The sequence below is a fragment of the Papaver somniferum genome, chromosome 2 (assembly GCF_003573695.1).
Source record: "Papaver somniferum cultivar HN1 chromosome 2, ASM357369v1, whole genome shotgun sequence".
NCBI classification, from domain to species: Eukaryota; Viridiplantae; Streptophyta; class Magnoliopsida; order Ranunculales; family Papaveraceae; genus Papaver; species Papaver somniferum.
In genome coordinates this window covers 162,385,822-162,530,000 of record NC_039359.1, presented here as the reverse complement: position 1 = coordinate 162,530,000, position 144,179 = coordinate 162,385,822, and the positions used below count along the sequence as shown (strand labels likewise).

The 144,179-nt window shown below is 37.4% G+C and overlaps 8 protein-coding genes and 1 long non-coding RNA gene across 13 annotated transcripts; 4 read left to right on the top strand and 5 right to left on the bottom strand.

Annotated features, from left to right (window-relative positions):
• Positions 1-23,849: 23,849 nt before the first annotated feature.
• Positions 23,850-24,548, top strand: LOC113352366. Its single transcript, XM_026596191.1, has 2 exons — positions 23,850-24,043; positions 24,134-24,548. Exons 1-2 carry the CDS (start codon positions 23,850-23,852, stop codon positions 24,546-24,548), a joined length of 609 nt encoding a protein of 202 aa, XP_026451976.1.
• Positions 24,549-42,167: 17,619 nt separating this feature from the next.
• LOC113349609 lies at positions 42,168-44,440 on the top strand. Its single transcript, XR_003360290.1, has 2 exons — positions 42,168-42,693; positions 42,815-44,440. It is a non-coding gene; the product is annotated as an uncharacterized LOC113349609 (long non-coding RNA).
• A 24,526-nt stretch (positions 44,441-68,966) lies between these two features.
• LOC113354219 (probable glycosyltransferase At5g20260) lies at positions 68,967-70,989 on the bottom strand. Of its 2 annotated transcripts, none has more exons than XM_026597620.1 (4): positions 70,728-70,989; positions 70,465-70,616; positions 69,902-70,247; positions 68,967-69,811 (listed from the first exon to the last, which is right to left on the bottom strand). In XM_026597620.1, exons 1-4 carry the CDS (start codon positions 70,920-70,922, stop codon positions 69,140-69,142), a joined length of 1,365 nt encoding a protein of 454 aa, XP_026453405.1. In that variant the 5' UTR covers positions 70,923-70,989; the 3' UTR covers positions 68,967-69,139. The 2 variants fall into 2 exon arrangements, with proteins under 2 accessions (XP_026453405.1, XP_026453404.1); XM_026597619.1 differs by having other exon boundaries at positions 68,968-69,811; positions 70,465-70,619.
• A 3,867-nt stretch (positions 70,990-74,856) lies between these two features.
• On the top strand, positions 74,857-77,738 carry LOC113349607 (protein GAMETE EXPRESSED 1-like). Of its 2 annotated transcripts, XM_026593598.1 has the most exons (7): positions 74,857-75,012; positions 75,370-75,788; positions 75,893-76,480; positions 76,558-76,684; positions 76,780-76,966; positions 77,060-77,213; positions 77,357-77,738. In XM_026593598.1, the coding sequence occupies exons 2-7, from the start codon at positions 75,466-75,468 to the stop codon at positions 77,622-77,624; spliced, it is 1,647 nt and encodes a 548-aa protein (XP_026449383.1). In that variant the 5' UTR covers positions 74,857-75,012; positions 75,370-75,465; the 3' UTR covers positions 77,625-77,738. The 2 variants fall into 2 exon arrangements, with proteins under 2 accessions (XP_026449383.1, XP_026449382.1); XM_026593597.1 differs by lacking the exon at positions 74,857-75,012 and having other exon boundaries at positions 75,238-75,788.
• LOC113349608 (probable glycosyltransferase At5g20260) lies at positions 77,621-79,813 on the bottom strand. Its single transcript, XM_026593599.1, has 4 exons — positions 79,438-79,813; positions 79,195-79,349; positions 78,464-78,815; positions 77,621-78,388 (listed from the first exon to the last, which is right to left on the bottom strand). Exons 1-4 carry the CDS (start codon positions 79,699-79,701, stop codon positions 77,720-77,722), a joined length of 1,440 nt encoding a protein of 479 aa, XP_026449384.1. The 5' UTR covers positions 79,702-79,813; the 3' UTR covers positions 77,621-77,719.
• A 1,632-nt stretch (positions 79,814-81,445) lies between these two features.
• On the bottom strand, positions 81,446-104,248 carry LOC113354218 (probable glycosyltransferase At5g20260). Of its 2 annotated transcripts, none has more exons than XM_026597617.1 (3): positions 104,101-104,248; positions 82,265-82,616; positions 81,446-82,114 (listed from the first exon to the last, which is right to left on the bottom strand). In XM_026597617.1, exons 2-3 carry the CDS (start codon positions 82,601-82,603, stop codon positions 81,446-81,448), a joined length of 1,008 nt encoding a protein of 335 aa, XP_026453402.1. In that variant the 5' UTR covers positions 82,604-82,616; positions 104,101-104,248. The 2 variants fall into 2 exon arrangements, with proteins under 2 accessions (XP_026453402.1, XP_026453403.1); XM_026597618.1 differs by lacking the exon at positions 104,101-104,248 and adding an exon at positions 84,464-84,498 and having other exon boundaries at positions 82,265-82,634.
• Positions 104,249-109,100: 4,852 nt separating this feature from the next.
• Positions 109,101-111,318, bottom strand: LOC113349606 (probable glycosyltransferase At5g20260). Of its 2 annotated transcripts, none has more exons than XM_026593596.1 (4): positions 111,131-111,318; positions 110,445-110,599; positions 109,960-110,311; positions 109,101-109,866 (listed from the first exon to the last, which is right to left on the bottom strand). In XM_026593596.1, exons 3-4 carry the CDS (start codon positions 110,296-110,298, stop codon positions 109,198-109,200), a joined length of 1,008 nt encoding a protein of 335 aa, XP_026449381.1. In that variant the 5' UTR covers positions 110,299-110,311; positions 110,445-110,599; positions 111,131-111,318; the 3' UTR covers positions 109,101-109,197. The 2 variants fall into 2 exon arrangements, with proteins under 2 accessions (XP_026449381.1, XP_026449380.1); XM_026593595.1 differs by lacking the exon at positions 111,131-111,318 and adding an exon at positions 110,679-111,123.
• A 4,655-nt stretch (positions 111,319-115,973) lies between these two features.
• On the top strand, positions 115,974-117,759 carry LOC113352365. The gene is made up of 4 exons (XM_026596190.1): positions 115,974-115,978; positions 116,784-117,015; positions 117,134-117,220; positions 117,328-117,759. Exons 1-4 carry the CDS (start codon positions 115,974-115,976, stop codon positions 117,757-117,759), a joined length of 756 nt encoding a protein of 251 aa, XP_026451975.1.
• Positions 117,760-130,722: 12,963 nt separating this feature from the next.
• Positions 130,723-134,732, bottom strand: LOC113349605 (probable serine/threonine-protein kinase At1g54610). The gene is made up of 7 exons (XM_026593594.1): positions 133,897-134,732; positions 133,511-133,795; positions 133,084-133,401; positions 132,568-132,795; positions 131,682-131,782; positions 131,460-131,574; positions 130,723-131,336 (listed from the first exon to the last, which is right to left on the bottom strand). Exons 1-7 carry the CDS (start codon positions 134,257-134,259, stop codon positions 131,010-131,012), a joined length of 1,737 nt encoding a protein of 578 aa, XP_026449379.1. The 5' UTR covers positions 134,260-134,732; the 3' UTR covers positions 130,723-131,009.
• Positions 134,733-144,179: the final 9,447 nt, after the last annotated feature.

Here is a 144,179-nt window from a genome sequence, read left to right as displayed (position 1 = left end):
TGTATATTCGTGGGAGATGGATTTATCTATTACCACACAATTTTCTGTGTGATACAGATTTGTTTGTTAAAGTCTTCGACTTTGGGTCATAGCAACTCTTAGTTGTGTGTGAGATCAGTTAAGGGAATCAAGTACGTAGTATCCTGATGGGATCAGAGACGTAGGAGCATAACTGTACCTTGGATCAGTGTGAGATTGGTTGGGGTTCAACTACATTCCAGACCGAAGTTAGTTTGGAGTAGGCTAGTGTCTGTAGCGGCTTAATAAAATGTGTGTTCAATCTGGACTAGGTCCCCGGGGTTTTTCTGCACTTGCGGTTTCCTTGTTAATAAAACTCTGGTGTCTGTGTTATTTCTTTTCCGCATTATATTTTGTTATATAATTGAAATATCACAGGTTGTGTGTTGTTCAATAAATTAGAATATCCGACATTTTGGTTGTTGATTTAAAGTGATTGGCACTTGGATATTGGTCTTTGGTACCATCCAAGTTATCTCTCTAGTATTTGATAAAGACTCGCAGATTTTCATTTGCTTTAGTATATATCAAATCGAGAGATTGAGATATAAACTCTTTGATATAATTTTCGTCTTGATTGAGTCTGACTGTCTAGTTGATTCTCTAAAAATTATATTGGAGTTTGTCCATACAGATTGCTAAGAGAAATATTGGGTGTGGTTGTTAGACCCCCGATTTTTCAATTGGTATCAGAGCAGGAAAACACGTTTAAGACCTTACAAGTCTGCGTTTGTAGCGATCTGACTCTATGGACAATAGTGTTATCTCAATCAAAGCACCACCAGATCCAGGGATTGCAGAATTTTCTTCCATGTCTGATTTTTTTCAAATATGTAGAAGTAATTTTGTCTAAACCTCCTCCAGGTTTAAAATCCCTTGAAGTTTTTGCAGGAATTGAAAAGATACTTGAAATCTTAACTTCTGATATTGATTTATTTCTCCAGAAAGAATAAGAATCTCTTGATAGGATAAATCATGTTGTGACCAATAATATTCATGTTGAGGTGAACATTGATTTATTAATCAATAAGAGCAATACTCCTCCTCTGTGTAATACAACGAGTTATAACGAACTAAGCGGATTACCAGAAGAGTCTAAGTCTAAGTCTTCTGACTATATCACCTCTAAGTATGAATCAATTCCTTGGTCAATTGTAGATACATCTTACCAGGATAATATTATCGTCCCTTCTTATGAAGAAATTAGGATGTCTCTTTTTATTAAAAGAGTTTCCCTGTGCGATACTGAAAATTACCTGAAGAAACTGTTTTTATTAAGATGTAAAATAAGAAATCAGAAACACATTGTTTTTTGTGCTCTCTGGATGTTCTTTGAAAAACCTATAAAAACAGTTCCTTGGGTTTCCCTCAACAGTATGAGATGTAAGAGCAGTTGGAAAGAAGCTCTTTCTTGGTGTCATGTTGTGCAAGAATAATTTTTGTTCTACACAAATTATTAACAAATGGATGTTGATCTATTGCTCCTTGTTTGTGCCAAACAGACCCTTAACTTGCACATGAGTGGTTCGCACACTTTGAACCAAAACCGTTTCATAAACTAATCCAGTTCTCGAACGTGTCAACTTGGTTCACTCGACACATAAAAGATAAAAAGAATCACTTCGATTCTTTCACCTTTCTTCCTCACCTCTTCAGTTCGCAAACGAAGAAGAAACCAGATCATCCTCTTGACTTATTCGATTTTTCATCTCTTAACCAAATTGATATTGGTTTGTGTCATTGAACTCAGAAAAAGCTCACGTACTTTGGGTTTCGATTGTTTTTTTTGTGAGTGTCAACAGTTTGCATCTCTGCCTTTGGGAACAGTTCGCGAACCAAGTAAGTATTCCAATTCGTTCTTGTAACTTTTACAATCATGAATAGAAGAAGAACTAGGAAAGTAGGAAGCTCGAGCCGACAAACTATAGATGAATCATTCCTTGACTCTAGTATTGGTGCTAGGTTTTTTAACCCCGCTGCTCGCGAACTATACCTAGTGTTTAAAAACAAAACACCCATTCGTGAACGGTTCTATGATGCGACTAAAATAGATGTTCCAGGATTGGCTGGATTTTTCAATAGTCATGCTTGGGGAATTATTCATACACCTTTAGGGAGTGTTCGTTTTGATATGGTTGCTCAGTTTTATGCTACCATTCATGATGAAAACACTGCTTTGTTCTTTCAAGACCATAGTAGGAGGTACCATTTTTACTGTAGATGGTTCTGTTATCTCATTCCTACTTGATGTTCCTATTGGAGGTGAAAGATATCCTCTTACTGAGTTTGGGAGACTTCCACTAGAAGTTTTGGCTAACAGGTTGTTTGACAAAGACCTCTCACGTAATGATGGTAAGGTTTATGTAAGAGGAGCAGGTTTGTTTCTCAAAGTTGGTGCTAAACTTATTGTGGCGAATATGATGCCTAGCACTTGTCACAGCAATTCATGGACCAGGGGACTTACTGAGTTCATCTATTACATTGTTGAAGAGAGAAATATTGACTTATGTGGAATTATCATTGATCAAATGATAAGTGTCAGGCACAATGAAGGAAAGACACCAGGGTTTCCATGTCTCATCTCAAGAATTTATGCTAACTTTAATATTCTTGTTTTTGGTTCTGATCTTGGAGGACTAGCGGTACTAAGAATGCCAAGCATTAATAAAATGAGGCGCTCTACAATCAGAGCCACTCCAAGAACCCATAGTACTCCAGCAACTGAAGAAATGACTCGTCTTCGAGGAGAACTTGCTGAACTTCGGGAGGAAAATGTGGCTCTTAGAGAGCAGGTAGACTTTGCTGGAAATATTATTCCAGAGTTATTAGAGAAATTCTATGAGATTGAAAGAGATCATTATGGATGGAATGACTAATATCTAGTATTTCTGTTTTATTATCTGTTTAAACTTCTTTTGTTGGACTTAAAGTTTATGTCTTTGTGATGTAATAACTTTTTTATGACACAATAGTCTTGGATGATTATGTCTTTCAATTAAAAAATGCTATTTGTGTTGAATCCACAAGAAGAACAGATTACCTTGTCAAAAGTAAAGTCGTTCATGAGTTGATATGTATGTATTGATGAAAGAATGAATTGACTTTTGAAAAATACAAAAGTTAAGCCTATTATGTCAATTCTTGATGGAAGATAGGTTAAAATCTTTTGTGTTCAAGGATTATGTCTATTTAATGTCATTGCGCAAATGGTGATGGAAAATATAATGAGTCCTTGCTTATTCCACGGTATAAGGTCGATCCCCGATCCACGATTTTTGTGTACATACTGTGTTGTTCCATAAGGTGTCTTATATTGAGCTCTATCGACTGAGTCATTGTTTTGACATAGTTGTTGTTTCATGAGATACTTTGTGTCGAGCATGACCAATTAAATTGATTACTTTTGTGATTAGTTTAGTTGTGTATTTCGATTAGATTAATTATGGGTTTTCTTGTGATTAATCTAATTGAAAGTTTTTAAGTCTCCATAAGTTTACTTATGTTGAGCATGTTTGATTAAATTAATCATGGGTACTCTTGGTTAATTTAATTGAATATTTTGGATTCAAATTCATACTCGTATGTGATTTGTTATGTCCAAAGAAATCCTTCTTTTCTATTTGAAATTAAGGTCACTCTTGTTGTTCTTTCGGGAATGACATTTTATGGGGGAGAGTTCTTAATTGAACTTGTGCTTAATTGCCAAATATTTGTGGGGAGTGCGGCTGTGGAATATTATAGGGGTTATCTTGTATCTTTATAGACTCCTTGATGAATGCATTTAGCTTCGGCTTTAGTGCATCTAATAAGATGATATATGCTTTCTTTTGGTCATGAAATTTATGTTTCAGAAATTTCATTAGGATCCCGCTCTTGTACCTTTGCCATTTTTATTGACAAAAAGGAGGAGAATTAATATGTAGTTCACACTACAAATACATATGGTTTTCGTATCATTATGTAAGGGGGAGTGGTTTCCATGAGAGATGGAGTATTGACTAAGGGGGAGTGACAAATCACCATAGTATTGTTGTTAAAGTTGTGATACAATTGGACTTTGACACTGTGTAATAATACTATGACACTGTATAACAATGATCGAGACCGATGCTTTCTCATTGTTATAGCTACGGATTTTCAACAACGATGATGTTAAACTTACAACCTTTGGGATCATTGGAGTACTTGGAAGTGACGAAGATTTCGAGTAATAATGAAGATTAGGCATGAGGAATAGGAGCTACAAAGGTTTATTTATATATTTTTTTTGTATTCCAAGAACTTTCAATCATGTTTGTCAATGTTAGTGATCAAAACTATAAGTCTTGATTTCTAGTCTACTATAGCTAAGGTCTCGGACTAGGATAGAAAGTGTAGTTGAGCTCAAGAACTCCATGACAATCATCATACAAGATGAAGGACTACTGAAGGAACTGGTGGATCTTCATCGACTAAAAGGTATGTGGAGACTTGAACTTATCTATCACTCAAAAGTCTATTTATCTCCTATCTTGAGACAAAAGTCGTTTTGCTATATAGACTTAGATTATACACATTTGGTATTTCGAGTCGAGTTTATCTCGCCTATCTATTTCTCGAAATATGTGTTGGTACGCTTTCGCTTTAGCCAAGTTCATCTTTACCTAGTGATGAAAGTAATGTTATGTTTCAGTCACTTTGAAAATTGCTCTGACGAAAAATGGTTTGTGAATAACAACTATATAACGTCCTATGAGAATGTTTCAATGATTGAAATGAGAGTTTAGATTATATAACCATTGGAGGATATAAGCATTGTTGTGGAAACAAATATATGTATAAGTCCTTATTCCTTGAACCAAAGTTTGCGACCTTTGTTGATCAAGTGAACCGGAGTAGTGCGTGAGCTAAGTCCGCGAACTCAGTCCGCGATCGCATTCCACGAACTGGCTAAGTTCTCAAACCCGAGAATTTCTTCTGGTGTTTGTGAACTCCATCCGACAACTTAAGTCCGCGAACTCAGTCCACGAACTTGAGTAGGTTATGTCTAAAAACGATGTTTGTGAACTTATTCATATTAACTAAGGAATGCTTTTGCAAACCGTGGCTGTATAGTTCATGAACCGATTCAAGTGAATCAAATCGTTTTTACTTCAATTGTGTCTTGTGTAGTACATGAGATTTCCTTGCAATTGAACAACTCTCTAACTAGTTTATTTGACTCATTTGAACTAGTTATGGTGAAGAAGAATATGGTTGATATGAAAGTGATCATATGGATAACCATTTGGTTAACTATTGTTGAACCAACTAATGTACAAGTTTGGGTACGGTTACACAAGCCTATAAACGTGCATTTCATTTGTGTATAACAAGCTATGTTTTCGGTCTAACGGTTGATAAATATTATGTTGAATATAATCAGGTTTTCATCTAACGGTGAATATTGAATACTTTGTTACCAAGCTAACATTGATTGCAAACCCTGATTTGAAAGACTATATAAGGGAAAACTCTAGCAACTGGGAAACCTAATCCCCACACATTATGTGTGATACTAGTTGTGCTAAGCTAGAGTCGATTCTTCTTTAACCTTTGGTTTCTTCTTCTAAACCAGGTTAACGACTTAAAGACTTCATTGGGATTGTGAAGCCGGACCGATACTACTTTATCGTAGTTGTGTGATCTGATCTTGTTGTCTCTATCGTACGAGTACAATTGTAATAATTGGCTTGATATTTCTATCTCCGATAGGCAGGATAAAAAGTAATCACAAACATCTTCGTCTCATTGTTTGTGATTCCAGAATATCTTTTTTCGCTGCGTCGATTAAGACTATTGTGAAGTGATTGATAATACTAGGCTGTTCTTCGGGAATATAAGTCTGGATTATCAATTGGTTCATGTTCACCTTAATTTATAAAAATACGGAACAAAACTCGTAGGTATATTCTTGGGAGACGTATTTATCTATTACCACATACTTTTCTGTGTGATACATATTTGTTTGTTAAGGTCTTCGACTTTGGTTCATAGCAACTCTTAGTTGTGTGTGAGATCGGTTAAGGGAATCAAGTACGTAGTATCCTGCTGGGATCAGAGACATATGAGCATAACTGTACCTTGGATCAGTGTGAGATTGGTTGGGGTTCAACTACAGTCCAGACCGAAGTTGGTTTGGAGTAGGCTAGTGTCTGTAGAGGATTAATACAGTGTGTGTTCAATCTGGCCTAGGTCTTGGGGTTTTTCTGCATTTGCGGTTTCCTCGTTAACAAAATTCTGGTGTCTGTGTTATTTCTTTTCCACATTATATTTTGTTATATATTGAAATATCACAGGTTGTGCGTTGTTCAATCAATTAGAATATCCGACCTTTTGGTTGTTGATTTAAATTGATTGACACTTGGATATTGGTCTTTGGTACCATCCAAGTTATCTCTCTAGTATTTGATAAAGACTTGCAAATTTCTATTTGCTTGAGTATATATCAAATCTAGATATTGGGATATAAACTCTTTGATATAATTTTTATCTAGATTGAGTCTGACTGTCTAGTTGATTCTATAGAAAGTATACTGGAGTTTGTCCATACAGATTGCTAAGTGAAATATTGGGTGTGCTTGTTAGGCCCCCGCTTTTTCAGATCTAAACAGACAACCTGTGATATTTCAATTATATAACAATATATAATGCGGAAGAGGAATAACACAGAAACCAGAAGTTTTGTTAACGAGGAAACTGAAAATGCAGAAAACCCCCGGGACCTAGTCCAGATTGAACACCACACTGTATTAATACGCTACAGACTCTAGCATGATCCAATTAACTTCAAACTGGACTTTAGTTTAACCCTAATCAATCTCACACTGATTCAAGGTAGAGTTGCGTTCCTTATGTCGACTCTAATCCCAGTAGGATACTATGCACTTGATTCCCTTAGTTGATCTCACCCACAACCAAGAGTTTCTACGACCCAAAGTCGAAGACTTGATAAACAAATCTGTCTCACACAAAAAAATCTATAGGATTGAATAAATCTGTTTCCCACATAAATACCCAAGAGTTTTTGTTCCGTCTTTTGATAAATCAAGGTGAAAAGGAACCAATTGATAAACCGGACTTGTATTCCCGAAGAACAACCTAGTATTATCAATCACCTCATAATAATCTTAATCGACTAGCGAAACAAGATATTGTGGAATCACAAACGATGAGACGAAGATGTTTGTGATTACTTTTATGTTGCCTATCAAAGAAATTAATCCCGAGTCAATTATTTCAATTGAACTCAATACGATAGAATCGGGAAAGATCAGAACACGCAACTATAAAGAAAATAGTTGGGTCTGCTTCACAATCCCAATGAAGTCTTTGAAGTCGTTAACATACAGGGACTCGATAGAAACCTAAGGTTAAAGGAGAATGGACTCTAGTTTATGCAACTAGTAACACACAAGAGGTGTGGGGATTAGTTTTCCCAGTTGCTAGAGCTCTCTTTTATATAGTTTTCAAATCAGGGTTTGCAATCCAAGTTACCTTGGTAACAAAGCATTCAATATTCACCGTTAGATGAAAAACCTGATTCAACCAAGCTAATATCTTTCAACCCTTGGATCGAACTTAGCTTGTTACACACAAATGAAATGTACCCTCATTTAGGTTTATGTAACCGTACCTAAACGTGTACACCATGTTGGTTCACAAATAGTTAACCGAGGTTAGCCATATGATTACTATCATATCAACCTTATTCATCTTAACCATAACTAGTTCAAATGACTCAAATGAAACTAGTTAAAGAGTTGTTCAATTGATATATTCTTATAGAATAATACAAGAACACAATTGAAGCAAAATCGGTTTGATTCATTGAAATCAATCATGAACATTATAGCCACGGTTTGCAAAAATTGCATTCCTTATTATATAAATGTTTATGTTCATGTTCATGACCGATTTTAGAACTTTAAACTTCAAGTATGCAAACAGGTACGCATACTTGAAATACCCAGACTAAGATTGGGTTTCGCCAGTACGCAAACGCGTACGCGAACTTTCAATCCCAGCAGAAATTCTCGGACACGAACCTGTACGCCAGTACGCAAACGGGTATGCATACTTAGGTTCCCGGATTTCTCAAACCAACCGGTACACTAATGGGTGAGCATACTATGGTTCCCGGACATGGATTACATATGTGCAAGAGTGCACAATATGACATATCCAATAATGGTTAAGTGTTCTAAACTCTTATTTCAATCATTGAAACTTTCTTAGAAGATGACAATAGCCGTTTTTACATACTATTAATCTCAAAGCAATTTTCAAGTTATTGAAATATAATAATGAAACATTCAAAGACAACACCAAATGGTTGTATCAAACAAACCATGTAATATGTTACTCAGCAATTTTCACATGATATAAGATGAACTTGGTCGAAGCGAAAGCTTTCCAACACATATTTCGAGAAGTATGTAAGCTAGATAAACTCAGCTCGAAATCTCAAATGTGTATATATAAAATTATATCGTAATACGACTTATGTCTCAATATAGGAGATAGAGTATAAATAAACTTTCCATGTGATAGATGAGTTTAAGTCTCCACATATCTTTTGTCGATGAAGTTCCACAAGCTCCCCTTAGTAGTTCTTCGTCTTCAAATGAAGAACGCTGTGAAGTCTAAGCTCAACTACATAATCTATGTCCTAGTCCGAGACATCTATAAATAGGCTATAAATCAAGACTTATAGTTTTGATCACTAACATTGAGATAGCAACGCATGCGAGTTCGACCGAGCAGTGCTCTAACAATCTCCCCCTTTGTCAATTTTAGTGACAAAATTATCAATACATATGGATTACAAAATAAATAAAAATTTGTAGCTTCTCAACCAAATGCTTGATCTCCTTGTCATCTTCAACACGACTCAAAATCTTCGTTACTTCCAAGTACTCCATGATTCTAAACATGTTCAACTCAGCATCATAGTTGTTGAAGATCCGTAGAGATAACAATGAGAAAAAAATGCTCTCAATCATTGTTACACAGTGTCATAGTATTATTACACATCATCAAATTTCAATTGGATCACAACTTTTATAACAATACTATGGTGATATATATCACTCTCTCTTAGTCAATACTTCATCTCAACATGAAAACCATTCCCCCTTACATAATGATCCGTAAACCATATGTATTTGTAGTATGAAACTACACATTAATTCTCCCCCTTTTTGTCAATATAAATTGGCAAAGGTACAAAAATTAGTGGGATCCTCATGAAATTTTCATAGAGATACTTCATGACCAAAAGAGAATAACATACCAACTTATTTAGATGCAATCATAAAGCCGAAGCTAAATGCATTCATCGAGGAGTTTATACAGATACAAGATAACCCCTATAATATTCCACAGCCACACTCCGCAAAAAGATTTGGAAATGAAGCACAAGTTCAAAAAGAACTCTCCCCCATAATATGTCATTCTCGAAAGAACAACAAAGGCGACCTTGCTTTTACAAGAAAAGAAGGATTTCTTTGGATATAACCAAATCACATGAAAAACATGAATTTGAATCCAAAACTTTCAATTGATTTAACCACAAAAATGATCAATTTTCAATTGGCCATGATCAACATAAGAGAGCTTACGGAGCCACACAGTATATGCACAAGAATATGGATCGACGAAGACCAATACTTCGGAATAAACAAGGATTCATTCTATTTTTCATCACTATTTGCATAAACATATAATAGACGTAATCCTTGTAAACAAAAGTTCATCCTTTCTTCCATCAAAATTTGCACAATGACATAAAAGTCTTTAACTTTTGTATTGTCAAAAGTCCATTCTATCTTATATCAATACTTGCATACCGACATAATAGAGATAACTTTTGAACAAGTATGGGACAATCAAGGTTCACGGACGTAAACAACATATCCCATAATATTATTTCTACAATATATAAAATCAATAAAGATTAATACTGCAAAAACAATCTTTGCCCTTAGAAGGTAAAATCAATCTTTTTCGCACGGATTTACACCAATAATAGCTACCAAAGGCGTATAAAAAGATTTTATTAACAAAGAAGAAAATACAAAGTCATTAACGACCATGCACCATAGTTCACATAAGATGATTGTGAACATTCAAGAGTTCCATAGCAACGCGTACTACTTCCTATTCTTGAACTTCCTTCTTTATGATTCACCAAAAACATTCTTGTAAAAGCTACAAATGAGGTTAGATGAGTATTGCTCCCAGAATACAAGTGCGATGAAACGGAGCAAAACACTCAAAAACAAGAGATAGGACAAAGATCAATCTTAACTCATCTAAATTCAGGTTTCTAATCTCCATTTAGAAGACAATTCAAAGAGGAAGAGAATGAAAAAATAATTAGGTAATTCCGAGTTTGGATGAAGAAGATACGGCCAGAACACTTTTACCGAAAATCGACATCTACAGGCCAGTATGCATACAAGTTTGCAAACGGATTTTGATGACCTGGAGCAGTATGCAAACGGGTATGCGTACTAAAATCCCTGGATTTTGATTTTAAATGATGCTATGCATACTTGGTATGTGTACCATGAAATTCAAACATCCCGAACTACTATTTTCAAACCTAAGCATATAAGAACCTTAAACACAGAAGTTAGGTAGAAATGAACGATAAGCAAGGTACATGAATCATTATAAGTACTCTAAGCAAATAAAAACACAAATATTGCTCAAGTTTATAGACATACCTTTTTAGAAGAATCTAATCGAATTCTACAGCCTTACCGAACATAATCTGTGTGCCCCAATTCTCGTGCTCCCCTTACCGTATACATAGCAGGGCATTCCTTGGTGAGGATGCACTTACAACACACTCAGGTTGTGTTGAGGTGAACAATGTCTTGCTCACCACAAGTGACTTTTGTATTATCATGAAAGAGATCGGTTTTAGAACCTTTCACATGCAAATCCATCTTTCTAAAGAACTTATTAAGTTCCAACATCATGGATGCTGCTTTCTCCATAGTCATGGAATTTTCTGGGATACCATTCCCTTTCACAATCAAAACATCATTGACTTTCTTTGGTATCCACTTCTGAGTGCGTTTAGGAACAACTGGAACCTTCTTCCCATTACTCTCTTCTGGAATTCTCGTAAGAGAATTGGATTGACTATTCTTTTGCAAGTTAGTCTTTCTCCAATTGGGAGCATCAGATCTTGTCTTTGTCTTTACGAAGTTATCCTCTTGATAACCATTACGATTGTGAAAAGGATTAGTATGACATTTATCGGAAAATCTAGGTTTATCACAAAATTGTTTCCTTTTCCTAAAGGTTGGACAGTTACAACCTGTAACGTTAAGGGGATTAGTCTTAACATATGATCTTGGTATCACAACTTCTTGTGATACGCAAACGAGAAAATCATGAAGTTTCTCATTCCTTATACGGAAACGACATCTCCTTTCCAGGTGACCTTTATTTCCGCAATAGTGACAAACATAAGGAATGTTCTTACCTCGATCTGTGTGTGATGACTTTGGAGGTTGATATGCTTTGCTCTTTTGAACCTTAACTGTCGGTGAAGGTATTTCACTTTTGCATCATTGGAAACCTTTTATTGAGAAGAATCACTAGCCTTGACAAATTTTACCTCTTTTCTAATACTTGGAGCATCTATTCCCTTATATCTCAATCCTCTTGTATCACAATGATTTTTACTTGCTCCTAGCATAGTGGTTAACTTGCTTGAACTAGTATTGAACTTTTTCAAGTCATCTTCCAACATCTTGATTTTATCAAGAGCAGCAGCTAAATCAGCCTCAAGACGTTTTTATCGAGCGAGAAAAGCGATTTCTGTGTCATCAAAACTAACTTGTTGAGAGTTAATCCTTGATTCATATTCTGCAAATTTCTCTTCCAACGAAAAGTACTTTTGATAAAGATTATCACATTCAAGTGACTTCATACATAGGTTTTCCTCAGAATCCTTGAGGATCTATTCGTTAGAACGATTCGAAACATAAACACCTGCCTAACATCTTCTCAATTGCTTGTTTTTTTGACAGAGAGGAGTCAGAAGAGGTGTGACATGAGAAGTTGTCATCTTCTTATTTCCAACGAATTCAAAACCTTAACATACTCTGAGACTTCCTCATCAACCTCTCTATCAATATCTGAATCACCTTCATTAGAAAGTTCATCCAACTGTTCTTCTAGGAGTGTTTCCTCGTTATCAACAGTTTTTAAATTAAGAGAATGTTTAGATATTGACATAGATGTGACAGTTATCTCATGTAAATCCAAGCTTTGAAAAACATCTGGTAATTTCTGACCTGGTACATTATTTGAGATAGACTCGTCCATAAAAATCAGATTGCTACAAACACGGACTTATGAGGTCTTTAACGTGTTTGCCTGCTCTGATACCAATTGAAATGTGAGGGTCTAACAACCACACCCAACAATTTGTTTGGAAATATGAGAGGACTTTCTCCAATATAATTTCTAGATAATCAACTAGGCAGTCAGACTCATTCTAGAGTAAAGTATATCAAAGAGTTTAATATCTCTATTTCACAATGTAATCAGCAAATCAAACAGATAGAAATCTGTGAGCCTGATTATTATGTGAAACAACTTGAACGGTACCAAAGACCAATGTTCAAGTGTCAATCAATTTAAATCAACAACCAAAGTTTGGATATTCTAATTGATTGATCTAAACGCACAACCTGTGATATTTCAATTATATAACAAAATATAATGCGGAAAAGAAATAACAAAAACACCAGAAGTTTTGTTAATGAGGAAACCGCAAATGAAGAAAAACCTCGGGACCTAGTCCAGATTGAACACCACACTGTATTATGCCGCTACAGACTCTAGCCTACTTCCAATTAACTTCGGACTGGACTATAGTTGAACCCTAATCAATCTCACACTAATTCAAGGTACAGTTGTGTTCCTTACGTCTCTGATCCCAGCATGATACTACGCACTTGATTCCCTTGGTTGATCTCACCCACAACCAAGAGTTTCTACGACCCAAAGTAGAAGACTTGATAAGAAAATCTGTCTCACACAAAAAAGTCTATAGGATTGAATAAATCTGTCTCCCACAGAAATACCCAAGAGTTTTTGTTCTGTCTTTTGATAAATCAAGGTGAACAGGAACCAATTGATAAACCAGACTTATATTCCCGAAGAACAACCTAGTATTATCAATCACCTCATAATAATCTTAATCGACTAGCAAACAAGATATTATGGAATCACAAACGATGATACAAAGATGTTTGTGATTACTTTTATCTTTCCTACCGGAGAAATTAATCTCAAGTCAATTATTTCAATTGAACTCAATACGATAGAATCGGTCAAGATCATAACACGCAACTACAAAGAAAATAGTTGGGTATGGCTTCACAATCCCAATGAAGTCTTTGAAGTCGTTAACCTACAAGGTCCGGATAGAAACTTAAGGTTAAAGGAGAATCGACTCTAGTTTATGCAACTAGTAACACACAGGAGGTGTGGGGATTAGTTTTCCCAGTTGCTAGAGTTCTCATTTATATAGTTTTCAAATCAGGGTTCGCAATCCAAGTTACCTTGGTAACAAAGCATTCAATATTCACCTTTAAATGAAAAACCTGATTCAACCAAGCTAATATCTTTCAACCGCTAGATCGAACTTAGCTTGTTACATACAAATGAAATGTACCCTCATTTAGGTTTATGTAACCGTACCTAAACGTGTACACCATGTTGGTTCACAAATAGTTAACCGAGATTAGACATATGATTACTCTCATATCAACCTTATGTATCTTAACCATAACTAGTTCAAATGACTCAAATGAAACTAGTTAAAGAGTTGTTCAATTGCTATATTCTTATAGAATTATACAATAACACAATTGAAGCAAAATCATTTTGATTCACTCGAATCAATCATGAATATTATAGCCACGGTTTGCAAAGATTGCATTCCTTATTATATAAATGTTTATGTTCATGTTCATAACCGATTTTAGAACTTTAACCTTCAAGTATGCAAACGGGTATGCATACTTGAAATACCCGGACTAAGATTGGGTTTCTCCAGTACGCAAACGGGTACGCGAACTTTCAATCCCAGCAGAAATTCTCGGACATGAACCTGTACGCAAGTACGTAAGTGGGTACACATACTTAGGTTCCCGGATTTCTCAAACCAACCGGTACGTAAACAGGTGCGCATACTATGGTTCCCGGACATGGATTACATATGTGCAAGAGTGCATAACATGACATATCGAATAATGGTTAAGTGTACTCAACTCTTATTTCAATCATTGAAACTTTCTTAGAGGATGACAATAGCCGTTTTCACACACTATTAGCAACAAAGAAATTTTCAAGTTATTGAAATAATCACAATGAAACATTCCAACACCAAATGATTGTATCACACAAACCATGTAAGATGTTACTCGGTAATTTTCACATGATATAAGATGAACTTGGTCGAAGCGAAAGCTTGCCAACACATATTCTGAGTAATATGTAAGCGATATAAACTCAATTAAAAATCTCAAATGTGTATATAGAAAACTATATCGTAATACGACTTATGTCTCAATATAGGAGATACAATAGAAATAGGCTTTCCAAGTGATAGATGAGTTTAAGTTTCCACATACCTTTTGTCGATGAAGTTCTACAATCTCCCCTTAGTAGTTCTTCGTCTTCAAATGATGAACGTCGTGAAGTCTAAGCTCAACTACACAATATATGTCCTAGTCCGAAACATCTATAAATAGGCTATAAATCAAGACTTATAATTTTGATCACTAACATTGACAAACATGCTTGAGATAGTAACGCATGCGAGTTCGACCGAGCAGTGCTCTAACTGTAATTAAAAATAAGGTTAGGTATTGGAAACCAAGCATACTTCTTTTTCAGGAAACTAAAATTCAACAGTGTAATGATCTTTTAGTTTGGCAGACTTGGGGTAATAAGAATGTGCAATGGATTGGTGCACCTTTTGAAGGCAGTTCATGGGGTATTCTTTGTTGTTGGGATGATTATAAAATCACAATTTTAGATTCTCTAATTAGGCACTGCTCTATGACTATTTTATGTCAGATGTGTGACACAAAATTTGAATGGATGTTTACTGGCATTTATGCTCCAAGTGCCAGTGATGTTGAGGAGAGAAAGGTATTCTGGAGAGAGTTAGAAGAAGTTAGCCTCTATTGGAATTTTCCCTGGGTAATTGGAGAAGATTTCAATGAAATATAATTTCTACATGAAAGATCTTCTTCAGGTGTGGCTACAGTGGGTATGAGAAAATTTAACAGCTACATTGCTAGACATGAACTTTTTGATTTACCTCTAAATGGAACAACTTACACATGGACCAACAATCAACTAAACAGTATCAGAAGCATAATTGACAGAATTCTTATTTCAGCAGCTTGGGAACAACAATTTACTAATGTTATTCAACAAGCTTTATCAAGACCTTGTAGTGATCATAATCCCATAGCTCTTATATGTGATGGTGTAAAGACAAGTCATGGTCCATTCCGCTGTGAGTATTTTTGGTACACCCATCCTAATTTCATTTCTTTCATTAAAACTTTTTTGGAATCTACTAATGTTTCTGGTGGAGCTGGTTTTACTTTTTGCAAGAAATTGCAGTTGTTGAAGCCTAAATTAAAGTCATGGAGTAAGCAGGAATATGGTGATTTGGATAGAAGGATGGAAGATTTGGAAGATGTTTTTATGTCTCTTGATGCTATGGAGAATGATAATAATGGTCTTACAGAGGAACAATGGAGTGAAAGATTACAGGCAAGACAAGATTTTTGCAAATTGTCTGTTTAAAAAGCAGAAAAATGGAGAGCAGGGTCAAGGGTTGTTCATATGAAAAATCAAGATGATAATACAAAATATTTTCACAGATTAGCTACTGATAGAAGGAAAAGAAGCTAAATGGGGCAATCAAAGTTAGAGGGGAAATGAATACTGATGTTCAAGAGATAACAGATGGGATAGTGGATTTCTTTCAAAACCAAGCAATAAGAACGGTTACTATGGACTTTATGCATTTTAGCAGTATTTCTGAAGAAAAGTGTAGATGGTGGATTTTCGAAAAAGGCTAAAATCGTAAAACCATAATTGTACATATTCCTGATCCAGCAATCATATGAGTATTGAGGCTCATGTCTCTCATTGAATCATGAAAACTCATGCCGCAAGAGTCTCTGACTGAGATTATTGTCTCTCAGAGCATACGTGAATATGCAGTCTCTCAACTGAGGCAACGACATATCTCATGAATACTGAGCAATTTCAGTAATCACTTTTATATAATCGAACGATTGGACGGCTTCTAGACAGCTCACCTGCTAGAATAGAGCATAACGTCTTCAGGATGTAACAATATTTTCCCTTACTATATAAAAGACATGCATATAGAATCTTAACGATTGGACGGCTCCTAGACAACTTGTCTGATAGTATAGAGCAATAACGTCTTCAGGATGTAACAATGTTTTCCCCGACTACATAAAAGAAATATGACGCTTCAACAAGCTCATATCGCTCAATTCTTGAATAATTAATGCTCCTAGACGATCGTGCTAGTATAGAGCCATCAATTAATTATTTCTAAATCATTAGATTCATTAACTGAATCCTTAGAAAATATTTTGCGTTTTTCATAATATTTCATTACTTCAATTCACGGTTCTTCCCAGCAGAATTCCATGGGTTAGTGATAAATATTCAATGTACAGGCATATGAGCTGTTATCGAGTAAGCCCCTATCAAAATGGTGCAAGTGTATTCAGCAATAATGCACTAGCGAGCACCTGAATGCACGAACGAGCATTCCAAAATACAAAGGAACGATTAACCTATGCAAAATAGGAAGAGAAATAATAATAATAAAATATTAGCTAAGGCGCTAATGGTCTGGGCCCACCGGCCGGCCAGTCATGTCGTGGCCAGTCCCACGCCTAATTCTTTATTTTATCATATTTTATTATTTTTCCATGATCTCATGAAAATCCCTTCATTTGAACAAAACTCCTTCATTTGAGGAAACTCCTCAGTTTCATGGTGTTTCCTTCACACCAAGGAAATAATATAAAATTGGAAAGGTGTCATGGGACCATGTCTACTAGCCGGCCTAGTTATGGCCGGTCCCACACCGCATGATTCCTTATTATTTTATTATTAATTTCTTCGTCTTATGAAAACTCCTTAATTTCATGATATTTCCTCCAAATCATGAAAATAATATAAAATTAGAAAAGACTCACGGGACTGGGCCACTAGCCGGCCGACCATGCCCTAGCCGTGGCCGGTCCCACACCCCCTTATTTTACTATTATTATTATTATTATTATTATTGTTTCCTTCATCTCATGGAAACTCCTTCACTTCAAGGAAACTCCTTAGTTTCAACAAACTCCTTGATGTCATGATATTTCCTTAAAATCATGAAAATAATATAAAATTAGAAAAAATGCCATGGGAACGGGCTTATTGGACGTATGTCCATGCCTTGACCATAGCCAGTCCCACACTTCATGATTCCTTTATTTTATTTCCTTCATCTTATGAAGTTTCTTCAGTTTGAGCAAAAACCTTGATTTCTTCATATTTTCTCAAAATGTTGCTCAAACGCGCATCAGAAAATATCAAAATTCTCAGGACTGAGACACGAACACTTTGGTGACATGAGCACATTACCTTGACCGACCAAGGTTGGATATTTGGCTTACAAGAGGCCGGTCCCACACATTTTTATCATTTGACCTAATTTGTTCACATTAGGTTCAAACTCTTCCAAACAATTTGGAATTTCATAAAACGATCGTCAGTCGGTCCCATGACCAACCAGGGCCGGTTTCATGACCCCTTGGTCGGTCCCTCATCTCTTCATAATTAGGTTTTCCCAACGCTCAGACGAGCATTATTTTAATAAATGATTAAACCAACATTTAATCATCTTTTCACCAACTGGTCTTCAAGAGACTTTCGTATTTGCTCGCTCGAGCATCTGGGCATTACATGGTCGACTCATCATCCCATGTTGTCGGTCCCTCCTTCACTCTGTGGTTTATTTTCAATAAATCATCAATTAATCAGCAATTGATCAAAATTAGAGTTTTGAATCAAAAGCTCTGCAAAACATAATTCTGAACAGATTCAAACACTGATAATTTTACGTTGATCCCGTGATAAACATTTTAATTATCATACTCAGTTCAGTTGCCAGTATTTTAAATTAATATTTTATTTGGTTCTGTTACCAATAATTCATCAAACGAGCAACATTCGCTCAGATGAGCAATATTTACTCAGATTAATGAATATTGGTTCAACTATCAATATTCAACAATTCATCAAACGAGCAATATTTTTTCACCATTAACTATCAACATTTATTCGATAATTATACCCCTGTCCCAACAGACACGTTCATGAGTCCCAGAATATTTGTTCAACTCAGCAATACAAAGACTCATCGTCTCATCAAGTTAGCAACTGACTAACTAAAATCACGAGACATCAATCGTGTCACATGGGGGATATCAACTAGGGTTTTGGTCTGGCAGTCTACAGTACATGTTCATACACGATGAGAATGTGAGCAAGTCGTGCAATCAGTTATAGGAGTTAGAAAAGTAGTGGATGGAAAATAAACCAAGTCTTCGCACGATGAGAAACTGGTTTTAACACGATTCCCACTTCCCCACTCTTTGACTCCAGCAACTGTCGCACTTCATGGGATCAATGTGTTTACAATTCTAGCAATATAAATAAGTATCTGAATCATGATTGAAACAACAAACACTCTTTCGTCGAACAGACAAGAGAACACGAACTCATCGTATGAACAATTACTCTCAACATAGCAAATTCAATCAATCAGAACTTATCTTATTTCTTCACGCAGAATATACAACACATCAACAATTTCGATCACCATTGATCTCACACATTTCTCAGCTCCTCTCCTATAGATCGACCCATCCTCTCTTGTAACCGAATTGACTCTGGAACGGCCAATGTCTTGGTTTAGGCCAGAGTCCTACAGATTGATCTCTCGAATTCAAAGCACTCCCTCTTTGCAGTGCATCTGTGTGAGGTTAGACAGTTCGCTCGGTTCAAGGAGTTTCCTCCGTACGGTCGTCTCCTCAATTCCTTCAAAACCAGCAACTCGTTTTGCCCCACCTACAAAAGGAAGTTATGGTTAGAAAGAGATATTTCAGAAGAATAATGTTTAGCTGCAATGAAGAAGTTGGGACAAGAAAAAGCACCTGGTCCAGATGGTTTTCCAATTAGTTTTTATGTTCTTTGTTGGGATATTTTCAAACAAGATTTTCTTTAATCTTTAAGGAATTACAACTTAAGAATTTTTTGGATTGGAGACTCAAAAATACTTTTATAGCTCTAATTCCAAAGAGCGAAGCAGTTGAGGAGATCAAGGATTTGAGACCAATTATCTTGGTTCATGGTGTTTATAAGATAATTGCAAAGGTGTTAGATGACAGATTTAAAGAAACTTTACCTGAAATCATTTCTTCACATCAAACAACTTTTATCAAAAAAAGAATAAATACTGGATAAAGTTTTGGTGGCTAATGTGTCATAAACCTCCTCTTTTAAGTTTATGTTTTGCTTTTGAGTGTTAGGGGTGCCCGAGTTATTTTTTAAGGGCACCCTTGTTAGTGGGGTCAGTTATGTTAGTTGAGGCTTGGTGTAGTCCGCACGTGCCTTGCTAGGGATCTTGTGTGTGGTTGAAATAGCCTGTAATTGTCTTCTCTTTGATTCATGAAAAATCAATAATCAGAAAACTGCTTTTCTCCCTCAAAACTTCTTTTCTACCTATTCTAAATCTCTATCCTTAGATATTTGAGTTGCTTCTGAGCTAATTTGTAGTGTAGATCACTACAATTGGTATCAGAGCACTCGATCCCGAGTGTTCCAGTGTAACTACGGTGACCAAAAATATTTCGATGCCCTGAACAAGAGGGTTAATGAGCTATCTAAAGAGAAGAGTGAAGGTTTCAAAGAATCGAGTAAGAAGATGGATGAATCTCAGCAATCGATATCTCCAACTCTACTAGCTAGTTTGGGAAGTTTGTTTGATGCTCGAATGGCTTCTTTAGAAGATAAATTTCTAAATCGGAAACGTTCTGGTGAAGGGTTGCTACCAGATCCGGACATTCCAGTAACCCAATCAAGAGGGAAGGGGCCTGAAACTGAAGGTAACAAACATATACTCATTAACCCAGTTTCGCATTCTCATAAAAAGAAAATAGAATTTCCTAGGTTTGATGGGAATAACCCTCTATCTTGGGTTATAAAGTGCAATAAATTCTTTCAGCTACATGTTATGGATGAGGAACAGAAGGTAGTAATGGCTTCTCTATATCTGGATGGGAGAGATGATGTTTGGTATCAGGATTACCAAGTTGGGAAGGATTTGATATTATGGGAAGAATTTTGTACTGATGTAAATTTCAGATTTCAAGAGCTAGGCCATGATGATATAGTAGGTGAATTCAATAAATTATTTCAGGAGGGTACTGTATTGGAATATCAAGAAATATTTGAGGAACTTAAGGCCCTCATGATAGCTAAGAACCCACATCTCACCGAGTCATATTTCACATCAAGCTTCATAAATGGGTTAAAGGAGGAGATTAGAATGGCAATTCAAATGCACTCTCCATCTACTCTGAATCAGGCAATTTATTTGGCTAGAATGCAGGAACCCCTGCTTGAGAAAACATTTAAGAAGGCTAAGTTTGTATCCAAACTTCCTCCACTGTCAGTGAGTGGGAGCAGTTCTAGAATCTTTGTGACTACCCCTAAATCAAATTCACCATCTCCTAGAGGAAGTTCAAGCCCACGGTTTCCCCCCATTCAGAAATTAACATATGCTGAGATGAGGGCAAGAAGAGATAAAGGACTTTGTTAAAATTGTGATGAAGTTTTTCAGAAGGGACAAAAATGTGTTAAGCAACAACCTTACATGCTAGCAGGAGAAGAAGAAGAAGCTATCTCTGAAGTGGAATCTCCAGAAAATGCTCCACTGATTCAGGAGTTAGAAGATGAGGTGGAGATTTCCTTACATACATTATCTGGTAATGTATCTCATAATACTATCAAAATTCAAGGAGTTACTATAAATAAGAGGCCCATTACCATTCTGATAGACAGTGGAAGTACCCACAACTTACTAGACCCTGAGGTGGCAAGGCTAAGTGGTACATTGATTGAACCCACTGCGCTCTACCATTTTCTATGGCTGATGGAAATAAAGTAGTAAGTGATGCTAAATTTCCACAATTCAATTGGAGCATGCAGAGTCACAATTTCTCTTCAGAAGTAAGACTGTTAGCTCTTGGAGGGTGTGACATGGTGTTGGGGGTAGATTGGATGAGAAGTGTCATCCCAATTAAGTTTGATTTTAAGAAGCTGGCTATACTATTCATGAGAGATGGGAACACTATTGAATTAAAAGGAAGTGGTGAAGAAGTGAGAATTTCTGCTATGTCAGCTAAGGCCTGACATAAATTTCTCAAGAAAAGCACTCATGGAATAATGGGGCATCTGTTCTGCATCACAGCTCAAGAAGTGCAACCAAAAACACCTGAAATTCTTAAACCCCTCCTATCCACTTATTCCAGCATATTTCAAGAACCCACCTCATTACCTCCACAAAGATCCCATGACCATCATATACACTTACACCCAAATTCTACCCCACCTAATCAAAGGCCCTATAGAATTACCTATGTACAAAAATAAGTAGTGGAGAAACTTGTACAAGAAATGTTAAACTCTGGAGTGATCATGCCTAGCAACAATCCTTTTTCTTCACCTATACTACTAGTCAAAAACAAGGATGGCAGCTGGAGATTCTGTGTAGATTACAGAAAGGTGAATGAGTTAACTGTGAAAGACAAGTATCCAATTCCTGTCATTTAGGAATTATTGGATTAATTGAAGGGTGCTAAGGTCCTCACCAAAATATACTTGAGGGCTGGATATCATCATATTAGAGTCTACCCAACAGATACACAGAAGACAACATTTAAAACACATCAAGGGCACTATGAGTTCTTAGTCATGCCATTTGGATTAACCAATGATCCATCCATATTTCAAGCTCTCATGAATGATGTCTTCAGACCCTACTTAAGGAAGTTTATTCTAGTTTTCTTTGATGACATTTTGGTATACAGTCCAGACATGGAGACTCATATGCAGCACCTACAGCTCACACTAACAACTCTCAAGGAACATTATCTCTTTGTAAAGCTTAGCAAGCGTTCCTTTGGCCAAAACCAGCTGGAGTACTTAGGACACATCATATCAGGAGAGGGTGTAGCTGCAGACCCAACAAAAATTGACAGCATGGCAAGGTGACCTACTCCATTAACTATAAAATATTTAAGGGGTTTTTTGGGATTGACTGGTAATTACAGGAGGCTTGTGAAGAATTATGGAGTCATTGCTAAGCCACTCACAGAATTGTTAAAGAAGAATAACTTCCACTGGAGTGATTCAGCTCAAGCTGCTTTTGAGAAACTTAAAAAAGAAGTCACAACCGCTCCAGTTTTGGTGTTGCCTGACTTCAAGAAGCCATTTGAGCTCTCTACTGATGCCTGTGATACTGGTGTAGGGGCAGTCTTGATGCAGGGAGGGAAGGCCATAGAATTTTACAGCAAGGGCATGGGGCCAAGGTTCCTATCCATGTCAACATATGAAAAGGAATTAATGGCAGTGGTAATGGCAGTGAACAAGTGGAGGTCTTATCTATTGGGTAACAAGTTTACTATCTATACGATCATCAAAGTATAAGGTACTTCATGGAGCAGAGGGTGCAATCTCTGTTGCAACAAAAATGGTTAGCCAAGTTATTGAGTTATGACTATGAGTTGAAGTATAAAAAGGGTTCTGAAAACTTGGTAGCTGATGATGCACTGTCAAGAGTACAACTGGAGGGAGAGCCACAATGTCAGAGATTGACTCTTTTGCATCCAAACTGGTTGATAGAAGTACATGAAATTTACAAAGGTGACCAAGTTGCTGAGGAATTGATCCCACAGCTTACCCTGCATAGACCCAAGGAGAGTGACTTTACTTATCAGCAAGAGGAACTGAGGTACAAGGGCAGAATCTACATTGCCCAAGGAGGAAACCTAAGGAAGAAGGTTATTTACTCAAGACACTCCTCTTCTGTAGGAGGACATTCAGGGATTCAGGTTACCTACCAAAGAGCCAAACTCTACTTCTTCTGGACATGTATGAACTCTGACATCAAGGAGGTAGTGAACACCTTTGAAGTTTGTCAGCAACACAAGGGTTTTAATACAACACCAGCTGGCTTGCTGTAACCACTCCCAGTACCAGGAGAATCATGAGAGCATATTAGCATGAACTTCATAACTGGTCTGCCAAAATCTGAAAGGAGAGAAGTGACATTGGTGGTGTTAGACAGATTTACAAAGTTCAGCCATTTTTTAGCATTAAGCAACCCTTACACTACAACATCTGTGGCTAAGGTATTTATAGATAATATTTAAAAACTGCATGGGATCCCCAAGTCCATAGTTTCCGATAGAGATGTTGTGTTTGTGAGTAACTTTTGGTAGGATCTCTTTACAAGATTGGGAACAACACTACACTTGAGTAGTGCCTATCATCCCCAAACTAATAGGCAGACTAAAAGGGTAAATGCATGCCTGGAATTATATTTAAGGTGCATGACAAGTTTCAAACCAAGTAAATAGGTATCATGGCTAGCAATGGCTCAATGGTGGTATAACTATAGCTACCATACAAGCCTGAAACTTTCCCCTTTTGAAGCCCTGTTTGGATATGCACCTCCTCAGTTTGGGATCTCCACCTCAAAACAAGGAGTCAATGCTGATGTTGATAACTATCTTGAACCGAGGAAAGTTATGAAGTCACTGATGAAAGAATCTCTAGAGATGGCTCAGTAAAGGATCAAGAATCAAGCTGACAAGAAAAGGTCAGAAAGATCCTTTGAGGTGGGAGACTGGGTGTATTTGCGCTTACAACCCTACAGACAGTCCTCAATTCAGGTAAGGAGAAATTTAAAACTTTCTGTTAAGTTTTTTGGTCCTTATCAAGTAGAAGAAAAAGTGGGGAAGGTGGCATACAGACTGAAGTTACCAGAAGGATCAAAGATACACCCAACATTCCATGTATCTCAGATCAAGCCTAAGCTAAGAGTGGGAGTCATGCCACAAACCAATCTGCCAGCCACAACTAGAGAAGGAGAGCTCAAGATGAAGCCAATACAGGTGCTGGACACTAGGAAGATTAAGAAGAACTCTCAGATTTTCCCTCAACTACTTATCCAGTGGGAGGGTTCTGCTGTTGAAGAAGCCACTTGGGAGGACAAGCACTACATTAAACTACAATTTCCCAAACTGATTCTTGAGGACAAGAATCTTCAGAAGGAGAGGGAATTGTCATAAACCTCCTCTTTTAAGTTTATGTTTTTCTTTTGAGTGTTATGGGCGCCCAAGTTGTTTGTTAAGGGCACCCTTTTTAGTGGGGTCAGTTATGTTAGTTAAGGATTGGTGTAGTCCGCACGTGCCTTTCTAGGGGTATTGTGTGTGGTTGAAATAGCCTGTAATTGTCTTCTCTTTGATTCATAAAAAATCAATAATCAGAAAACTGCTTTTCTCCCTCAAAACTTCTTTTCTACCTATTCTAAATCTCTATCCTTAGAGATTTGAGTTGCTTCTGAGCTAATTTGTAGTGTAGATCACTACATAATGAACTCAATGATTCAAGAATAGGGAGCAAAAAACCATGTCTTTTAATCAAAGTATATTTTGGAAAGGCTTCTGATCATGTTAACTAGGATTTATTCTAGCAAAAATGAATTTTGGTGACAGTTGGAGAAAATGGATAAGATGTTGTGTTGATCTTGTAAGATTCTCAGTTTTGGTAAATGGTTCTTCAACAGGATACTTCAAATCCAAGAAAGAAATTAGGCAGGGAGATCCCCTCTCTCCTTTTCTTTTTCTGCTTGTGGGAGAAACTCTTTCTTTCATGATTAGAAAGCTCAGGAACAAGGCTTACTTTCTGTTTTCAAGCAATGGAAGGAGGCAAGCTCATTAGTCATTTGTAATTTGAAGATAACACTCTAATCTTTTTAGATGCATACATAGAACAGGTAAAAAGTTTAAGGCTTTTACTTCTTTCTTTTGAGCAGCTTACAGGCCTTAAAATCAACTTTGCAAAGAGTCAGATTTTTTGTGTTAGTTTTGAAGGTGATTTAGCTCAGTTCTCTTCTATATTGGGTTTCTACTCTGGTCAGTTACTAACAAATTATTTGAGACTTCCTCTTGGAGACAAATCTGGTGGTGTTGCAAAATGGGATAGAATTATGGAAAAATTCATTCTCAAACTTGTAGGATGAAAGAAAAAGTTGTTAAATAGGGTAGGAAAAATCAATCTAATTAAAAGTGTGCTTGGTAGATTGCCAGTATACTTTATGTCTGTTTTTGGGATGCCAGCTTCTATGGCCAAAAAATTAGAAAAGCTTATGAGGGATTTCTTATGGAATGAAAATAAGGGCAAGAAAAAAGTCCATCTCGTGAAATGGCCTACACTTTACAGGAGAAAGAAATTTGGAGGTTTAGAAATTAAGAATTTAAAGAAGATAAATTCAGCTATTCTAGCAAAGTGGCAGTGGAGGTTTGCAATAGAAAAAGATGTGCTATAGAGGAAGATTATTGCAGAAAAGTATGGCACAAAAAAGGATTGGCTCTCAAAACTTCCTAAGACTACTTATGGCACTTCAGTATGGAAAGGTATTATGCATTGCAGCAAATGTTTTAAGAGCCATGTTAAATTCAAAGTTAACTCTAGTAATATTACTAGCTTTTGGATAGATAATTGGCTATTTGATCTCCCTTTTTTCATAAAATATCCAAATCTTTTTGCTGTCTCTAGAGCTAAAAACAAAAGTGTGGCAGAGACTTATGTGGAAGACACTGATTCTTAAAATTTTAATGTTCTTAGAAGATTGAATGTGGCTGCAAGAGGAGAGTTAGCATATTTGCAAAGAAGTCTCACTTCCATCACTATCAATAAAGAAATGGAGGATCTTATCCAATGGTCCATTAGTCCTAAAGGTCAGTTTTCTATTAATCTACCTATGACTCTTTAAACAAAATTCCAGAGGATGATAGCCAAGTTCATATCTTTTATTATATCTGGAAGAAGAAATTCCCACCAAAAGTTAAATTTTTCTTGTGGACTATAGCTCATAATAGTTTTTCAACAAGAGATATGTTGCTCAGGAGAGGTATGGATGTTTCTAAGAGGTGTCTTTTCTGTGATAAAGATGAGACTGTCAATCATTTGTTCTTACACTGTGAGTTTGCTTCAAAAATCTGGGATCATTTTAAGGAGAAGCTGAAGTTGCATTTCACAATGCCAGACGATTTTTTTTCTTTCTTATTCTCTTGGAATATTGTTATACCTTTAAAGCAGCAGTTTCAAATTTGGTGCATGGTATCTGTGGCTATTGTCTGGAGCATTTGGATGGAAAGAAACTCTAGAGTTTTTACAGACAAAAAGAACTCTTAGATTACAGTGCAACAGAAGATCAAGTATTTGCTTTTTACATGGTGTTTGATGTTTCAAAATATGGAGAACCCAACCTTTCAAGATGTTATGACCAGTTGGCCAAGAATTTAATTTGATTACCTGTAACTTTAGGAAGTAGTTTTGCTTACTTCTTTTTTTCTTTCTTTCTTCTTGTTTCTTTTGTAACCCTTGAGGGTGGTATAAGCCTCTTATACCCTCTTTTTTTTTTAACAATACAATTTTTTTACCGATCAAAAAAAAAAAGGACAAGGAGTAAAACATGAATAAACATCAAATATTATGAATTCAATGTACTTTTCTTAATCTAAGAGAATTGACCCCCTCCGCCTATATATGTGGTACGGAAGGAGTATAAACTTAAGGATTTTAGTAGACTAAATATAAAATTAGGTGGCCTAATTACAAAATATTAGACAGATATAAGGTGATCCAGCATTGAGAAAAACAATCACTTTAAAATGGAATAAGGTATGCTCTCCTATTTCAGAAGGTGGACTGGGATTAAGAAGATTGGAAACTATGAATAAATCTCTCCTTATGAAATTGTTCTGAAAAATGCAGAATGACTCAGATGAATGGGCCAAATTCTTTCAAGCAAAATTTTAAAACAAAAAGGGTGAGTGGATTAAATATTATAGAAAATCCTCAATTTTGGACAGGCGTTAAATGTATAATGGGAGAAATGAAGCAATTTACTAGATGGGTGGTTGGAGATGGAAAATCAATATCAGTATAAGTGGGTGTTTGATACTGCACTAGAAGAATTATTCCCAGAAAATGATCATATGTTTAAATTCCCTGACATGAAAATTGTTGATCTATTACTGGAAGGAGAATGGGTTATTCCATTTGAATTACTGGATATGATAAAATTTCAAGATTTACAACTGATACATGGTGTTAGTGATAGAGGAATATGGACATGAACTCTCACAGGAGATTTCTCAGTAGCTTCAGCTGTAGAGTGCATTAGAGACAATTTTCTAGAACTTCAATGGACAAATCAGGTATGGGGTAACTCTATTCATCCTAGTATCTCTAGTGTGGTATGGAAACTGGATAGAAAAATTTGCTCAACAGATGACAATATGAGGAAAAGAAAATTCCACATAGCATCTAGATGTGCACTGTGCAAACAAGAGGAGGAATCATTAGAACATATGCTCTGGAATTGTGCTTTTAGTAGAAAAATCTGGAAATGGTTAAGTGAAAAGTTTAATTTCACTACACCAGCACCCTTTGAGGAAATCCTTAGTTTACCAAAGAACAAAAGTCCAGCAGTTAAAATTATCTGGAAAATTGCAGCTTTTTTGTTCTATGAAGGAAATATGGTTCATGAGAAATAAATGCATTTTTGATAATGTAACTGCAAGTATAGATCAAATAAAATTGAGAGTTATGAAAAGTACAACTGACAGTGAAGTGAGAATGAAGGCAACAATGCGGAACACAAAATATGATCTGCAGATCCTGAAAGCATTTGGAATGAAGAGCAGGAAAGTTAAAAGCCTTTGAATCAAGGATTTTTTTTTGCCAATTACCAAGCCTGCCATATATTCTTCTATGTTGTGGTGGTGCATCAAAAGGGAACCCTGGTTTGGCAGGATATGGTTATGTAGATCTTATGAAGGAGAATTGGTCATAGCAGTTGCAGGAGGGTTGGGTGTTGCAACAAATTATTTGGCTGAAGTTATGGCAATACTGAATGCAGGGGAATTGCAATAAGCAAAGGATATAGGTATGTTATTTTCAGAATTGATTCTTACTCTGTAATGCAAGCTTTTCATACTGGGAGACTACCTTGGTATGCAATAACCATACGGAGAAAAATCTGCACACAGTTATCAAGCTGGTACATGATTCATAGTTGCAGAGAAATCAATTTCTCTTCTGATAAAATGGCAAAAAAGGGAGCCAACTTTAATAAAGGTGACAAAATAATTTTTGATACAAAACCATGTTTTTTGGATTGTCTGGAGAATCCTGATCTATCCTATTTTCGATTTTACTAGATTGTACAGCCACATAAAAGGCTATAAGGTCTCTGTTTTGCTTCAGTTTTGAGAAAAGTCCATAGTGGACTTCTTTTTGTATTTTTTGGATAATATTCGAGCTAATAAAATTCTTATTACTAAGCAAGAAAAAAAGATTTTAAGGGGGCTAGAGCCAAGGTTAGTCAGCCCTTAGCTCCACCCCAGCTACCTCTATTTTAACAAAAATGATACTTTTACTTTTTTATTTTTGGCTAAAAATACCAAAAAAACAAAAGTGGAAATACCACATGTCGTGAAACAAATGGATTATTCGTAACCCAATGTACATAACTGATTTAATTTACCGAACAAATCTTTATTATTTTTATAATCCAAAATCTTTCTTTTCCAATTTTTATATACAGCACCAAAATAATCAAAATTAAGAAGCCTAATTTTGAAAAAGAATAAACTCAATGAAATCGTTAATATAGTTATTCCACTTTCATTATTCTTCATCACTCCTTATTAAACTCGAAGTTTTTACCGTCGATAAAATAATATCACTGGAATAACTTTCCATGAATAAATAATCTTCGCATTGACATCATTCTAAAAATCTAATCATCTCTCGATTTCCATAAACCTCAATGTCAACGTTAAAATTTTTTAGAAAAAAAATCTACGCTATCTCTTATAAGTTAACGAGCGATAAATGATTCAAATATCTACATCAATCAATGAAAAACAGTAAAAAGTATAAGTTAATGAGAATTCTTGAAACATAAGAAAATACTCCTTCCATCCAACTTGTTTGAGAAGAGTCAGAGATGAAGATAGAAGATATAGAGACAAGGAGAAGGATATATTATTATTAGAGAGATTAGGTTACATGGATATAATACATATATATACATAGAGATGGGAAAACCAAAAGGCATCTTTTTTGGGACCCACATCTATGGGATGTAAGCCCTACAACATTCCCCCTTGTGCGGTTCAATAAAACTTCATATGCAGTGCTTCACATAAAGGGCTTCGAATGTAGTTCTTCAAATGTCGTCCTCTCCTTGATGACTTGTGCCAAAATCAATTGCTTTACTAAAACTTTGACAAGGAAAAACCCAGTGGGATAAAACCTTGGTACAACTCTTCACATGTAGTACTTTACATGTTATCTCTTACTTTACATGTAGTTCATCACATGCAATACGATCTTCACAGATCGATGAGTCTAAGTTAATTGCCTCGTTAAAACTTCGCCAGGGAAACCCAGAGGGACAAAATCTGAACTAAAGAAAAAGAGTACAATATTAAGCAAACTTAGAACATAGTTGGACTCGAACATGTTGCCTCATTAAAAACTTGACAAGGAAAACCCAGTGGGATAAAACCTTGACGAAGGGATAAGAGTACAACGTGACAGATGCAAGTAAAGGTGATCTGTTGCAGATGATCACTTTGTTCCGTTGAAGTTAACTAGTTGCTTCACAACTCCTAAGGAAGAAAATCCTTGTGGGACATACAATATCCTTAGTTGGGAAATTACTTCCCGGTGTTTGTTGTTGTCTCATTAAAAACCTTTCCGAGCAACAAAACCTTGTGGGAAAAAGTAACCTCAGTTAAGGAAAAGAGTTCAACACACCATTAGATGCCCCCCTGATGTCAGAAAATTTTCATTGGTCTAATGAAGTCAAAAGGAGTTTATCACACTTTACTTTGGTGACTTGGATGTTTATAGAACCATGTTGTTGATTCTGGAAGTTACGCTGCTTACCGGAATATCGTGTTTCATTTCTTTGATTCAGATATCTACAATAATATCAACGCGATCGTTATGTCTTCAACGTTCAACATACTTGATGCTTTTAGTATTGTCTCGCTAAAAACCTTGTCGAGTAACAAAACTCTTTGGGAAAAACTATTCTCGATCGAAGGGAAAAAGAGTACAACATAGCTTCAATTTCGAAGTAAAATATGTCGACATCATATCCTTGGATCCTCCCCCTGATGTCGGCATCTCCTCCTGATTACTTTTAGATTTGTTCCAGAAAGTTTCATTAGTCAAGTATTTTTTGAAACTGAATATTGGTAATGACTTAGAAAATAATCTACCATATCTCCCTCTGATTACTTTCGTCGGAGAAGAGATTATTGTTCGTTCATAATAAACAACTTTTGGATTGCACTTTCATTAGGGTTCCTTTTAATGTCTTTGTAGGGATAAAACAAACTTATGTCAATGGTTACTTTTAAGTATATGATTATTTGCATTATACCATTCCAATGACGTTGCATTGACGATGAGCTACATCTAGCTAACAAGTTCCCTGAGGATGTAAAATTTAATCGAGTACATTATTATACTAAGTACAACAATGCGTCTATTGTACTTAGATATGGGAATTTCATCTCCCAACACATCTTCGTCATATTCTTTTGGACGAAATGGTTACTTACTTACATTTGAACCTTGACTAATCATGGGAGTGCTATCAGGATGCATGTCTTTGTTAAATTTCCTGAAAACTTTAGACATATGCAAACTGGTGGAATAATATACCACAAGCTCAATATTCGATCGAGATTTCCCTAGATTTTTCATCTCAAATTCCAATTTTAAATAGATTTTAAGGTCTCTTATTACATCAAGAGTACACATCATGTATGTACCATCAACATAAATAGCTACAATTCTAAATCAAGAACTTTCTTATGAATACGCAAGGAAAAATAACTTACTTGTCTATCCCCTCCAAATCAAATAGCCACTTAGACGGGTATACCACATCCGCCTGATTGCTTGAATCTATAAGTGAGCGTTCTATCTAACTGTAGGCGCACTATGTGGTTTAGAGTCATTTGATTTGGGAAACAAAAGTCTATCCAGTACTTTTGTAAATATCTTCTATCTCTTGATTCTTTCAGAGATACGTAACAACCACATACATATGCTGCATTTCAAGTCCTTTTGAAATTACCAAGCTAACTAAGTAGCGGAACTCTATAACGTTCATTACAAAAGAACAATTCCAGGGCTTTGTGAGAAACCTCGCACCACAAGGCGAGTCTTTGTACTTTAAGACTACTTTCTTCTCATTATGCTTTATGACAAATTAATTATATATGTCCAATAGGCTTCACAGTTGGTTGGTTAGCACTACCACACCAAATACCTATATATTTGCCAAAGAACTAAGTTCTACCTGGATTGTGTAGGCCAAATATGTTATTTATTTGAAATTAATCAAAATAAAGCATGGTTCGATCTCATTGTGCTCTACTTCTGGAGCAACTATTGATGGATTATATCATCAATGTGCACGCATGATCCTTCCATTGACGCATGTGCATTCTCATAATCCGTCAGGATTTCATTGCTCTCTAGAATCATTTAAAACTTCGGAGCGTCCTCCATTATGGATTCATGGACATAGTCAGAGACAATCAAATGAGATGATTTCATTAATGATACAAATTAGGTTGTGCCTTACTCATCTACTTCCTTTCTAGGTGAGCATTGATCGAACCTGGTGGTCTCTCCATCTTCCTTTATGGATCCACGGCCTTAACTACACTTCCACCAAGTGTAGTTGCAACACCTTAGTCTATGGTGTACCCCATACTGAGGATTTCTAACCTTGCAGGAATATTTGCAGCTGGTATGTGTGATCTTGTCACTTTAGCGACATCAGTGTACATTCCGAAAATTGATTATTCTTTGTCACTTCATATTTACATTTGTGGAGTACAATAATCAATATGAGACATAGTGGGAACACACCACGACAATTCATGTCGTTCCCTTATAAAATAATTTTTCTTATCTCCCCCTAACGACGGGAAGACTGTCCCATTAAAGTGATAACCTGCAAATCTAGCAGTAAGAGATCTCCTGCCAAAGGTTTTAAAAATGTGGATAATTGTTGGGAACTCATATCCAACATAACTACTTAACAATTTTGAAGACCCATTATAGTACGATGTGGAATCGTTATGGCACATGTATAGTGCAACCAAAAATGCGTAAGAACACGAATGTCAGGCTTAAACCCAGTTACCAACTGATACGCAAAAAAAGGTTGACTAATATTGGGGTCTAAAAACGAATTAAATAAAGATACGCGTAATAATGCATATCCCAAAAGCAATAAAAGGTAGGTTAGTACGCATAACTTATTCCTTAGGCACCATATGTAACCTTTGATGGTAGCCTCTGCGAGACCATTGGGTATAAGATGCTCTATATTGATCTTATTAAACATGCAATATTCATCAAGACCTTTTGATGTAAATTCTCTAGCAGTAACAAGGGTGGTGAGTCTTTGCACTTTGCATTGTGTAATATGTGCTAGCAGTTTTCAAAAGCAAATTTCTTGGGAACTATAACTAGTCCAAAATGTCAAAACATTCACCAGATCCATCAGTCACTTTAATGGTCCGCATTCTGCATAAATATTTTTCTAAATTTCACCTTGTTATCTTTGTAATATGGATTGTTTACCATTTGCATCTTAGGATGGTCTCGATCCTGTTTTACTGAAGACTTTGTAAGATGAGTGATACGCTCTCTTACTTAAAAGCATAATGGGAGGTAGGAGGGGGTTGTGCATCTGGTACTTTAGAAAACACTTATTGAGAGATATGCAGTTACTTCGCATTCTGTCAAAAATTTTCCCGTTGTCTCGTCCACTCAAACACAGCGATGTACGTATGAGTCCTTTCAAAACGAAACATCATGTCACAAACAAAGTGCCTTTATGGTTATGTCAAAGTCTGTATGAGTCAATTTCCAACATTTCATCGTCGGAGTCAATATGGATTCAATAATCCAAATTAATTTAATATTATAGTGATTTACATTTCACGAAAATGACTCATTAGTCTCTCTAAAGTATGTTTCCTTCCAGATACATTAGTGACTATAAAAGACGCAATCAATAACATTATCATCACAGTCTGGTTCCACATGATATCCATTTGCATGGGTTTATTTGGAATTTAACAAGGTGTGATTATCTCTTGGTACATATAGAGATTTTTTGACGTCTTTGTTCTATCTTGAAAACAAATTTTTGAGCAATGTTGGCTGGATGATCCAATCCTCGTAGTCACATTATAAGGAAATAGTTCAACAACTAGTTTAAATTCCTTAAATTAGTGGAAGAAAAACAACTATCAGTTAGACATTTGGGTCTTGAGAGTTTTAATAAGTGGTGTGACCTTATTACGTAATAAAAGTGGGATTCAACTCAACTACTTTAGAGTGAACATATATTACGTTTCACCCAATATATCTCAAGTGCCTTAGAGAATTTACGTCTCATGGGAATGATGTACTTTTCATTCCATAAGCGCAGACATTTGATCTAGTTCAATTAAATAGTCAATCGTCCAGACAAAGTTCTTATTGTCATTAAAGTTGATATCTTAAGTATAACCTTCCCATGGAAATTTTTTGCTACTACGGTACACGCATTGCATTGCTTGTACCAATACCGGTAAAAAGATTCATTCCCAACTCTTTGGTGAGAGCTAGAATTACATCTTAGCTTCATCTCATATTCAATTGATATCTATACTTTGGTGTCATTACTACCGGGGGAAAAAACACATCTTTGTCTCATGATATATATGTCCTTTTTCACATGCTTTATATGAGTCGGTACGTCTAGCCCTTATTACTTCAGGGATTCTTTCCATTTTCAATTTTTGCTACATTTAGGTTAATTTGAGAAATGTCTTTATCTCAACAGGCCAAGAGAATCTCACAACATATGTCAACCATTATCTTTTGGTTGAATATATTACTAAAGTTGGTAAATCTCTTGTTTGCATAATTTAATATATACTTGTTTGTTTGTATTAAAAATGAAGTAGAAAGATGGAAAAAAATATCTCACTCATACCACCTTTTGCGAGTTCTTCCACCTTTTGACTCTGGCAGTTACGTCAAATTAGATTTTTAGGAACCAATTTTTCTTGACGGTTCTAAAGGTTGATCAATCTAACTTCACCGGCCAACGGTCATAACCCGACCAAAGATCACAATAAAATCTAAAGTAACATTCTGGGTCAACTATCAAAGTCAATGTGTGAAGGTCTCCTTGACTTCTTACATGACATGGGCTTAAACCAAATCCCATGTTTTTATAGACAACAACCGACTGCTTTGAGAAAAATAGGTGTTGGAAATGTTTAAACAATGACCCAATAAGCAAACATGCATAGCAAGAACGGGCCCAAATATGTCATTAGGGGTCTAATCATTTACCAATCTTTTAATCTGCATGCAGAATTATATTTCTAAATCCTAGCCGCGTGATACGATCGTTTTTGTATCAGTTGGCATTTTGAAATCCAAGACCAGAGCATACCCTTTTTTTTAAAAAAAAAATCACGAGGGCATAAATGTTGACAATCTCATTCACAGATTTTGCAACAATTAATGTAACGGACAATTAATTCACAAGAGCATATTGAAGATTAAATAATAATAAAGAAAATGATATCATACGACGACATGAAGCAAAAATGGATGATAAATGATGGATCTAAGAATAATCAAAAATTGGTACTCTTGCATGGCATACATACCCTTTTGACAATGACATCAAGATTCATATTAGAGCATCTCCAATGTTAGAGGTCAAGGTCATCCTATGTGGAGATTTATTTATACCTTTTGTTTGTGGGTCATTCACTAAATGACAAAAAAAATTAAAAATAACACTCTCTACCTAATTTTCATCTCCAATCTACAAGGTACTATCTTACACTTTTTAATTAAATTAAGAGACAAAATATGATGTGGACTTAAGACCTAGGGTCATGAAGAAAGTCTTATTTTCACCTTGTCCTTTACCCCCAATAAGCCATGTCATCTTTTCCTATGACCCCCGCCCTTGCATTGGAGATAAAACTTTGGTGCAAAAAGTCTTAAATCCTAGGTGTCATACTAATTTAAGACTTTTACCCCTTGCATTGGAGATGCTCTTAGGATAATGGTCAAAAACAATACAAAACATATCATGGGACAAGCACAAGTGACAGGCAAATACTTGATTGCATTTGTAAACATAATAGAAAAGTAAAGTAGGAATTAGGGGTACCTGCTTCTCGGTTCTGATGTTTAAATGGAAATAAAAGAAAATATTAGCCGCACCGAATAAAGAAGATATAAACCGTCCAATTACATATGATATGATAGTTATCCAAGCGTATCTTAGAAAACGGATCTGATTGAAAGAAGAATGGTAGAAGTATATAACCAGTTATAAAATTGAGCATTTTCTCCCAAAAGAAATCAGGCATTGAGCTTCTTTCTTTAACGATCTGATTCATTGAAATACTAAAAAGAATTGAAGCAACGACCCAAAAACCAGAATCCAAAGATCGTACGTCAGTTGATGATTTAAAAAAAATCAACGTGACGAACATCATGCATGATAACGTGTTTGAGGAGAGTCAGAGATGAAGATAGAAGATATAGAGACAAGGAGAAGGATATATTATTATTAGAGAGATTAGGTTACATGGATATAATATATATATATACATGGAGATGGGAAAACCAAAAGGCATCTGTTTTCGGCCGCGCATCTATGGGATGTAAACCCTACAACACAACAAATATTATAGACGGAATTTTGGTTTTCCTTTGTCCATGTAAATAAGACACACACAATTACCCAGATACGAATTCAAGAATTACCCTTGTTCATGATGCAATTCTATCAACAAAATAATTAATCTTTTTTTATTAACAAATAAATTTTTTTTGATACTTACATGTGTAGAGTAATATTTAGGTTTGACATTTTACTTTATTCTAAGAAATACTATTGAATCCCAATAATTACATTTCCAATAATTGAAAGGAAAATTAAAGAGAAATATGGATATTTATGAAAATATGCATTCTAAAATATTATACATAATTTATATATGCACTTGTCTTTAATGATTAAAGTGGTTTCTAGATATTATTCTTATTATTATTATTATTGGAGAAAGAGTATTACATTAACTACTTGGAAGCCTAACAAGCTAACCTCCAACAACATACTACTACATTAATTGTAATTTTTGTATAATTTCCTTAATGTGAAGGAATACCATGAAACGAAGGAGTTTCATAGGATTAAGGAATTTCCATGAGACGATAGAAATAATTAATAAAATAAGAAGTTACAAGGTGTGGGACCGGTCATGGCTAGGGCGTGGTCGGCCGTCTAGTGACCACGGTCCCGTGACACCTTTCCTAATTTTATGTAATTTTTGTATAATTTCCTTGATGTGGAGGAAATACCACGAATTGAATGGATTTGCTCAAACGAAAGGATTTTCATGGGATCAAGGAAATTAATAAAAATATGATAAAATAAAAGAAGTGGCATGGGACCGGCCACAATGGCATGACCGGCCGGATGGTGGGCTTGGTCCCTTAGACGCCTCCTTAAATATTTTATTATTATTATTTTCTCCACGGTTTCATCATTCTTTCATGTTTTGGAATGCTCGTTCATGCATTCGGGTGCTCGTTAGTGCATTTATTGCTGAATACATTTGCACCATTTTCTCGGGGCTTACTCGATGGTGGCTCAGATGCCCGTACGTTGAATATTTATTACTAACCCATGTAATTATGATGGGAATAACCATAAATTGAAGTAATGAAATATTATGCACAACGTAGAATATTTTCTAGGAATTCAATTGATGAATCTTGCGACTAGAAATAATTAATTGATGGCTCTATACTAGCAGGAATGTTGTCTAGGAGCATTATAATTATTCGGAAATCAAGGTATGAGCCAGATTGAGTAGAACGCTCGATTTGAATGTTTATTTTATAAAGTCAGGGAACATTGCGACGTCCTGAAGACGTAGTGCTCTATACTAGTGAGCAATACATCTAGGATCCGTCCAATTATTTTGATTCTTTACAAAGGTGATTACTGAAATTGCTCAGTATTTATGGGATATGTCGTTGCCTCAGCTGAGAGACTACACATCTACATATACTCTGAGAGATAGTATTCTCAGTCAGAGATTCTTGTGGCATGAGCTTTCATGCTTTGATGAGAGACATGAGCCTCAATACTCATCTGATTTCTGGATCAGGAGCATGTATAATTATGGTTTTCCGATTTTATCCCTTGTCGAAAATCCACCATCTACATTAAGTCCCCTTCTAAGTGAGGGACAATCATGTTCCTAAGTCAGCACTGGACGGTGATTTTCCAGTTATGAACGAAATAAGTAATTGAACTTAGTCGTAAGATAAGATGTTACCGGATTCGATTGCGCGAGTGAACCACGGTTTGAACGAAGATCCCAGTGGCATGATAGAGCATCGTCTAATGATCATAAATTGGTGTAACGCCTCTGATTTGGTGATGGAATCTTGGTCTATTTTGGATTCACGGGCCCGTGCCCAAGAAAGGAAATCTTTGTGAAATTAGGTTTTGGAAATAAAATTTGATATAAAAGGTATTAATCCTTTTTTTTAATCTCTCCTTCACATAAACGACCACCACATTCGTCCCCTTACCTCCTTCACGCCAGCATCAGGAGAAGGGAAAAAAAATTCGTTGGGATCATCACTACCGGCCGTCCGACCGTCGCCGTTACCGTCTGGCCAACTTCTGGCCGGCACCGACCAGGTATGATTTTTTTTTTGTTTTTCAAAGTTTGTTGTTTGTTCATGAGTTGTTCATCATAAAAAATCATGTGTGTATACATATTTTTTGGATGTGACTTTTATGAAAAAACCCTTGTTTTAGGAACGTATGTTCGTTCGATCGTTATTTTAAGAAACTAGCAATAATCCCTGATTTAGAAGAGATTTTTTTTATATATAGACCTGTGTCTAGTGATAAAATTTTGTTTACGAGCTTTCATGGAAACCAAAATTTTATCTTAAAAGGTGTGAGTTTTCACAAAATTAGCATAAATCTTCGTTTCGAAGACAGATGATCGTACGAAGGAATTTTTTTATTATTATTATGAAACCGTGACATGTTCCATGAAAAATATATGACATATTTTATTTACGTGAGTTTGCTCACGTTAAAGAGAAAAATTCTGAAAATTTTTACGTGAATAATTCACGTTTTTTATTATCTTGTTAAAATCAAAATATAGGTTTTGAGCAACCGTTGAAGTTAGACAATTTATTTATGATGAAATATTGCCTTGGTATAAGTTTTACAACTCAGTTGTGGCTTTTCACACTATGAAAATTATGTTCATGATTTTATGGAAATATGAGTTTTGCTCGTCTTTTGTAGATTTCGAAGAAACGAGCAAGTTTTGAAGTGTTAATTCTTGCATCACAATCGTAAAAGATAAGAGTTAAGAATTACCATCTTCGTAGATGTTTTGCCGTGTGCATAATTCCATCATCTTGTCGAAGTTTGCATCTTGTATGGATGATATACTGAAGTAGAGTATTGTGTGCATGTTACAACTACTTCGCAAGGATGTATGACTCTCAAGAAAATGATGTCTCCAGAGATGATACATGCATGGATGAGGCTTCCATTGGTGAAGAAGAAGATGAAACACCTGGAATCAAGAATGTTCCAAACATAGAGGATGCATTCTTTGTGGCTCAATGACCTGAAAAGCGCCTCAGAACTCCAGCATTTCGTCTTCTGATAAATCCTAGAGAGGTTACTCAGAAAAAATTGGTGACTCCTCAGGAAACCATTCGTTCTGTCTTGAACGAGGATATTTTTCTGCGTCGATCATTGAATTCAAGCTTTCTCGACGACCTCTAGAAAAATTTTCTGGATGGGCGAGGTATATGCTGGGTTTTCCTCGTGTTCGAGCCATGCTGCATGATGCACAAATACTACGGGCTATCCAAGCCTATGGAGACTTGTTCATTTTTCACGATGTGCGAGGTATGGTACTCTACTTGCTCGTTGGTGTATTCCAACTCACACTTTCATATGCAGATGGGGAGAGTTTACCATCACCTTAGAGGATGTAGTTGCTTTATTGCATCTTCCAATCACGGGCAACCTTCCTGAAGGTCTTTCTTCCTTAGAGGAAACATCAATGTCTAACATCTTGACAGCCTCAATGGAGGATATCAATAAGGTATCCGACATCAAAGCTTGTTACGATCAATGGATAATACATTGGTGGCCGAGAGATACTCCTCTTAACTGGCCTGTTGACGGTACGTCATATATTGTTGCTTTCTTGTGTTTATGGCTGTCCAGAGATGTATTTGAAGATTCTGGAAATTTGTTGAAGCCGTCCGTGATTCCTTTTGCCATTAAGATGGATCAGGGTGATCAACTCCCAATAGGTAGTCTGTTCTTGGGTTCTTTGTACTCTAACTTAGACTCCTTGATTATAGACTCCAACGTCTCAAATGGATTTATGAAGATTGAATGTTATTTCAATACGATGTTTCTTCAATCTTTAATGTGGGAACGTTTCAAGAACTATGCACCCATTCCACGTACTATCTTGCAAGGACTGAACGCTGATGCTCGTCATGTTTTCTCTAAGAGGGACAATGCCAGGATCATGCGCTGGTCTACAAAGAAGCCCCGACTCAAGACTCGTTTCGTTGATGTGTTAGACCGTGAATCTGAATTCAACTTCCGTCCATGGGTTTCTATTCCTCCTCATATTTCTTAGTTGACAACTTTCAATGCTGAAGAGAGTATGACTTTGAAATCTGGTGCTGATTTGAGCGACGACGAGAGATCTTTCATGCTGAGTGGCACTCCTGGTTACCTGATATCAACAATACATGGAGAACTCTCGGTGGAAGAATACAATATTGATAGGGAAGCTCAGCAAATAGGTATGGATCAGTGTGTTCCGACTTTTCGGAGAAGGAAACGATCAGTTGAAAAGCTCATGACCCGTTTAGACCGCACACATGTAGAAGGAAGTGAATACTGGTTCCCTAGCTCTGAGCGAGTCACATATGTAACTCCAGGTTACATAAACTTTTGGGATCAACAACTCAGACGTTTACTTGATTTCGTGAGAGTTGATCAACCTTGGGTGAAGGAGCCTCCTTCTGCTGAGATGATTGCTACTCGACCAAGGCTGAAGCATTTCCCTGGTGGCGATAAACGGAAAACATCTCCGGGATGTTCACAAGTGAGTATTCTTTGCATAATATTCATAAAATTATGATAATTGTGTTTTGATTATTGCATCAAAAAATTTCACAGGACGGTCGTAACGTAAGACCTGGAATCAACGTAGACCTCTCAGAAACTGAAGCAACTGCTCATGGCGGAGAAGGCATGAGCAATAATTATAAATTGTGGTCCAATAGCATAAAGTCCCCGGTTGTTTCTTTGGTGAGTTGTCAGTACTTCTCTTGTTGTGACTTCTTCTCATCCGTATTATTAGTATTAGAAAACCAATATTTTTTATTCCGTTGCAGATCTTCACTCCATCGAGTATTGATGGTCTTCAGTTCTCTGCTACTAGGCATACAGTTTTTGACTTGAGTGATTGAGAAGAGACCGTAAGTATTTTTTCGTATAACCAATTATGATGCTTTATAGACAAAATGCTAAGTATTGAGAATATATCCAGGAGAATGTCGTCATGGAAGTGGAGAATACCGACGATGTTCGTTCATCTTCGAAAAATAGCGATAAATAAAATTCCCAAAGCCCAACACCGAAGGAAAGCAATGGTTCTCTTGATGTTGATACGGGCAATTCAGGTTCTTTGAACGCTTCAGAGATCACCCAAGTAAGTATTTCTCTTGCATTTTATCCATTGAAGTATAAATTTCTTAATTTATGAATGAATGAATGAATGAGAATTCATGTGAATATACGAAAAGTTTTGTCGAAATACATCACCAGAAATTTTGGAATTCATCCCTTTAGCAAAAACGCCATAGAATCTTCGTCTGCTGTCAGATTTTCGCAGTCTACCCATGTAATTTGGTGCCCCGGAAATTTCCAAGCCTTTCAAAGAAGCTTTTTGACTTTCAAGCATGTTTAGGGCCCGAAATAGGCAAAACAGTAAACTTCCAAGAGACTTCCAGAAAATTTTCAACTGGTATGTGGTCCGATGTTTTGACCACATCTTTCTGCTCATTTACCCAATCTCCCCTCTTTTAAAACACAAAGTCATATGAGCTCCCACGTCGCACGGTGAATGTGACACCCCTCTCAAATTAAATTAGATAAAAGCTTTCAACTAGGACAATTCTGGAAAGGACAAGTGTCGGAACTGTATTGGTCGGAATATAAAAACTTGAATAACACTCCGTTTACACTCTGTATTTAACTGGCCGTTTATAACCCCGTCAGCAAAAACGGGGATAAAACACTTACATTTCAATCTACAGCTTAATAATTAGTTACACTTGGTTTACACCAAATATTTAACTGGACGTTACTAATGCCAGTTGGGTAGACAACACTTCCGTCAAACAATAAACAAAAGTAAGATACCATTCACATACTCTATCATCGCTTATTCACAATCCATAATATATCCGGGAAAATTGGCGAGTATTCAGAGGAGATCGCAGTGCTGATGCAGAGGAACTGATGAGATAATTAAGAAGAACACAGATATTTGGTTTCGATTGATAATCGAGATTGATAAGAACAGTTAGAGACGGGTCTTGATTTTGTCTCTGAGATAAAGAGAGGAGATATTATGAACTCAGGAAAGAAATTGGGGATATATTGCCCTAGAATCGAGAACCTAGAGAAGAAATCAGCAAAGAAGGTAGAAGTGATGTTGTTGAAGTGGTTTTGCTGTTGAAGATGGTGTTCAGTCGATTAGGGTTTGTTGGTGCTGGTGATGGATGGATGTAATTTTGGTTGATTTCGATAATCGGTGCAAGCAATTGGAGATTGAGATGAAGGTGATGCTGCTGTGAAGAGATCAAGCGAAGCTTACACATTCCAGCTACTACTCCTGTGAGTCCAGTTACTCATTTGGTACGAATGCCAACCTAATGAAACTACAAACTCAACAACTTATATAAAGGCCTGTATTCCATTTGGTATTAATCTTAGGATTATTTTTCTTATTCTCATTGAGCATTGATTTGTTTTTGTTTAATATTTTTTCTAATTGCATTCTCACCATCAATGAACATCCTCTTTCCTCACTAATTTGTACAGGAGTAGAAGAATTGGGGCAAGAATTGAAATAGGTTCTCTTTGAATTCGATCTTGAGGAGATTCTGTGACCATCAGGTGGTGGTGATTTTGAGAAGTGGAAGTGAGTTATCAAGGTACTGTTGGTGTTTGAGCTCATTGGTGATTTTGGGTTTATGCGGCTAAATTAGATGTATGTTTAGGACAGGGATGAGCTGCTGGTGATTGCAGTTGCTGATGGTTGTAGGTGCTGGTTATGTATGAGTTACAGGAGGTAAAGAAGTTGGTGCTTGATATCGTTGTTGCAGTATGATAAGCAATTGAATTCACAGAGAGATGTTGATGGTTCTGGTGAAGGAGTAACTATGTCAGGTGGTGGACAAAATGTAGTTGATGGATGTTGTGGACTTAACTGAGAAGGTACACTGATGGTGTTGGTGGAAATCGATAGTGCTGCAGTGGAGGTCCTGGTGGTGCTGCAATGTAAGGATGGAAGGGTGCTACTTCAAGGAACTGAGCATGGGAATATCAGTTATTGCAGGTTGTGCATTGGAGTTGCAGTTATGAAGTTGCAAAAAGGTGTTGAGAAGAAGAGAAGCAGTCTGAATGTGTGGGTTTCTTTTAACCATAAGTTCTGGTGTCCGTGGACTGCAAAGGGAGAGTGGAGTTGGTTGTTTGGTTGTTGTTTTTCAAGATGGAGATGTTGGTTTTGGTGATGGGTTTGCCATAGCTACTGAAGGTTGTTGATGTTGTGACTGAGATGGAGTTGCAGGTGGTGATGATATGAAGATGGCCATGGTGTTGCAGTTGCAGTTGTAATTGTTTAGAGATACAGAATGAGATGCAGCAACTGAAGTGGATATGTGTTGGTCTGTGTTTGAATGGAACTGCGAGTAAATATGCATTGCAGGTGTGATGCTGCTGGAGAATGGCTTGACACAGAAGAGAAGTTGATTATGATCATGGTATTCATGAGCCGTTAACAACAACTTCAGAAAGGTATTAAGGATAAGCAAGAATGATGCTTAACTGGGTTTTATTTGGTATTGCTTCGCACCGCCCACCAAATAAAAATTCTCATCGATCCAGTTCGTATCACGGGTTAGATATGCCCGATGCGTAGGACAACATATGCATCGGGAAGCTGAGCTACACCAAATAAAAAATTCTAAGCGACGGGGCGAGGAGAAGCCGAGCCACACCAATAAAAAATGCATCGCCCCTCAAAACGGGGCGAGGCGAAGCCGAGCCGCACCAAATCAAAAATCCTAAGTGACTGGGCGGAGCAAAGCCCCGCGACACCAAATAAAAATGCACGACGGGACGAAACGAAGCCACATCACACCAATTCAGAAATATGGTTAAAAGTAAAAAATGATAGTAGATGGTTTTCTGGTCCGCCCGATGCGTAGCACGGGCACAAAATCTAGTTGTTATGAAATTTGGATATGTTGTAGAGAACATCCATACGAAGAGAATGGTGTATGAATAAACCTCAGATTCCTTGTAAATTGCTCCCAGTTCGTCGTCTTGTACAAGGCAGAGTAAAATCTCCTCAGACAGACTTGTTGTAAAACGTGTTTTTATGACTTTCACGCTATTTGCTCGTGTCTTTAATGCATAATGATGAACTTTGATGATGTTATACCACTTGTATGTTGTAGTTTATGATTCCATTTGGTTTCCATGCTTAGATTGATCTAATCTCATGTAATCTTCGTATTAGGTACTAAATGTCGAAGTTGAGAATAATGGAACCAATAATGATGATTCAAACAACCCTGTGGTTATTTATAAAGGGAAAACCACCTCTGCACTTCAAGGCCATGAGGGGATTGCTACTGAAACCATTAAGGAAACTGAGACTTCAATTGTTGTTGCTCCAGTGGCGGAAGAAGCCGAACCACGAGCGGAAGAAACTGTCTCCCTGACCGTAGAAGTTGCTCCAGTAATTGAGAATCGTATAGTGGTGCATAAATACCCGAGTGCAGGGATTGCTTTTGATCCTCCATTTGATGCATCACTCCCATATCACGAACTAGTTGGTGGATTCAGCGTTCCTATTGGATATGCCAGCTTGTACGAGAAGAATTGGAAGAAATTTGGTCACATCATCGTTACCAGAGATCCCAAGCGTTTTTATTATTTAACAATGCAAGTAAGTGTTATCTTGCGTGTTGTAAGTGATATATGCGCTAGGGACAGAAATACTGTTACTCAAGATGTACTCTTTGATTGGGAGTTCAATTTGAAGAAATCTGAGAGACTTGGCTTCAACGTGAAGTGGCTTCGTAAGAAGATAAATGCTATCAAGGAATCATGTGAGAATAACATACCCTTTCCCAATGATGCTGTGAAGGAGAAAGAAGACAAGATTTCCAGGCTGACTGAAGATCTGAACATGGAGAAGGCGGCTTTACAAGTCTTGAAGGATGCAGAGGAGCGAAAATCTTTCTTTGCTGTTTTTCTTTGATTTCTTTTCATAATCTCTTGAATTTCTGAGAGATGTGAGATTTTATTTTTTGGTTTTGGAGAAGTAGATGATTGAGGATTTTCTTTGGATTTGATAGAGATTTTATTTAAGTATGATGAACTGAATTTGATAAATTGCTGAATTCAAATACTGAATGCAAGTATTACAAATGTTTTGGAGAAATGTAAATACAATGAAAGAAAATCCTAAATGCCAAATCCAGACGTCATGAATGTTCAGACGCCTAGTACCTCAAATGCCTAATAATTTCAGGCGTTAAATGCTTTAAACCAATTATCGTGTATCACTGGCACATACCTGCCATCTGTGTTGATCATCCTGTAGTATCCTCCAACTATGGATTTAGCAACCATGAAAGGTCCTTCCCAATTGGAGTTTCTTGCAGAATGAAGGTTGCGCTTAGTTGCTTTGAGAACTAGGTCTCCTTCATGGAATTTGTTGGGCTTGGTCGTCCACGCTTTGAATATCTTCTGTTGATTCGGAATCCCTTGTGTGGTGGAATTCCATGGTTGTAGCACATATGGACATTCATGCAAAGGGGAGTATCCAGAGTACTGTCTGTCATGCTGAGCCATGTCTTCAGCAATAAACCTTTTGATATAATGCTCAGTTTGAAGAAGCTCTGTGTTCAACCATTTGGTGTAATATTGCCGTGGTGAGGCTATCCACTCATAGCACTTTGCGAAGGCTAAGTTGTCAGTGGGAAGAAGTCCCCGGACCAGCGCAACATGATTAAACATTGGTAATATAGGTGCATGAAGGGGAATCAGACTTTCCTGAGTACGTAACCTTTTGATGAAAGAGTGTGCACTTTCTCCAGGTTTCTGTGCTAATCCCACCAAGGATTTAACTTCCTCCAGATGCTCGAATGATGGAGTATCTTTTATTTTTTCTGAATCAGAGCTTTCTTCAACCGAAGGCATTAGAGTCACCTTTCCAGTATGGATCCAATGTCGTCCAAGAATCATGTCATATCCTGGATCTTCCCGTATTATATAAAATTGGTCTCAGTGCAGACCGAGTTTTCTCTGACCTTGAGGGTGATGTAGCCGTATGCATCTCTGAGTGTACCTTCATGATCTCTGATTGACATGGGAGCATGTGTAGTTTCTTGTCGAGTAATGCCAGCGGCTCTGATATTTTTCAAATAAATAATGTTGATAGTTGTGCCAACATCAACGAACACTCTTCTGAATTCATTTCCTTTAAGATGCACTGTGGTGAGCAGTCCCCAGTCATGCATTTCCTTGTCAGTAGCTGGGGGCTCAGGAGGTACTTATGGGATCAGTTGACGTTTCCCAGATACTATATGATTCAAATCCGTGAATATGTCTCCCCTTTGAGCCTTCGACAGATAAAGCAATTCGCAGACATGTTCGATCAACGACTGAACTGCTTCTTTGACTGGTTGTTCAGAGATGGAGAAAGTCCTGACTATAAGAGGGTCCCTGTGTACCCCCTTCAGTCCCCAGGTTAAGTTCCCCTGACTCGACCTTTTCATTGAATATGCGCTTCAAGACCCTGCGGTCGCTGGTGGGATGATTGATGAACCTATGGAAACGACAGTAGCGAGGGTTCTCCATCTCCTCTTCAGTTGGTTCTTTTCTGACATATGACAACTTTATCGCACCGTCTTGGATCCAGGCATCCAGCAGTTCAATGACCTCTTCAATGGAGATAAGTAAGTCAGGTTCCGTTGGATCTATGCTTTGGGTTGGATCTTGTGCGTCCCGGGTTTGATTACCCTTTCTTGGTGCTTTCGGAGGAGCTGAAGATGCAGGCTTGCTCTGCGTTTCGGCTTTCCGTTTGCTCCCTTCTGCAACAACATTTTTGGAAGTCTGGAGATTGTACTGTTTGTTGATCAGACGCATGCTACCTCGAGTCTCTCGCGGTTCCGCAGCTTTTGTTCTTTCCAGTAAAGCGGGTGCAGTAGTCGCTGATCTCTTCGCCGCTTCATGAAGTTCTGAAAAGCTCCGTAAACGAAGATTTTCCAATAAAGCTCTGTAGACCGGGATCATGCCGTTGATGCACAAGTCTACAAGTTGTTTCTCCGTGACGTTTGGATCATGACAGTCCAAGACATAGACCCTGAATATTTTCACATAGTCATTGGGATGTTCATTGCTTCTCTGAAACATCCTTCCAAGATCAGAGAGAGTGTTCTGCTCTGAAACAAAGAAGTATTTTCTGTAGAAATCATTAAGCATTTCTACCCAACTTTTGATGGACCTTGGTGCGATATTGTTGTACCAGGTATATGCCCTGGCTTTCAGAGATTTTGAAAATTCCTTAAGGCGGACAACATGGCTGTGCTCATGTTCGCCCAATGCTTCCAAAAACCGAGATACATGTTATCGAGCATTCTCTGTTCTATCATAAAGGGTGAACGTTTGAGAGACATAACCTTTTGGTAGAGGAATCCTTTGTGTAGTAGCAGGGTACGGAGGTTGGTGACGATGGACAGATGAAGTTTTATCTTTCCCACAGTCCTCCAAGAGGCGCTCCAAGTCTTCACGAGTGATGAAAATGGATTGTTCCTTCGCTGGAAGATTGTCTGTATTTTTAGCTCTAGGAACTTCTTCATCATCTACTTCATGGATTGGAATGACTTCTGGATCAGCATCTGAAGACGTTTCTTTAGCTTTTCTTTTCTCCTGAGGTTTCTATGACACCTTGTCTGTAAGAGTCTTGAGATAATTGAATAATTCCTTCTGAGTAGCAGCCATGTCAGTATGATTCTTGGCAAGAGTTTCTTGCACCTTTATGAGATCGCCTATGGTAGGCGGATTTTCTCTGACTTCTTCCGGATGGCGGCCAAAGAGAGGATGACCCCCAGTGTTTGGCTGAGGAGGAGTAACGTCACCACCATTGTTGGAAGCAGTAATGGTTTCCGGAATACCATCATTGTTATTGTTGCTAGTGCTAGCGTCATTTGCATTTGTGACTAACCCAGACCTAAGATCAACCATCTTTGTTAGAATTGAGATTGCAACCGAGAGAATGATCTCCTACTGTGGTCGCCAATTGATAGACGCATTTATGTGTCTATTTTCATCTCTATTGTGTATATTGTTAGTACCCATTTTTGTACTTATTTCGGTATTTTATCTCTTTGTAGGTGTTTTTGGAGAAATAAGCTTTTGCGGCGAAATTGGCTCGAAAAGTTGTTAAAGGCACCTGGGAGGACATTTGCTATTCAAACTCTCGCTTTGGATAGGGGGACACCCTTCTTCTTCACGTTTAAAACGGTTTTTGGCGGGAAAAATGCATGCATACGCTGTTGATTTTGGATTGAAGATTTGAACGAGTTTCAGGGTGATTCAACACTGTAAATCGATTGGGATGGACTTGATAGAGCAAAACAGGTTTAATACATGCGTTTGGATCGATCGAATTGGGCTGGAATTGCCGGAAAAAGGAAACAGAGTAAAAAAGGAAACAAGGTCCCTGTCGAGTTTGTTTTTGGACATTCAGAGAGATTAAATGCAATAAACTCTTTCCAAAGATACATATATATCTAAGGAAGAGTTTGAGATAAGTGGGAAAGCTCAGAAACGCGTAAAACAATTTCTGGAAGGAATTATTGTCGTGACTGCCAAGGAAGGAAATAAGAGATTTCGAAGCGATTTAGGAGATATTTAATCGCCCTGTGGTGTATAAATAGGTTTCCTAGGATCTCAAGAAGGGGTGTCGAGAGTTTGGGGTCGAGAGGAGAGCTCAGGAGGAGAGAATCGGAGATTACAGAAAGCCTGTCTCTGCTGCTGCTGCTGAAGAACAAGCGTTGCAACGAAGAACAACGTCTCAAATTCGCAACAGTGCTACAATATTCTCTCTGTAACAGCTGAGCATCCACATTTATCTTCAGTTAGCCACACCTCCTGTAACAGTGAACTCTGTAACGCCAGTACGTCGTTGCATATTCACTGAATCATATCTCTTCAATAAAAACAACTTTTGAGCCATGATTTATTCTTTTGAGCATGTTTTTGATATGAGAAGCTAAACCCAAACACTGGGATGACGGAGGAAGCTCTATTTCACGCATGTGGTAATTCTAATAATTCTTTTATGACTATTTGCATTGATTTTTAATCGATTTATTATTTTTATTGAATGGGTGTGATTTCGTTTGATGGTGTATGCTTGGTCTATGTATTTTTGATACATCAAGCTTTTGATTTACAGTCATTGATTTTCAAAAATATATTTTTGGCAAAGAACAAGAGTCCATATTTTTATTATTTGAACTATAATTTATTGGAATTATTATTTGAGTCGCATGAATGGAATTTGGTGGAATCCTGAGTCTCAGTATCTCTCGACATTGTGACAAACCTTTTGTATATATATTTTCTATTTTTATTTTAAGTCTAGAACCCAATCTTATCGAGTCCGAGTTGAACGAATCTTATTACCACTTTTTCTACAACAATTAAAATCACATCAATTTTTGGCGCCGCCGACGCGGATTTGTATTAGGTTTTAGATTTATTTTATTTCTTTTAGAATTTTTGTTCTCTTTTACGCCTTTGGTATTTTTGATTCTTTTCAGATTTCGAGCGAAGCTACAAGGAAAGAAAAAGTGCTATAAAAGGAAAGCATCGCCAAAGAAGGAAAGAAAAGAGGAATCCGAAAGGAGTGAAGAAGAATATTTTGTATATAGTTATTTTGTTTTATTTTTAGAAACTGTAAATAGGGTTTTATTTTTTGTAATGTTTCTTTTTATTTTTGGACACTTTTTGGACTTTATTTTTGGACTGGACATTATTTTTTAAAACCCTACGGAAGGGTTAAGATTAAATATAAACTGTTTGCAGGGAAGGACGACAGTTACGATACTGTCTCGGCCCCTCGGGTTCGTACACTGACATCGGAGTCGGTGGCCTGAGTCGACTTCAACGGTTCATCGCCCGTCTGGTACGGGAGGTAAGACTCTATCCACCCACGAATCCCATGTCAGTGGGTTTTATTTTGTGTGACAACTCACACCCCTGCAATAGAATGTCGAACTGGTATTACGATAGCCAATACAACGAATATCCGACTGAGTTTCAAAATGGACGTTACTACTTTGACCATAATGTGAATAGTGGTTGAGAACATCAGCCTTTTCAAGGTTATGGCTCATACCTTGATGAGCCCAATTACTATCCACACACGCACCGGTCATACGAGCAAAATTCTTATATTTCTCCTTTAGAAGAATCCCTCAGGAAATTAGAGGAATCGACACGTAAGTTCGCTGAGATGAATAACTTAGTTTATGACGAAAGAGAACTTTCTATTGAGGAATCCTTCAAGATGATAGCTGATACGAACGAAAGAATTGCTCGAAATAATCTTAATTTCCAATACAGTGTTTCTAATAATACCCTTGAAACTGAGGATATTTATTTTCATAATCAAGATGACGAGGATAAAATTGGTAACACTACTTGTTTAGATGAGGTTCAACCATTTTCATGTTATTATAATGATGATTATGATGAGGATAGTGTTGATGAAGAATTTGAAATAAGTAGGCATAGCGATCAGGAATTTGTTACTCCAGTTGAGCTTAATAATAATATTCTTTCTAGTTCAAATCCAAATAATTTTAATAATTATTCACCTATTCAAAAGGACGAGGATTTGATTAGAGATACTCCCGTTTTAGACGATGTAGTATTTCCTTATGATTACGAAGCCAACGATGGTTTAAAGGAACGAGTTTTTTCTGAGAATATTGTTTTAGAGTCTAGCGATTTAGAAACATTAGTCTTAGACAAAGAAAGTGAAATCGTAGATATGAGTGAGGATGAACCATACTTAGAAGAATCAATTGACCATTTTCAGGAATCTAATGACCTTGAAATTAGGGAAGTTGTGACTAGTCTTTCTAGAGACACTGAAAACTCTAAGTTTGGGGGTGATTATCATTCTCCATGTGCTTTAACTATTAGAAAGGTCCCTCACTTGGACTTGACATATGTGCCTCAACCATTTTACAAGATTGTCTTCACACACGTTTTCCTGAACCTAGTGATGTCCATAAGGAAGTTCAGTTGTTAGAAACCCATCCTCTGGTTGATGAGGTTAGACCAGGCTATGATACCAAGATCGACTTTGTATTCCCACCAAATATTTTTCAACCAATTGTGGGAACGTATAAATTTCATATGTGTCAATTATTTAGTTTTGAGACCAAACCTAATTACTTTAAGAGATTAGGGTCGATACATTTGCTTAAGATAGACCACCACTCTCATTGTGGTCAGCTGTGTGAGTCAAAACTGATTGACTTTAAGGATCCTCAATTATTCAGGTTATTATTATGTGCTTTTAAATTTTTACTTGAGTTTCTTCAGACTCTAATACCTGAACTGGATCTTAGCTTTGAGGAATTCCAACCCATGAAAATATTTTATTTGGACCCAGTTATAGAACCTGAACCTGAACCACAGCTAGATGTAGTTGTCTTAAATAGGAAACTAGACAAGGGTGCGCTTTATTTGTTAATTTTCTTGGTAGGTTGCAGATTCCTTTTATTTGTGATAGCTCTATTTGGTTTTGATGACCCGCAGAAATTTCGGCTATTACTTTATTCTATGAAATGACTAATCCTTTCTTAGTCTGGCTGAAGACTTTAAACTTAGCACTTCTTGGGAGTTAACCCAACATTCATGCGACACGGTAATATCTTTCCTTATCTCTTTTGCTTCAAATGGTAACAGTTTCTCCTTGTTCATGCTTTTAATTTCATCTTTAGAACATTGAGGACAATGTTAGATTTAAGTTTGGGGGTATGGGAGAAACTTTTTAGTTGCAGTATGAATAAATAAACTCCAGAGCTTAGAAATTTATGCCTATTTAGGATTGCATTAACTAATCTAAGTGGATGGAAGCATTTTGATTGTAGTAGTTGAGGAACCAATCTGATTAGAAGGCAACATCTAGAAGAGTCTATTCATAAAAGCACATAGCTCAGTTGTTAGGAATAACGTGATAGTTTCACCATATCTCGTTGAGTCCTTTTCACTTTTATTTTTATTTTATTTTGTTTTTAAACTATATTTCTCTAAGTGATAGGTGGGGCCCACGATTCAAGTTGTTACCAATGCTAGGGTGAATTAGAGTGATTGAGATACCATGAAAAAAAAAATTGAGACCAGACCATTTGACCAGAAGGAATAAATTAATAAAGTCGACCACTGGTCCCTTGTATATGCCAGTTGTGTTGATCTAGAGTTAGGTTATCGACCACTGGTTCCCTTGTATATACCAGTGTGTTGATATTAGTCAGACTAATATCTCAATCCATTAGGATAGGTTCATTTTGGCGGAGGCCTTCAGACGATATGGGAAACGCCGTTCACTTAGTAAACATCAAAACCATATATGTTTTTATGTATCCATCTTCTTGATCTATCCATGTGATTAGTTTTGACTCCGAATATGATGTCCATAGTGCAACTATCTGAGTAGGGCTCTGTCACTTATATATGAATTTTAGTATGCTTGAGTGCAAACTCGTGTACAAAAATTGGAATTTCGCATCAGGGTACTTCCTCTTGTAGTCAATAAGTATGCCAACCAAGGAGATTCTTTAGTGCCTTCCAAGGTTCGTTGTAGATATCTAGGGTCTGGAGTAGTAAAGGTTTTGTGGGTATATCTCTTGTAATCCCTCCGGAGACAACACTCCGCCACTAGGGCCACCTAGGGGTTTAAAGGCTTATTGCATACGCTAAATGCAATCGACGATGCCTGCGACAATGAGTTAGGATTTTATTTTGTAGTTTTGATTTCCTCGGGACTAGAAAATAATAAGTTTGGGGGTATTTGATAGACGCATTTATGTGTCTATTTTCATCTCTATTGTGTATATTGTTAGTACCCATTTTTGTACTTATTTCGGTATTTTATCTCTTTGTAGGTGTTTTTGGAGAAATAAGCTTTTGCGGTGAAATTGGCTCGAAAAGTTGTTAAAGGCACATGGGAGGACATTTGCTATTCGGACTCTCGCTTTGGATAGGGGGGCACCCTTCTTCTTCACGTTTAAAACGGTTTTTGGCGGGAAAAATGCATGCAGACGTTGTTGATTTTGGATTGAATATTTGAACGAGTTTCAGGGTGATTCAACACTGTAAATCGATTGGGCTGGACTTGATAGAGCAAAACAGGTTTAATACATGTGTTTGGATCGATCGAATTGGGCTGGAATTGCCGGAAAAAGGAAACAGAGTAAAAAAGGAAACACGGTCCCTGTCGAGTTTGTTTTTGGACATTCAGAGAGATTAAATGCAATAAACTCTTTCCAAAGATACATATATATCTAAGGAAGAGTTTGAGATAAGTGGGAAAGCTCAGAAACACGTAAAACAATTTCTGGAAGGAATTATTGCCGTGACTGCCAAGGAAGGAAATAAGAGATTTCGAAGCGATTTAGGAGATATTTAATCGCCCTGTGGTGTATAAATAGGTTTCCTAGGGTCTCAAGAAGGGGTGTCGAGAGTTTGGGGTCGAGAGGAGAGCTCAGGAGGAGAGAATCGGAGATTACATGAAGCCTGTCTCTGCTGCTGCTGCTGCTGAAGAATAAGCGTTGCAACAAAGAACAACGTCTCAAATTCGCAACAGTGCTACAGTATTCTCTCTGTAACTGCTGAACAGCCACATTTATCTTCAGTTAGCCACACCTCCTGTAACAGTGAACTTTGTAACGCCAGTACGTCGTTGCAAATTCACTAAATCATATCATCTCTTCAATAAAAACAACTTTTGAGCCATGATTTATTCTTTTGAGCCTGTTTTTGATATGAGAAGCTAAACCCAAACACTGGGATGACAGAGGAAGCCTATTTCACGCATGTGGTAATTCTAATAATTCTTTTATGACTATTTGCATTGATTTTTAATCGATTTATGATTTTTATTGAATGGGTGTGATTTCGTTTGATGGTGTATGATTGATCTATGTATTTTTGATACATCAAGCTTTTGATTTACAGTCATTGCTTTTCAAAAATCTATTTTTGGCAAAGAACAAGAGTCCATATTTTTATTATTTGAACTATAATTGATTGGAATTAATATTTGAGTCGCATGAATGGAATTTGGGGAATCCTGAGTCTCAGTCTCTCTCGACATTGTGACAAACCTTTTGTATATATATTTTCTATTTTTATTTTAATTCTAGAACCCAATCTTATCGAGTCCGAGTTGAACGAATCTTATTACCACTTTTTCTACAACAATTAAAATCACATCACCAATCTGTAGATGGGGAAAAATGATTTGCTGGTTTTTACGGAATTGAGGAGATGACCGTACGGAGGAGTCTTCTTGGACCGAGCGAAATGTCTAACCTCACACAGATGCACTGCAATAAGTGAGTGCTTTAAGTTCGAGAGTTCAATATGTAGGACTCCGTCCTAAACCAAGAAAATGGCGGTTACAAAGTCAATTCGGTCACAAGAGAGGATGGGTCGATCAGTAGGAGGGAAGCTTAGAAATGTGTGATATCAATGGTGATCAAGGATTGTTAGTGTGTTGTGTATTTTGCGTGAAAATAATTTCTGAATGATTGAGTTTACTCAGTTGAGAGTAATTGCTAAGAAGATGAGTTTTGTAGACGAAAGAATGTCTATCGATAATTGTCTGTTGTTCAATCATGATTTAGAGACTTATTTATATTGCTAGAATTGTAAACACCTTGATCCCACGAAGTGTGACAGTTGCTGGAGTTAAAGAGTGGGGAAATGGAAATCGTGTTAAAACCAGTTGCTCATCGTGCGAAGACTTGGTTGATTTTCTACCCACTACTTTTCTAACTCCTTCAACTGATTGCACGACTTGCTCACATTCTCATCGTGGGTGAACACACGTGCCATAAGCCGCCAGACAAAACCCTAGTTAATATCCCCCATGTGACATGATTGATGTCTCGTAATTATGGAGTCTGCAAGGAAGACGTGTATTTAGTTAGTCAGTTGCTGACTTCATGGGACGATGAGTCCTTGTATTGCTGAGTCGAACGTGATTTGCAAATGTTCTGAGACTCATGAATTGAACGTGTCTGTTGAGACAGAGGTATAATTCTCGAGTAAATGTTGATAGTTAAGGTGAGCAAATATTGATCATTCGATGGATTGTTGAATATTGATAGTTGAACCCATATTCCTTAGTCTGAGAAAATATTGCTCATTTGAGCAAATGTTGCTCGTTTGATGAATTATTGGTAGCAGGACCAAATAAAATATTAATTTAAAATAATGACAATTGAACCGAGTATAATAATTAAGATGTTGATCATGGGATCAATATAAAATTATTAGCGTTTGAATATGGAGTCATGAACCTTGGATTCGAAACCCTAATTTCGATCAATTGCTGATCAATTGATGATTCATTGAAAATCAACCACGGAGTGAAGGAGGGACCGGCTACATGGGATGATGAATCGACCATGTAACACCCAAATGCTCAAGTGAGCAAAATACCAAAGTCTCTTGAAGACCAGTTGGTGAAAAGATGATTAAATGCTGGTTTAATCATTTATTCGAATAATGTTCATCTGAACCTTAGGTGATAAAACCTAATAAATTATGAAGAGATGAAGGACCGACCAAGGGGTCATGAAACCGGCCCTGGTTGTTCACGGGATCGACTGACGATAATTTGATTAAATTCCAAGTTTTTTTGGAAGAGTTCTGGACCTAATACGTGCAATTGCACAAATTAGGTCAAATTGTGAAAATGCGTGGGACCGGCTCCTTGCAAGCCAAGATCCAACCTTGGTCGGTCAAAGTAATATGCTCACGTCGCCAAAGTGTCCATGTCCCAGTCCTGAGAATTTTGATATTTTCTGATGTGCGTTTGAGCAACATTTTGAGAAAATATGAAGAAATCAAGGATTTTGCTGAAATTGAGGAAACTTCATAAGATGAAGGAAATAATAATAATAAAATGAAGGAATCATGAAGTGTGGGACCGGCTATGGCCAAGGCTTGGCCGGTCGGCCAATGAGCACGGTCCCATGGCACTTTTTCTAATTTATTATTATTTTCATGATTTTAGGGAAATATCATGAAATCAAGGAGTTTGTTGAAATCAAGGAGTTTTCTTGAAGTGAAGGAGTTTCCATGAGATGGGGGAAACAAATAATATTAATAATAATAAAATAAGGGCATGTGGAACCGGATTGTGCATGGTCGGCTGGCCAGGGCTCGGTCCCGCGAGTTTTCCCTAATTTTATGTCTCTTCCTTGATTTGAATGAAATATCATGAAACTAAGGGATTTTCATGAGATGATGAAAATTAATAAAATAAGGAATTACAAGGTGTGGGACCGGTCACTGCTAGGGCATGGCCGTCCGACTAGTGACCACGGTCCCGTGACACCTTTCCTAATTTTATGTAATTTTTGTATAATTTCCTTAATGTGAAGGAAATACCATGAAACGAAGGAGTTTCATAGGATTAAGGAATTTCCATGAGACGATGGAAATAATTAATAAAATAAGGAATTACAAGGTGTGGGACCGGTCACGGCTAGGGCATGGCCGGCCGTCTAGTGCCCGCGGTCCCGTGACACCTTTCCTAATTTTATGTAATTTTTGTATAATTTCCTTAATGTGAAGGAAATACCATGAAACGAAGGAGTTTCATAGGATTAAGGAATTTACATGAGACGATGGAAATAATTAATAAAATAAGGAATTACAAGGTGTGGGACCGGTCACGGCTAGGCATGTCCGGCCGTCTAGTGGCCATGGTCCCGTGACACCTTTCCTAATTTTATGTAATTTTTGTATAATTTCTTTGATGTGAAGGAAATACCACGAATTGAAGGGATTTTCTCAAACGAAAGGATTTTCATGGGATCAAGAAAAATAATAAAAATATGATAAAATAAAGGAAGGGGCGTGGGACCGGCCACGACGGCATGACCGGCTGGCAGGTGGGCTTGGTCCCCTTATACGCCTCCTTAAATATATTTTTTTTATTATTATTTTCTCCACGGTTTCATCGTTCCTTCTTGTTTTGGAATGCTTGTTCGTGCATTCAGGTACTCGTTAGTGCATTTATTGCTGAATACATTTGCACCATTTTCTCGGGGCTTACTCGATAGTTGCTCAGATGCCCGTACGTTGAATATTTACTATTAACCCATGGAATTCTTATGGGAATAACCATAAATTGAAGTAATGAAATACTACGCATAACATAGAATATTTTCTAGGAATTCAATTGATGAATCTTGCGATTAAAAATAATTAATTGATGGCTCTATACTAGCAGGCATGCTGTCTAGGAGCATTATAATTATTCGGAAATCGAGGTATGAGCCAGCTGGAGCAGAACGCTCGATTTGAATGTTTATTCTGTAAAGTCAGGGAACATTGCGACGTTCTGAAGACGTAGTGCTCTATACTAGTGAGTAATACATCTAGGAGCCGTCCAATCATTTGATTCTTTACAGAGGTGATTACTGAAATTGCTCATTATTTATGAGATTTGTCGTTGCCTCAGCTGAGAGACTACACATCTACATATACTCTGAGAGACAGTATTCTCAGTCAGAGATTGTTGTGGTATGATCTTTCATGCTTCGATGAGAGGCATGAGCCTCAATACTCATCTGATTGTTGGATCAGGAGCATGTATAATTATGGTTTTACGATTTTAGCCCTTGTCGAAGATCCACCATCTACAGGGGGAAAACTAACTCTACCTTCTTTGCAATATTACGACATTGGGGGCTCTCGTATAGGTGAATACACTACTTTGGATTTATAGGGCGTTTGTGAGAGTTCTTGTTTTCGTTCACATTGTGGTGAGTCGATTAATTGATTATTCAATTCTTTTGTAATTCAACTGTTCGGTCACTTGTGCGGTTCTATTTCTCTTCTTCTCATCCTAGATCGTAGTGAGGTTCATGGAGCAATCCGAAAGATCAAGTGTTTCTTGTTAGCTTTTTTGTTTCCGCAGTATTAGCATGTAATTTCTGCAATATTATGCCATTGGGGGCTTGAACCTGGGACCTCCTAGAACGCATGAAACTTTGTGGAACGGGGATGACCAGCTGAGCTAGGTGGCTGTTTTAGCTAATTATTATTACTAATTTTTTATACGCGAAAGCCGGACCCAGGCCCCTACCCGAACCCATCCAGTTGGACTGACCCCATTTCCAGACCCAACACCTCCAAACCCACTATAGAACTAATCTATTACAAACTTTTATGGTGGGGATTGAACCCCTGAATTTTTCCTTACTGGAATTGATGGGACACCACTGAGCTATGCTGTTCGAACCTTCTAAATATTATTTCAACCACATGATATCTTTTAACTTTTGGTTTTTCACACAAAATAGGGAATAAGTATGAAGGCTAATGAAGTAGCAGTTTTCTTCTCTCAGCCTAAACTGTACATATGTCGAATATATAGTTTGTTAGCTAGGAAAACATTACTTGTCTGTTAGTGTCAGTTATAGTCTATTAGATACTATTAACTTTATTTGTTGTGCAACAAAATTGATGTATGTGACATCTCATGTTTGTTACACCTATTGTTTCTTTTCTTTTCGGAAAAGAAGCAAGCCTCGTACATTGATAGTCAGACTCCGATTCAAGATCATGAGTGTTACAGGACTGAATCAGTCTCCATTTATTACACGGAATTCAAATATTTCAAACAAACAATGAAAACAATTGTACCAGTTTACATCATGGTCCCAGTTCTTAATATGAAAAAATATTCCTATCATTCCTAACCGTTCCAAAGTAGTATGACAAGTTTAAATGATAAAATCACAGTAAAACAGGTGATAAAGGTACAATAGAATCCACAGATTCATCTTTTTGTCAGTGATTTTTTCATAGTATCAGTAACACAAGTAGCAGGTATAATGGGTTATCGTTTTACTAAATCGGTCTGGAACGATTAAGGTCTTCTTCGAAATCGGTCCTAGTGTCTTCGTAATTTTTCACGTCTGAGTTTTTGGGTTATTCCCATTAAAGGAGTGAAAATCGGTATTGGAATAGAGCTTGAAGATTACACAACCCACAAAATAAAGTAGAACAAACAAAACAAACAAAAAACAAACAGAGATTCCAAAGTTTAGATTTAATTTCTAAAAACAAAAGTACTCTAAAATAAACTGGATTAACAAACCAACCCAGAAATTTTAGATAACATAAATTTAAGACATTAGAAACTAACATCTGATCATCCAACCCCGTAGAAAATAAACTCCAAACCGCAGAGCCTATGTTGAGATGAAGATGGTGATGAAATCGAAGTTAAAATTGTTGATATTGCTTCATCTTTCTCCCAGATTATCAGTAAAGAAAAGGAGATGCACTGATTTCTTTGATGCAAAAGATCACAACCGATCTTTGCCTTAGCATCCATAGATCCAGAAACAAAACCAAAAAACAAGCATGAAGAAATAGTATCGAAGAAACAACCAAAATGAAACTAAAAACAAGAAAATACAAAGTAGATTGGTGAAAGCTAAAATTGAAATTAGGTCAAACTTGGGATTAATCTGCTCAGATTAGCTCCAAATGAGCCGATCGGAGCGGAGGAGGCTTAATGATGGTAGGTTTTCAACGAGAAATGTGTTTTGAGGAGAGGGTTTTTCTCCTTTTCTTTTTAAAGGCTTGTTTTCTGTGTTTGCAGAAACCTTTTTCTTTGTTTTTTCTTTGTTACACCAGTTTAAATCTTTTTTCATTATAAATCTAAAATTTATATATAAGTAGCTTAATGTTATTCTTGTAAGACCTATTCGCTCATTTATCAATATAAATGTACTAAAAAAAAATCTTTTATGTTATCAGAGAGGGTTCGATCCAACCCTCATATCTTCTTTTCACATAATATCATCTTTAATAGTGATTTTCTTTACTCAAATATCCAATATTTTAGTCGTTCTAGTGAGTTTCTTCTTTAATTTGTTTATCCCGCTTCTCTGGCCGGTCTTTCGCCACTACCTCTTAACAACTTTGTCACTTTCAAGTTGGATTCCAACACCTATTTAATATGGATAATGTAATTAACCGACCAGATAAATTAACCAATCAACATCTTTATGAGCACTGATCTTCTTAGATTTGTGAATGGATTTTTCACAGTCAATCCCACCAAAATTTCTTCTAAACCGGTAACTCCTAACGTAATTTATATCAAATTTTAGAGTCTCGATCATTTTTTCATTTGATATACTTACTTTCATTCTTTCTCTTTGAATCTTCATTAGTAAGGTGGAATTATTTGATGAAAAAATTCATGAAAGAATCTTTTCAAGAAAATCTATGTTGAAAAATCAACTTTAAAACTGTAAAAGAGATTCTGGGCTGACTGTTGATTATCCAAACCAACTGAAGAAAAATTTATATAAGCTTGGTACAATTGCTGAAACAAATTCAAATTATAATAGTGTCTCCCTTAAATGGTTTTAGGTGCTGATTTTGATTGATTTCTAATCATGATGCAAAATCGAGAAACTTCAGTCAAGTTTCTGTGTTAAGATCTTGTTTTTTTTTAAATCATGATCAATGGATGCTTAGTTGATATAGTAAAGCTTCTGATAATTTTCTTGATCCTAATTCATCAAATGTCTTCTTTACATAAAGGATCAATAATAAGAAAAATAAACATTGTAATATCACTGGTCCAAATGAGAACAAGAATTTGACATATTCATTTGATGTTTCACAAACTGTTCAAGGCAACATCTAGATCCATTTTATTCTGGAAATTATGGAAAGACACAACAAAAATCTTTAACTAATGTTGATTATAGTGCGATGCAGCATCAAATCAAGAAAAGGAATGGACAATCTGCTTCTGGGTGTTTTTTTTCAAATGAATATACCCTCACACAACCATATATAGTCCTTAAATTCATAATGCTCCTTCACCAGAATGTGCTAGACTACTCGCAAGTTCTTGATGGATCTCTGGTTCAGGTGCCTCCAATCATATGACTAACAACTCAGCGTTGTTATATGATCCCGTGGATCCATATTCTCTGGTGATGAAAGAGTCATTGTCAATAGATATTTTTATCGAAGGCCTTGGGCTAAGTCTTATGGAGAGATTTAGTGGAAAAAAAAACCGACAAACTGTGACCTAGAGCATGGTTCCTTTTCTCTCTCCTCGAATGTGAGGAACGGTGGAGGAAACATAAAGGAAAGCGAGGTATCAATCGTTGCTTGTTTACTTTATATAAGAAAAAATAATAAAATATATTTCAATCAACATTTAATCCCACAAAATTTATTAAATTATACGAAATTTCAACCATATTTTAATATTTTTTGAAACCTCGCTCAAATCTGTTTTTTTACCCAAACCATAAGACTTAGACATTTCCATTTCCCCGACCACAATTGAAGTCCCTATGGGACCTTTCCATTGGACTTTGCATTATTTTTCGTATTTTTTTGCCGTTTCAAGGAAAACTTATGCATACTACTGCTGTCAAAAAAAGATTTTCTTCGCTCGATCTCAATTGAACACATGTCGAATAATTTGTTAGCTTGGCTAACATTACATGTTGCTGGTGTTTGTTAGAGACTGTTAACTTTATCTATTGGGTGACAAAATTGAATCTTGTGGCACCATGTCTAATACACAATCAAATCAAACTAAGATTATGACTGATAACCTTGATTTTCTCCCACTCTAGAGGCGATTCTCGACGTAGAAAACCCCTTTTTCCGGCAACTTTCAAACTGCTCAAATCTGTTGGATCTTTATAGATCCAGGTAGATCTAGGCTGTATCAGTAATAATTAGTTGTTTAATTTAATTTCCACATTTTTCTTCTTAGATTATCTAGGGTTTAAGCTTTTAGGGTTTATCTTTTATATTCTTCACTTGCCCATTGAGGACAAGGTTTATGCACCTTTATGTTGTCTCTATCTTCACTGTTGGAGTGGTTCTTATTTCCATTAGTCGGTATTCTTGATTATAGATCGGGTTTGAGATTTAAGGTCGTCGGCGATGGTTTCCGGCCGTCGGAATCTTTATCCACAAGTTCAAGAAGAAAAATAACACAAATCACTCCACTGGAACATCGCTGTCGAAGAAAATCAATCAAATTGTTGGATTATACTCCGAAAATATCATCATTTCTCCAATTCATTTATCTCTTTCAAATTTGTGTTTGATCTCCACCAGAATTCCTTCTCTTTCCGTTGTCGGAATTCATGGCCTTATTCTGTCACAATATGATTCCTCGTTGTCTCTTGAGTTTGTACTTATATTCATCGTAACCTTGATTTTTTTAAACTCATTGTAACCTCGATTCCATACAAAAATCTCAACAAAACTGTTGTAAAACTCATTCGTTTAAAAGATAAGAAACTTCTTAGAATTGTCTATTACATAATTCTATACAACAATTCTTAGTATGAGAATTGTTGTTTATCTTTTAACATACTCCCTCCGTCTTAGTTTACTTGTCAAAATTGAGTTTTTTTTAACAAGTGTACCAAAAAATTATTATATTTTCCACTAAAATTATCTAATTATCAAGAAAGAAATAAAAACTAGGATACAAAAACTTATATATTAAACAAGTGATTTGAAAGATTGATGGTGTATGTGGAAGTAATTTGAAATTGTTTCAAATTTTTGCAGAATCTTATTTTGACAAGTAAACTAGGAAGGAGGGAGTATAAATTTTCTCAAAAAAAATCTTTTAATAAGCATATAACAAGCATGCATGATCATGCTTAAAACCGGTAGCAGTGGTATTCTAAGTATTGTGGCGTTATGCGTGCGTCGCACCGCATAAATTGATCATCACAAGTTAAAGACCAGAAATGGACTCCAAAGCCATCATTATGGCAAAACAAAAATAACAATAAATTAAACTGTTGAAAAACATCCATGTGGACTTTTAAATACTAAATCCTACCCTGTGGTTCCAATGTACGTTCATTCAATCTTAAGAGTAAATTTTTGACGATTTATAAAGGCTGATACCAAATTACTAAGGGACGATACCATCTCAAGATCTTAAACGATCCTGACTATTGGATCGACTAAATGGTATCAACTCCCAGTAATATTGGTATCAGCCTTTATAACTCATGAAATTTTTGGTTAGTTTATCGGAAAAATTAATAGATAATCATAAATATTAGGAAAGAAGATTCTGATATTAATAGCGTGACTAATTGACTTTTGTTGCTTTGTGGACCACTGAAATATCACAGTTATCTGACACGCTTAATTACACTTGATCGACATTGATTGAATCCATTCCCTTATAAAATAAAATACTCTATAGTGATTGGCCCGTCAATCAATTCTAATATTTGATCATACAGCGAGACAATAAAACAAGTTAGAAGATTAGAAGAAGCAGATAGAATATAGGTTGCAGTGTGCTGTCATGTGGTTATTTTAGGAGGGGTGTACCTAATAAAAATATGGGATGTTTTTATAATTTCTTTTCCTTTTTATTTTGTGCCACTCTCATCCGTCCACGTGCGCTGTACGGATTGCTTTTTTTTTTTTGGGAAGTTTAGCCCTATTAAATATGTAAGAGAGGCGGCCGTCTTTGTAATGAGTTTCTGATTATCCAATAGAACTTTTAAATCAAGGTGTGTTGGATATGAAGGAACAACTGAATCAAGTTCTTATACAATTACAGAATCTAAATGACGGTTGTGGAATATTTGAGGAGTTATCTTGTATCTTTATAAAATCCGTGATGAATGCATTTAGCTTCGGCTTTATGATTGCATCAAAACCAAGTTGATATGTACTTTTCTTTGGTCTTGAAGTGTCTCAATGAGAATTGCATTAGGATACCGCTTTCGTACCTTTGCCAATTTTATTGACAAAAAGGGGGAGAATTAATATGTAGTTCACACTACAAATACATATAGTTTACGTGTTTTACGGATCATTATGTAAGGGGGAGTGGTTTTCGTGTTGAGACGAAGTATTGACTAAGGAGGATTGATACATATCACCATAGTATTGTTGTCGAAGTTGTGATATGAGAACTTTGATGTTGTGTAATAATACTATGACACTGTATAACAATGATCGAGAGCTTTTGTTTTCTCATTGTTATGGCTACGGAACTTCAACAACGATGATGCTAAACTTACAACCTTTGGAATCATTGGAGTACTTGGAAGTGACGAAGATTTCGAGTAATGTTGAAGCACCAAGGAGATCAAGCATGTGGAGTGAAGCTACAAAGTTTTTATCTATTTTGTAATTCATATGTATTTATAGTTTTTCCACTAAAATTGACAAAGGGGGGGATTGTTAGAGCATTTCTCGGTCGAACTCGCATGTGTTGCTATCTCAAGCATGTTTGTCAATATTAGTGATCAAAACTATATGTCTTGATTTCTAGTTTACTTATGACTAAGTCTCGGTCTAGGCTACTCAAGTGTAGTTGAAGCTCCAGAATCCACGACGATCATCTTACGAAGACGAAGAACTACTCGAGGAACCGGTGGAACTTCATCCGACTAAAAGGTATGTGGAGACTTGAACTTATCTATCACCCAAAAGTCTATTCTATCTCCTACTCTTGAGACAAAGTCGTTTAAGTATGATAGTTTTCATACATACACATTTGCTATTTCGAGCCGAGTTTACTCGCCTATCTTTTTCTCGAAATATGTGTTGGTAAGATTTCGCTTTAACCATTTTCATCTTTACCCGTGACGAAAGTCATGATGACGTTTCAATCTTGAAAATAGCTTTGATGACGATAGTCATGAATAACGATTGTTATAACATTATAGAAGAATGTTTCAATGATTGAAATGTATAATTAAGATTACCATCTATGGATATAAGCATATATAATGTGTTCGCACATTAGTGTATAAATCCATGTACTGGAAGACAAGTGCGTGCATATGTGTGTATGCGGTATTGGTGAAGGAGACATGTTGAGTACGCGTACCCACAGAAGTTTTCATATCGAAAATTTCTGCTGGAGTTTGTAAATTTGCAAACTAGTAAACCAGTCACCTTAGGTATGCGTACCCACGACATTTTTCGAACCGAAAATTTATGTTGAGTTTGTAAACTCAAATCAGGTAGCTAAGGTACGCGTACTCAAGCTAGTGGTATCTCAAATCGGTAGTTCATGAACTTAAAACAATAAATTATAAGGAATGCAATCTTTCAAACCGGGGCTATATTGTTCATGAATTGATTCAAGTGGATCAAACCGATTTTATTTCAATTGTGTCTATGAATAAAGACCTAAGCAATTGAACAACTCTTCAACTAGTTCTTATGAGTCATTTGAACTAGTTATGAGAAAGATGAATACGGTTAATATGGAAGTGCTCATATGGATAACCAACTAAATGCATACGGTTGAATATTTGTGAACCAACTAAGTAAACAAGTTTAGGTACGGTTACTTAAATTTAAATAAATGCATTTCATTTGTGTGTGTGACAAGATAAGTTTCGATCTAATAATTGAAAGATATTAGCTTGGTTGAATCAGGTTTTTCATCTAACGGTGAATATTGAATGCTTTGTTACCAAGGTAACTTAGATAGCGAACCCTGATTTAAAAACTATATAAAGGAGACATCTAACATCTAGAAAAAAACTAATCCCCACACCTCCTGTGTGATACTAGTTGGTTTGCTAGAGTCGATTCTCTTATAACCTTAGGTTTCTTCTCGAGACCCTGTAGGTTAACGACTGAAAGAATTCATTGGGATTGTGAAGCCAGACGAAACTACTTTTCTTGTAGTTGAGAGATATGATCTTGCGATTTTCTATCGTACGAGTTCAATTGAATAATTGGCTTGAGATTATATCTCCGGTAGGGCAAGATAAAAATAAATCACAAACATCTTCGTCTCATTGTTTGTGATTCCAAAATATCTAGTTTCGCTACCATACGATTTATATTATTATGAGGTGATTGATAATACTATGATGTTCTTCGGGAATATAAGATCGGTTTATCAATTAGTTCATGTTCACCTTGATTTATCAAAAGACGGAACAAAAACTCTTGGGTATTTCTGTGGGAGACAGATTTATTCAATTCTATAGACTTTTGTGTGTGAGACAGATTTGTCTATCAAGTCTTCGAATTTGGGTCGTAGCAACTCTTAGTTGTGGGTGAGATCAGCTAAGGGAATCAAGTGCGTAGTATCCTGCTGAGATCAGAGACGTAAGGAACGCAACTTTACCTTGAATCAATGTGAGATTTATTAGGGTTCAACTACAGTCCACACCGAAGTTAGTTTGTAATATGCTAGTGTCTGTAGCGGCTTAATACAGTGTGGTATTCAATCTGTACTAGGTCCCGGAGTTTTTCTGCATTTTCGGTTTCCTCGTTAACAAAATTTCTGGTGTCTGTGCTATTTGGATTCTGCATTATATTTTGTTATATAATTGAAATATCACAGGTTGTGCGTTGTATCGATCAATTGTGAAATCCAATCTTTGGTTGTTGATTGGAAATTGATTGATCCTTGGATATTGGTCTTTGGTACCATCCAAGTTTATATCTCTTGTATTTAATCAAGACTCGCAGATTTGCTTGAGTAAGAACTAAATCAAGAGATAGAGATATAAAACTCTTTGATATACTTTTATATTGATTGAGTCTAAATGTCTAGTTGATTCTCATAAAAGTATATTGGAGTTTGTCCATACAGATTGTTAATCGAAATATTGGGTCAGGTTGTTTGACCCCCGCTTTTTCAAGTAGGATCAGTTGTGACCAAATGGAGACATTATCTCCAAGGACATCATTTCACCATCACAACTGATCATGAGAGCATCAAATTTTTCTTAGAACATTAGATCACTACTGGACTGCAACAAAAATGGCTCATGAAACTGTTGAGCTTTGATTATGACATTCAGTACAAAAAGGGGAGTGACAACAAAGTTGATGATGCATTATCTAGAAGGGCACACATTGCAGGCACTGTACAATCCATCACTATTTCCAAACCTGTGTGGATGAAGGAGATTGCTTCTTGTTATATTGATGACCCTAAATCTCAACAACTCATTGCTCAACTGCTAGTTTCTCCTTCTACAACTCCAAATTTCTCTTATCACCAAGAGATTCTCATGTATAAGTCCAGACTGTACATTGGTACTGCCAACAATGTAAGATATTCTATCTTGTCTTCTTTGCACTCATCAGCCATTGGAGGTCACTCTGGTATACAAGCTACTTATAATAAGGCCAAGATATATTTCTTTTGGCGTAAAATGCAGCAGGACATTTTCTCCTTGGTCACCTCTTGTGATATTTGTCAGAGGAACAAGCATGAAAACACCCTACCTGCTGGCCTCTTACAACCACTACCTATTCCTGATCAAGCATGGCAGCATATATCCATGGATTTCATTGAAGGCCTGCCAAAGAGTGAGCACAAAGATTTCATCTTAGTGGTAGTTGATAGGCTCACAAAATACATCCATTTCATTGCACTTCAGCATCCTTACACTGCAATTATTGTTGCCAAAGCATTCCTACATAACATCTTCAAGTTGCATGGTTTACCCTCATCCATCACTTCTGACAGAGACAAGGTATTCACAAGTAAATTTTGGCAAGATCTTTTTCATCACTTAGGCACCAGTCTCAAACTCAGTACTGCATATCATCCACGGACTGATGGACAAATAGAGAGGGTCAATGCTTGTACGAAGAATTACTTAAGGTGCATGACAGGTTTTTAACCAAAGAAATGGTTCAACTGGCTAGCTCTTGCAGAATGGTGGTACAATACTAGCTACCACGCCAGCATTAAAATGTCCCCATTTAAAGCTTTATATGGTTATGATGCTCTCCATATGGCTTTTCCTTCTAACATCACTACTTCTGTGGCTGCTGTTGAAGAGTATCTTATACACAGGAAATCTATGCTTGATATTCTTAAAGATTTCTTATATGTTGCTCAAGCAAGGATGAAGTTTTTTGCAGATCAACAGAAATGAAAGATCTTTTGAAGTGGGAAATTCAGTCTACCTGAAGTTACAGCCGTACAGACAAGTATCTATCTCCCTAAGGAAGAACTTCAAGCTTTCAGCTAAGTACTATGGTCCCTTTACTGTCATTGCTAAAGTAGGGAACTTAGCTTATAAACTACAACTGCCACCAGAGGCTAGAGTATACCCTGTGTTCCATGTCTCACAGCTTAAGAAAAAGATTGGTTCTACTTATGTACCTTCTCTCCTACATTGCCACTAGTAGATCATGCAGGCCAAGTCATCATCACTCTTATCTCTGCCTTAAGCTACAGAACCATTACAAGGGCAGATCACCATGTTCACCAGGTACTCATTCACTGGTCTAATGCCACAGCTGAGGAAGCAACATGGGAAGATATTTCTACTATCCAAGCTCATTTTTCAGCTTTTGTCCTTGAGGACAAGGACAATTTGGAGGGGTAGACAGTGACATGTGGTTATTTTAGGAGGGGTGTACTTAGTAAAAACCTGGGATGCCTTTGTAATTTCTTTTCCTTTTTATTTTAGGCCACTCTCATCCGTCCATGTGCGCTGCACGGATTGCTTCTTTCTTGGGAAGTTTAGCCCTGTTAAATGTGTAAGAGAGGCGGCCGGCTTTATAATGAATTTCTGATTATCCAATAGAACTTTTGTTCTCAGACTGATTTTCGAATCAGAATTACTAATTCCGGTAATCCTGTTGTTTCAATTTGTTCAATATAGAACATGTGCCACGGAAGAAAAAAGTACACCTAGTTATATACCGTCCATTCTCATCTATGACCAACTGAGCTGAATGGCTCCGCAAGGTTAGCCATGTGTCTATAATATGCTTTGCTGCATACCGTTTTTCATATATGGAAATTACATACGAATGAGGCAATTAAGCAGGAGGTAAACGAAAATTTAGACGCCTTAACCAAACGGAATGAAGTATCATGTTGAAGACATCAAACTGTTGGGCAGGACGATTGATAATAAAATGTCTTTTAACTAGCCTAACATTCTTCTGAAGTGTAAGGTACTTCTCATCCGATATCGCTACTAGTATAGTTTTCAGCTCTGGTATTTTCTCTACCGGAATCTGTATCGAAAACTGACTCCAATCAAGTACGTCACTAAAGGGGAGAACATAATGATCCGAAATAATCACAGGAACACAACTTCCATGGATTGCCTCTACAACTCTAGGACTTGCAACTTCGTACCCGCTAGGGCACAAGCAAAATTTGCTTCGAGCCATAAGGTCACCGTAATTTTGTCCCTTGGGAAGATACTCATGAACTTGTAAATCATTGTCTTTGTCTTTCCAGTGCCTAATTAACATCTTTCTTATGTCTCCATGAGCCCCACCAGCAAAAAAGCCAAGTACCGACCGATTCAAACCGATTTTACGAAACTGTGTTGCAGTGCCAAGAGTTCTAGGAAGAAGGTAAATTTCCGGCATGGACACATCTCTTTTAGGTTGAAAACTTTCTGACGAATTAGCATTGCAAAGAACCCTAATAACGTTCTTGAATAGTTTATTCGGTGTTGCATTTGTTACATAAGGTGCCTGCATCATGGTAGAAAAAACTGATTTATTAGATGGGAATATGTACAGTTCTTGACAATCATTAGTAGTTAAAATGGCATATATAGTTACCCAGTCATGACAGGAAACCATAAAATGATCACCGCCGAAACTTCTATTCCAGTACTGGTATTTGTTTGATACAACACCAGCATAATCTGCAATGACACGAATGTAAGGACCAAAATGATCTGAAATCTCGCGTACAATTCCCATATTGACTACACTGAAGGGAAGGAAAAATGCGTGAGCTTCATCGGGGGTTCCCGCTGCAAATGGGTTTTTATCCCTCTCCATTTCGCTAATAAACTGGCCTTCTATTGAATAGAGGGTGCTGTGCGGCCCATCATGCATCAAAGGTGGTTCACCTTCCTTGTACGTCCAAATTTTGAATGTCTTCTCCATCTCGATATAGCTCCTGGTTCATAAATACATATATCCAGTTATAATTATGGGAAATGATTTCCGAGGTACTTAGATTTCTGCAATGGCAAGAAGACAAGACCTCGAGTCTTGAGTCTATGAAGCACATGCCTCTCTATTTTAATGACTTTCCAATTAAGGTAATAAAGGTATCTTGTACGCTTAATGAAAACAAAAATCAAATTTCCATGTTATAGCTTAAAGATCTTAACTGGTGAAAGGCGTATGGATTTCGGTAGACTGGTCCTCTAGGAATGAAACCTTGCACTTTGGTAGATGTGTAATTACGTGTTCGAGCCGCCTTTCGAATAGCCGCCCTAGCTCGTGCAAGATCATCTTCTATTCTTCCCAAACTAGTAAGTTTCTTCTGCATATATCAATTATTCGATCAGTGGATAATCATGACAAATTATTTATGAAACAAAGTTTAATCAAGACAAACCAGATATTCATGTAACAAAAGTACAAAACTCACTTGCGTGAGAATTCCGTTATCTTCACCAATAGTACTACTACTACTTGAAGCTGATAAAGGAGGTATAGAAGATAAATCAGTGTCTGCGATGAAATATGGATTGTTATTATAGGGAGATAGGTACATGATAAGAAGCAGAAGTAGCAAACAAGCAGAAACTATCAAAGTTGTTTTGTAATTCCTCAAGTCTGCCATGTTTGCTGAACATAGGTTTACATTAACCAGTTACATATTGTGGAAGAAGTATATATCTGGCTGAGAAACAAAGTTAGGCCTTAAAAATTGACCTGGTTTATGTTTGGATTCTCATTCTTAAATGAAAGACAAAGACTATTATTAGCAACTTCATTTTTTAATCATTAGGTTACTGTTGTTAATTAGGAGTTACCACTTGACTTTATAATTACTAATTTTGACTTGAGTATTTGTTGAGTTCTCAACGAGTAAAATACTTGTTGTTACAAGCACTTTGATAATTAAAGTATTAAACTATAGTACTTGACCTTGAAGGTCAACTGTCCCAATAGACATCAAAATTAAAGGTAAGACATGATTAATGCACAAGTAGGACTTGTTAAAACGGAATCCAAAAGAGTTTAAGAGAATCAAAGATAAACTTGTTAGACTATCAAGTGAGCAGAAAACTTTGGCAAATACAATGGAGCTGTCGTAATGGTAATTTTTCCATCTCGATTCACCAAATAGTTCATGGGTTGCAAGTATGTTTAGTTTTTATTTTTCACTGACATCGAGGCCACAACTACATAAGTACATATATTACATATGACGTGTCGCGATGGACAGTGGTTACAAACTTACAATGTGGTTGTCTCGTGTGTGGTTTTGTAGAAACTTTCCGTTTATGTGATAACTTGAAGAAATTGTTCTTGAAGGAAAAAAAAAACAAGGAATTGTACAAATGGATGCATAAACCTTTAGAAGCAAACGAAACTACCAGAATGACTAGGTTAACCTTATAAATATTTTTTATTTATTGTTTTGTATTTTATATTGGGTTCTGCTGGAATTTTTTTATTTCATTGCCGAACAAAAACATGTCCTTCACATGTCAACAGACGGTTCGGCTAAATCATTTTTTTTTTTGCGAAGAAAAATGTTATATTGAAGAGAAAAAAACATTTACATGATGTAAAGGGAATTACACAGATATAAGAGCTTTCCAATTGCTCTTATATAAGACTAGGATAAACAAATTTAAAAATATCGGAGTCACAAGATCAAACAACTACCAATTGTTTAACTAAATCAATAATCCCAGTCGCCTCCTTCTTTCTAGCTCCAAAAACTTTCCTGTTCCTTTCCTTCCACAACCGCCAACAAATTGCATAGTGAATAATCCCCCATACTGATTTTCCTCTACCTCTCAAAACATTCGTTGTCCAAGCTTCAAAAAAATCAAGTAATGATCTCGGAATTGGCCACGATATCCGGAAAGCTTTGATGAAGTAGTTCCATATCTCAAACGAAAAAGGACAATGCAAAAACACATGATCTGTTGTTTCTCTAACGGCGTTACAAAAAACATACAAATCACTTTCTAACTCCACTCCTATGTGCCTTAACATGTCCCAAGTTGGAAGAGAATTATGAAAGGATCCCAAAAAATAAAACTGACCTTATGTGGAATATTTTTCTTCCATAAATGTTTCGAGAAACTGCACGTCTAGTTGTCCAACAAGAGTTTCATAACGTTTACCCGTACTAAAATTCTCCATAAAAGTCATCTCATCTCCACCCTCCACGAGAATAGGGATACGAATATCACGCCTAAAAATATCTCATTCAAGTTGTTCATTGACATTCAAAACTCTCTTGAAAACATACTGCCATTAGGTTCGGCTAAATCAATATATATTTCTTTGCCGAATTCAGGTTCAGTTGTTTTCATTTTTTTCGTAGCCGAATCAAAGTTCGGTTCGGTTTTTAGTTTTTAGTTTTTCCTAGCTGAATCTCAGTAAATTCTACATAAAAAGAACATATTAAAGTTATACTGGATTTTTTTTTCATATTCCATTTCGTTATTCCCCCTATGTGACTTTCGAGAGCCTATCTAAGTGATGTGCGCGGTACAACGTTCATGGTACAAAACTCATTTTTTTCATCCTATTAGCCCGGCTCGCCCGAAATCAATAGAATATCTTCCAAATTTTGAAATCTCAATGAGGACCCATTTTTCTGCGCATCAATGTCCATATATATATAGGAAAAAGAGTTTGATTACTCTAGAAGAGACTGTAAAAAATTCCTTGGATATCTCGTGGCGTAAAAATAAAATCTAGCCAAACCTTAATGTGATCTTCGCATATGAAAAACATATTGAGGTTGGTTGATCTTTTTTCCTAGCCGAACAAATTGAGGTTCGGCTAGAGAAATAAAATAACCTAGCTGAACCAAAATGAACTTATAAATTTAAAAAAACAAAAACAATTAAAAAATTATTAAATATTAAGATAAAAAGTAAGAAAATATTGTTTAAAAACAAAAAAATATAAGGACGTTTTAGCCATTGCTATAAGTAATATGGATAAGATTTTTCATTTTTACTTCACAGTGACCTAATAAAAATCGAGGAACCATCCCCACGAGTTCCCCAAATAATTGTTGTCTATTCTCTAACTAACATTTATAAAAGCAAGGGCAATGGAATGATATTTCTCATTCAGCATGCATGGGTCAAAAAACACCGAATTAGATGCTATTATGGAGTGAGAACAATCACTCACTCGTCAAAACTCATTTATGCTCATTCAACTGAAGGAGTGAGCGACAATGGACATCAAGATGCTGAAGATCGACCGCTTGAGCAGCTGAACATCAACCTCCCAAATGTTTTTTTCTTTCTTTAACTTTTTAATCAATTTAAAGCTCTTTTATGTGGGTTCCACAATAATTTAAATGTTAAAGTAATACAAAAAGATACGTGAGCGGTTGAACATCAGCCTCACTCTCATAGTCCAAAACTCACTCCTTTACCCAGTCTGTCTTTCATTTTGGTAGTGCATGAGGGTCTTTTACCCCACTAACCCTTGCTCTAAATTGCATTGGATATTATGTTTTTGATAAGATAGAATAAGGGTCCCTAGCACTATGCATTAGCCTAGGATTTCTGTTATTATAGGGTTCGATCCCCAACCTTCCCTATACGAGGAAGCTTGATGGTTCTCCCTGGTTGCATCAAATCAACCATAGCTTTTGCCTAAAAAAATATCCAAAGGTTGTAGGCAGTAATGGTTTTCATTTCAAAAAACAATTTTCCAACGATTCAATTCCATTTGCCTAACATCTCCCTTCTCTTCTGTAACCGTTTTTTCCAAAACATTCTCTGCAACAAATCTTCCTATATCTTTGATTCTCTAAAATTGTACGCCAAATCTGTTGGATATCATCTGAAGTATTCAGATCTTCCAATCAAATTTGGATACAATAAGTAAATATTTTCTATTAGTATTATTATCTAAAATAAAACATCGCTATTCCACGCGATTTTTAGGTTTTTGCTATTTCAATTTCATTATTGCTCTCATAGTGTACTTAAACCCATCAAAGATTTCCCATAGCCTTATAGGCGTTTCAAACGATTGTTATAATTGTTTCAAGTACATCAAAGACGATTTCTTCCGGCATGACGTAATTCTACATTCTCATGAAGAACAATGGCTACCGGATTTGATTGTGATAATGGTGTTTTGTGCTTATTACTCCAATATGGGACAATTCCATCTTAACGAAGAAGACAAATTCTTCAAATCCAAATGACAGAATTTTAAAGTGCCATCCCTAAGTATCATCAATTTCATTGAAATTCATGTATTTAATAAGTTTGTATTACAATTTACTTACTATTGTGATACAAAGAATTTGTATTTTATTATGTTTTTCAATTTAAAAAGAAAAATAAATAAATAAAAAATCCATTTGCCTAAAATAAGTAAAGTCTGGGCTGAGCTTGATACGGGTCAATCACATGGACCATATGGTTGACATCCTCATACCGCTGCCTACCCCCGGCCATGCAGGCAAGAAGTAGTACTGGTTATGGACCTTATGCTGTACTAGAAACGATTCAATTGCTGCTTCTGCTTCTAATCTCTCTCGCCGGCATCCTCCTCTCACTAACCTCACCAACAAAAATGCAAATGAATCAATAATCTCTTGTCATCATCGGTTTCAACTCCAATATCATGCCTCTTTCTGATTTTCTTGCCCCATATAGAAGAGACATAAGTCTGAATTTGAAATCACAGATGTTGTAATAATAATTAAGGTAATAAGTTTCTTCTTAAATGACAACAATAATCAAATTGATATTTATTTTTTCAACTAAGATTACGGTTACTGTCGACGATGGTAACGGTTGGCTAATGGCAATGTTTGATCCAATGAATTCAACCAAAAGATATTTGGTGTCTTTTCCCGATATGTTGCGTCCCTTGAATGTTAGCAGTTAATGCCATTATTTCATTCCCCTTATATTCTCTTCATTTCTTCATTCCCCTTATTTGGCAGAAACCAAATTTCAATTTTCAAGTCTAAGGGGTTTCACCAGAATCGCACGAAAATGGATCAACATCATGTTTCTCATTTGGTGTTCTTATCATTAATTTTCATGTGTTTATCGCAGGAAACTCGATCGTTTTCCTTGACATGGGGGTCTAATAAAAATGATCACGGCGATTATCAGAAATCTACTTCTGCAAGTGGCGTAGCGAAGTTCTCAATGGAACTTCCTAATGATCCCAAGGGAATCGAGTCCGTTGAAACTGCAAAACAGAGATTAGCCAGTAGGCCGAATTCTTGCTGGCAAAATGCTTATGAGAATCTTTTTGCTACGTGTTCCGTAATTGTCAAAGATGACGCGAAGAGATCTAGACTTGCATGGCAGTTAAGCGATTGTTTCCAAAAGGATTCCGGTCGGCCCTCGTTTCCTTCATGTGATTCTCAATCGTCTATGTTGAAATGTCTCAAGAAGCTGGACGAATCAGCGCATAAAGTTTACCTTGAATTCTACCTTCAAACAAATTCAATATGTCATCAACTACAGTAAGTACGTTTTGATGAATTTTACTGTTATGTGGAAATTAGTAGTAATTCTTTTTTGACAGGCTAACGAGTATGGTGGTATATTCATTTTGGGATTATTGCAGGGCTAATGCCTTTAAGATTGAGACCGAGAGACTTGTAAATGACTTGAAGAAGTCTGCAGAATCGGCCGAGGAAAAATTACATAACATCGAAGAAAATTCCGAAAGGCTTATACAGAACTCTGATCAGATTGAGAATTCATTAACTTCCTTGTATAGTAAAACGCAACAAGTGGCCGAGACTTCAGAAAAGGTTAGTGACCAGATTGACGCTTCGTTAAAACAATCTAGTATTATCGTGGAACAGTCTAATGAAATCGCGGCTTCTCAATTAGAATTACGACAAGGACAGTCTGATATGAGAAAAACGTTGGAGGGAGGAATGGAAATCCTTCATGAGTCTTATGAGAAGTTGGGCCATAATGTAGAGAAACTAAGAAATGAGGCTGTTGAAATAGAGAAACAGATTAGTAAAGTTAGCAATTCAATGTCCACGAAGATGGAAAATCTGCAAAACAAAGCTAACGATATTGGAAACGCCGCAGGAGTTTCTTTAGATAAGCAGAAGCAACTCTTGGATGGGCAGTCTAGAGCTCTCGAGGGACTAGATTTTTTGACTAAATTCCAATCTCAAGCGCTAGAAGAAAGCAGGTAAGAAAATGCAACCAATAAAAGTTCATTCCCTTCACTTTATTCACTGTTGAATAATATATTCTCGTTTTTTCCAGGGCTTCTCTTCAAACACTAGCTGAGTTTGGCCAAAAGCAGCAAGAAGAACTCTTAAGACGGCAAGAACAACTTAAACAAGCTCATGATCATTTGATTGAGAATTCAAAATCCATATTGGCAGCTCAGGTTTGCCATGCGTACAAACTTTCTTCTAATTGTTATTTATGGGTTTGGCAATTCTAGTCTGATTAAAGTGAACATTGTTTTGTTTCTCTGTGAAGAAAGAATTCGAATCGAAGCAGGCTAGCATGTTTTTGGCGCTTGACAAACTCTTCACCTTGCACAATGATATCTTGCTTGAATCGCGTGCAATAAAATCTTTTTTCTTCTACTCTTTCGTGATCTTTCTGCTCTACATGCTAACCAGTGCTAAGCAAACGTATGGCATGAGGGCACGGCTTTATTTAGGTACATTCATCTACTGCAAACTCTACTTCTTTGGATAGTTTCGATTAAAGATATCGTCTCTGTAGTCTGTAACTAAGTATTATGTTTTTACAGGACTATGTGCTATATTCCTAGTTGAATTCACAATGTGCCGTTTCGGAGTAGATCTGGATCAACAAGTATGGATAGCGTCAAAAGTCACACTAGCAAGATCGTCGTTTCTAGTTGCTGCAGCAGTTCAACTTTTGTTTTCCATTTTCTCTTACAGGCAAGTAAATTCGCCACATCTAAACTAGCATAAGACTGGTTTGAATTGGGTCATTGCAGAATTAGATTGCAATAGTGAACAATTGGCCTTTGTTTCTTTGTGAAGTTATAGTTGGTTTATTGAGAAGTTTGTGTATTTTGCAGGGATTATGAAGTGCTAAACCATCGAATGTTAGAGACTCTAATTGAGAAAGTTAATACAATGGAAAGGAAAAAAGCCATGCCCTTGGAAATTGATGAGAGTTACGATGATGTCGATTTCTCGACTTGGATAGATGAAGATTTGTCAGAAGAAGAGACTTTCAGTAAAGATCCCGACTTCTTGTTACCAGAGGAGGTTGCAGAAAATTCAGTCTCGACAAGTTCGTATTCAAGAAAATATGATCTTCGGCCTCGTCGTGTGCGTCAATGAAGTAGAATCTCGCTATACTACATTAAAACTACTTTGTTTGCTTACAATATTTCATCTATGAAAACTACAATTACAAAGTTCTATTTCATTGTCCTTCAAGTTGGCAAATGAAAGTTCAACCTTCTTAGCCAAATTGAATGAAGTATCATGTGAAAAACATCAAACCGTTGTGCAGGACGATTAATAATAAAATGTCTTTTAACCATCCTAACATTTCTCTGAAGTTCAAGGTACTTCTCATCTGTTATTGCTAATAATATTGTTTTCAGTTCTGGTATTTTGTTGACTGGCACCTCTATTGAAAACTGGCTCCAGTCGAGGACATCACTAAATGGGAGAACATAGTGATCCGAAATAATCACTGGAACACAACCTGCATGGATGGCCTCAACAACTCTAGGACTGGCAACTTCATACCCACTTGGGCACAAACAAAACTTGCTTTTAGCCATTAAGTCACCATAATCTTGTCCCTTGGGAAGGTATTCATGAACTTGCAACTCTTTGTCTTTATCTTTCCAGTGCTCCATTAGGATCTTTCTTATGTTTCCATGAACCCCACCAGCAAAGAAACCCAGTATCGAACGGTTTAAACCAGTCTTGCGGTATTGTGTTGCTGTTTCAAGAGTTCTAGCTACAAGGTAAATTTCTGGCAGGGTTGCATCCCTTTTGGGTTGAAAACCTTCTGATGAATTAGCATTGCAGATCACCCTGATAACATTCTCAAACAGCTTATTAGGTGCTTCCTTTGTCACGAAAGGCGCCTGCGTCATACATATAGAAGACAAGTCAGAAAAGTTTTATATATACATATACAAAATCAAATTGCGGATACTTACCCAGTCATGGCATGAAACCATAAAATGATCACGCCCCCTGCTTCTATTCCAGTACTGGTATTTCTCTGAAACAACCCGAACATAGTCAGAGACGACATTAATGTAGGGCCCACGAGCATATACAAGTGGTTTGTATAGAGCTGCGACTATGTTGCCTACACTGAAGGGAAGGAAGAAAGCGTGAGCTTCATCCATTGTTTTAGCTGCAAATTGGTTTTTATCCCTCTCCATTTCGTCAATGAACTGGCCTTCAATTGCATATAGGGTGCTGTGTGGTCCGGTATGTACCATAGGTAGCTCACCTTCTTTATACGTCCAAATTTTAAATGTCTTCTCCATTTCTACGTAGCTCCTGCATTAATATTTTATTAAGTAAATTAAATTCTACTATTATAAATTTATTACCCTTAGTAAGATTTTAGTAATATTTCTTACAACTATTATTTTTTTTATTTATAAAGAAAAATTCCAAATACGAAAATGAATAATTAGAGAAATATTTAATTTTTCTTACCCACAACTCTTGTATTCTATTTATAGAAAAAGATTCCAAATGCAAAAATAAATAAAATAATAATACTAATAAATTGCGATTTTGAGGTGCTTCCTTTGGAAGGTCAAATTATTATTATATTCGGGAAGATATTCTTGCAAACTATGTTCTCCCAAATTAATGAATATGAGCAAATAAAAGGAATCAATCGTTGTAAATTAATGTTATAGATCTTAACTGATGAAAGGCGTATGGATTTCTGAAAACTGATCCACTGGGAATGAAATCTTGCACTTTGTTAGATGTGAAGTTGCGCGATCGAGTTGCCTTTCGAATTGCTGCCCTGGCTCTTGCAAGCTCATCTTCGATTCTTTCCAACCCAGTAAGTTCTTTCTGGGGGTGCACATTACACGTATACACAGATATAGATAAATCCGGACATGCACAAAAAAAAAAAAAAAAAAAAAAAAAAAAAACTTACTCTTGTATGAACCCCTTTATCATCATCACTGGTAGTAGTACTTGAAGCTGCTAATAATGGAGAAACAGAAGACAAATCTTTTGGTCTTTTATACAGAATAAAGGGAGTACTAGAGGTGTTATTAGAAGAAGAGAAGAAATTTGTATTGATGATGAATTGGTGATTATTATAAGGAGATAGATAGAGAATACCAAGAAGAAGCAAGGAAACAAAGACTATCAATGGAGTTCTGTAACTGATCATCAAGTTATTATATTCTGCCATTTTTTTTCTTTAAGTTAGTGCTTTGATCATCATCAGTAAGATGTAACACTTAATAAGTTTGCACACTCTTTTTTAACGGATCCGTATTATTATTATTACCAAAATCTGGATTTCCTTTCCAGTGACTATTAACATAAGTTTCACACGGCAACCCAATTAATGAATGAATATACTTGGTATTTAATATATTTATTTCAAGATATATTACAAGTAATAATAGACAATTGGCAAACAATAGGAAGGTGTGGACCGCTGCTCCTGTGTGTGCGCCTTTTGTCCACTGCAGTCTGCAAATACTAGATTGAAAATGACCCTTTCTTCCCTTTATTTGGGTTGGGTGGTTTTGGGCGGGAGCTAATCGTACCGTTTAGATCGTGAGTGCTGCAGATATTTGATGTCCCGTCGACGTGGCCAGACCGCCTCAGCGTCCTTGTTTCCAAGGAGAACACTCTTCGCTCGACCCTTCTCGATGCCGACAGTTCGACTTTCCATCTCGTTTTTAATCTCCGCATTAATCCGCTTTCCCGATGACGTCCCTGTCAAATACATCCCGCCTTACTGGTATTGTCCAGTCCGGAACAGTCGCCCAGACTAGATCCATCGAACTGCTGATCCGACCCGACCACCAACGATATCTGACCAGTCGTTTTCATTTTTGGGGCTACCTGACCTGCCAAAAATGTGACAGTATCACCTTTTCAAAAACAGGAAAATACTAGAGTATCAGTCTAACTATAGACTCCTTGCCGAAAAGAGATGCCTATTATTTTGTTCTATTTATACGGAAAGAACCTAAATAGGAAAATGTGACGGTATCTACTTTTCAAAAACAGACCGAGTATAATGGCATCTGGCTCATTTATTTGGCTCTTGTTCAACATACATGCTTAGTCTGTCCACCTAGCTAACTAGTCTTAGTCCGCAGTCCTTTGCTTTTGAATTTACTTCAACAATATGGAATCAGTGAAAGCCACATGTATGCACGTTGTCTGTTTTCTCTTCTTTTTTCTTTGAGAAACTTAAAATCTCATGGCCTGCCTCTAATTCACTTGTACTGAGTTGTATTTCTTGTAATGAATGAGTAATCAAACGTAGCCATAAGACATAGCAGCCCCAGCTATTCATCTCTTGAGGAATCAATTAGTGACTTGACTTTTCTTCTCCAGTCTACTTGATTTTTATATATCTTCAGCAACAAAAAAAAGACATGGTAACTACAAAGCACAGAAGCACTGCTTATATTTTGGATCCGATTTTAAAATTCATCAGCGATGTTTTTTTTATTTCTACTTTCATCTCGAACCGCAAAACTGAAAGATAGTGCAAGTTTTTCATCATTAATTTATTTTTTTAAAATTGGAGATTATAGGGGATTGGAACGTTCTCATATCATGGAAACAGACACACATAGGGTACATTGCCGGAATCAGAGTACAAAAATGTAGCGTAAATTGCCGTTTATAAGCAACTGCCCCTAGTCTATGCAGCTATGCTGGCTCCATAACCCATGGTGCCCGGAAAAGTGTAAGGATGCTTTTATACTTGTACATGTTTGCAATGTTGCGCGGTGTACTGGTTTCCTCACTTCTGTTACGTAAAATTTTGGGCCACAGAGCTGCACAGAGCTGAACTCTGGCGTTTCAGGCTTTGAGCCACAGGAGATTGATGAAAATTTTGTTACAGCAATTTCATATAATACACATGGGAAATAGCACTGCAACTTCAAACGAAGCAGCTATGTAGTTCAAGCAGGTAAATGAAAATTCAGACGCCTAAGCCAAATTGAATGAAGGGTCATGTGAAAAACATCAAACCGTCGCGCAGGACGATTGATAATGAAGTGTTTTTTTACTAGCCTAACATTCTTTTGAAGTCTATGGTACTTCTCATCTGATATCGATGATAGCATTGTTTTCATCTCTGGTATTTTTTCAACCGGAATCTGTACCGAGAACTCACTCCAATCAAGTACATCACCAAATGGGAGAACGTAGTGATCAGAGATAATCACCGGAACGCAACCTGCATGAATTGCCTCAACAACTCTGGGACTTGCAACTTCATATCCGCTTGGGCACAAACAAAATTTGCTTTGAGCCATTAATTCACCGTAGTCTTGTCCCTTGGGAAGATATTCATGAACTTGTACTGCATCATCTTTGACCTTCCAATGCTCAATTAGCATCTTTCTTATGGCTCCATGACCCCCACCAGCAAAGAAACCAAGTATTGGATGATTTTCTCCATTTTTACGAAACTGTGTTGCAGTAGCAAGAGTTCTAGCTACAAGGTAGATTTCTGGCAAAGACACATCTCTTTTAGGTTGAAAACCTTCGGTTGAATTTGCATTGCAAAGAACCCTAATAACGTTCTTGAATATTTCATTAGGGGCTTCCCTTGTTATGGCAGGTGCCTACGTACATGACAGACACAGTAAACATTAAGATGCAATTGAAAAAATTCACATAAAAGACAATTGAGGTAGCCATTCAAGCTAAGAGCACTGACAATGTCGTTTCGAGTACGGAACTGAAGTTCAGTTAATTAAATTGCATATGCTTACCCAATCATGGCATGAAACCATAAAATGATCACCCCCGCTGCTTCGGTTCCAATAATGGTATTTCTCTGATACAACCCGAACATAATCTGCAACCACATGAATGTAGGGAACGCGGATACCAGAAGGAGGTTCGTACAGAGATCTAACCATATTGGCTACACTGAAAGGAAGGAAGAATGCATGGGCTTCATCCATGTTTCCAGATGCAAATCGGTTGTTATCCCTCTCCATTTCGTCGATAAATTGGCCTTCTATTGAATACAGTGTGCTATGCGGTCCATCATGTACCATGGGCACTTCACCTTCTTTATATGTCCAAATCCTGAATGTCTTCTCCATCTCAATATAGCTCCTAAAGAAAAGAAAAATGCATAAACTTTCAATCATAATTACACAAATTGCCTTTCCTAACGAGTCGTATATGTGAACACGTAAATCACGAAGGCATCTATATGTTCACAAACAATATTCATACTCTAGGTACCGACTCGTGCTGATAATACAATGGCATTGATTCCTTGGCTCAAAACCTTCGGGTTTATCATAGCCTCATCTAAGAACATCGCGAGTGGCGTTTACGCAGGGGAAGATAAAGAAAACGAAGCATAAAAGTAAAACTCATGGAGCGTTAGGCAAAAATAAAGTGCTGAAGTGTAAATAAGACTGGGATTTACGTGGTTCAGCACTAAGGCCTACATCCACGGGGTTGTTGTTTCACTATGTACTTGATGGTTACAAAGATAGTCGAGTGACTTTGGGGTTTACATAGGTCTGTATATTGTAAAGGACTAACTTACACTCACAATCTTTCTCCTGATTTTTCCGATCCCCTTACTCTTGGTGGAGAGGGGGTATTTATAGGGTTAGAGTGTGGGACCCACCTCTGAGGACCGTTGGAACCTTATCTTCTTGTGTTTTGTGTCCATCACGCGGGGGTCTTCGTTTATTACTTCATCACGCAGAGTCGTCTTCGTTCGTTCCACGGGTTGATCGACACGTATGTTGCGCAGAGTGTTTAATGCGGGTAGTTGAGGTGCCTGCTCGTGTCAGGCAAGTGTCTTCTGCCCCTGTCACATCCATGTCAGTTCATTTTCTCTCCACCGTTGATCTTGGCTTCTTTTGGGTATGAGATAAAGTAACTCTTCGGGAGTTATCTGGTGCTCCGCAGTACATCGTGTTACCGGTACGTCTTTTTAACTTCTGCCCTTAGATTTGTTTGGGCAAAGATCCAACGTCGGCGGGATGGGCATCTTAGCTGTGGGCACATGTCATCATGCTTTGATGACTTTGTCCGCATGCTCTCCACATATGTTCCTATATACACGTGTTCAATGATGAAATATGTGCACACAATTTGCCCCTTTTCTTCGGGCTTGAGTGTTTAGTGGGAGCATTGAAGAAAACAGTCGTTACATATGCTTCCTCTCTCCTAATAACTTCTCCTAGAGACTTGGGCATGTTTCGTATTCGTGCATTAACTGCTCATTTAATGTGCACGTTTCCCATTCCTCCCTTAACTTCCTTCTCTTTCTTTCGAGTATATTAAGGAGGGGAGAAAAATTAATTTCATTCTCCTTCGAAAATTAATTTCATTCTCTGTCATTCTTTGTTCTTCAACCATTAAATTCTATGTCTTAGCATTTATCACGCTCCCTTCTTCATTGTTTCTGGTTTGTTTCATTATCTGTCAGTCTTCATTCTTTGTTCTTCGACCATTAAATCCTATTTCTTAGCATTAATCACGCTCCCTTCTTCATTGTTACTGGTTTGTTGTCCTCTTCCTGCTGCTGTTTGTGGTGGTAAGGTTTCTTTTCTTTGATCCTTTTGTTTTAAGCTGTGTTGGTTGTAAATTTTCTGCTGTTGATCGTATTGTAGCCTCCCATTTTTGCTGTTGTCGTCCTTGAATGTGATGAAGAACCCTTTTCTAATGCTTGTATGCTAGTTTGCCCCTGTTCTTCGTCGGAAATCAAGGAGGCCATTGTTTTACGTGTATTGATTGGACTTTTGAGTTTGGGGTTTTTAGGGTTTCTGTGCTATGTTGAGATGGACTGCTAATTTTTTGGTTTTTTGATCTTTGGTAATGACCTTGTGTTTGTTTCTAACTTGTTTATGTTGTATCTCTTCGCAGCCATGTCTGACCGTCCGCGTCTTCCTCATCAAACTCCGGGTTCTAGTCTACCGAGATCCCCTCCGCGTAGAGAGTCTCAAATGGATCCCCGTGGTATCAGAGTTTCTTCTTCAGGGGCGAAGGCCTCTCCTCCTAGGAAAGATGGTCTTTCAAAAAATCCTTCCGGGTCTCGAAACGCTGCCGAGCGTGCGGTTTCTCGTCCTCGTGATGACGTTAGGTGTGCGCAGACACCTCCTCGTGCTGTTGCTTTTGATGTTCCTCCTCTGCGTTCAGTAGTGCCTGTGCAGCACCCTCTACCGCCGCCTCCAGTACTTCCTCTCAAAGGGAAGAACACCAAAGGTTGTGTCCCAAGGACTGAATCGTCTAAAAATCCTTCTTTGAAAATACGAGCTTCCGAGGCTTTTGTTGGTTCGTCCGACCCCGCGGAACAGGATGAGGCTTCCCCGGTGATACGCAGTGTTCCGGTCAGCAAGAAGAAAAGCATATTGACCTTGAAGTTTTCAAGGAAAAGCATGAGCTTCAAGCCTTCGAGGTTCGTTTCTATGCCCCTGAAGATGATATTACTTATGAGCTCCTCTCGAAGTATCAGTTTGACGAGTTCCATCTGTTGACTAAGGTTGGAGCTTTCGAGGCGGGTCTTATGCTGCCGTTGTACAAGTCTGGCGACTCCTTCTATTACGATGTGCTTGCTGGTCGTGAAGGATCTTCTACCAATACTCACAGCCGTTCCGTGTCGCAATTATCGGGGAATTATCTCTGTGCACTGAAGGAGTGTTATCTGCGGAGTAAGGGACAGACGACAATGACATGTTACGTTCCAAATCCCGCGGAGAGGGAATGGTACACTCCTGAAAACTTCAACAACTCTTTTGGCGATTACGTCAATAGTAGGAATCGTAAACCGTGGAGTGTTAGCCTTCGGAATCTCGCTGCTCCTCGGGGTGAGATTCGTCTGTTAAGTGAGGTCAGCGATGCCAAACTGAAGTATGTTCCGGGCACCGATGGGTCTAGTCAGCGGAAACTTTTTCCGGCCCGTGAGAGGATCAAGCGTGACCATGACTACGAGTGGCACGCTACTGTGATCGAAGTTGTTGGTCCTTGGGCGTATGGTTGGATTCCGGTCCACGCGGTTGGCGTCCTTCTGGGAGTAGCAGGCCACGTGAATCTTCTCCGGCTCGTTATGGAGATTTCTGTCCCTGGCGTTTAAACTTCGCAGGTATGAACTTTCCTTATGCCCTCGACGTCGTTGAAGGAGACGAGGAGGAAGGTTCTAGTGCTATACTTCCACCGAAGAGTGCCACTACTGCTAAGGTATGGTTATTTCAGTTTCTGGCCGCGCTTGTTCGAAAAGTAACTCTGTGGAAAGTAATTGTTCGGAAAGTAACTCTGTGGAACATGTGTTGGTTTGCAGGTTTCGAAGAAGAAAAAGATTGGGCCGAAGCAGTCTTCTACCATTGTGATGGGTGAGGCTGAGGTTCATGAAGAAGTTACCAGTCCGGTAAACGAAGAGTTTGCCGAGGATGAGATTTCTGATGGGGAAGAACGTACTGATACTTCCCCCCTAATGCTGAGGATATTGGTGCGAGTTTTGAAGGGGATGGAGGAAATAATGTCGCGGTAGCTGATGGCAGTGTTCTCGCTGATATGTCAGTCCCTGCTGGTGATGCTGCGGGAACTCTCCCCACCATGTCTCAAGAGTTCTCGTTTGACCGGGTTTATTCCGCAGGGTATATCCTTGACGATGCTCTTGATTTTCCTGAAGACTTCTCTCTACTTTCCCCCAATGATGATTGGGATGTGCTCGGGGGGTCTGGTAAGGAAGACGCTGCTGTTCAGGACGGAGGCGCGGGTGATCACCATGTGCGTGTTGATGCCGAAAATTGTGTTGATGAGGCAATATCAGCCAAGGGGAAGTCCGTGGTTGATTCGCCTTCTGAGGATTTCCCTCATTCGCTGACATTTGAGGGTGAGGACGCCATAATGGATTGGCTTAAGAAAAAGGGTTTGTTATTTGTCCCTCATCCTGCCCCGGTGGTTGCTGGTGAAAAGAATTCCGATGCTTATACCCGTCGGATGATGGAACTATCTTCCAAGGCGCGGGTATCTGAGATGTGGGGGAAAAGTTTGACTGTTCCCGAAGCTACCCTTGTACCGGAGCCTCCTACTTATGTCGAGGATATGATGGCCATAGCCGACGGTTACCAATATGGTTTTCCTCAGCAGCGTGTCTTGGAGGTAAGTCTTCGTACCTATCTCTTCGTGACGATTGAATCCTTCGGTGTAATAATGTTTGCCGTTTTGATGTGTAGATGATGAGGAGTGAGCATTGTAACCATGTGCTGTATCAATTCTTTAAGGCGAAATCTTTGAAGCTGGAGGCTAAGCTTCGTCACAGAGAAAAGGAATTATCTGCGGCCGAGGTAGAAATAGAAGAACTGAAGAGAAGCCTTAAAAAGAAAGAAAGGCTGGGTGAAGCGGAGGCTGGGCTTCGTTCAGAGCTTGCTGTCGTTCGTGCTGAGTTAGAGAAAACTCGCGTCCAAGTTTCTGCTTTCACAGGTTTGATTCTTTTTCCTCTTTTACCCTCGCAGTGCGTCGTAATTCCTCTATATTCCTTAGTTGTTCTGTATGAGTCTCCCCACCCTATCTCCAGTGGGTGGCGTCCCCGAGTTGACATGGCTTCGAAACGAAAGGGCACGGCAAAAATCTCGTATCAAAGAGCTGGTCGAGAAAATTAAGAGTGAAGCCAAAATGTGGGACGCGCGGGCTGAGGTATGGCGCGAAAGGCATGTTCAAATGGTTGATATGCAGAATCTGTATAACCATGACCGTACTTTGTTCAATGGTACGCTGTTGTGGACAAGGGAGAATCTGCGGGAATCCCGTGAGCGAACTTCATTGTTGGAGTCTAGGATACATCTTCTGGAAGAGGAATTACGAAAGGATCGCTCCCTTCCTTTTCCAGGAGTTAATGAGAGCATGCTGTGTCTTACCAGAGAACGGTACGATGCCCGAGCCGAAGTTTGGGCTCTAAGGAAGGCCCTTGCTGAATCTCGCGCTGAAATAGCGCGTCTAGCTGAGTCTGAGAGAAATCTTGAAGTATGTATGTACAGACTTGGCAAAGGGGTATCAGAGATAAACAATGAGGTCAACCATCTTCGTCACATGGATTCGATGAAGCAGGTAGAACTAGATGCCAGTCAATTTACTCTCACCAACCTACAACTAGATTATAAGAAATTATCCGCGGAATATGACCATCTTGATGAAGCGCGAGATGCGGTTGTTAATGAGTATGAAGAGGCTTCGACTTGTGTCGAAGGTATAACTCTATTTCATCGAGTGTGATTGTGTCTTTTCTGTGCTAACTCCCTTGTGTTGTCTTTTTCAGAGATCGAGGGACAACTCCGCGTTGCAAATGAAAAATTTGAAAAGGCTCAATCTTCCTTAGCGCAACAGGAAGAACAGACTAATCATTTTAAGAGTTTGGCGGCGTCCCACGAAGAGGCCGTTGGTGCAGCTTCTAAAGAAGTGAATCGTCTATCTTCGTTGTTATCCCAAGCCCAACAGCGGACGACAGTTATTATGCATAAGGCTCGGTGTCAATTGGCTGAGGAGACAAACAAGATGCTGGAGAAGATTGAGCTTGGCCTTAAGACCGAGCATGTCCTTGTGAAGAGTTATCTGCGCCGTCCAGTGCCTGCTTCCTTGCCTGGCTCCTCGGGACCCTCATCTGGTGGGAGCGTCCCTTCAACTCTTCAGAACAACCCTGCTGATGGGGCGGCATCAACTAAGTAGAGACCGCGGCATCATTATCCTTCCGTTAGATTTTGCTAGTATTTTGTAAAAAGAATATTTTTGATGTATATTCCTTGTAAATTTTTGATGTGTAATTTTACAATCCATGGCCTTGCCGCTTTTTGTAACCAACCTTTATGAAATGGATCATTTTTTTGATATACCTGCAATATCAGTTTGTTGTTTATTTTAGGCATTGTGATGAAAGACGCTAAAAACAAAAGAGTTTTTTAAGTGTTTGGGTGCGATACCGAAGGGAGGTACCTTCGTGATCGGCTTGAGACCTGTTACCCCGCTGGAGAACCCTTGGCCAAAGGATTCCCAGACGGTGGGGGCCGAGGCAACGTTCTAGGATATGGGGTTAAAAAATTTTACATACACCCATTCCGTCGACCCGTTTCCTTAAGATTGGTTGGGTATCTCTTTCTGCTGGGTGCCTTCCCCCTGGTCTTACACTTATCGACACTGATGGGGGAGCCCTGAGAGATTGTAGATTAACTACTTTCCCCAATATTGTTGATAAGTTGATTTCTTGAATTTAGGAAAGCTTGTTTGATTGATAGGTTGAGGCCTGCAATTCCTCGTCCAGAGATAAAAACATGTAGAGCGGTCACGCTGCCTTCTTCTTCTGGTACTCTTCACGCAGATGCAAAGCTGCGTTGCTCCTATGGGTAATATGGTTTAAGCCACTTAGCATTCCAAGGATGTCGGAGGACCTCGCCTTTCATATTGCGAAGGTAATAGGAACCGTTTCCCGCAATGTCGTGTATTATAAAGGGTCCTCCCCACGTAGGTGCTAAATTTCCCCATCTCTTTTCTCGTTGATACTGTGGGATAGTTCTTAACACATACTCTCCCTCTACAAAATTCCGAAGCTTGACCTTTTTGTTGTACTCCCTTGCTAGTCTTCGTTGATAATTTTCCATCTTCTGCAATGCTGCTTCCCTTATTTCTTCTAGGTCGTCCAATCTCTCTAACATCATGTATGTTGTGAGATTTTTCTCCCATGCTTCGGTCTTTGTGGTTAGCATGAGGATCTCTGTCGGGATGACTGCTTCAGCTCCATAAGTGAGGAGAAACGGGGATTCCCCGGTGGCAGATCTTCTTGTTGTTCTGTATTCCTATAACACATTATGAAACTGTTCACACCATCGCCCCTTATGTTCGTCTAATTGTTTTTTTAGGATAAGGGCGAGGGTCTTGTTGGTAGCTTCCGCTTGTCCGTTGCTTTGAGGGTATATGGGGGTGGACTTGTTTTTCCTTATTTTGAAAGTGTCAAAGAGCATGTCTATGTTTTTTGATAGACACATTTTTGTGTCTAATTTGATCTCAATACTATATATTGTTGGCACTCGATTTTGTAATAATTTTGTTATTTTTATGTATTTGTAGGTATTTTTTGGAAATAAACATTTTTGGAAAATTCTGCTCGAAAAGTTGATTTTGTCACCCGGAGGACAAGTGTTATTCGGACTCTCGCTTTTGGATAAGGGGTAACCTAATTACTAAGGGTCACCCCCAGGTCACCCCCAAGGCAGCTGCTATTCGCACACAAGTTCTGGTTAGGGGGAGGACATCTTCTTCCCAAATTCAAAAAAACAAAATTGGCGGGAAAAAATTGTTATCAACTGGCAGATTTAGGGTTGGAAGTTTGGACGGGATTAAAGGAGATTCAATGGCCCAAATTAAATGGGTTTGTTCCTAGGGCCTATATAGAGCTGGTATGGGTGTTGGATTCGGTCAAAATTGGTTAGATAACCGGTGGTAATCAAATCAGGGAAGATATTCTAAAATAAGAAAAATATTCTATTCTTGGAATTCTTGGATGGAAGAGACGTGCATGGGTTGATTTTATTGGCTGGAAACAATCCCTACAGCTCAAGTATGACGCGTGAGAAGAGATAAAACATGGAATAATCCGTAACAAATCAGAGAATTAAAGAAAAAAATATCGGGAATATTTTCATTCACTGCCGAGTAATGGGAAGATTTTTTGGATTAATGGAGGAGATTCAATGGTTCAATTACGTATAAATATGTTCCTAATGTGCTACAGAGAGGCTGTCTAGAGTTGGGAGAAGAGAGGAGAGCCACAGACGCAGAAATCAAGAGTTGATCAAACTCTGCTGCTGCTGCTGCTGCTGATGAAGAACACCAAGAACACGAAGAACGGACTGCCGAGGACAGACTTATTTCCAGAAGCGTCAACAGCAGAAGTCAGGCGTCGTAGTTCAGCAGCAGAGGTTTATTATCGTTCTTTTCTGGACGCCTTCTGTGGGTCGCAGAATTACTGTTTTCATTCTTCTTTACCTTTTAATCAACTTTTTGAGCTATAAAAATGTATTTTGAGAACATGATTAATATGAGTAGCTAAACCCCAACATTGGGATGATGGAGGAAGCCGTTCTTTACGCATATGATAATTATATTAATTCTTTTTGACTACTTGCACTTTTTATTAATCGATTTATGATTTTTCTTAATTGGTTGTGATATCGTATGATGATGTATGCTTGGTCGTAGTGCTTTTGATGCGTCATGCTAGTGATATACAATGAATATTCTAAAAATCTACCTTGGCAAGAATGAGAGTCCTTATGATTTGAGCTATAATTGTTTCGAATAAATATATGAATTGTGTGAATGATTAATGGTGGAATCCTGAGTCCTAGTGTCTCTTGATCCTGTGACAAAAATTTTGTATATATTTTTATTTTCTAAAAAAATTATCCTTCACAAGTCCGAGAGTTTGAACCTCATTACTACAACCACGAAAAATTAATAATCATTTTGGCGCCGCTGCCGGGGATTTGTGCTTAGGTAGAATTTTTAGGTTTATTTATTTTTTTTTTTTTTATTATTTGTTCCTTTTTACTTTGTCTTTTTGTCTTTGATTTACAGGTTCGAAGTGGAGCACTAAGGACTTGGAGAGGAAAAAGCTTAAAGCGAAAAGCGAAAAGACAAGAAAAAAAAGGACAATTTTAGGATTTAATTTTTAATTTTTTTTAGAGTGTGTGAGGAAAACTGTAATTTTTTATTTATTTATTTATTTTGGACTTTGGACTTTAAACAATTGGACTTTATTTTTTAAAACCCTACGGAAGGGTTATAAATTATAAAAAAAAAATATATTATATAAACTGTGTGCAGGGAAGGACGACGATTACTATATCGTCTCGGCCCCTCGGGTTCGCACACGGCATAGGAGTCGTGGCCCGAGTCGACGACAACGGTTCATCGCCCGTCTGGTACGGGAGGTAAGTCCAATCGAAACACCCGCGAATCTCCTGCAAGCGGGTTACTGTCTGCCTTAAGGTGATAATTGTTTGAGGACGAACCGGACTGTCTTTATTTTCCTAGTAAAGGGCAAGGCCTGGCCTAAACAAGATAAGGGTTCGGATTTCATCACCGTTCCCTTCTTGCCCGCCTTAGGAAAACGAAACCTAACGCGAACCCAAGCTTAAAATTTGGAATAGAACGAGACCGATAGGGTAACGAGCTTAATAGGAAACTCGTTCGAAAAATATTGGTTGCTCTTTAAGCACACTCCAAAGTTCATGATGGTTTCTGTGGGTTGAATGCGTGACTGCGCCGCCTTGTGATAGCGGTGAGGCCTTGGGTATCAAAGCTCCACTGAGCTTCCCTCGCCTCAATTCAACTTACTTTGACTCGGATTGATTCCAGGGGGGTTTGCTCAAATTGCAACGAATTCCCTTTCGAAAGATAGAAGCTGGTCTAGAAACAATCTAAGTGGAGCCATCATGCTTTTTGTTTGCTAGAAATCTTTAGGTTTGCTTTGGTGGAGTCGAGTCGGCCTTGTTTGTGATTGTATAGAATCCCTCTGTAGTTTATATTTCTTCGGTGATGAATCCTTTTGAGGAGACGCCACCTGCGATGACGTTGCGAGAATATATGTCTAGAAATTCTCGTTATCAAGAGACGTCTTCGGAAATGACTCTTGGTGAATATATGCGTGGGCAGCGTTATATGGATACTCCAACTTTTATTGAGGAATCACCTCTAACGATCTATGAGAAATATTATAAACATAGACCATGTAGTTTGGAACAAAGATTGAGAATTCTTGAATTTCAAAAATTGTATCATGATGATGAGGATAGTGATGATGAAGAATCTGAAATATGTGGGAATAGTGATCACGAATTTGTTACCCAGTTGAGCCTTATAATGATTATATTATTTCTGGTTCAGATCCTAATAATTTTAAAAATTATTCACCTATTCAAAAGGACGAGGATTTGACTAGAGATACCCCGTTTCAGACGATGTAGTATATCCTGTTTACGAAACCGATGATGGTTTAGAGGAACCAGTTTATCTTGAGATCGAGTCAAACGATTTAGAAACAATAGTCTTAGATGAACTTGTAGAGATTAGCGAGGATGAACCTGACTTAGAAAAATCAATTGCCGACCTAGAAATTAGGGAGGTTATGACCAGTCTATCTAGAGACGCCGAAAACTCTAAGTTTGGGGGTGAGTATCATTCTCCATGTGCTTTAACTCTTAGTAAGGTCCCTCACTTCGGACTTGACATCAATGCCTCACCCATCTTACGAGACTATCTTCGTACTCGTTTTCCAGAACCTAATGATATCCAACAAGAGTCTCAACTGTTAGAAACCCATCCTCTGGTTGATGTGGTTAACCCAGGCAATAATACCAAGATTGATTTTGTTTTCCCACCAAATAGTTTTCTTCCAAATGTGGGAACATATAGAATTCAAATGTGTCGAATATTAAGTTGTGAGACTAAACCTAAATGCTTTAGGAAATTAGAATCGACACATTTGTTTAAGGAAGACCACCACTCTCTTTGTGGTCAGCTGTGTAAGTCAAATCTGATTGACTTTAAGGATCCCCATTTATTCAGGTTGTTATTATTTTTAATTGAGTTTTTCCAGACTTTTAAACCTGAACTGTTGGATCTTAGCTATGAGGAAGTGCATCCAATGAAAATTTTCTATCAAGATCCTTTCATAGAACCTGAACCTGAACCGCAATTAGCGATAGTTATCCAGAAACTAGGTAAGGGCATGCTAGTGTTGTTCATTTCGTTGGTTCACTGCAGTTTCCTTTTGTCAGCTCTTTTTGGTTTTAAAGACCCACAGTTATTCCGGCTACTTTTATACGGTTCGAGTTGACTAAACCTTTCCTACGTCTGGCTGAAGACTTTAAACTTAGCACTTCTTGGGAGGTAACCCAATATTCTTGCGACATGGTAATATCCTTCCTTATCTCTTTTGCTTCAAGTGGTAACAATTTCTCCTTGTTCATGCTTTTAGTTTCATCTTTAGAACATTGAGGACAATGTTAGATTTAAGTTTGGGGGTATGGGAGAAACTTTTTAGTTGCAATTATTAAACTCCGGAGCCTAGAAATTTATGCCTATTAAGGTTTGCACTAACCAATCTAAGTGGATGGGAACATCTTGGTTATAGGAGTTGAGGAACCAATCTGATTAGATGGAAACATCGAAAGAGTCTATTCATAAAAGCACAGAGCTCAGGTGTTAGAAATAACATGATAGTTGCACCATATCTCGTTGAGTCCTTTTCATTTCTGTTTTATTTTTTCATTTTAAACTATGTTTCTCTAAGTGATTAGGTGGGGCACACGATTCAAGTTGTTACCACTGCTAGGGTGAATTAGAGTGACTGAGTTACTAAAAAAAAAAAAAAAGACCGGACCAGTTAGACCAATCGGAATAAGTATTAACACTTGGATAGCAATATGTGTGTGTTCTCCCTGTTTCCGTCGCCTAAGCAAGCGTGGAATGCAGGACCCGTGGGAACTATCGTGTAATCTGCTGACAAGAAGCATGCGCTTGGATCAAAAAGATTTATTCATGCCGTTAAGTTAAAAAAAAAAAAAAAATGGTTATTGTTATGTGTAGTCAACTGCTGGTACCCTTGTATTTGCCAGTTTGTTGATCTAGATTTAAGTTATTGACCGCTGGTTCCCTTGTATATGTCAGTGTGTTAATATTAGTCAGACCGGTATCTCAGTCATTTAGGTTAGGTTCATCTTGGCAGAGGCCTTCAGACAGATATGGGAAACACCGTTCACTTTTCAACCATCTACATTTTTCTTTTTCCATCTTCTTAATCTTTTCATGTGATTAGTCTGACTCCGAGTATGATGTCCATCGTGAAACTATCTTAGTAGAGCTCTGTCACTTATATGAATTTTAGTATGCTTGAGTGCAAACTCGTGTACAGCAATTGGAATTTCGCATCAGGGTTCTTCCTCTTAAAGTCAATAATTGTATGCCAACCAAGGAGGTTCTTTAGTGCTTTCCAAGGTTCTGCGTAGATAGCTAGGGTCTGGAGTATTGGTTTTTGTGGGTACACCTCTGATAAACCCACCCGAGATTAACTCGGTCACTTTTCAAGAATAAATTTTGCTCGAGGACTAGCAAATAATAAGTTTGGGGGTATTTGATAGACACATTTTTGTGTCTAATTTGTCCTCAATGTCCGTATTGTTGGCACTCGATTTTGTACTAATTTTGTTATTTTATGTATTTGTAGATATTTTTTGGAAATAAATATTTTTGGAAAATTCGGCTCGAAAAGTTGATTTTGGCACCCGGAGGACAAGTGTTATTCGGACTCTCGCTTTTGGATAAGGGGTAACCTAATTACTAAGGGGCACCCCCAGGTCACCCCCAAGGCAGCTGCTATTCGCACACAAGTTCTGGTTAGGGGGAGGACATCTTCTTCCCAAATTCAAAAAAACAAAATTGGCGGGAAAAAATTGTTATCAACTGGCAGATTTAGGGTTGGAAGTTTGGACGGGATTAAAGGAGATTCAATGGCCCAAATTAAATGGGTTTGTTCCTAGGGCCTATATAGAGCTGGTATGGGTGTTGGATTCGGTCAAAATTGGTTAGATAACCGGTGGTAATCAAATCAGGGAAGATATTCTAAAATAAGAAAAATATTCTATTCTTGGAATTCTTGGATGGAAGAGACGTGCATGGGTTGATTTTATTGGCTGGAAACAATCCCTACAGCTCAAGTATGACGCGTGAGAAGAGATAAAACATGGAATAATCCGTAACAAATCAGAGAATTAAAGAAAAAAATATCGGGAATATTTTCATTCACTGCCGAGTAATGGGAAGATTTTTTGGATTAATGGAGGAGATTCAATGGTTCAATTACGTATAAATATGTTCCTAATGTGCTACAGAGAGGCTGTCGAACAGTTTGGGGCCGAGAAGAGCACCACAGGAGGCGTAAATCAGAGTTTCAGAATTTCTCCTGCTGCTGTTCCGCCATTGAAGAAGCTTGAAGAACACGAAGAACGGACTGCCGAGGACAGACTTATTTCCAGAAGCGTCAACAGCAGAAGTCAGGCGTCGTAGTTCAGCAGCAGAGGTTTATTATCGTTCTTTTCTGGACGCCTTCTGTGGGTCGCAGAATTACTGTTTTCATTCTTCTTTACCTTTTAATCAACTTTTTGAGCTATAAAAATGTATTTTGAGAACATGATTAATATGAGTAGCTAAACCCCAACATTGGGATGATGGAGGAAGCCGTTCTTTACGCATATGATAATTATATTAATTCTTTTTGACTACTTGCACTTTTTATTAATCGATTTATGATTTTTCTTAATTGGTTGTGATATCGTATGATGATGTATGCTTGGTCGTAGTGCTTTTGATGCGTCATGCTAGTGATATACAATGAATATTCTAAAAATCTACCTTGGCAAGAATGAGAGTCCTTATGATTTGAGCTATAATTGTTTCGAATAAATATATGAATTGTGTGAATGATTAATGGTGGAATCCTGAGTCCTAGTGTCTCTTGATCCTGTGACAAAAATTTTGTATATATTTTTATTTTCTAAAAAAATTATCCTTCACAAGTCCGAGAGTTTGAACCTCATTACTACAACCACGAAAAATTAATAATCATTTTTCCCCTGTAATTGTTTACCATTATCGGACACGATTTCCGCTGGTATGCCGAATCTGCAAATAATATTTTGGAATATGAAAGTAAACACGTCCACGTCTCTGATCCTGGCTAAGGCTTTGGCTTCCACCCATTTACTGAAGTAGTCCGTGGCTACTATCAAAAATCGTATTTTCCCTGACCCTTCGACGAAAGGCCCGACGATATCTATGCCCCATTTCGCAAATGGCCACGGGCTATCTACAGAATTTAACAGTGTTGCCGGCGCGTGTATCTTTTTGGCGAAGCGCTGACATTCTTCACACCGTCGGGACATCCTTGCGGCATCCTGTATCATTGTGGGCCAGTAATATCCTTGCGTTTTTGCTTTGTCGGCTAGTGACCTCATGCCGCTATGATTCCCTGCGTCACCATAATGGATGTCGTTTAGAATTCGGTGCCCCTCTCTCCGGGATAAGCAGCGTAGTAATGGCCCGAGGAAGGATTTCTTGTATAGGACCCCATCCCGGAGATCATATCTTCCTACTTTGGAGAGTATTTTCCTAGCTTGTTTATGATCCGCGGGTAAGATTCCATTTTCGAGAAACGCATGGATCACCGTTCTCCAATCATCTTCGTTGCTGAAGTCTTCGTCTTGATTTGCTCTTGACAGGATGTCTTCTTCGTCAAAATCGTAATGGATGTCTTCTCCTATTTGGTCTTCGATATTTTCTTCCACTGTCTCTTGATTGGTAGCGAAGGAGAATTGAGATGCAATCGAAGGCTCGTATACCCTTGTTATTTTAATAGCTTCAACGCTTTTATCCTTCAGCATGGATGATATATATGCTAGGGCATCCGCATGCCTGAGATCCTTTCTGCGTAAGTGCCGAAATTTGATGTTCGGAATTTGTGACGCCAATGTTTGGAACAAGGCCATGTAAGCTGAGAGGGTGTCATCGTACACATTGTACTCGAGATCTATTTATCGTATGACAAGATGCGAATCACTTGTCAGTCTTACATCGGTTACCCCCATTTCTATTATTACACGGAGGGCTTGTACGACTGCCTCGTATTCAAGGATGTTGTTGGTATGCTCTTTGAATTCTAACCTGAGTGCCTGTACAATCCTTTCTCCGGTTGGGGTGGTAATGACAATGCCTATTCCTTCTCCTTCCTTATTTTTGGAACCGCCGACGAAGACTTCCCATTGTATTTTACTCGCGAGTTCGAGGATATCCATTGGATCTTTGCTTTCTTCTTCGGCTTCTGGTATTCCCTTAATCTCTTCGTCGTTGTCCAGGGGGAGGTCTGCTAATAAATCCACCAAAACTTGGGATTTTCGAGAATGTTGAATTTCATGAATGATGTTGAATTGGTCCAGGTGGGTGTTCCGCTTGGCTATTCTGCCCACTTTTCCCGCGCTTTTGAGGACTGCTTCCAGTGGTGCTTTGCATGGGACGCGGATGAAGTGAGTTAGGAAGTAGGTTCTCAGCTTTTGAGTAGCCCAAACCAATGCTAGGATAAGCTGTTCGATCTTTGTGTAGTTCCTTTCCGCAGAATTGAGGGTCTTACTGACGTAATAGATAGGTTGTTCTATCTTCGTATTGGTTTTGACCAACACTGCGCTGACTGCGTCTTTGTTGCTGCTATGTACAATGCCAAAACCTCATCAGGATCCGGTTTCTGCAGGATCGGAATTGAAGCTAGGTGTTCTTTGATTTTTTGGAAGGCTTCTTCGCATTCTGCGGTCCATTCAAACTTGCTCCCTTTTTTGAGAATATTGAAGAAATGTTTGCATTTGTCCGAGGATCGGGCAATAAATCTGCCCAAGGCTGCGATGGACCCATTGAGTTTCTGCACTTCTTTTAAATTCTTCGGGGACGGCATTTCTACTATGGCCTGAATCTTTACTGGGTCTACCTCAATGCCCCTTTTTGTTACCAGATACCCGAGGAATTTTCCCGAGGTGACGCCGAAAGTACATTTCTCTGGATTCACTTTCATGTGATGTTTTCTCATTGCTTCGAAGATATCTCTCAGATCCTGGTGGTGATCTTTGCGCAGCTTGCTTTTGACGAGCATATCGTCAACGTAAACTTCTAAGGTACTACCAATCCATGGCCTGAAGATAGCATCGACCATTCTTTGGTATGTTGCCCCTGCGTTTCGAAGTCCGAAGGGCATTCTAGTGTAGCAATAAAGGCCATGTGGGGTGTAAAAGCTGTGTGTGGCTGATCTTCTTCTGCCAGGGCTACTTGGTTGTAGCCAGAATGTCCATCCATGAATGACAGCTCTTCATATCCTTCTACGCCTCTACCAGCTGATCTATGCTTGGCAAGGGATAGCTGTCCTTTGGACATGCCTTGTTGAGGTTAGTAAAATCGATGCATATCCTAACCCCTCCATTTTTCTTAGGAACGACGACCATATTGGAGATCCACGTAGGGTACTTGACTTCCTTGATGAAACCTGCGTCTAGTAGTTTCCGAAGTTCTTTTTCCACGGCCTTATGATACTCCGGTGCAACTTTTCTTATTTTTTCCTGAAAGGTGGTGTGCCTGGTTTGATGCGCAGCTCGTGTTGGATTACTTTTGGGTCAATCCCAGGCATATCTCCTAATTTCCAGGCGAATACATCCGCGTATTCTTTAAGTAATTTGGTTAGAGAATCTTCTCTTTTTTCGTCCATTATGGTCCCTACTTTGATCATCTTCGGGTTTTCTTCCGTTCCTATGTTGATTTCTTTTACGGGCTCTACTGGCGTGAACACCGGCTTCGGATCCCCGAGAACTGGGACGTTCTTTGATTGCTATTTAGTATGTTTCTGTCCTTCGTTGGCTGCTGAAGTACTTGTCTCTGTGTTTAGGACATTATCATCTTTGGTCAAACCCCTTCCTGTAGTTTCCTTGAGGAACAGGTCTATGGCCTTCTCTTTCGCGGTTCTTTATTTTAATTCTTCGGGTTTTTCGCTGCTCTTCTTGTTCGTTGTTGATGCGATCCTGAGTGGCCGGCACTCCCTTGCAGAGACCCGATCTCCCTTGATTTCCATTACTCCCTCAGGTGTAGGGAATCTGAGATATTGGTAGTACGTTGCCGCCACTCCCTTGAGTTTATGTACCACTTTCGTCCGATAATGGCGTTGTAGGGGGATGGGGCGTCAACCACGCTGAATCGTGTTCTACTTCATGGGTCCGGCGTTAACTTGCAACACGATGTCTCCTAATGGCTTCGTGGGTGAACCATTGAATCCGTAGATGGTGTAATAAGAGGTCATCAGCTGTTCTTCATGGAGTTTCATTCGTTTGAATGCGTCGTAGAATAGAACGTTTACTGAGCTTCCCCCGTCTATGAGGATCTTTTTGAGGTTACATCCGGCCACTGGTAGTGTGAGGACCAGGGGGTCGTTATGGTCTTCCATGTCCTCTTCGATATCCTCAGCATCGAAAATAATAGGCGAGTCCATCCACTCTTCGTGCTCGTCCACCTCTATCCCATCGATCTTATACAATTCGCAGCGGTCTTCGAACTGCTTCCGTAACCTCTTTCCTATCTGTGCTGTAAGTGAGGGCCCTGCGGCTTCAGAACACGAAATGGTGTTGATTGTGCGGTTCCCTTCTGGAAGCTGGACTGGCTTGGTTCGTTTGGATCTATCCTCGGACATCCTTTCGTATGTAATGTTTGAGCTCGCCAGCATCGATTAATTTTTGGATCATTATTTTGAGGTTTTTACATTTTTCGGTCTGGTGTCCGTTGAAGCAGTGATATTCACAATATTTAGACTTCTCGGTTCTCGAGGGTGCTTTCCCTTAGACCATGGCCACTCCAGGTTTTCCCTTCCTTTGATCTCTCTCAGGATCCGAGCATAGCTAGCATTGAGCTTCGTATAAACTTGATCTTCGAATTTTCGATCGCCTGTTCGTCGTTCGTCCCTTCGTTCCTTCCTGTCTTCGTGAGGCCGCTCCGCTGAACAATTCCTTTTGGCCCCATTGGTTTGTTCTGCTGAATTGGTACGGTGAGACTTCTGCGTGTATGCCCTAGGGTTTTCACGCTGGATTTCTTCAAGACGAGCGTGCTTTTCAATAATTATTCGAAGATCTCCCTCTGTTTAGGTACGCTTCCATGAATCTCAACGAATAGTGGACTCATTCGGTCTAATCCCCACTTGTAGCAGTTGATACTTACCACCGGGTCCACACTCCCTATGGCTTGGCAGATTGTGCCATCTGTTAGTGTATTCCCTCGTGGTTTCCTTATAGCCGATTGCTAGCGAAAAGAGCTTATCCATTCCAGTATTAACAGCCTTGTTGTACATGTAAGTTCTTAAGAACTTTTCTGCGAGTTGGTCGTAGGAGTGGATGGAGTCTGGCGATTATCAAACCAAGACAATGCATCCCTTCAGGCTCGATGGGAAGTATCTACAGAGTACTGCGTCGTTTTGACTCCATCTAGCCAAGACACGGTTATAATACCGAATGTGTGCAGCGGGATCACTGGATCCGTCATAGCATTCAAATGTCGGGACAGGGCACTTGAGTGGAATAGGGGTGCTGGCCAGGCGATGAGTTAGGGCGTGGAGTTAGCCTCTCTCATGACCTCTTCTAACCTTCCCCCTCCTTGTCTACTTTTTAACTGCCTGATCTCTGCCATCATTTCATCACGCAGCTCTTCCATCGCGCGGTGGTGCCCTACGCTCTTCTGCTCGTGATAGCTTGACTCTCCGTCGTTATAATCCGGGTCGGATGCGCTACTACCCCTTGCCGCTTTTCCATTTGCTGCTACGATGACTCTTCGGTCTCGGTTTGGTTCTGGTGCCTTTGAACTTGCTTCATCGAGTTGTTGGCTCGTCTTTGTGCTTAGGCAATCCGGTCTTTTAAATCCTGGTTTTCTCTGGCCAACAGAGCTACAACATCTGCGTAAATCTTCTGGCTCTTCTTCAATTCCTCAAGCTCGGCCATCAATCGATGTGATTGGTTCGACCCCTGATTGGGAGTCCCAGCTCGTGCTACTACGGCAATGGTGCCGCCTTCTTCTATGGTTTGCACTAAAGGTGGGGGAGGTTCAGCTTCGATTGTTGGCATTTCCAGATCGGGCGAAGTGCCCATCTGCGTTAGAGCCGCCGACAGTTTGATTTTGCTCGTTTGTTGATGGCATTCCGAAGGTCGGCGGGTGCGCGGGTTGGTGTGTTCTGGATTCATCCACCCTTTCTTTTGGTTGGTGAAATTGATTCGTAGCAAAAGTTTTGCTGGCTTCCGCAGCCTTTGGGGCAGCCGCTGTTGTACTATACTTTGTTGCCGCTGCTCTGAGGGCCGCGGCGACGGAGTTAGCGTTCATAGGCGAAGTGATTTCCGCAGTGTCCTGCCTCTGACTGGTCATTTTGGCTTTGTCTCCTTTCTGCTTGCTCCGGGTGATGATCGGGGTTGTCCTTGGTGCTTCCTTTGACGTGACTTTGGATTTTCCTGCTTCCTGCATCTTTTCCATCGTGGGTCCTTTTGTCGCTTTCGTTTTCTTCTGCACAAGGGAATTTCAAACAGCGAGAAACAGAAATGTCCGTGCGGATCGGGTTAGTTTACAAAATTCCTTACTCCAAGACCGGGAAAAACTGCCCGAGGGCCACAAGAACTTTTAAAAATGCGGGTTCATTGAAGGTACGCGGGAACGTGAAAGGATCCCCTTGAAAATGCACGTAGATCTTTTTGAAATTTTTTGAAAGCGACCCACTGGAAAGCAGGTCCGTACGAGATCTAAAAAATGTAAATCCATGGATCTAAGCGATAAATCTTTTAACCAGTTTAAATTGCTTCGACATACTGCCAGGACCATCGAAGATAACGGTGCGTTTTTGAATATAGTAAAGTTAACAAAAGGTAAATACTGCTAGAGCTGATGAAATAGAGCAATCATATGCTAATTTAATATGAAATCACAGGATAAGATAAATCTTTTACCGGGACGAAGTCCCTGTTTCTAGCGCCAAATTGTGAACACGTAAATCACGAAGGCATCTATATGTTCACAAACAATATTCACACTCTAGGTACCACTCGTGCTGATAATACAATGGCATTGATTCCTTGGCTCAAAACCTTCGGGTTTATCATAGCCTCATCTAATAACATCGCGAGTGGCGTTTACGCAGGGAAGATAAAAAAACGAAGCATAAAAGTAAAACTCATGGAGCGTTAGGCAAAATAAAGTGCTGAAATGTAAATAAGACTGGGATTTACGTGGTTCAGCACTAAGGCCTACATCCACGGGGTTGTTGTTTCACTATGTACTTGATGGTTACAAAGATAGTCGAGTGACTTTGGGGTTTACATAGGTCTGTATATTGTAAAGGACTAACTTACACTCACAATCTTTCTCTCTCCTTCTCCTCCTGATTTTTCCGATCCCCTTACTCTTGGTGGCGAGGGGGTATTTATAGGGTTAGAGTGTGGTACCCACCTCTGAGGACCGTTGGAACCTTATTTTCTTGTGTTTTGTGTCCATCACGCGGGGGTCTTCGTTTATTACTTCATCACGCAGAGTCGTCTTCGTTCGTTCCACGGGTTGATCAACCCGTATGTTGCTCAGAGTGTTTAATGCGGGTAGTTGAGGTGCCTGCTCGTGTCAGGCAAGTGTCTTCTGCCCCTGTCACATCCATGTCAGTTCATTTTCTCTCCACCATTGATCTTGGCTTCTGTTGGGGATGAGATAAAGTAACTCTTCGGGAGTTATCTGGTGCTCCGCAGTGCATCGTGTTACCGGTACGTCTTTTTAACTTCTGCCCTTATATTTGTTTGGGCAAAGATCCAACGTCGGCGGGATGGGTAAGGGAGGAATGGGAAACGTGCCCATTAAATGAGCAGTTAATGCACGAATACGAAACATGCCCAAGTCTCTAGGAGAAGTTATTAGGAGAGAGGAAGAATATGTAACGACTGTTTTCTTCAATGCTCCCACTAAACACTCAAGCCCGAAGAAAAGGGGCATATTGTGTGCACATATTTCATCATTAAACACGTGTATATAGGAACATACGTGGAGAGCATGCGGACAAAGTCATCAAAGCATGATGACATGTGCCCACAGCTAAGATGCCCATCCCGCCGACGTTGGATCTTTGCCCAAACAAATCTAAGGGCAGAAGTTAAAAAGACGTACCGGTAACACGATGTACTGCGGAGCACCAGATAACTCCCGAAGAGTTACTTTATCTCATCCCCAAAAGAAGCCAAGATCAACGGTGGAGAGAAATGAACTGACATGGATGTGACAGGGGCAGAAGACACTTGCCTGACACGAGCAGGCACCTCAACTACCCGCATTAAACACTCTGAGCAACATACGTGTCGATCAACCCGTGGAACGAACGAAGACGACTCTGCGTGATGAAGTAATAAACTAAGACCCCCGCGTGATGGACACAAAACACAAGAAGATAAGGTTCCAACGGTCCTCAGAGGTGGGTCCCACACTCTAACCCTATAAATACCCCCTCTCCACCAAGAGTAAGGGGATCGGAAAAATCAGGAGGAGAAGGAGAGAGAAAGATTATGAGTGTAAGTTAGTCCTTTACAATATACAGACCTATGTAAACCCAAAAGTCACTCGACTATCTTTGTAACCATCAAGTACATAGTGAAACAACAACCCTGTGGATGTAGGCCTTAGTGTTGAACCATGTAAATCCCAGTCTTATTTACACTTCAACACTTTATTTTTGCCTAACGCTCCATGATTTTTACTTTTATGCTTCGTTTTCTTTATCTTCCCCTGCGTAAACGCCACTCGCGATGTTCTTAGATGAGGCTATGATAAACCCGAAGGTTTTGAGCCAAGGAATCAATGCCATTGTATTATCAGCACGAGTCGGTACTTAGAGTGTGAATATTGTTTGTGAACATATAGATGCCTTCGTGATTTACGTGTTCACAGTATAATTTGGTGTAGGTTTTATTACGAACATATGATTCCTAGTGATGATAAATATCTTAACTGATGAAAAGCGTATGGATTTATGTAAATTGATCCTCCAGGAATGAAATCTTCCACTTTTTTAGATGTGTAATTATGTGTTCGAGCTGCCTTCCGAATTTCCCCCTAGCTCTTGCGAGGTCATCTTCAACTCTCTCCAAACTAGTAAGTCTCTCCTGCGGAAATATAGTCATTCATCATTAACAACCATGTAAAATATATGCACCGTATATAAAAATCAAAACAAAATTATCACAAAGAAAATGTAACTCACTTTTGGAAGAAACTTGCTGTCGATTTCATTAGTAGTGGTTGAAGCTAGTAAAGGAGAAGATGAAGAGAAATCTTTTGGTGTTTGGGACAACTGAAAGACGAAGAGAAGGTGTGACCAGTGTTGATGATGAAATGGTGATTTTTATAAGGAGATAGATACAGTATAAGAAGAAAAGTCAAGGAAATGAAGACTATCAATGGTGTTTTGCATCTCGTAAACAATTCCGGCACGTCTGCTGAAGTTAGAGTTTCAGCAGTAACAAGAGAGATTACTGATACTATTAATGGACTTCGGGACTTGGGAATACGTACTAATAGACTGGCAGTCATGCACTAATTAAAATGAGTAGTATATCATTTCGAGTATTAGTAAGACCTCACACATGCCGGGTCAGGTGGCTAATTAACATAACATCACTTTCAACATGGAAAAAAGAGGCGTTCCGAGTACGACTTGGTGCACCCTCTCTGAAGAATGTGTAGCTATATTAATTTACCTTGCTAATTTAATTTTGGGAATAATGTAACGCAGGTCGAGATTCTAAACATGCACCCATACTGTATTTATCCGGAATAATTTGTCTCGGTTGTTGTGTTTTTCTTGTCTTAATTGGCTTGAGTTGCTAAGTCTACTTGAGATGGTTGTTTTACGATGGACAATATGTTTTGGTGTATGAGTGGTGTTTGTTTCTTTTATGTTGGTTGGTTTTTCCGACTTACGCGACAAACGACTATCTCGATTACCTTTTATCGAGAGGACCACAATATGCGAACTTGTGAATCCAATATCTGGTAAGGGAGTTGGCGTAACGCTTTCTCCCATGCCGACAGATGTGAACATAGGATACAAAAAGCGCCAAGGATTAACTGAAAGGAAAAACCCAAAGGATATAACAATGGGCATTACCCTCTTTGCAACGCGTTATGCTGAAAAGCTAGGCGAATCGTCCTCTTGGATTATATATTGGCTTTCACTTTGAGATGGCCATAACTCGTGAACCCGAGTCGAGTAGTATGATAGATGATAGATTTATCATCCTATCGGGGAAAATGAACCCAGGGCACAAAAAACGCGAAGTATTAACCTGCCTGTGTGGCCTGTCCTTGCACAGCCTAACATCAGCCAAGATAAAAGTGAAGGTTGTATCTGGCAGGAGACGCAATGTAAAACTCAGCCATATTTCTATGAAATGCAACCAAAGATATAATGTCAGAGCGTTACCCTCCTGCGATGCGTTATGCTGAAAAAAGCAAGGAGAGCCGACCTTTTAGTCTATATTTTGGCTTCCATTTCTATCCTACACCAACTTGATTGATTCTAAAGGGTTTTGGATTTGATCGAAATTATGAACATGGATGGTAACAGTCTGATTGAAAATATACATTCTTTTAAACAAAATTTATTTCCGATTGAATATATATATTCGCCTAAAGTTTATCTCCAACCTCCAAGGTTTTATTTAACAAATTTTGTTTAAATTTAGGAATGAATGATGATGTGGATTTAAGACCCCAGATTATAAATATCTAGACTTTCTCATTTGCCCCCACTAAGCCATGTCATCCTTTTTTATGACCTTGACATTTGAATTGGAGATGAAACTTTGGTAGAAAAGGATTTAAATCTTAGGTATAATGTAAATTTAAGACCTTTGAGAATTATAAGGTTCTCATGATAATCAAGATTTACATATTGTAAAGAAGAAGAAGAAAAGTATTATTACGGGTTATGAAAAAGATACAAAGACAGACTCAGTTCAGACATATTTATTACAAAGTATTTGTTCTGTCTGAATCAAACAGATGACTCAGGCAGCTAACTCACACAATCTCAGCTAAGTCAAGTCAAATACTTTTGACTTTCCTATTAGCCCCTCTCACACTGATAATAAGAACAAGTATCATTTTGAAAAAGACAAAATTTAAGGGACCAGAAAAGAAACATGTTTAGAAGTTTCAGAAACATTCAGACAACAATTTATATCAAAAGAATCACCAACTGCTGAAACAAAAGAAGAAGTAGAAGTATTCTGATAACTGGAATCAACTGATGCAGAAATAGGAGATCCCAATAACTGCTGAAGAAGTGAAGTAAACACTGGAGCACATTATCCTTTGGTAAAAATGTCTGCTAACTGATTTTCTGAAGATATGTGTTGAACACTGAGAAACCCACTATGAATCAACTCTCTAACCACATGGTACTGAATCTTTATGTGCTTTTTCCATTTCCAAGCATAACATGATCCTTTTCCTTATAAGAAGAAGTATTGTGAAGCAAATTCCTATCTCCAGTCATGTGAGTAGAAGCACCACTATCAGAAATCCACATTGTGCTAGATGAAGAAGGATCATCATTGACTGCTGCATCATTGATATTTAGGCTTGTGAAAACATGTTGTGAAGTACCAGCAGAATTAACTGGAGATGAATGATCCATTGAACCATCAGAAGTAACAAAATTTGCTTGAGATTTATGTCCATTTGAAGTACCAGTCGGTGGATGATATCGAAAGAAACACCTTGTTGCAATATGTCCATTTTTCTTGCAAATTTGACAGAATATCTTCGAATAATCCATATAAGGCCTTCTGTCATTATTTGAGTTAGACCCATGTTGAAAATTTCCAGTTGAACTATTAGAAATAGAACCGTGTTGATATTGACTGTTTTTTTAACTTCCACTACCATTACTCCCATGATTCCTATTATTACCACCATTTCTTCTATTGTTATTATAAGCATTAGAACCATTCCTTGCATAAAAAGCTGCTGGATTTTGATCATCATATAAATTTGCACTTTGATATTGTCTCTCTGCTAAGAACTGTTCATGAGAAAGCAATTTTGCTTTAACCTCTCCAAAAGTATAAGGGGTCTCCCTGCTTTGTGATGATATAACAAAAATATCATATTCACTCCCAAACCATTCATAACAAGCATCATTAAATCAGTATCACTTACTTTCTCACCAATTGCAGCTAATGAATCTGTTATGCTTTTGGTCTTCTGAAGATATTGAACCATAGACATATTACCCTTCTTAATACTATGCAATTGATTTCTTAGCATACTTTTTCTAGCAAGAAACTGAGTTCTAAAACTCATGTGAAGAAAATCCCAAATTTCCTTTGTAGTAGATAACCCAAGAACATCACCACTAACAGTTGGGGTAAAGGTAGCTTTAAGACAAGTAAAGACAAATCTATCCAACCTCCTCCAAGAAACTCATTCTGGGTTTACAGTTTCAACACCATCAACTGTAACTTTTTAAGATGGTTCTACTATTTCACCACTAACATATTCATAACGATCACAAGAAAATAACACACCCTCAAATTGATCTTTCCAGAGAACAAAATTTGTATGATCCAATTTCATTGAAACAAAGTTTGTTATATTGGTAAAGGGAAGCCATTGTAGGATGAAGTGAATTGTTCTGTAAATTTTCCAGATCTGAATTTGTAGGACGACTGATATTACGATTGATATCGTTGTTGTTGTTGATACTTTGATGATTAACGTTGTTGATGTAAGTATTTGTTCGAGTTGTTACCATAAAAACTTCCAAGAACCCTAGAAATTGATTTTTTTGGAAAAATTCTTGAATACGATATTACCCAATTGAAGCTTTGAAAAATTGTTAATAAAAATTGTTGCAAGCTGTTGGAATGAACCCTAAAGACCGTTACCTATCTGATACCATGAGAATTATAAGGTTCTCATGATAATCAAGATTTACAGATTGTAAAGAAGAAGAAGAAAAGTATTATTACAGGTTATGAAAAAGATACAAAGACATACACTGTTCAGACATATTTATTACAAAGTATTTGTTCTGTCTGAATCAGACAGATGACTCAGACAGCTAACAAGCTAACTCACAATATCTCAGCTAAGTCAAGTTAAATACTTTTGATTTTCCTATTAACCTTGACTTCTTGCGTTGGAGATGCTCAAAGAATAAACTTCCATTAAATCTTTCTCTCTTCTTTTTTATTACCCCAATAATGAACGGATGAATTCGTCAATTTTGTTTATGATGAATTCTTGATTATTTCATAGTTTTACGGTGAAAGAGTTAATGCCAGTTATCCACCTTAACTTATTTAGTACTTATTAACAATACATGGGATATGTGGGAATGATCTTCAAGAAAGAACAAAGGTTTGATTAAGAAGATTTTAGAAGATTCGGGGACCGCTACATTTTGCTATACACGGTGGACTATTTGGAATGAGTCGGTATACAGGGCCAGCGCTGTCATATAAGCGGGGTAAGCCACGCTTGAGGCCACACCAAGAAGGAGGCCACATATCAGAAAATATAGCTTTTAGATTTCAAATGATAGAAAAAGGATATTATGTCAAATAGAAAAAGGATATTACATGGGGCACAATGGAAAAAAACAGACTTACTAGGGGCCACTAATAAAAAACAGATTTTTGAGGGACCGCAAGAAAATTGACATTTTGTCATTTAAAAACTTTGTGCTTAGCAAAGGGCCACTAGAAAAAATTGGCTTTAAGCCTCTAGAAACGCAGGACCAGGCCTGTCGCTATGGTAGGCTTTATGGCAACAAGAAAAAAACGCTTAATTAGATTTATCAGCTCATAGTTTCTGGTAAATCCCATTTTGTTTAGTTGGTCAAAAGAACAAAGCTTACTAGAGAGTTCTTTGAGTTCTATTGTCCCAACGGCAAGCCCCTCAAAAGAACATAGGCTTTGGTGATATGCAATTGCGAAGATATACACAATGTTGCTTTCATTGAAATTTGTACCAAAACAAAATTTTGTTGTGTACAAAATTGAATATATAGGAATTGCAATTACAAAGCTATGTATATCTACGCTGGCAGACGAAAGTTTAGCCGCCTTAGCCAAACAGAATGAAGTATCATGTGGATGACATCAAACTTTTTTGCTGGGCGATTTATAGTAAAATGTCGCTGAACTTGTCTAACCCTCTTCTGAAGTTTAAGGTACTTCTCATCCGATATCCCTAGTAATATAGATTTCAGTTCTGGTATCTTTTCCATTGGTATTTGTACCGAGAATTGGCTCCAATCAAGTACATCACTAAACGGGAGAACATAGTGGTCCGAAATAATCACAGGAACACAACTTGCATGGATCGCCTCAACAACTCTAGGACTTGCAACTTCGTATCCGCTGGGGCATAAACAGAATTTGGTTTTAGCCATTAACTCACCGTAATCCGTTCCCTTGGGAAGATATTCATGAACTTGTAATGCGTCATCTTTGTCTTTCCAATGCTCAATTAGCATCTTTCTTATAGGCCCATGAGCTCCACCGGCAAAAAAGCCAAGGATCGAGTGGTTTGAACCACTTCCACGAGACTGCGTTGATGTGACGAGAGTTCTAGTTACAAGGCTAATTTCCGGCAACGACACATCCCTTTTAGGCTGAAACGTCTCGGATGAATTAGCATTGCAAAGAACCCTGATAACATTCTTGAATAGGTTATCAGGCGTTTCACTTGTTACAGCAGCTGCCTGCAATTCCAGTTGAGAAGAGTCAATTCAGTATAGAATCTACAGTTTATGTAAACAATCAAAAGAAAGCTGAGCTGAGCTGCGGATGCTTACCCAATCATGACATGAAGCCATAAAATGATCACCCCCGGTGCTTCTATTCCAATACTGGTATTTTTTGGAGACGACACCAACGTAATCTGTAACTACATTAATATAAGGTACACGAGTACCAGAAGGAGGTTTGTATAGAGCGCTAACCATATTGGTTACACTGAAGGGAAGGAAGAATGCGTGAGCTTCATCCATGCTTTGTGCTGCGAATGAGTTTTTCTCACTGTCCATTTCGTCAATGAAGTGTCCTTCGATCGAGTATAGGTAACTATGTGGCCCGTTGTGTACTAAAGGTAGTTCCCCTTCTTTGTATGACCAAATTTTGAATGTTTTCTCCATCTCAATATAGCTCCTGTTTCATCATTACATAATTAAAAAATACTATATACTACTACTATTACAAAAAAAAAAAAAAAAAAAAAGTTTCATGTGAACAACAAATTGCGCAAAAACAAAATTGTTGACTAAATGATAAAGATCTTAACTGATGAAAGGCGTATGGATTTCTGTAAGTTGGCCCTCTAGGAATGAAATCTTGCACTTTGTTAGATGTGTAATTACGCGTTTGAGCTACCTCTCGGATCGCCGCCCTTGCTCTTGCAAGGTCATCTTCAATTCTTTCTGAACTAGTAAGTTTCTCCTGTCATATGTGCAATATCATTCATTAAACTAAAAATAAATAAAATGTAAACTAGTTTGAAAAAAACATCAAAACTTACTCTAATACGGGTATTAACAGAAGTGCTAGTGGAACTTGTAGAAAGAGTTCCATTATCTTGCGGATTTTGATTTAGAGTGAAAGAATTAGTAGAAGAAGTAATATTAGAAGAGACGAAGTCCTTGTTGATGATGAAGTTGTGATTGTTGTAAGGAGAAAGATAGAGAATAACAAGAAGAAGCAAAGATGTAAAGACAATCAATGGTGTTTTGTAATTCATTAAGCTGCTATCCGCCATGTTTGATCAAGTTATGAAACCTCCTATGTGAAACCTCTTAATTGAACTGTGGACTACATGTTAATAGACACGTACTTTGTTAAAGAACCGAACTCGACAGGGTAAACTATATGCAGACTAGGAAATGTAATGATGGCACGTCCTGAATTTTCAAGATTAGCAAACATCAAATATCAGCATTATTAATGCATAGCTAAGTAGCATATCATTCATACCGACGAATCAATAAAATATATAGAAAACGCATTGCAGCTGTCTAGTTAGGCGCAGGATCGGTTAAACTCAGATTTGCAACCCACTATTCTATTGGTGGTAATTAGTTGCCGATCATGATCATTAGGATCTGTGTACGCTGTATACTAATGCAGCGTAAAATGAGGATCTTATTAAATAAAGTCTCATCATAATTAATGAATCCATGTACTCGTTGTTTTTTTATTTCACCGTCCCAAATTTTGAGACATTTGGTACAGTGAGAACTGATGGGGAACTAAACAATGCCGTCCTTGATGGTCAACTGTCTCCCAATCAAAATAAGAAGAATTAAGAACCTACTGCTAGTAATTGATACGCCAAATGCACTTACTCCCATGTATTTCATTTGGGTTCTCCACCACGTTAGAAATTGACCAGGTTTTCGAAAGTCTTCTTCTTCTGGGACCGAAAATGAACGCTACGATACAAAGTGGCAACTGGCGAGTCTATGTTCTACGTTGATTCTAAGAAGATTGCTATTGAAGTTGGCGTTTGTGTTGTGTTTAGTGTCTATTATGCACATGTTAATATGTTACGTTCCGACTACTTGGCTGAGTAGAACCTCATACTCATAGGGACATTGGATTTTTCTTCATCCATACAAAAAGAAAGTAATAGTGATTGAGCAATGCAACGTTACCATGGAAGACCAGTTAGTCGACATACCAGCTCTTATCATGTTCATTTATTAAGCTCTAATACAATCACGAATGGAATATCCACAATATCTAAAAAAAATTGACATATCATTTTCGTTTCATGACATTTGATAGTTACACTATTATTTTTACTTAAAAACAAACCGAGTCTGAGAAAAATGAAAGCATCGCTTTTTTTAAAACAAATAAAATACGCACACCAAAAAAATCAGTGAAAATATCCGGAAAAAGAAAACGAGGGGAACTCGAAAAGCCAGCAAAAACTGTCCATCTTGTGCTATCATTTTTGTAGCTCTACCACAATGACTAAATTTGCATATACTATAAATTAACAATGATCTCTAGTATTTGAAAACAGCTCCATCTTCACTTGTTTGACCCGCAATTAAATTAGTTGATCACTCCCTATCAGAATAATTAATTTATTTTGTAATGATAAAGATATTCAAGGGAAACGACTAAATGATAGTAACGAAACTTAAAACAAAAAGAAATGTCATGAGTCATGTCGTCATGATTCAGGAAATGATATTTATTTTTGCAGAAGAGACACATAAATGTCATGAGTCAAGACCAGGCAATTTTACTTGTATGTGGTGCATAATGTACTTTGACAAAACGTTACTCTCAGTGTCTGCCGTATAGTAGTATGAATAAGGAATATCTTTGTCTTTCTAACCGTTTGTTTGGGACAAGTTGAGGCAGTCGACTCTCTAACATTTTCCAAAATTAGCCAATATCGATCGACATCTTTCATCTCTGAATGCGTAACCAAAATTTTGTAGCTTTACAATAATGTTCCTTGCGACTTTTCATTTTCATTCGCGGACGAATGTTGTTGAGTATTGCTACATATAATAATTGGGGTGTCCATGACTACATGTTAATCATGCCTTTAGTCTAATCCTAATTCGGGCTACTTGAACCTCACGTTAAACTCTTTTTATGATTACCGGCTTTGTACACGATCAACAACCATTTACATATAATAGTTAAACTCTTATTTACCTCAGATGATCCAGATCAACAACCATTTACACCAGCACCACAGATTTAGAAGTTAAAATAATTTTCTCTTCTCTCTCTTTCTCCTTCCTTTCTCAAAAGTAGAAAAAAAAAATCCTTTGAGCTGCCTTGCTCAGATTTGGTCCAAAAGAATCAGATCTGAGTAAGAATTCTTTTTTCTTTCAAAGTTTTTGGTAGTAGATAATGAATAGAGATGTTTTTACATTGTTTCTGGTGTCTTTGACATATTTTTTCACCGTTTTGGAGCGATTTTTCTTCGTCGTTGTGGGACGAGTTCTTCAAATTTTAATGGCTGGTTCGTGGCTTGCTTATCTCAATTCAAAAACATCGACGGTTCATCACTACATCGCTTTCAATCAGCATATGTGTTTGTGTGGATCGACAAATTCATGGGTAAATTACTCCTTTGTTTTAGTAGCATCTCTAATCAAAGAAGACTACAATCTGATTAAATGGTCGGAAATCATTTCCGGATATACCATCATCGCTCCTTTATACATAAGAAGAAATTGGATATCTTTGCAGTTTATTGCTCTTTCTCTTCGCGATCTACTTGTAATTGATGTCCTTATTTGTATTAGGGTCTTGATTATCTTTTATTTTGATGTTTTGTTATTTTTGTAAGCGAAAATGTAATCAATGTTTTCATCTGAATGAACTGAAATATATTGATTGTCCAAAAAGGAAAAAAGGAACACCTACACTACCGGTTCTACAACATTTCAAGTGAAGCCCAACAACAGCTTAGACCCGAGAGTAAGCTCAAGTTGCACTCTCCTTCTTTTTTTTCTCGGCAAAGATAGTTTATATATATATAAATAAATGGATATTAGTACATTAGCACACCCCACAATGATGGAAACCATTGGTACATTAGCACACCCGACAAAAATTGAAAATGTTCCTATAAGATTTTGAAATCCTAACCAATAATTGGAAGGCCCAATAAACACTAATCACAATACCAATTGAGAAAACCCACAGATAACCCAACGTCCAAAATCCCTGAAACAAACCCATTAATTATAAAAATCCTAATTAGAGTGTTTCCACAAAAGAATGGAAACCCTAGAGAACCCCAAGCATAAAGTCTGCAGTCACACTGCCGCCGCCTGAAGACACCACCTGATTCGATATCCAACACCTCTTTCACCATCATGATGCTCAAGGCCACCATCATAGACCTGATTCGACACCCTTTATCGATTACTACTAGTCGCTCATATCAGCAACGCGATAAAAAAACACCACATTTTTCACTATCCACCACCGCCATGTTGAACCACACGACTACCACCACGACACCCAAATGAATCACCCGATGTAAAGGAATTACCGTTGTCTACATGATTCAAACTCAAAAGTCATTACAAAGAAGCAGGAGAAGATATGGCCATGATTTTGTCGGAGAAAAACGGAAAAAGGTAGCGCTATTGATCTGAAACTTCCACGGGACATACTAGAAGTTGAAAGATGAAATAGCAAGCGACATAATATGGAAAAGACCCTCTGCAATAACTTTTGCATAAGCCTAGAAACTTGATTGTTCATTGCTCCTGGACAAAACACTATGCAAACTAAAAATTAGCTAACAATAATCCCTCAAAGCATACAGAAAATGGAAACTTGACCCCCTAAAATAGAATGAGAACAAAAGCAAGATATTTTTTTTCCAGAAACTGGGTTTTTTTGCTCAAGTTGCCATCTATTGACATGATAGAATCCAGGAAATGGCAAACAAGAGCGAAACATAATGGTTTTAAATGGGGTGATTCGAACACGTGTTATTTTCACAAGATTACTAGTTCCAGGAAAAAAAGAAATACTATCGTGAAGCTTTAAATTAATGGAGTTCATTGTTTTGATCAGGCATTCATCAAAGAAGATTTGAGAAATTATTTCATTAATCTTTTTTTTAACACTTTTTCTATGTCTTCCATGGATACTCTTCATTTTCCCATAATTTCTGAGTAGGATAAAGCTTGGCTAGAGAGAGATTTCACTGAAGAAGAAGTATGGAAGGTGGTGAAGCATTTAGGCGCTAACAAATTGATGAGTGCTAAAAAGTGCATATTTCTATATATTTTTCTTGGCATTTAACTCATCTTTTGTGCATTAATTCTACATTTTATCCCATATTCTGTGTTTTCATTGTTTTCAAGAATAAATATTTTTATTAATTAACTTTGCATTTTTAGGTTATAAATAAAGTTTGGATGGAATTACGGAGCGAAAAGAGCAGAAAAGTGGTGGAAGCCGAGAGGAATCACGCAAGGAAGCTGCGAAGAATGTTGTGCGCAAGACCAAAAAGCTAGAAATGGGCTTAACAAGGAAGAAATTGTTCTTAAAGAAGATATGGGCTTGGCATACCCAGGGCCCAAAACCCTTACCCAAATCCATTTCCATTATCCATACCCACTTCTCCTGTAGCCGTCAGATTGGATCCTCAACTGAATCCAACGGTCGCTTCATCGCCAATACATCAAATTTGCTACAACCGCTTCACACCACAGCACCTAACTCCATCTTGGACCGTCAGTTTTGATGTATCCATCATCCAACGGTCGCTCCACATCCATCCCCATTGCGCCTTTGGATTATTCCCTCATCTTTCCATCCAACGCCTTTCCCTCACAAAACATCAAATACTGATGCGTCCGCTAACACCCTAGATCGAATACCCTATTCCCAAAACAAACAGACCCTTTCCTCTTCCCCATCGGTTCTTTCTTCTTTCCCCAAATTCTCTTTTCCTCTGCAAACCAGCTCCTCCTTCCACCCGACCATGGCAGCCTGCAACTGCTGCTCCTCGAGCTTCACTACACCCCTCTCCGCCTCTACCAAAACCCGTACGCACCACAGTTTTCTCTTCCTAGCCTAGTAGTTTCCCCAAACCCACATCTCTCTGACCTAGGTGTGGAGTTGATGAAACAACTCGAGCTAGGGTTGCAGTACATCAATTGGAGCAGGAAGAGCATCAGAGGGACATCAAGAAGCATGGGTCGAAGCCAATTTACACATGGGTATGTCGAATTTGATTTTCCCCAAAAGTTAGGGTTTGCAAATTTTAGGGTTTTGTGAAATTAGGGATTTTGTTGTAAGCTATAAAAGGGAAACGATGTAGTATGTTTAGGGTATGCCTGGATTAGCCAGAGCACAACCCATTAGAGGCCTGGACTAGCCAGTGCTCTCTACTATCACTTCTCAATCTACTGTTAAATTTTGTTCAATTTCAATTCAAGTTCATAATTCAGTTAATTTCAATTTCAAATATTTATTATGTTAAACATGTTCTAAATCCACAACTAGGGTGAGAAGACCCTTAAGCCATGTTGGTTAGCCTTTAGGTTGATTCTTGTAGAACTCAAAATAGTCTAGGCTAGCTAAATTCCCAAAAGCCTCACTGACTTGTGATTAGTGGTGTTGTAAAAAGACCACTAATGCTAGGGGTTAGTGGTAGCTCTAAGGGATTAACCAGCCATATTAGTTAGAGACCTAGAAACCTAAATGACCTGTGATTGTTTATGCTTTAATCAGATAGGCAATGCTAGGGGTTAATCTAAGGATTTTAGGTTAGATAACTTGCCACACGAATTGCCCTGGCCAAGAGACTAGCTTGAACTAGACCCTCTTGTCCATTAGGGACAAGGATTTAACCTAGGTGAACTAGCTAGGTGAAAGGGAAATCTTAACCCTAGAATCACACCTTCATTCCCACTGCCACTGTTACCTTTACTTTCTGTCACTATTTCAGTTACACCAAAATAGCTCAGTTGTGTTTCAACACAACAGAAAAATCATTATCTGTCACTTTGTCACATAGAATCAGTTAGTAAAGACCATTAGAAGCATCAACTTACACCCACCTTGTCCCTGAGGATCGACATGTGCTTTCCCTGTGTTACATTGTGACACTGTGCACTTGCAGTTACAAATCTCCTGGTCCGGATGGTTTTACAGCTGAATTTTACAACAAGTGTTGGAGTACAATTAAAGTGGACTTCATGAATATGTTGAATGACTTCCGCAAATATGGTTCTCTGGATTGGAGACTGAATGTATCCTTTATCACTCTTATTCCTAAGAAAGAAGATACTTGTACTCCTGAAGACTTTAGGCCTCTAAGTCTTATTAGTAGTGCTTATAAGATTCTTTCAAAGGTTCTTGTTAAAAGAGACACTGATGCCAAGTCTTATTTCTGTATTACCAAGGAGCTTTCATTCATGATAAGAAAATTCTTGATGGGGTCTTAATTTATAATGAATGTGTGGATAGCAGATTGAAGCAGAAAAATCCAGGAATATATTCTCTGTAAGATTGATATGGACAAAGCCTTTGATAATGTCAACTGCCATTCTCTATTCTGTATTCTTCAGAAGCATGACTTTGGTAGCAAATGAATCTCATGGATCAAATGTTATGTGACTTCTTCTCATTTATCTGTTCTGATCAATGGGGGTTCAACTGAAAAGTTCAATCCAACAAAAGGGCTTAGACAAGGTGATCCTCTTTCACTGTATCTCTTTCTATTGGTTGTAGAAATTTTGTCTAAGCTAATGAATGAAGCAGTTCAGAAAGGTCAAATTTATGGATTCCAAGTTGCAGATGAAGGTACCGTCATTTTTCACTTGCAATTTGCATATGATACTCTCATCTTCATTGATGCTAATGTGGAGGAAGTTCAGAGATTATTCATTATTCTTTCTATGTTTGAAGTTCTAACTGGAATTAAGCTTAATTTGGAGAAAAGCACAATGGTGAGTGTAGGCGCAGATGATGTCATTGATCTTATGGATAAGGATTCAGGGTGTAAAACAGAATCTTTGCCTATCAAATATCTAGGATGCCAGTTGAGGCCTTCTTTAGAAACTGTTCAGTTTGGGATTCAGTTGTGGATAGAGTGAAACTAAAGCTTGCTTCTTGGAAGAAAAAGTTCTTAAACAAAGCAGGAAGGTTAGTTTTAATCAAGCATTGTTTATCTAGTTTGCCTATTGATGATATTTTGGGATACCCTATATATAATAACCGCAATCGCGTAGTGTCTAACTAATAGACAGATGCAAGTACGGGTCGAACCCACGGGGAGCGGTGGAAATACCGTAATCAATATCTCTAATTGACTAACCAACAAAGATGTTTTTGGATTTTTGAGCTTCTGGTTTTTAAAAGAATAAAACAAAGAGAATAAACTAAAATAATAAAATAAATTCAATGGAAAACTCGGTAACCAGAGTTTATAGTATCCACCACAACTTCTATTCAATTACTAAAATGAAATATAATCCATGAATTATTTATGGTCCGTTCTATTGACATCACCTATTATATGTATTAGTGTCGCAAATATCACTGGGACGTCCTAAGCATGGCACATCAAAAGACTAAACCCAAGCATGTATCATCAAATTTCAATAGCGAGAAAGTTATACGAAACTAATTATAAGTTCACAAATAACACCTGACTATTCTAAGCATACCCCATCAAGGGATTTAACCCAACATGAAATATAAAATAAGTAGACAAATATATTTGCAATCATAAAAGTTAAGCACATAGGTTACTGTATTGTACAGAACCTGTGAATCAACAACTAATTTCATCGTTGAATCAATAAATAAAATCATAGAATTAATATATTCAAATCATAATAGTATTTGTTATATAAATCAATTCAGTTAACCTAAAACTCCATGTAGTTTCAATAATAAACCCTAGTTACAAAATCGTACCAATACATGGCTTGCGCTGCAACTACAATTTCTGTTGCCCGAACATCTAATTCAAACACTTACATCTCCTGCTTCCCTGACATTCAAAACATCTCCATTGGACTCCCACCAACAACTGTCACTACCCATCTTCATTCGAACCAATACCATTGCCTCAACTCCAGTTTCTTAATTTCCCATTACTGCAGCCATCTTTATCATTATCGGAAAGAACCAACTCCCTGTTACCGAGCACAAATCCCATTATCACTACTCAAACCTCCATCAACACCATCTCAGTCATGTCCGACTCTCCATGCAGCAGCTGAAGCATATTAAGTTTATCAGTCCCTGATAACTTACACACATGTACAAGATGTTGTAAAACAATATTTAGTTTCCCTATTCTTATGTTGTACCAACTACTACTCCTCCTATTCTTTACTTCATTAGGTATAGTTTTTCTATTCTTCTGCATTACTTATTCTTTTGCTTTTCCGATAACCATTCTGATCTGTAGGATACTACATCTTTGTAATTCTCATATATATATATATATATAAATCTCAATGAAAAGCATCTCTACACAGTTGTGAGAGAAACCTAAGTCCATATTTCTTTATGGTATACAAGAGCTAGGTTAGATTTTTTTTCTGCAACCTCATCATCATGACTATTGAAGGAGATCAAACACACCCTTCAATCATCACTTATGATAAGGATACTGGTTTATTACCAACCATTCCTTACTATGTTCACCCAGCAGACAACCCAACCTCTGTCATCTTCACACCTCTTCTTACAAGTGATAACTACTGCACTTGGGAAGAGGCATGATCAAAGCCCTGAGTGCAAAAGGGAAGACAAGATACATTGATGGCACGGTGAAGAAACCAACTAATCCAGCTGATCTTCTTTATTGGACGTGATGATTTAGTTGGCAGTTGGATCTCCAACTCAGTAGATCCAGGAATCCGATCAAGCACCATGAATTTTCCGTCTGCTCGTGAACAATGGCTGGAGATTAAGTCACGTTTTTCATATCATAATGCATCTAAATTTTAGGCGATCAAGCAATCAATTGCAACTTTGAAGCAAGAGAACTTGAATGTTGTGATGTATTATACCCATCTCAAATCCCTTTGGGATCAATTGGATAATTGCAGGCAAATTGAACCCTGTATTTGCAGAGAAGGTAAAATTTTTGTGGATCATCATAACCAGGGTAGGTCAATGGAGTTTTTGCAAGGTTTGCATGCAAGGTTTCTTCCCCACGTAGTCAGATTCTTCTAGTGGATCATATGCCATCATCTGCAAAGATCTACAATCATGTAAAGCAGGAAGAGGAGCAACAAGATATCAACTCTTATTCTTTACCTTCTATTGAGTCTGCCACTTTGAATGTTTCTCATGGTGACTATAGACCTCCAAGGCCGTTTCCTCACACTGGAGCCAATGGTGCCAATTCGGGAAACAAACGTCCCAGAATATTTTGTGAACACTGAAATAAACATGGTCACTGAAAAAGCGGGGGTCTAACAACCACACCCAATATTTCACTTAACAATCTATATGGACAAACTCCAATATACTTTTAAGAGAATCAACTAGACAGTCAGACTCAATCTTAATGAAAGTATATCAAAGAGTTATATCTCACTTTCTCGATTCAATACTTACTTAAGCAAATAGAAATCTGCGAGTCTAATTGAATACAAGAGAAATCACTTGAACGGTACCAAAGACCAAGGATCAATCAATTTCAATCAACAACCAAAGGTTGTATTTCCCAATTGATCAATTCAACGTACAACCTGTGATATTTCAATTATATAACCAAATATAATGCGGAAAAGAAATAATACGTACACCAGAATTTTTGTTAACGAGGAAACCACAAATGCAGAAAAACCACGGGACCTAGTCTAGATTGAACACACATTGTATTAAGCCGCTACAGACACTAGCCTAACTTCGGTATGGACTGTAGTTGAACCTAAATCAATCTCACACTGATCCAAGGTATAGTTGCGCTCCTTACGTCTCTGATCCCAGCAAGATACTACGCATTTGATTCCCTTAGCTGATCTCACCCACAACTAAGAGTTGCTACGACCCAAAGTCGAAGATTTTAATAAACGAATATGTATCACACAGAAAAGTCTACGGTAATAGATAAATTTGTCTCCCACAGAAATACCTACAAGTTTTTGTTCAATCTTTTGATAAATCAAGGTGCACAGGAACCAATTGATAACCCGGACTTATATTCCCGAAGAACATCCTAGAATTATCAATCACCTCACAATAATATTAATCGACTAGCGAAAGAAGATATTTCGGAATCACAAACGATGAGACGAAGATGTTCGTGACTTCTTTTATATCTTGCCTATCGGAGAAATTAATCTCAAGCCAATCTTACAATTGTACTCAAACACGATAGAAACAGCAAGATCATATCACGCAACTACATAGAAAATAGTTGGGTCTGGCTTCACAATCCCAATGAAGTCTTCAAGTCGTTAACCTATAGGGTCTCGATAGAAACCTAAGGTTAAAGGAGAATCGACTCTAGCTAATACAACTAGTATCATACAAAAGGTGTGGGGATTAGGTTTCCCAGTTGCTAGAGTTCTCTTTTATATAGTCTTTCAAATCAGGGTTTGCAATCTAAGTTACCTTGGTAACAAAGCATCCAATATTCACTGTTAGATGAAAACCTGATTAGATTCAAGATAATATCTTTCAACCGTCAGATCGAACGTAGCTTGTTACACACAAATGAAATGCACGTTTATTTAGGTTTGTGTAACCGTACCCAAACATGTACATTTAGTTGGTTCAAAAGTAGTTAACCAAATGGTTAGCCATATGAGCACTTTCATATCAACCATATTCATCTTAACCATAACTAGTTCAAATGACTCAAGAGAACTAGTTAGAGAGTTGTTCAATTGCTTAGATCTCATAGAAGTATATAAGAAACAACTGAAGCAATAACGATTTGATTCACTCGAATCAATTCACGAACTTTATAGCCACGGTTTGCAAGTATGCATTCCTTAGTTTTTATAAGTTTAAGTTCACAAATAATCGTTTTTAGAAACTAACCCACTTAAGTACGCATACTGGTACGCAGACTTAAGTACCTGGAATAAGTTTATTTTTAGTTCACAAACTCCAGCAGGAATTCACGGGATGTGAACTTCCGACAGTACGCGTACTGGTACGCAAACTTCAGTTCCAGTTTTCCTGAGCAGCAAAGTACGCATACTTTGGTTCAAGGAATAAGGACTTACACACGTATGAGTTATCACACAATGTTTATATCCTTTCAATATTATATTCTAAACTCTAATTTCAATCATTGAAACATTCTTAGATGACGTTATATAGTTATTTTTCACAAGCTATTTTTCTTCAAAGCGATTTTGAAGTAATTATAACCAATATGGATTTCGTCACTAGTAAAGATGAACTTGGCCAAAGCGAAAGCTTACCAACACATATTTAGAGAAATAGATGGGCGAAATAAACTCGGCTCGAAATAGCAAATGTGTATAATCATAGTCTATATAGCAATACGACTTTTATCTCAAGATAGGAGATAGACTAGATAGACTTTTGAGTGATAGATAAGTTCAAGTCTCCACATACCTTTTAGTCGATGAAGTTCCACCAGTTCCTTGAGTAGTTCTTCGTATTTGTATGATGATCGCCATGGAGTCTAGAGCTCAACTACACTTTATATCCTAGTCCGATACTTAGCTACGAGTAGACTAGAAATCAAGACTTATAGTTTTGGTAACTAAACTTGACAACAAGCTTGAGATAGCAACGCTTGCGAGTTCGACCGAGCAGTGCTCTAACAATCTCCCCCTTTGTAATTTTAGTGACAAAACTATCAATACATATGGAATACAAATTAAATAAATAAAATTTTGTAGCTTCTCTTCCACATGCATGATCTCCTTGGTTCTTCAACATTACTCGAAATCTTCGTCACTTCCAAGTACTCCAATGATTCCAAAGGTTGTAAGTTTAGCATCATCGTTGTTAAAAATCCGTAGCTATAACAATGAGAAAACAAGAATTCTCAATCATTGTAACACAGTGTCATAGAATTATTATACAACATCAAAGTTCAATTGTATCACAACTTCGACAACGATACTATGGTGATATGTATCACTCCCCCTTAGTCAATACTCCATCTCACATGGAAACCACTCCCCTAATATAATGATCCGAAAACCATATAAATTTGTCGTGTGAACTACACATTAATTCTCCCCCTTTTTTTTCAATAAAATTGGCGAAGGTACGAAAACTAGTGGGATCCTAATGAATTTTGTTAGAGCATAGCTTGGTTGAACCCACCAAGCATTGGTATGTCAAATTTGGTTGTCATATTTTAGTGAGCCAAAACTCATTTTAAAAGTCGCTTGATTATGTACTAGAGTCAACTTCGTATAGGTTAGCTTGAAATTATTAGGATATGAGACATTACAAGTATTGTGAAGACTTGTAGAAGTGAAGAAGTAAGGAACTACAACGACAACATCATCCTTCCACTTGAGGTTAGTGATATTTGACTTGAACTGTTTCATTCCCTAACGTATCTTTCAAGTTGTGCATATTGAAAACAAAACTGCAAAGCATAAATGATTATACTCTAGTTAGACATAGTATTAAGGAATACGATACGAGGTTTATTGCTTAAGCATTAAACTTTGTATATAAGACATCGACATAATCGTTTGAATGCTATTGTGATTACGTACGGGTATAAGGTGAAGATTTCATCCTAGGAAACAATGTTTTACATTTGTTTTAAGGAAGTAAATTCATGAACTTGTTTTGTGAATCGAAAGAGAAATCGCCAGGCATTATTGGTATTGTTATTCATTGCATATCTTTTGAACTACCAATATGTGTGATTAGTATAACCGCTCATGACTTGTTTATGTTCTTGGTAAAACTATTCACAAAGGCATGACTTTTGCATTGGTATGACTTTTATTAGTGAAACCGATCTTAAGTAATCACCTTAGATGGTATGATCGATTTAGTGTTATTGGTATGGCCGACTCTGGGTAAAGGGGAACCGATCATAGTAAGAGGTGCAACCTATCACAAAGGGGAATCGATCCTTGTATGAGGTGCAGCAAGTTTTTAGTAGAAAGGGGAACCGATCCTATGGACATGTGCAACACGTTTTTAGGCAAAGGGGAACAGATCCTATGGACATGTGCAGCAAGTACAAGTTAGATACCATATATATGTGGAGAACCGATCCTAGTACCTAGTCAACCGAATTTTGGTAACTAGCGTGACTATGCAAAGTACTCACATGGAGGTAGAACCGAAACTTGTTTTGGTAGAACCATGAAACCCATGTTTGGTGATTGAGTGTTCTTGATCAATCACGTAGTTCTTGAAAGTCAGATGAACCAATTCTAAACTTTTTTGGAAGTGTGGCAAATCGGTTTCAAGATTGTAAGTATGAAAGGGGACTTAAAAAGTAAAGATGTCGACATACTTTGAACGTGTGCAGTAACGCTTATCTTTAATTGTTCAAAGATATTCCTTAATAACAAAAGGAAGAATATCCCGGATCGAATAAAATAAATTGAGAATCTTTTATTTAAGGTTTTTAATTTTATTTTTGGAAAATGAAAATTAGTAATGTGCATTTGCTAGTTGGAGATTTTCTAAGAGATTTTCGGTCATTATTTGGACAAAGCATTTCCAGGAATTATGGAAACCGAATCTGGAATATATTGCATATCTTGAGAATATTTTCGGTTTTGGAAATTCCTTGGTGTCCAAACTAATAAAGTAAATCACTTCATTTCATGGAAAATTGTCAGTAAACCCAAGGAACAAAGTGGTTTAGGTTTCAAAGACCTACATATCTTTAACAGAGCTTTACTTGGAAAATATGCATAGAAACTTTGTTCTGATGATACTTACATATGTGTTAGGTCTCCAAAATCCAAGCATTTTCCATATGGTCAAGTTTTCATTCTCACTAAGAAAGAAACCACTACCTGTTCACGATAAATATTATCTCGGAACTGGATTTCATCCAAAAGTACAGTTCCTGGAGTATAGGAAATGGTGACAAGATCTTAATCTGGAAGTACGGGTGGATTCCGTAGTTAGATGCACCACCTTTTCCTAAACATGGAGCCTTCAATTATCAACAATATATCCATCAACTTTTCTCCTTTAACTGGTAGCTAGAACATAAGTCTCATCTTTACTATCTTTGAAGCTGCTACTACAAGAATTGATTCTCAATATTTCAGTTCAGTAGAACTATGAGGAGAGGTTGATTTGGAATTTAGATTAAATTAATAATTTCTATGTGAAATCTTCGTACAAGAAAGTTTTTGAGGATATAAATCAAAATATCTCGGTAGGTCGCAAAATGCAAGGAATATTCAAGAAGCTTTGGAAACTTCATATACTTCAATGCAACAAGAATATACTTCGGACAATAGATAGAACTTGCACTGGGGATTCAAAATCTGGAAGTAACATTCCCTTTATGTTGTCAGTTTCCTAAATCTCAATCCCATATCATGATGGAGTGCTCTTTATCAAAATTTGTTTGGTTCTTTACTTTGGGTTTGCCGATAAATAATAATCTCAAATTGATTGAATGGATTTGTCACCGGTTCGACGAGTTGCATGGAAAGAAAATTTTATAGGATGATTTATGTAAGATTGATATTGTATCTTGGTGTATTTGGTCAGAAAGGTGTAACAAAAAAGCCTTTCAAGATAGTGACTCTTCACCAGAAATTTTTTTTTCTGAAATGGAGGAAATATATAGTTGAACAAGAATCCACGCCAAAAAAAAAGGATCTACCAAGGATCTAAATGCACCAACCTAGCTGAAGTTTTAAGCGTACAGCAAGTTGAATGCAAAGGATTTTGCGAAGTAGTGAACTGCGAAAAGGAGTTAGGAATGCAAACGTGTACTTTGAACTTGACTCAAATATTGTGGTGGATGTGGTGAATAATGAAAGCTTCATCATAGACTTGAGAATCCATAATTTCGTCTTTGATATCAAATGTATCTTTAAAATTTCCACCTCCTAGCAATGTAATTACATGTCGAAAGAGAGGAATAAGGTAGCTGATGTTTTATCTATACTTCCTATAGTTGATAATATGAGTGAAGTATGGCTTAAATTTCCTCCCAAAAATATCAATGTTCAATTGCTGGAGGATGCAATTCATATAAACTCTTAATTTCTTAATTCAATCTTCTTTTTCAAAAAAAAAATGGCGAAAAGTTGAGTTAAAAGTTGAAATCCGATGGATACTATTCCTTCATACCGTAAAACCCACAAGTATAAATCTTGATGTGTTGACAATCCATATCCTAAATTGAGTTTCATTGGTTCTCAATATTTGAGTGTCTTGTTCCTTATACAATATAATTGATGATATCATGCGATTTCTATTTTAATTATCAAGGATTTTGATCCTAACGTAGTGACGTGGTCTTTAATTGTCTAATACATATTAATCTTCGTTATTAAAAACAAAAATTTCTAACCACTAAATTAATATTTCTAATTATACATAAAATTTTCAAATTTGTTTCCACCCAACACGTCTTCCCTTTTCATATCCATTTCTTCCCTCCTATTAATAATACTTTATCTCTCTTGATAAACAAGTTTGTTATACAGTAAAAACTCCATATAGTAATAGACTTGGGACTTCATAACATTATTAATATATGGAGTTTAATAATATAGGGAGGTATACCCAAAAAAAAGTTGCCCGACAAGAAGCTTTAAACATGGTTGACAAATTGGAAATATTTTAGCTTCAACAAGAAGGTGCACATAGTAACGAGGTCTTAAGCATATGTAAATCAAAAGATGCGATAACTATCTAAAAAATTACATCCTTTTCTCAAACAACTATAGATACATATTTTTCTTTATCTTAAATTTTGGTGTAACAAGATCTATAATATTCAAATTATGTCTATTATGTTATATGGAGGTAAATTTCTTATGCTGGGACTAAAAAAATCTATTAATATTAAAATGTGGAGTTTATCACTATTTATAACTGGCCCAAGTTGGGACCATGATTTTTTATTAATATATAAAGTTTATTAATATATAGAGTATCAATATATGTAGTTTTTACTGTATATAAGTTGCTCTGTTAGAGGGATATACATCCCAACATACTCTCTCACGTGGAATGTCACCATGATACATAAGGCAAAATTAGTGGTTTGGGACGGAGACGGGGATGACCTCCTCATCCCCCAAAACATTCTCGTTGGGCATGTTTGAGTCGTGCAACAATGAAAAACGATGTTGAATGTATCAAATATATAAAATACTGAAATAAAACAGTGTGACACAAACAATTTGAAGAAGAAAGAATCATAGGTTCAAGAAGTTGTCCTTAACACATTAGTTCGATGGAGCACTCAAGAGAGATTGTTGTTATATGCCAACAATGAAGATGTGTCCAGGATAAAACTGCTTGATATAGCTTGCATCAGCACAACAAAAGCTACCCACTCTTTGAACTTAACAACAAGGGTTAGAAGGGAAATAAACAAGCAATGCGCAAAGCAAAGCAAAAAAAAAAAACAAGAGGAAAAGGACACGAGATAGTAATCGTTTTTACAAACTATGAAACTTGGATTTTATTTACAGGAGAACAAAAATCTAGGGTTTATAATTTCTTGTAAAACTAGTTTTTAGTTTCCTCGTAAACAAACCAAGATAATAAAACGGGGAATGAATCCAATACACACTAAAAAAAATTATTTTCATTCATAAAGAAGAAAAAAGAATAGATATCAGTATCAATGCAGAAACCCGAAGTACAATTTATTTAGTTATAAATTTAAGTTGTCCAAAAGTATTGTTTGCGTGCTCTTGGTCAAGAACACTGGTATACCTAATACAAAAACTAGTTCTAAAAGGGACATTCATCTTCAATCCAACCAATATTGGACGAAATGTTTCCTTATTTCATTCACTAAAAGAATTGAGTAAATATACTTAGTGACCCATAGGTCTTAAAATCAAATCCAACCCAGAGCAATTGATAACATGTTATAAAACCTATTTTCTCCAACAGGGTACTAACCTTCTTAGTAGAAGTTATAAAACAATCAATGGATGTGCCCTACAAAGGCTCTTATACCTAGCTCTTTTTGATAGAACGATTTTTCAGCACCATGGTTTTTTTTGGGACTATCAAGTTATTATGCCACCCATTGTTTACGGATAAGGATGTCCTAGTAAGAGTAAATGACTAGATTGTCCTTTTATATAATTAAACTAACTTTTTATTTTTATTTTATTTTATTCTAATTATACGACTAATTATATTATTTATTTATTTTTTACAAAAATAAATAAATTATTCTTAAATATTTTCATTTTAATCTTTAAAAAATCATTGTATATAACACCAACTGTTGTGCTCAGTTAAGTCGAATTTTTTTTCTCTTAGCTAAATTTTGTCTGTGAAAAAAAGTGTTTAGTTCAGTCAAGTCGGATTTTTTATTTCTTCCAACCAAATTTTTCTCTGAAAACCTATATGTTGAGTTTGGTTACGTCGTAACTGTTTTCTCCTAGCCGAACTTTTCTCTGAAAACCTATATATTGAGTTCAGTTACGTCGCAATTTTTTTCTCCTAACCGTTGAGTTCGGTAACGTCGCAATTTTTTCTCCTAACCGAACCATGTTTTTCCGCTTATTTTAAATTGATTCTGCTACAGAAATTGTGGACTCGACTAAACCGAACATTACTATGTATACCCCATAATAAAAATTCGGTTACTTGTCCCGGATATCTGACAGACGAAGAAATCAAAAACTCCATTAAAGCGAAGTTCGGCTATCTGTGCATTTAGAACATTAGCCGAACTACATTCAGAGATAAGTCCGGCTACCTGTTCTTATATTCGAACGTGTTTGACATAGCCCAAATCAAGCTATAAAAAATTTCATCTTCAGCAAATTTTGGTCAATTCAAGCAACAAAAAACTAAATTTAAAGTATGACTGGGTTAAAAGTTCGGATTCAAAAAAAAATAATCCAAAACTCTTATTCTCCTTCTTCTTCTCTCCCAATAATTTAATTTTAAAAAAAAATAATTGATTTAATCCTCCACTAATCATTAACTAGCTTAATTTAATGATTCAACTAATCATATGTTAACTTAATCGAGAAGGATAACCATTAGGATAAATATTTAGATAAGGGTTTCAAATTACTTTCATATGATTGAGTCAAATGGAAATCATGGTTCCCCTCTAGAATGGAGTGGTTCCCAAAAAATTGTTCTTCTAGTATTATGTCTTTTTTTTGGATCAATGATACTGAAAACTGTTTTGAGGCATACTGAATTTTTTTGAGGAATACTATATAATGCCAAAATAGGGTCACTAAATAAAAAACAACATCACCCCTTATCCACCCTTTTTGATAATGACATAACTACCCTTACATAATTAGTGTTAATGATTATGATTAGATTTGATTAGCTAGGAATTTTAAGGATAGATTAAAAATAAAATTATTAGTGGTGAATTAGTAGATAAATCAAATTTATGTGAGAGAGTTGAGATTTTTGAGAGGAAGAAGAAGAAGGAGTGAAAAAAAAAACTTGGGTTTTGAATTTTGAGATTTTAGTGATTAGAAGTGACCAAAATGAGTGATTCAAATCAGAGGTAGACTTCTATACGAGGTTTAATTTCTTTTTATAAGTTGAATCTGTCAAAAAAAATGAATTTTTAAAACCCAGATCTACTGACCAGATGAACAGTTCGGCTGATAACTTTTCAGCCGAACTTCACTCTGAAACTGACAAATTTAGGTTCGGCTGATTCGAACAAAATTTAGCAAAGTCGCATTAGCCGAACATAGTGTTTCTCTAAATCATACACTAGGTTCGGCTCAAAATTGATACTCCAAGATCAGCAGAACTGATCTTATGAAAACCCTAATTTCATCTTTGAAATCATATTCTATCGATCAAACAAAAATAAAATCAATCAAAAACAAGATGGGTTTGTTACACATACATTCTAAAATACATCTGAGATTTGGATTTCACACTCCAATATCGTTCACTTTGATTCGTGTTTGCTTTGCTTGATCGGTTTCTTGATTGAATTGGAGTCCAAGATATTTAAGTTAAAAGTTTATTTTGATTTTTGATTTTAGGTTTTTGAGGATAAGGGTGCTCTAGTAATTTAAATTGTTTAAGGATATATAAATAATTGAACTACCTTTAGACACCTCTTATAAACCCACCCTAAATGGTATAATGAATGAGTATGCCTCGAAACATGATATTATGTCTAGGCCTATCATTGATGAGATGGGCCTTCATTTTGATTACACTAGATAAAGAGCTAGGCCTGAAAATCATTTTCCAACTAAGATCGACAGATATTTGATGATACGCGATTAAGCCACGATGTAACCACGCCGAGATTCTTTGCTTCAATGATTGGACCAAGAGCATGTCTCTGACACAAATGAAGTCCGTTGTGCAGCGTTCCTGTTCGAATTCCATTTTGAAGTAGTCATGGAAGTAGTCCAAGGCCAACCAGTTTACCCAAAATACAAGTATCGCCATTCGCATGAAGAAAGTGTTGGAGGTGAAAATGAAAAATAGCAAAGCTCAAGTGGCATAGTTATCACGTCCATGTGTAAGTGCGTGCAAGTTTTGTTGATGCAAGGATCTGTGAGTTATTTGCATTGTTTGTACGACTCTTGTCCCTGCTTCGCCGCGGTCTTCCATTCTTTGTTTTTCTGCTGCTTTGGGTTGATGTTTCAGGTCTATTCACAAATTGTATTTTTGGTACAACCCCAATGTGTCTTGCTAGGAGTTGATACACTAAAATTTCTTACATATATATATGGTAACCCGAGCCAAAACCAACTCGACTTGCAACTTGCAAGTGATGCCGAAACAAAGAAAAATAAAGTTGAGAATGACCCAACAATTATCCATTAGACAGAAAGTAAGCTCCTGTATATTGAATCAGAATAGGAGAAACTAGTAAGCTCCTGTATATTGAATCAGAAATAGGAGAAACTGTAAAAAAGAAAAGATATCTAAGAATGACAGCAAAATTGAAGACAAAAATGTTCAGTGACATTTATTGGGATACTTTACTAGTCTAATCAGAGCTGGTTCTTTTTCAATGGAGTACATAAATAATAATTTTGATATACATAACAAGGTCAATTGTGAAAAAAAAAATCTGAATACTAAAAAGAAAAGATCTATATATGTGATACATCAGACCTTTTACCCCTGGGTACTCTTCAATTAGGACGTTTCGGGGTATTATGTATAACAGAATATGCATCTCATGGTTATAAATATGACCATGTATAACTTGACAAGTTTACAGAATCACTCAGTTACCTCTGATCTTAATACCACCTTTATCTTTCTGAGATTCCTTGGTTGGCGGTTTGGAGCGTGCACGGGCATCACTAGCTGTCTGTTTCTTCCTTCTTGAATTGCCATTGGCAGTAGGATCCACCAGTGGACCAGACCAATTTTGTAATGGCCCTTTCTGGTATGTCAATGCCGTGGAACTATACGGAACATCAGGAGGATCAAATGTAGGATCCATGTATTGTGAAGAACCCAATGGGAAGCCAAGTGCTCCATCTTGGTGTGGTGGTGGAAACTTCTCACTTTTGCTCTTTGCGTTGGCGTGTGTTATTAGACGGCGTCTCTGGTGGAGAGTAGAAATTAGTGCAATCATAATAACTAATTCAGAAAAGCTAAAAGTTGAATCTACTTGGGTTGCTTTATGATACTAAATAGTGAAAAGTGATAAGCAGCTTATGTGTCGTACATCTATATTGGCTTGAAGCTCTGCATTGGCTTCTGGAACAGGATAAGCCCTCATGGTTCGATCACGAGTGCGAATTTTCTTCTCACCATTGCCTTTGCCAGCAGCAGCTCGAAGCCTGTAAAACAAAGGGACTCCACATCAAGACAAATGTGACCAGCTGCAAACAAGATGAAGACTCTACTTAAAAAACTTTATAGAAAAATAGGCGTCTTTGAGATAAACCTTCGAGCTTCTTCATCGCGTAACTTAGCATCCATCTCCTTGCTTGGAGGATATTGTGGAAGACTTGACGGATCGCATGCGTAGGGTTTCGTTGTGAAAAACTACAATTGTAAAAGGATGGAGCAGTAAATTAAGGGTCAATCTTCAAAAGGATGAACTAGGTAAAAAGCTAATAAGATTGATAAACCCAAGATGGATATGAACAGGCTGACAGCTCAACACATTCGTGTAACCTAAAAACTGGGTACAGCAGAAACAGAACTAATAGCATAACCAATTTGTGTGCCTGACTTGCAAATTGCAATCCTCTCCATGATTAGACCACATCAGCAGTGTTCAATAAACCTCCGAAGTGTTAAAACTAGAGCAGTCATGTAATATGAAGGACATCAATGTTGCTTTAAACACATATTCTTGCTCTCTAAAATCATCAAATCACCTGTAAGGCTGTAACCAGATTTTGCATACAGATATATTTGTTAACTTTTAGAACCATATTATAATAGGTAAGTATGGTAACATGGTTGCGCCTATAAAAAACCTCAAAAGCCAAGTGTAACTACACCAAAAAAGAAACATACAGAAAAATGGAGAACACCTCAAAATTTGAGATAATCAGCAGGACTGCAGAAGCATCTCTAACAAGACTAAACCACCAGAAAATCTGTGTGATAGTTAGACAAGACACAAGTACTTAAAAGGACTTTAGACACGAGTAGGCAAACATTTCAAATTCTGATAGTACTCAACTCCAATCACTTACTCCGACCTTTAGTTTTAGTATAACGGACACATTGGGATTATAAAAGAGAGCCATCAAGCAAATACTACATCCAGATACAAACTGAAAAAATTAAACAAAAACATAATGGATATGAAAACTCACTTCACTCGTCAATGCAGCAGTTGCAGTTTGGCGCTCAGCTGGGTCAATTGCAAGAAGAGTTTCAATTAGTGGCAGTGATGCTGGAGGGAAGTCTTTAAATGTCTCTGCTATGCACCGCTTGTACGGTTGTTGAGGCTTAAATATGGTAGCATGTGGAAGTTTTGACTTTTTCCAATATTCTTCAGAAGGTGATCCACATAACTTGAAAATTTTATGCAATTGTTCCACCTAAACGAATAATACAGAAGCGTCAAGCGATACTTATGCCTTTCTAAAGTGGTTAAGCAAAAGAAGACAAGATAAAATGGGTCATAAAAAACTTAAGAGGAGTTTCTTCTACTTCCTGGACAACAGGGAAGCATGATAATTGAAGTTTGTGTGCTTTAAGTTTTAACAGAGTGCTGTATTAGCTATGAGTTTATGATACCTTACTCGGGATCGCAAATAGAAAAAAGAAATGAAAACTGAAAATAAGAACTATTACAAGCTCCACATAACATAAAGTTAGAGTGTTACCTCTGTCCGCCCAGGCATGATAGGTTTACCAGCCAATAATTCGGCTAGAATGCAACCTGCACTCCACAGGTCTACACCTACACCATAATCAGTGGCCCCTAAAAGGAGCTCTGGAGGTCTATACCATAAAGTAACCACTCGACTAGTCATAGGCTGCTTGTGATTAGGATCAAAGAATGAAGCCAAACCAAAATCTGCAATCTTAAGCATCCCTTCATTATCAAGAAGGAGATTCGACCCTTTGATATCCCGATGCAACACACCTTTTGTGTGACAGTGTTCAAGCCCTGACAACAGTTGATTCATATAACACTTAACCTGCCAATATCAAATACAACGAGGAAAGAACATTTATGAACAATCTTTCTCAAATTCCAAAGAAATCCAAACTCAAAAATAACAAGAAAAGTAACGCATTGGCACAAACCTGAGGCTCCGTAAATTTAATCGACGGGCTTGCAGCTAAACCAGCAAGATCATGCTCCATATATTCAAATACAAGATACAAACTACACGACATCCTTGAAGTCACTAACCCTTCTAACTTTATAACATTAGGATGATCCAATCTTCTCAATATAAGTATCTCTCTAGCCATAAATTTTACACTCTCAGGTTCTAAATTATCAAACCTAACTTTCTTTAATGCTACAATCTTTCCCGTCAAAGTATCTCTTGCTTTGTATACATTACTATACGTTCCTTGTCCAATCTAGAAACACAACCAATCAAACAAACCGAATCAGAAACACCAGGGAGATATTATCAAAAAAATATACGAAAGAAGGAGACATCTGAGAAACAAAACAATACCTTACAGAGCTTCTCAAAACTATCGGCTCGTCGAGGAGTCCATCCTTTAATAGCTTCACCAGCAACAGCTGATAACCAAGCTGGCCACCCACCAACAAGTTGCCCACTACCATAAACATTTTTGGGAAGAGTACTACTAAGCTTACTAGTACTAGTATTTGCCTTAGATGATTTTTTCTTTTCTGTCTTGGGTGGTGGTTTTGGTTGTTGTTTCTCTTCTTCTACCAATTTCTCACCATTCTCAACTTCAACTTTCTCAGTAATAATCTCAGATGAGACTACTTCTTGTTTCACCTCCAAATCAACTCTCGTTGATGTTGTTGATGATGGCAAAGTTTTCTCCTTTGTAAATAGACAACCCATTTCTCAAATATATCTCTATGTAACTTCATTTCTCATTACAAACCACCACAGCCCAACCGATCATTGAAACAACACATAAAAATCAAACCTTTTATATCTTATTTCAAGATCAACCAATAAACCCTAATCTATCTACAAAAAGAATAAAGAAAAAACAAACTGATTTTGGAAAAAACCCTAACTTTAGTTTTGGGTGTGGGTGTGGGGGTCTGCCTGCAAGATAGAAGGAAATAAATGATTTGGATTTCCCGCAATTAGTGGGGAAAAAGGGTTTTCTTTTCTTCTTTCTCTTTTAAGTGATCAAAATGATTAAAGAAGATCCACCAATTAAAGTTACAGTAAAAATCAAAACAAGGAGAGATGATCTTACTTGACGGAAGGAAGAAACTAACTTTGTTTTGTTGCTTTTTGGAGTTGGAGTTGGAGTTGAAGTAGTAGGAGTAAGTAAGACTGTGAAGCAGTGAAGCTTGTTGAGCTGAGCTTAACCTAGAAAAGAAGATTTTCTGGGGCTTGTACTTTGTGGGTGGTGAGGTCAAACTTACTATATGACATGTTTTGTTTACCTACTTCTAAGAGTAGGTTATAATCGCCTGAGTATATTTCAAATGTTCTACCACTGACTTTTTTTTTTTTTTTCTATAACCACTTAAATGATCTGGTACTAGATTTGCCGCATAAAAACTGTTTTAATACCAGGTTGGAAAGCTCACTTTGGTTATAAATGTGGTTAGATATATAAATGCAAATGTCAAAACCATTGTTATAGTATAGCAAACTTAAACTTGTCTAGACTTTTCTAACAGTTTTAACTTTTAACGATCCTCATTTTGACCATTTGGATTTCCTTGTGTGGCATCAAGCCATCACCTAATCCTAGATTCCTAATAGTGGGTGGGGAATTTATTGGCAACCTAATTTTAACCAGACTGCGCCTTACTTTTGGTCATATATGTCACTTTGAATTGAATTAAGGGAGCTTTTTTTACCTGGCGAGATTGGGATATGCCCAGATGTGTACCCGAATTTAAATGGACCCAGTGCCCTTACTAAGGGTGGTAAAAATGGATGTTTTTACTTTAATATCCTTGAACTAATTAACCTTATTACTTAATCAAATAACCCTAAAATTAAAAACCTAAAAAACTGTTAATCTTCTCTTCTTCTTCTTCTACATTTTTCATCAACCTCTCTGCAAATCGTCCAATTTGATTATCCTGAAAAATGGTTGATTCCAAACGATCAAGTAGTAATACAGATTCAACATGTCATATAAAAAGATCCAAATCAGAGAAAAAAGTTAAGGGCAAAGTTGGAACTAGTGAAATCAGTAAACCCGAAAATCCAATCCCTGAGAATGTCGAAAAGAACCCACTACCGTCAAAAAGAAGACTGTAAGTGATGTCTAAGCTCAAACTCATTATTCTGATGTGTTGTATGATTGTTATATTGGGTTAGATTATCAAAAATTATGGTTCCTGTGTTTTTAGTCGGCAAGGTCGATAATTTAAGACAACGCCGACTGTTGATATTTTGTAAGAGCCGGCATGGTCTCGGGATGAATATCCTGCCGACTTTTTATTTTGGTAATGGCGACTGTGAAACATTAACCAGGGCCGGCAAGGTAATCAATAACCAAACGCGCCGACCTTTTATATTTAGTCGTCATCTGCTTTATAGTGGGCATCTTATATGATTAGTACCTGCCGACTTTATGTCACAAAAACTTGATTTTTTGAGTTCAATTTTGTATTTAGTCGGCATCTTATATGAATAGGACCATGTCGACCGTGTAGTACTCGGCGTTGTAGATAAATACAACCTTGCCGACTAAGTATTAGTCGACATCGTTTAGATCATCGACCATACCGACTAGGTGACCAGAACCATGTTTCAATGTAAAATTTTCATATATTTTATTTGTGTATTGTTTAGGTTCCCAGAGGAAAACACAGAAGATATGCCTTGTCCTAACAATGCAGCAGAGCTATTAGAATGGATTGACAAGCTTCATCCTACTTTAGAAAATCATGCTGATGAAACTGAAGAGAATTTCCCTGTAAGAAAGTTACTTCTGATGGGTAAGGAAGATCCTGAAGAAATTCTAAGGTTTATGAAAAGTCCTATCAATCCCCTCAACTATGTTGAATGCACATCATCAGAGGAAGAAGAAGATGAGCTTGATCCAAGAACTTTTTTCAAGGCATATGACTTTTTTGGAGTGAACCCCTATTACAATGAGGCGTGACTACATATATAGGTCCAGTGAAGGGAAAAGAAAAAGCTGATGCTGGTGAAAAAGGTAGTGACGGTGAAAGAGATAGTGATGTGGAGAAAGATAACAACAATGAGAAGGATCCATGAAACTTTGTTTGATATGTTTGCGTTATTATGTTTCAAATATTATGTTTTGAACTTTTAGATTGTGGTTTTAGACTTATCAGTAACTCTTAAACTTATGTTAATTTTCAGTTTCACTTGCTTTAGAAATTTATTCTTTTTTCTGCAGGTTTAAACAATATTAGAGTTGGAGTAAGTCGGCATGGTTTGGAATGCTCGACCTTGCCGACCATCCCAGGCTTTCTGCTACAGTGCTTCAGGGATAGGTAGTCGGCATGGTTTGAAATGCTCGACCTTGCCGACTTATTATACTCCCTCCGTACCACATATATAGGCGGAGGGACCAATTCTCTTAGATTAAGAAACTTTTATTGATTTTATACATTTCTATGTTTTTTCCTGTTTTACCCTGAATTATATTCCCAATGTTAGAGACATATATTCAATTGTGATGATTCCCAAGCAAATAAATAGGGGTAATATAAGTAAAAAACCGTTTTGAAATTTGGACTACGCCTATTTAGTGGTACAAGGAAAAATGGAAATTCCTCCTATATAATAGGTACGGAGGGAGTAACATTTTAATGTTAGTAGTATAAAAACATCACTTTTAAGTACAAAGTACAACCCATTGAATGCTCAACAGATAGAATTTTTAAAATCAGGACATTAAGTGTGTTGATTATAAAAGCACTTTCAACTTCAACTTCATCTTCAACCATGCATAAAGAATGGAAGTTTCAAGTGCAACAAAACCAAATATTTGTAGTCTTTGTACACTAAGTGGTCATTTTGCAAATGATTGTCCCTTTGAAGGAAGCAAATGCACCATTGATGGTTGTAAGGGGTTCTTATTTACCATGAAAGCTGCAACAGGAGATTTATATCAGCCGTATGCTTCAAAATGCACCTGCTGTGGGTTTTTCTATTGGATAGATGAGCGCCTAGCTCCGTATGAAGATGAAGTTGCTAAAATCAACCTTCTACCATGCACAGATCCATGTTGCGATGGTAAGATGAAGCTAATTACCTCTCCTAAAAAATTGTGTACCGGAAAAAGATACTCTTTATGTCCCAAATGTGTTAGGGTTAAGTTTTTAAGGTTTGTATGCTCTAATTAAGTGTTGAATGCATCTCAATATACTAATAATTTTACAGTCGGCGTGTTTTAGTTTATGTAAAATGAAATATTACTACAAGTTATTTAATTTGAATTTAGTCGGCACTATACAAAATTCAAAGCGTACCGAAGGAAATACAGTCGGTAGTGAACAAAATAGTGATCGTGTCGATCGACAAAACTACAGTTGGCAGTGTATTTATATAATACAATGCCGACTATAGTGTGGAGAACATCCAGGAACAATAGAAATTTTAAACCTTTTGGTCGGCATTGTAGGAGGACCATAACCATGCCGACGTCTATAGTGTGAAGAACATCCAGGAAAAATAGCATTTTTGTCCCTTTTAGTCGGCAAGGTTTTCTTTTCCGACATTGCTGACTAACAATTAGTCGGCATTGTAGGAGGACCACGACCTTACCGATCGTCTCAGGATTTCTTTTCCACTGCTGCCAGGCATATGCAGTCGGCAACCTGAAAAAATTCTAACCTGCCGACCCTTGGAAAAAATTCAAACTAATTGTATAGTCGGCAAGGTCATATCATAATTATAATGTCGATGGTACAGTACAACGCTTAAGTCGGCTGGTTAGAAAATACAAAACAATGCTGACGTATATAAATTGAAAGGAGTAAACACAAAAAAAAACCACATCCATTTCATTTCATTCATTTGTAGTACTCCAAAGTACATTACACAAAACACGAATGCGATTACAAAAAGATTCCTTATTTCCTAAGCGCAATCACTCATAGCTCAAATCTATTGGAGGGAGTTCATTCAAATCTATTAAACCTCCTTGAGTCAAATCTATGGTACCTTTGTTAGACTCATCTAAAGCATTCCAAAGGTGCATGTTGTCCTCATAAAGTTGCACCCATTCCTTTCTCTTGTTGTTTATGAACTTTTCCCAAAAACTAAACCTACATAGAGGAGGTAATGGACATTCCTTGTTGAGTTATAGACCAATAAAATGATTTTTATCCACCAAAGCCATAACAATTTTTTAATGCTTGAGCTGCTCCAAACAAACTGCATGTTTCGGTGTAAATGCTACACAACATCCCTTACTAAAAAAATGTACTACGCATGACCACGTACCCGCCAATGGATGGCCACATTCCGGCATTCTCATCCAATGCTCCCATTTAATCGGTGCATTTCCCTCCTGGACTTTAACACTAGTAAGCAATTCCTTAAAAGTCACTTCTTTGTCCTCCATCGAACCTTCTAGCATCATTGAGATATAAAACTCCTTGTCTTTTTCTAGTCGAGAAGCCATCTTCTTTCTTATGTATTGACATTAGGTGAGATTATCCTCAACCGCTCCACCTAGGTGTCCCAATTGTTGGGAGGCAACGTGAAACCCATAATTTCCATCCTTTGGGACGTCGTCGGTACCAATAACGAACTCTCGAATAATTTGAGGGATTTGTACGTGATACCTTAACAATACCGATTTTACTAACTTCCTCGAACGACCTATTTTATTCACAACATCTCCTTGACTTTCTTGACTCTCAATAGGTGTACTCTTTGGCTCCATGGGTTTTTGTATTGGTGTGGGTGTTTCCTTCCTCGGCCGACCCCTTTTCTTTACAATAATTTCCGCACTTGCTTGACTCTCAAGAGGTGGAATGCTATTTGGATTCAAGTTTGAAACCGTTGGTGTAGTTGTTTCTTTCCTCGTACGACCTCTTTTATTTTTAGCCGGCTCCTCTTTGTATTCCGCTTCGGTATAATCATGTACGGATAGATCGCATTTTGTACTCAAATACTCTTTAATTTGTTCTCTTTCTTCTGCCCTTGTCTTTGTGGTAGGTGGTCTACCCGTTGGATTTTGTTTTAAGGGTTCTTGAAGTTCTTCCATAAAAGGGTAAACAATCGGCATCAACTTATGCTTCATAGTTTGCTTATCCAACCTATTCAATCTGGGGTACTTGTCGAATTCCGATAGCCTTTATTATCATACACTTACAAGGAGTGCTCTGGTCGTCATACTTTTGATACAACTTGAGATGTTTCATCATGAAACGTGTTTCCCAATGCGATACATTGGAATGTATACCAACAATCAACCAATCATCCTCCTTAAACTCCTTCAACTTCCGGTACCTACTTTCTTCGAATTGCTTTCTTATCTTATTGATATCATTATTTGTGTACTCATAGATAGCATGTTGCACCATCACAATCCCATTTTGACTCGTGAAAAGTAGACATTTTAGTCTCCCATGAGCTTGATCTACCATACTTGTGGACTCGAGTTTGAAATGTTTATAGTCGTAAGTAAAAGCATACGCAAACCTATGTTTGTGTGGCGTCAACCATTGTCTCTTACAATATTCCACTATTGTGGGGTGATTAGTGCTCCAATCATCCTCGAACTCCTTCAAGCTTATCTGATATCTTGTCACACTCATCGACCAAACCAACTTATCTCACGCTTTCATGAATAACCCAAATTTGATCTCACCTTCTTTCCATTCTTCGTCTTCTTTCTTTTTCTCCTCCTCTCTCTCTCCTATTTAGTTAGTTTGCTAAGACGTTCATCTTCCTCTTTTTCACGTTTACTACCTTTCTTTGCCTTTGGCTTTTGGATATGACTCCTATAATTGTTTCTAAGATTGCACCGTACGTGCCACGTGCAAAGCAAATTTTGATCCTTGGGAAAAACTATCCGCACGGCGTTCATTATTGCTTGCTCATTGTCAGTCACTACAACCCCGGGAGTCTCGTCTTCATGGTGGAGAAGCTTCAAAGTTTCCAATGCCCAATATATAGCTACCATCCTTCTCACAATACATAAAACACCATGCCACCATGAATGATTGCTTGTCCGATGTTTGTCCTACAATGTTCAACAAAGGCATGTTGTACCTATTCGTCTTATAAGTAAAATCCATGAACAACACTTGGTAGAAGCACCGGGCCAATTGAATCATATTGGGATGCGCAAGAAAAATACGATCCACCCTCCCCTCTATTGACTCATGGTGTCTCACCGTATAGTTGTATTTTTGATCCAACCATTGTGATTCTTCCATTACTTTTATTCCATCTCATTCAATTCTTCTGATAGTTTCTTTGGCCGCATAAATTATAGACAATGAAGAAAGGTTATGCGGTCATACCTCTTGAACTTACTAAAGAGATTGGTTGGTTTAATTCCCCAACTAGTTCTTAGTTGTTCTAACTCGTGCGATTTTAACTTGGCAGTTCCAACATGACTTAGTGGATCTTTATGGTTATGCCAACCAACATCAACTTTATTCATTCTCCACATGTTATCGGTTTCTTTGTTCCTCCAAAAAATAATCTTAAATGGGCATCCACACTTTTTGGACTTGGTCTTGTACACCCTAGTCGTCTTCTTATCATACAGATAACCCTTTCTCTTGTGACTTACGTTCAATCCACTACATTCTCAAACCATTTCAAACCGTGTATCTCTTTGTTAGGTGTTTTTCACTAGAACGCGCATCTTCTCTTTTTCTTTCTCAACAACCCAATTGACCGCATCGTCTTTTTCCTTCCATTCCAAATCATCGACATAATGTGCGGAAGTATCGTGACCCCTAACCCTGTGAGCTTGAGGCTGATCCGTCATTGGTACCAATGCAATCTATAAAACATCACAAGTTAGTTGATATGTACTACAATAGTCGGCATGGCCGATATATAAAACAACGACAACCAAAGAACAGCCGGCATGGTCAAAGAATAAAGCAGTGCCGACCAAACTATAGTCGGCATGATCGACGTATCCAAAACAATGCCGGCCTAAGCATGTTACACAACCCGTCTCATGTGCCGTAAAAATCTTGTAGTCAGCAGGGTTCATGTTTTCGCTCTTGCCGACTAAACACTGCTCATGAAAAGTCGTGGCATTTGGTAATAAAAACCTTGCCGACGCTTACAGTTGGCAGGGTCGATAATCGTCGACCTTGCCGATACTGGGCAACAAAAGTGGAAGAAAAAAAACAAAATTGATAATTTGCATGAAAAAATCACAATCTTCACCACGTAAGTTGTGTACCTGATTACTTGCATCTCCCTTATCTTCTTTTGGGTCATTGGACTCTACGTTTGGCTCAAGACATTCATTACTTCCATATCCATCTTGAGTTTGAGGAAAATAAAAGTGAGGATCATGCATATAATCCATTTGATCATGATTTGGTATATCATCATACAAGTACTCATCTGTAGGAGGAAAATTAGAATACTCCCCCTCTTAAAAATCAGGATTAGAATCACTCATCTCACTCATATCACAAATTTCTCAAAAACCTTAACTTTCTCACCCCAATACTTACTCTACTACTTCATTCTCTTTTTTACTCTCAATTATTTCCAAATCCACTCATATAAATCAACTAACTAATCTAACTAATCTAATCATTTCAACTAAATTAGTGTTAATCATTGCAGGGGTAATTTAGCCATTTAGAAAATACATGGTTAAGAGGTGTCCTGTTTTACTTCAAAATGACCCAGGTTTTGTCTCATTAGGTATACCCCAATTAATCTGGGTATACCCCAATCTTGCCGAGTTCTTTTTGGCTTGATTTATCTTTTTTATGACATGGCAAATTATTCAGTCGATCTTGTTGTAGGTGAACCAAAAAAGACAATCCTGATTTTTTTGCATTGGCGATTTCATCGTTAACAAAATCTTGTTATGTGTCTTTACTTCATTTTTTGTATTATAATTATTGTCATTGTTATACTTAAAGTAATAACATTGTACATTAGTCAAACACTTGGTCTGATGCCATAGTTTAGTTTGGATTTGAACTTAGTTCATATACCAAGTGTATATCTTCTTGTTGTAATCTTCTTGACAGTGCTTGTCTGTATTAGATTACGCAAGGTATGTCTTGCATAGATTGATATAGAATATATTATGGTGTACGTGTACCCTCGTCAGTTCAAACACATCATCCTTTCATTCGAGGTTAGTAACATAAACTTGACTTGTTTCATTTTTATCTACGTTTCTTTCAAGTCGTTTAGATTGAAAACGTAACAGGCGAAATATAAATGATTTGATCATTTCACTATGATCAAAGTGTTAAGGAAGCATATACTAATTGTTTTACACAACTTTGGTATATTGGATTACGAATTATAGTTTGGCTACTTGGACTTTGTAGATTCGAGATAACACTATTTGTTAATTCGTTACTAGTTAGTGTGCTGAACTTTTGGATTGATTTCATACCTCGAAGACTATGTTTAATTACATGAGTTTAGAGAAATAGACTTTCAAAACTTGTTTCTTAGTTGAAAAGAAATCAAAAGATCTATTCTAGGACCGATCCCCTAAACAAGAATCTTTACTAAGGCTGATCCCTTACCAAGGATCTCTATTAGGATTGGTCTCAAGAATATTTACTAGGCCCAATCTCATGGATCCCTAGCAGGACCGATCCTTAGATCAATATGAACGTTTTCGATTTGTTTATTACTTTAGGGTTGAAGGTGTGTATGGTTAATATGGAAAATCCTTAAGATGTAGAGATAATATATTTGAACATGTACTAAACTCTTATTAGTACAACCATGACTTCACATTAGAGGTAATTGATCAAAAAGTCATAAAATCATAAGATATAATCCAAAATGACGTCGAAACTTAAAGTTAATATAAACATAAAGTTAATCATAATCGAAAGAAAAAGGACATATGAATTACAAGGTGCACAAACAAACTATCAAAAGAATGATACAAGATTTATAAAATAAAGCTTATCATTAACTTATTATTATTCATAATTGTTGATAGGACTGAAACCTACACTCCAGGATAAATCCCCTTTTTTGACTCTTATTTCACGACGTTTTCACTATGTGCCGTAAAAGGTTATATTTTTTACTACTCTTATCTTAGGAAACGTCATGAAAATTGTTAGTGCCAACTCTTAGTATAAAGAGTTGTAACCAGAAAAAAGTCTAACGACGTGTTGAGAAAAAGTAGTTAGTACAACTTTTAACGACTTTTAAATAGAGTTATATTGTTGGATATTTAAAAAAAAATGTTTTGGTGATTCGAACTCGTTCATCGTGGATGCAAGCCTAAACCATCAAGTATCCTTGAAATTTCAACATATCTATAAGTTTCATGCAGCTTTGGAACATAGTCTTTGAACATAACCGGATAAATTTTGGAACATAATTTTGCATCTACGCCTTCATGCCTTCCCTGCAGTTCATAAAACCAGGGTACATTTCATTCAAGGCCCTTCATTCAACAACCACAATACATTTCCTTCAATAATTAAAACATCTCAAATCTGTATCCCAGTTGAGATAATAGCACACCCATTGGTTTCTTCTACCGGGTCAAGACCATCTTGTTTAAGCAATCTCGACAAGGAATCTTAAGAATGATGATCTCTTAAAATGTTCAAATCATCAGTAAAATCTTTGGACATGGTGAAGGGCACAATGTAGTT

Coding starts and splice junctions, on each gene's coding strand:
- LOC113352366 (XM_026596191.1), top strand. CDS start 23,850: ATGGCTCAATGGTGGTATAACTATAGCTACCATACAAGCCTGAAACTT. Junction 24,044..24,133: donor GAATCTCTAGAGATGGCTCA/GTAAAGGATCAA, acceptor ACAACCCTACAG/ACAGTCCTCAATTCAGGTAA.
- LOC113354219 (XM_026597619.1), bottom strand. CDS start 70,922: ATGGCAGACTTGAGGAATTACAAAACAACTTTGATAGTTTCTGCTTGT. Junction 70,620..70,727: donor ATAACGGAATTCTCACGCAA/GTGAGTTTTGTA, acceptor TGATATATGCAG/AAGAAACTTACTAGTTTGGG. Junction 69,812..69,901: donor TGGTTTCCTGTCATGACTGG/GTAACTATATAT, acceptor ACCATGATGCAG/GCACCTTATGTAACAAATGC.
- LOC113349607 (XM_026593597.1), top strand. CDS start 75,307: ATGGATCAACATCATGTTTCTCATTTGGTGTTCTTATCATTAATTTTC. Junction 75,789..75,892: donor TCAATATGTCATCAACTACA/GTAAGTACGTTT, acceptor GGATTATTGCAG/GGCTAATGCCTTTAAGATTG. Junction 76,967..77,059: donor GAGGGCACGGCTTTATTTAG/GTACATTCATCT, acceptor ATGTTTTTACAG/GACTATGTGCTATATTCCTA.
- LOC113349608 (XM_026593599.1), bottom strand. CDS start 79,701: ATGGCAGAATATAATAACTTGATGATCAGTTACAGAACTCCATTGATA. Junction 79,350..79,437: donor ATAAAGGGGTTCATACAAGA/GTAAGTTTTTTT, acceptor GTGCACCCCCAG/AAAGAACTTACTGGGTTGGA. Junction 78,816..79,194: donor AATCCATACGCCTTTCATCA/GTTAAGATCTAT, acceptor ATATTAATGCAG/GAGCTACGTAGAAATGGAGA.
- LOC113354218 (XM_026597617.1), bottom strand. CDS start 82,603: ATGGAGAAGACATTCAGGATTTGGACATATAAAGAAGGTGAAGTGCCC. Junction 82,115..82,264: donor TGGTTTCATGCCATGATTGG/GTAAGCATATGC, acceptor TCATGTACGTAG/GCACCTGCCATAACAAGGGA.
- LOC113349606 (XM_026593595.1), bottom strand. CDS start 110,915: ATGGCGGATAGCAGCTTAATGAATTACAAAACACCATTGATTGTCTTT. Junction 110,600..110,678: donor CTGTTAATACCCGTATTAGA/GTAAGTTTTGAT, acceptor CACATATGACAG/GAGAAACTTACTAGTTCAGA. Junction 109,867..109,959: donor TGGCTTCATGTCATGATTGG/GTAAGCATCCGC, acceptor CTGGAATTGCAG/GCAGCTGCTGTAACAAGTGA.
- LOC113352365 (XM_026596190.1), top strand. Junction 117,016..117,133: donor CTTATAAGATTCTTTCAAAG/GTTCTTGTTAAA, acceptor TGTGGATAGCAG/ATTGAAGCAGAAAAATCCAG. Junction 117,221..117,327: donor CAACTGCCATTCTCTATTCT/GTATTCTTCAGA, acceptor TCAACTGAAAAG/TTCAATCCAACAAAAGGGCT.
- LOC113349605 (XM_026593594.1), bottom strand. CDS start 134,259: ATGGGTTGTCTATTTACAAAGGAGAAAACTTTGCCATCATCAACAACA. Junction 133,402..133,510: donor TTAAATTTACGGAGCCTCAG/GTTTGTGCCAAT, acceptor TGATATTGGCAG/GTTAAGTGTTATATGAATCA. Junction 131,783..132,567: donor CTGCTGCATTGACGAGTGAA/GTGAGTTTTCAT, acceptor TTACAATTGTAG/TTTTTCACAACGAAACCCTA.